Below are 144179 nucleotides of genomic sequence, written 5' to 3' on the forward strand. Positions count from 1 at the left end.
AGGCAGTCAAGCGACCTCTAATTGTTGTCAATTGATTGGTGGACTAGTCGGACTTGATGCAACTGCATGCCTCTGCACTAGCCTCCAGACTACCCTTCTCGGTAGCCTCCTAGCTTCCGTCCTTAATCTCACTAGTGGCCTCCCTCTATTTGGTGGCATAATTGGCGGCCTCCTTCCTATCCTTGGCAATCTCCCCATCATTGGTAGCCCTACCCCAATTATTCTTAACCAAGAGATTATTGCCCTTGTTAATGCTTGTGGTTTTAACGCTACCAACTTCAAATGTTCTACCTAATTAAGTAATTAGTACGTGCATGATGCGCTGCATGGTTAGCAGTACGTACATGTACGTGCAAAAAAAAAATGTATTCTATATATAGAGTAACTTTTTATTTGGGTAGGATGTAATGGGATTTCTACCATGCTTTCTCAAGATAATTATATATATGTAATACAATATGGGTGTTTATATATACTTTGTGTATGAATAAAATTGTACCAAGAATTATATAAACGTTGATGCGTAAGTGTTTTCATATTCTTAGTTCTTACGGAGTAACCGAAATGTACTCCGTAGTCCTGTAGTCCTGTAGTTTGGACAGGTTAAATATACTCCATATAATGTATTTCGTATGACAGCTACTGTACACACCTATTGCTATTTGATGTGTCCCTCAATTCCTAGAGTAACTCTTGTGTAAAATGATTTTACACAAAAATATTCTGAAATATCTTTAAATACGATAACTTTAGTTTCATTCATCAAAATTTTATATTTTATATTTTCTAATATATTTTCAGTCAAGATTTTCAACTTTGATACCTGTTAGGGTGCAAACCCATAACCCACATCGGTAGAATAAAGATGGAACCTCATCTTTATAAGTATCTACAAAATATAATAGTAAGAGGCCTTTTGGGAAGGAGCCCAAGAGTAAATCCGTGAGGGCTTGGCCCAAAGCGGACAATATCGTACTATTATGGGTTGTGGACACAGATGCAGCAGAGGCCCAACACGAGATATTCACGCTTCCGCACAACAAGTGGTATCAGAGCCCAAGGTTTGACTTGGGCTAGACACAGAGATTCATCAGGCCAAGACTTGAAGGTGGACGTACACTATAAGACGTGAAACTCTTATAGCTCGAGGGAGAGCTAATATGTTCGCGAGACGCGACATGGTCTCACGGCGTTGAGACGGCAGGCCGTCCAAGAGAAGATCGTCAGCGACCCGGCGAGGTGGGCTGAGGCTTAATGGAGGCAACAAAAGCGGTCCATGGTAAGTCCAAAAAGGCGGTCCAGTGTGACGCGCTGAGGCAGTGGATTCGGACCAGTCCAGGGTATATTGGATGCAGAGGAGTTTGGTACGCAAGTGTAGCACAAGCCCCGTGAGACACATGGTGTGTCGTTTAAGGGGAGGTTATCAAGACTTGGTGATGCGGGTGTCTAGGAGTTGGGGCTGTAGAGTGGGAGAGTTCTCCGTGGAGGTCAAGGTCCGAGTCAAAGATGATGGTCCTTGGTTTGAGGGGAGGATTGTTAGGGTGCAAACCCATGACCCACATCGGTAGAATAAAGATGGAAGCTCATCTTTATAAGTATCTACTAAATATAATAGTACGGGGCCTTTTGGGAAGGAGCCCAAGAGTAAATCCGTGAGGGCTTGGCCCAAAGCGGACAATATCGTAATATTATAGTTTGTGGACACAGATGCAGCTGAGGCCCAACATGAGATATTCAAGCTTCCGCACAACAAGTGGTATCAGAGCCCAAGGTTTGACTTGGGCTAGACACAGAGATTCATCAGGAATTTGTGCCTTGAATTTGTGTCGAAGACGATAAGACAAGAAGAGACGAGTTGAAGCAAAGACAAAAGAAAGGTGGCTGGCAAAGCTTCAAGCGAGTCGGCATGATTTCTACGCGGGTCACACGCATGACTGGATTTGGCATATTGCTTTACGTGGTGTTAATTGCAACATGGCTTACACTTTAGGCGTTGACCTTAATAAGGACATTAGTTTTAGTGGGTTTCCTAAGCTAACTATTAGTTCGTGCCTTTTCTCTTGTTTGCACTTGTTTTGTTTAGGAAATTATTTATTAATTTCCTAATAGTCTTTGTTTCCTAATTAGTCTAGATCTCTTATTTAGGGTGGAATAAATCTATATAAAGGCCCTAATATTAGTCTAGAATAATTAAGGAGGTGGAGATAGTATTTGTGAGCACAATCTTATGAGAGTCGATTTGCGAGGTTCCCTCCGGGAGGAAGCTTCAGTTTGTTCTGGGCTCAAGTGGATTGACGTTCGTCTGAATTTGGAGATTGAAGGAGTCTGTTCGGATCTTGACGACCACAAGATCGTTTGTCCTTCATCTCGTTTGGGTAGTCTCTTTTGTCTCTTTGAGATTACTATTTTGTTGGTAGAATAGGGTATACTTTTGGCTCATATTGAGCGTGTGTATACCGGTCTGCTGTTGTACTATTATCTCCACAATAGTGAATTTTGCTCTCCTTCAGGGTGGACGTAGCCAGTTATTTTACTGGTGAACCACGTATATCTGTGTGTCACTTTATTTGTTATTCGCTATTATTTTGTTCTTATCACCCTAATCAACTAACTATTGGGTAACGGGACGCCTCCGTTACAACAATACCAATTAAAATGTGAAATGAGAAAAAAAAAAAAAAAAGGAAGAACCAAGTTACTCTTTATCTAAGAAAAATAAATTAAGAGTATGGCTTGGCCAATGATAACTACACACAAGCATACCAAGCGCGGAGCATGACCATACGACCACAAGTGACTAACGATTGAAGAAATTTATATATTTTCATATGTGATGTGAGTGTTTCACATTGATTGAACATTCTCCCTTATTTGTGGATATGTGATCCAAACCGGTTACATGATTTAACAACCATAACCGATTTAGTCGATCAAACGTTAGGTACTTTATTTTAAATCTTGGTTCTGCACCTGGTTTTTAACCACTTTATATAGATAGATACATTCCGTACGCCATTTCTCACCAAATTGTTATTACTTGTATAGTATTAACTGAAGAATAATATTGCTTGCATTCCATTGTATATTAAAGAGACAACAGACAATATATACACAAGGAAGGAGCCTCGTTAGGCTTAATATTTGATGGACTATATCAGACTACTACTAAACTAGTCTATATTAGCAAGGACAGAATGGATATAGGACATGAATGTTAATCTGATGTGATCGTGATAAACTCATCATCACATCCCAATTTGTATGCATGGACCAACATGGGGTTGGCCCCAATGGTAAATAATCCATCTTCTGACCATGAAATCAAGGGTTCGATTCCCATTGGGTTAAAATATAGCCCTGTTGTTAGGCGATGTGTAAACACCATTTTAAACCCTTGAAGAGGCCGGTGGTCTGGCCTTGAAATGAGTAAGGCCTACCCTTAACCTAAACTTTTGCATACCAAAAAAAATAGTGTGTATGCATGGGAAATCATTCCTAAAATAGGTCAATAATAAGTTTCGGAAAATATCTACATTGACAAAAAAAATTAATTTTAAAACATTTCATTGTTTATCTGGTGTGATCAACTCGCAAACCATTAAGTTTTCGGTTACTAAACTTACGTAATGAACCATTTGAATGATTGGCTTTTGGAAAATCCAATTATCCGTCAAAAACCTATTGAACAGCACAATATTCATACATTTAACACAATATTATGGTACGTAATATCGTAACAGTAAGCGTTATAAAATGTCGTTCCACGATTTTTGAACAGCCGCTAGCTTGTGATGTTATTGCTCCAAAATATGTCTTCCTGAAAAGGTTACATTTATGTAGATAATCATGAATATTCATGATTGCATGATCATTGGGTTTCTTATGAAATTGGTTTGAATGTCTGACATTGCTTGATGTATGTCAACTGCCTAGCTAGTAGTTCAGTTGTAATAGTAGTGGGGAACTGGGGATAACAGCCCCAAGCTACGCTAAACATCCTATATATAAGTACGTAGTCGGCTTCTGGCCCCAGTCGTCAATTAGGACAATAGTAGTAGAACGATGTAGAAGACTGATCTAGACTACCGATATTGTGTGGATGATAGCTAGCTTGCATATTCAAGTCCTTTTTTCAAATGTATAACTCTATCATGCTAACTTTTTTTTTCTTTTAAATTAAAGAAAGAAAGGCTTACCTGATCCAGTTTGATGACTTTTATCATCACTCGCCTTATGAAGAATAATCGTCTTTTTGTATCAGGTTGGTTTATTTGTAATTTTAGCTCAGTTAGTTGGATAACTACTGATTTAGTGGCTTCTAATGCCCCGCCATTTACGTTGCAACTTATTACTCCCTCCGTTCCAATGATATATTTACACTCACTTTATTTATTTTCCCCTCACAAAATAGAGGAAGTGTAAACATATCACTGAAACAGAGGGAGTAGCATCTAACCAAGCTTTATGTTATTTTTTTGTATGAAAGTTCATTATTGTGAAAAAAAAAAAAAAAAAAAACTTTTTTTAAATAAACAAAAACCTAGAAGTATAATTCACCCATACGAGTAGTAATTGTACTCTCATGCAAAAATAGCTATTTTGTTTTCTAATTTTTTGTACGTTAATATACTCCCTCCGTTTCGGTCATTTATTTTCCTTTGATTTTGCAAAGGCCAAGAAAAGGGTGATACTAGGTTAAGTATCACCCAAATCATTTAAAATAATTGGTCTTATCTATCAATATGACCCATCACAAGTTTGTGAGTTTGCCAGATATCATATCGCATCACAAATAAGAATTTGATATGTTTTTGGCTTATACGGAGTATGGATCTTCAAAATGCAACTTGTACGGAAAAAAGATTTTGCATGATGTACTAAATTCAATATTGGGCTCCTAGGCTCCTAGTCCCCACGTTATTTTAGACGGGGCCTGGGCTCATAGTCGCGCATGCAATCTCTTGCTATATTCACATTTTAACTTACAAGTTGGAAAGCCGAGCACGCGGCATCCAACGTTTTTCAATTGCAGCAGTTGTGTTTGCATACTATTATACAACCATTTTTAAGTTGTTTAATATTGTAAATGATAAAGACTGCTATTAAAATTCGATATAAAAAGTATAGAAAAACATTATTTTATTTATTAATACAAATAAACATTTAAAAAAAACAATAGGGGATATATTATACAATTATTGTATTAACTGCTTACATTTAATTAAAAAATGGCAAAATTTTACCGGTCTTATTTCAGACGGGAAAAGTTCCCGTCTGAAAAAGGTTTTTCGTTTTTTCTATGCTAGATGAAATACATAGTAGTAGTTTTTCTTAAGTGTGTCAACTATTGAACTTGTGTTTGTGTACTCCGTTTCGATAAGTTCTTTCAGTGCGTCTTTCTTTAGACGTTTGTTTTTCGTCTTAAATACAATGGATAACATGTAAGCATTATAGAATACAAAAAAATTATTCTACGGCAACATGTTTATAGTCTTTCTCACTTCATTTTCAGTGTAAAAATTGACATCTCAAGTTAAAACGTTCTACAAATTTAATGGTTAAATTTTTTATTAAAAAAAGGACAATATTTATATCCGTCTTATTTCAGACGTGAAAACAGTCCGTATTAAATTACAATTTGCGAATTTCTTTACCTTTTCTTTATGGTTTCATCATTTCTGTACGGTAATTACTAATGAACTGATATAATTTTTAGGGTCCATAAATCTTTATACTCAAAGTAAGTACAAATAATAATTTAAACGAAACACAGACATTTTAGTTGATAGATTTAGTGTTATTTATTTCTTCAATAAGTCTCTATTGTAACAGATATATCAGTCACAAGTTTGTGGTGGTTCAAGTTTGTGACGGGTGAAGTACCAAAAATAATCTAAATATTCCACGTAGCTTCAAAACTAAAGGATCCACTTTAGCGTGGCTCTTCACACCTCCTATCTTCAACTTTGTCTGTTTCTATCTGACAACCCAAAGTAATCTCAGAAAAGCATATTAAAAAATGAAGAGTGGAAAAAAAGTAAATAATGACGTAATACAAGGACATATGCCATGCAAATAACTGTCAGGATATCTATACTACTTGAAAAGCATATTAAAAAATGAAGAGTGGCAAAAAAGTAAATAATGACGTCATACAAGGACATATGCCATGCAAATAACCGCGAAAGTGGTAATTAGGCCCCTTAACTCTGTTCAATTGTGAAATTAGGCCCCATAAGTTTTATTTGGAGCAATCAAACCCCTTAAGTTTCACTAAAAGTGAAATTAAACCCAATTTCATAATTTTCACCAAATTCTTATATTAATATCACTTTTAATACAATTTATCAAATATAAAATATTTTTTTTATAATTTTAGAACTTTTATATTTATATTAAATATTGAGAATTATTTTATTTTGAATTTTATAATATATAGACAATTTATTATATATGTATAAATGTTATATAAATTATAAACAATTTAATAAATATGTATGTAAAAATGTTCTTCAATGATTAATAAATTATGTAAAAATTCGTAAAGTTGCAATTAGTAATTTTTAGTTATTTAATAAATTGTTTAATACTAATATAAATTGTTTTTAATTAAAATTCTTGTGTAAATTTAAAAAATGGGGTTGAATTTCAATTTTGAGGAAACTTAAGGGGCTTGATTGCTCCAAATAAAAGTTATGGGGCCTAATTTCACAATTGATCAGAGTTAAGGGGCCTAATTACCACTTTCGCGTGCAAATAACTGTCGGGATACTATCCTCTTTTATAAGTAGTATAGATTAGGGTAAGATTATTGATAAGAGACTTTTAAATCTTTTAGACTCTGTTATATTAGCTTTTCACTAATTTTTATTATTTTTTTATTGTTCAGACTCGCCTCAGATTTATCTCGGACTTTATACACTATTCGTCGGACTCACCTTATACTCTACTTTTCCACTTTACTTATTTTTTTTTTTTACAGAAAATAAATGACACATGGGATCCACTTATTGGATAAATTCCCTTCAAAGTGGGGTCAAGAGTCGGGTTCGGGTCAGGCCAGTTCCGGTCGGGTTAGCTCGAGTTTGTCACACTATCGGGTTAGTTCGAGTCGGGTCGGGTCCTTTCGGGTTTCCGGGTTGTTTCGGGTATGTTTGTCGAGTCATTTTCGGGTCAAGCGGGTCGGGTTATTTCGGACTGGGTCATTAAAAAAAGACGTTTCAAGTCTTTTGGGGTCAACTAAAGTTATGTTTTGTCGGGTCATTTTCGGGTTGGATGGTTTTAGATCGGGTCATTTTCGGGTCGAGATGGGTCAATTCGGGCTTCGGGTGTCATTCGGGTGCGGCAGGTCGGGTCGATTTCGGGTCGCGGGTCGGGTCAATCGGGTCGGATTGATTTTGTCACATCTAGACTCAAGATTCACCCAAGGTTTTAAGCTGAGTTTTGGATTTCCAAGACTCAACTTAAGACTTTGGTAAATTGTTGTTAGTTTTGAGTGAGTCTTGTCTTAAGATTTAATTACCAAAATCTTGTCTCAAAATTACCAATAATCTTGCCCTTAGTAAAATTATGAGAGGTGAGTAGATGACAAAGTTTATGTATATGATATCAAAGTTTGCGTTTTTCTCCAAGTAGATATGTCGAATCTCGATTCAACGGTACGTAAACAACTTAATCATTTGCTTAATTTTTCAATTTTTTTTGCGCATCGTTCATTTTATTCGATAGTTGAATTACTTGACGTATTAACTTAGTAGTAGCGAATCTTTGAATTTGTTGCGTAATCTAAAAAATGTCCCCCGAAAGATGAACCATGGCCAAAGTTGGAAACCAACGTTCAGACCACGGTCCAAATGTTGGAAACCAACGTTTGCCACGGACCAAACAAAGGAATTCCACGTTTGGCCATGGTCCAACGTTTGATTCCCACGTTTGGCCATGGTCCAAAGTTGGAATTGAATGTTTGGCCGTGGTCAAACGTTGGAATTCAATGTTTGGCCGTGGTCAAACGTTGGATTTCATTGTTTGGCCGTGGTCAAATGTTGATTTTCATTGTTTGGCCGTGGATTAAAGTTGGTTTTCGTTGTTCGTCCGCGGTTGATCGATGGAAAGTAATGTTTGGCCGCGGTCGTTTGTTGGGTCTCGTGTTTTAGGCATGAATAACTCGTTTTTACATGTTTTTCTTTCGTTTTACGCAACTTATGTAGTATATGAATCCTTTTTATTGTCTTACTATAGTCCTTATTGCTTGTAACAGGAATCGTGGGAGGATTTTGGCGATAATCCAATTGATTACAACCCGTTGTTCGAGACTACTATAGATTTCGAAACGCGTGACGATGCTTTCAATTGGGCTCAGAAAATCGCATTCGAGAATGGGTTTGCTTTGGTTAAAGCAAATAACGGAGCTAAAAATAGGAAAAAGAACGGGTTGTTGGCAAGTTATTTTCGATGTAAAAAACATGGTAAACCAAAAGAAACGGACGATCTTGAAAAGCCAAGGAGGTCGAAGTGTTCATGCAAGTTTCGTATTCGTGCCGTTCAAAATTTCGTGTCTAAAAATGATAAAGAGACGGTGGTGTGGAACATTGTAACCTCCGTGGGTGCTGGACTACACAACCACAACGTAGCCGTTTATAAGGACGGGGATCGGCACTTTGCGGGATTGGACGCGGAAGAGAAGGCATATGTTAGGCAACAAACATTGGTCGGGGTTCAACCGAGGGATATTAAAAATGGTCTTCATTTGAGATCCCCCGAAAAACCTCAACCGTCAAGCACCCAACTGTAAAATGAAACAAGGAAAATTAAGAAAGAAGAAATGGGTGAAAGAAACACCGCTCAGCAAATGTTGGCTCTAGCGGTGGCAGCGAAATACGTCCACTTCTACGAGATTGATTCCGAGGAGTCAAAAGAGTTGACTCACATTTTCATGGCTCATCCTGAAGCGATTAAGTTGTTCCGGGCTTATCCTTATGTGGTCCTCATGGATTCGACTTATAAAACCAACATTTACAAGAAACCACTCATTGAGATGGTTGGTGTGACACCCACGGGATCGTCCTTCTTAATTGCATGTGCGATGATTCCTACCGAGTCTGACGTGAATTACAAGTGGCTGTTGACAAAGTTAGCTGCGATTTTAGATGCCACCGGAGTAGCGTCCCCTGCTGTATTTGTCACCGACCGGGAATTGGGTTTGATCAGCGCTCTTGAGCAAGTATTTCCCCGGGCTGAGCATTTGTTGTTTAGATGGCATGTGAACAAAGCCGTCAATGCAAAAGCCTTGACAACATACCAAACTGAAAGTATGAGGAAATTTGTCATCTCAAATGAAGAAGACGGTTGGTTTAGGTTGATCAATTCAGTTACCGAGGAATCGTTTCAGCGTGCGTGGCAGTGTTTCCAACGTAAGTGGCCGAAAATGGAGGATTATGTACGGGCAACTTGGGGTCAACACGCAGGGAAGTTCGTTTTATGCTATACAAACGAGGTCTTACATTTTCGTAACACGGCAACTTCCCGTGTTGAGTCAGAACATTCTCTATTGAAGGCTTGGTTGAAGTAAAAGCATCTCACACTTGACTCCATGTGGTCCCGTATCCACGGCATGCTTGAAGGTCAACACTCGAAGATTAAGAAAGAAGTCGAAGATGAAATGAGTAAACCAAGGAGAACATCTCGTACTTTCTCCTTATTGCAAGGAAACGTGTCTACTAAGGCCATAGAGTTAATGGAGAAAGAACTTACTAGAGGCCTTGGTTTGGGTATCGGATTGAATGATCGATGCCGACACGTGATGCGAACGACTCATGGATGACCTTGTGCATGCAATTTGGTATCTTTGCACGGAAGAGCTAGGAGGGTCCATCTCGAGGATATTCATGTCTTTTGGAAGACATTGGTGTATGATATTCCTCAACAAATGCCGAAAAATGACAGTGATTTATGGGAGAAATTAGTGGATGATGTGAGGCACAGTGACCCGGTTAAACTAAGGGCGGCCATAGACTTGTTGCGTGATTTCAACCACCCGGAGGACCAAGAGATTTTGCCACCCCTTATTAATGAGCACCCGAAAGGTCGTCCAAAAGGTTCAACAACTAGAAACAAGTCGGATTTTGAGCATGCAGAAAGGAAGTTCGGGACACCAAGTACTCACTGTTCAACAAATGCAGAGGTTCAACAAAGATTTGGTGATTTCGAATCAGGAACTCCCGGTGCTCCTTTGGGAAGGAACTTTACCATTGGCTTTATATCAACATGGTTCAAACCGTGGGGTATTCCTGAGGTTTTGTGGGGCCACTTTGATGGTTGGGTGGATGTTGGAGATGACGGTCATTGTGGATTTCGGGTAATATCGCACGCCCAGCGAGGCCAAGAGACAGATTATATAGTTATGCGGGAATGGTGTTCGAGGGAGATGAGGACCGACTCTATCTACGCAGAGTTATATGGAGGTTTTCAATCACCACTCAGCGGTATGTCAGGGTTGGATTTAGCACTTCGACGAGTTGAGTTTTTTCAGCAGATTAGTTGTGGGCAGGACCATTGGATGTGTAGCGACGATTTGCTAGTTTTTGCAACGATGTTCAACTGGACGATATGTGTGATTGGTCATACACTGCGAGACGGGAAGAATGTTTGGGAAGGAAGTTGCAAAACTATCATGCCATTGAAGACCCGAGTAGAAGGCCGACTACCGTGTGGTATTTTGTGGTTTGTCCTACATCATAGCCATTGGATGCGGTTGCATTCTAGCAGCCCCCCTGAGAGTCTCCCTATGCCGCCATTCTTGTAGAGTGGTGGTACAACATCGGACTCAAGAACTCCATAAAACCTCGCAATCTTGCCCCTCAGACCACTGTCATCATCCTGGCCCGAACCGGCCACAAGCACCCGATCACCACTAACAGGTATCCCAAGAATATGCTGGACATCATGGAGCATGATACTAATCTCTCCAAAAGGCATATGGAAAGTGTTAGTATCCGGGTGCCACCTCTCGATAAAAGCACTAAGGAGGTTATCATCTAGACCGGTGGTAAAACACTCCTTCAAAACCCCAAGCCCGCTACTTTGTACCCTAGCTGCAACACCCTCAGTGAGAACCATGTGCCTAATCTCCCTCGCAACTTTCGGCCTCTCGTAGAGCTTTATCCACGACCTCATATTCTCCGGGTTAGGGTCCGACCAACTGTTGAACGCAACGTGACCACCAAAACTCCGTAGGGTGGTAATATTCCTAGGACCACCAGGAACGGGCTCTCTCAGGATCCAAGAACTATCCCTACTCGGCCTCCTCGACCTATCGGTGCCAGTGGACTCTCTAACACTCAAATAACGTCCTCTACTATCCCGGCCCAACTTCAGACTCAACACTCTCGGCGGTGGCGGGTTCGGTTGGACCACATATTCTCCAGCATCCTCATCCTCCTCCCTGGAACCGTCATCCGACGGCTCATCCTCTCTATCATGCTGGTAACTACCAGCAACCTCCCGAGACCTCGCCTCCTCCGACTCGCTAACGACGTGACCGGGAGTAGGCATCATAACCATTCCAGACGTCTCTCGAATTGGGGGTGGCTGCTTGTGGGCCTGCTTAACTCGCAAACGACGCTTCGAGCCCGTAACATTACGCCCGGTGCAGTACGGTCGTGTATGTTAGGCGGAGGCGGAGCATTCATGATTGCCTTTCCTCTCTCATTTCGATCTGCCATCTGCATTAGGAAATCGGAAGTTGTTAGAAAACACGTTAATCGACTAAATATCATATAAAGTAACAAAAATCGGCAAATAATAGCATAAAACACGGTTTTTTAAAAAAAAAGAATTAATTTACCGCGGACTAACAAAACAAACCCCTTCTTTGACCGCGGTTGAACAAAAAACCCCTTACTTGACGGTGGCTAAACATTTTTTTTTACCGCGGCCAAACAATAAAAATGGATGTTTGACCACGGCCAAACAATAATTCTCAACGTTTGATCACAGTCAAACGTGAGAATCACACGTTTGACCGCAGCCAAACCTCCATTTCCAACGTTCACCCACAGTTGAACGTGGAGTTCCCACGTTTCAGCCACGGCCAACATCCATTCCCCACGTTTGGCCGTGGTTTCGGCCTTAAAACCCTTCAAATTCACTCCCAATCCGATTAACAACAACAAATTTCGACTCAAAAATCAATCTCAATCAACTATATTTCGCAAACAACATATAACAATACCAAAATTTACATAATAACAACTAATTAACATGAATTTTAATAGAAAAACTAACAAATTCTAAAGTAATTCAATTAATTTTAATAAAAACCTAACACATAACCTAATTTACTAACTAATTCAATTCTAAAACAAAATCCAATCAATTTAATCGATTAACAATAACAATAAAGGAAAGAAAACTATTTAATTTCATAGTTTAATTCAATTAGTTTCAATTTCTAAACTAATTTAACAAAAAAAAAAAGCACTTACCTTGTCACCCGGCGGGCGTGGTGTCGCGCAACGAGCGTGGTGGTAGAAGCGGCGTGGTGGTAGCAGCGGCGGGGGTGTGGTAGTGGTGGTGGCCGAATGGATTGAATGTTGGTGGAAGTTGAATGTTGGTGGAAGTTGAGTTTTGAGTTAGAGAGAATAGAGAGAAATGGTGAAGTGAGATAGCAGGGGCAAGGTCGTCTTTTTTTTTAAAAACGTCGTCGACGTTTACTAAAACGTCGTCGATATTTACGAATCCGGTTAATTTATTTGCTCCACAAACATGCCCTTTTGGCTAATTATTTTTATTATTTTTTGGCTGTCAATTGAGATTTGTTGACTAAATCACGCACCATTATTTTGTTATTGAGAGTGATGAGGAATGAGTGTAAATTATTGTTGGAGGTGTAAAATTGAAAAGTTGAGGAATAATGAGGTGAATGAGTAAGAAGTGATAAGAGAGAGTGAGATAAGGAGATAGGGAGAAGAAATAATCATGTTTGGAGATGGTCTAACATAATATAATTCGTTTGATTGAGGTTAAGGCAAATCACAACTAACAAGCACTAGCCCAACCATTGATTGACAGTACAATCATTTAATTGACATTTGACAATTATGCCCTTATAAATAACTAATTTAGATCTCACGTTATAATACGGTATTTGTAGAGGGTTATGTTAGAAAATGTTGTAATTAAAATGTTGTCATTAACTCATTTTTACATTTAATAAATTTATTATTTATAAATTTTTGTACTGAGACGATTATATTCTTATTTTGGACCACCTATAGTAGTTGAGAATTCAATTTTTGTGTTTTTGATACATAAAATATAGAATTTGGCCTATATGGGGTTATATAAGAGGTATTTTAGAAGCATGATTTTTTTTGGGAGGTTTAAATTGGAAAAGATCTTTAAAATTTGAATGTTCACAAAAATTTAATTTTATACACATGTGGGCCCAATTTTAGTTACACATTAATTTGATAGAATGTCATAATCTAAGGTGGCCCACTTCCAAGCTAATACATTTGAGCAAGAAAAAAAATAAGGAGACTTATTCTTTTAGTTATGGAGCGATTTAATTTTATATACATGTGGGCCAAACTTTAATTACACATTAATTTGATAGAATGTCATAATCTACGGTGGCCTACTTCTTAGATAATGCATTTGAGCCATAAAAAATAAGGAGACTTATTCTTTTACTCCCCCGGCTTTTAATTTTCTTCCCGTTTCTCTAATATATGTGAGGAGTATTATAATGAAATGAGAAGAAAACAGCAAGCCGGAGGGATTAGTTATTAGGGGGATTCGTTTAATTGTCAATTTGTATCAGTTAATGTATTATACAATTGGTTGTATATACAATTTATTCAATGTAGTTGAGCTTTGTTATAAAGTTGTCGAGCTTTATTAACAAAATTATCGAGCTATGGTATAAAGTTATTGAGCCTAACAAAATAATTATTAAACTCATAACTTCGTAAAACAACTCAATTTGTAAAATAACTCCTGTAAGAGCTCAACAACTTTGAGGCGGTTGTACAATGCTATTAAACAACTGGTTGTAGAATAGTATTTGTGAATTTGTATCTTCAAGGCCAAACTACCATATTGGTAAAAAAAGTGAAGGGTAGTAACCAAATTGGTAAAAAAAAAAGTGTCATGTGAAACGTTGGTAAAAAATGTATTGATTGTGACGAATTGGCAAACAAACTTTCATTTTAATAAACTCTCTATTATTCGAATGATATTTAACAAAACTACCCTTGTCGGAATAGTAAACTCGAAAAAAAATAATTTGAGATTCATCGTTAACAACTTAAGTCTTATCTGAAATTTAAAACAAACCAACTTGACCCGAGTTCCATCCAACATTCTTAAACTTTATACTTCTCCAATCGTATAATTCAACCAAAAAATGACGAGATCCGTAACAACTCATATCAAAACTGTAACACCCTCATTAATTAGGAAGCCTTTAGCAAAGCCTTCCTAGCAAATATAGGCGCTACACATCTTGGTTTCCCAAATTAGTAGTGTGAACAACTAAATTAGAAGCAATTTAGCATTAATAAGTTTAGAGTTAAGAGAGTTAATTAATACATATTCAGGAATTAAGCTACAATACCAATTATAAAAACCAACCAGAAATAAGTGGAGTCTAATGAATAATGTCAAAAACTAAGAAATGTTAAATGATGACACGCTAAGTGAAGGACCGCTCCAAGCCTCCGACTCGTCATATGCACAAAGCTACCTGTCAATCCACTGCTCCCTATATGACCGAAAATATCATATGTTTCACCACAAATTTTGAAAACATTTAAGGTCAATCTCAATAATACAAGTGCTTATGATACAACATGAGTATACAATATGAAGTGTATTAATGATAGCACACGTCACCTCCAATCACCACTCCTCCTCCAAACCAAACTCGGTGACGACATCTTAACACTACCACCAACAGCTGGACCGCAGTCCGTTAAAGAGACTCTGAACACGCCCAAAGTACAAAGCCCGGGTGCTAACCAGACGTCGTGACGCCACACGAGTCCCTCCATACTCAAGTCATAAACGTACACGTCACTCTTGGAATGGGAAACTCCAAAAGGCTACCCAAGTATAAGACGGTCTCCCGATCCGCCTTACGTCTCCTCAACAACTCAACACAACCATACACCAACAATCCACCACCAACCTCCTCCAACATCCACAAGTAACCAAGATACACACAATATATATCAAATATACCTTTCCACATTAACATGAATCACAATATGACATGAATGCATATGTTCGTCATTATTCCAATCTATTAGTCAACAATTCTCCAATTTTATGTTATAATGCAATTTGTAGAGATGGAAAATTTATTAATGTGCCGAATAAATAAAATAAATAAATTATTTTGAGTTAATAATATATTTTAACTTGATTTAACTATTTTGCCGCAAATAATTGAAATACGGACCGATTCGTATAATTAAATGGACTATTCGGTCACTAAACACAGAAAGAATCAAATTTGGGCCAAGATTGCTAGTAAACCCACAAATGGGCCTGTGACCACCAATGTTCAACAGGGAGAATCAAAACTCTATAAATAGAACTCTCTTCATTCATTTGAGGGGTTGAAAAATTCATAATTCCAAAGGAGCTAGAGAGAACAAGGTACAAATTCCTACAAAATCTCTCTATCAAAATCATTGCAAGCAGTCAACAAGCAAATCAAATCGTGCCGCCTGCGTTGAAGATTCAAGCACAAGTTCAAAACTTCAAGAGAAATTCAAGTCATCGCAACCTTCTCAAGAAATCAAATCTGCATCGCGCGTAGAGCAATAAAAGTTGTCTACACGCGCACCCCTCCCGTGTACCGCGTACACATACCCCTTATGGTATATTAGAATCAGAAGATACATTAGATATTGTACACGTACTTTTGATATTTATTAATAAAATTAATTTGTTTACTTGTTTTGTATTTCAGTTATCGCAATACAAAATTTGCTGTTATAAATTTTGGTGAACCCGACGTGAAGATTCTACCTCTCATCTCTACTGCCCTATTAATCAAGTTTACAACTACAACAAGATGTCTACCTAGCAGAACATCTCCTCCAGTCCATCCAAGAAGACCTATGCAGATATCTTGTAAGGCACTCCCATTGATGCTACCTGCTCAGCTGCACAGTCATTTGGCATCTGCACAAGAGGAATGATGAAGAAGGTTGTTGTCAATGTTGCTGCTGCCAGTCTACGCTATGCACACGTCCCTACTAGGCCGTGCAAGATCTTTGTCGCCTCCATAGCTGTTGCTGCTACAACACTCATGACTGCCTCTTCTCGTTCACGCGAGGAGACTAAAAGTGTTAAGGTTGACAATAAGGCATCCCCTTGCAAACCCAAGGCGTCACCGAAGAAGAAGGAAGCCTAAACTCCTAACGTTGCTTCAGTCATGGTGATAAGTGGCGATACTCTTGAGGTGCGAGTGCAGAACATGAATAAACTCCTTGAAAAGATGATGACGGAGAATGAAGTAAAGAACAAGAAAATTGATGAGCTCCAAAAAGAAGTGGTGGCACTCCGTGTCAGGAAGGCCGAGAGCGAGCATAGTGACACTGACAAGGATGGTGATAGCGATAAAGATATTAGCGAGGATGACAGTGGAAAGCCAAACAATGAGATTGGCGCCTTCACGGAAGAAAAGCTACATGAGTTAATAGCCAAGATGATCAAGTGTCAGTTAGATGATAGCTCGACAAGCAGTGGACGCTACATAAAGCCTTATACTAAGAGGATTGACAGCATGCGCATGTTTTCTGGTTATAAACCTCCAAAGTTTCAACTTTTCGACGGGAAGGGGAACCCAAAGCAACACATTGCTCACTTCGTCGAGACATGCAACAATGCTGGAAATGAAGGAGATCGTTTAGTGAAGCAGTTCGTACGTTCATTCAAGGGGATCGCATTCGACTAGTACACAAATCTGGACTCTAAGTCAATCGATAGCTGGGGTCAGATGGAAGATAAATTCCTTAACAGATTCTACAACACCAGACACATCGTCATCATGAGCGAGTTGACAAAAACGACTCAATGGCAAGATGAACCTGTCGTCAATTGCATCAACAGATGGCGTGCACTGAGCCTGGAATGCAAGGATCGCTTAAGTGAAACGTCAGCAGTTGAGATATACGTGATTAATGGGATGAGCTAGAAAATTATCTACATCCTGAAAGGGATCGAAGCAAAAATCTTTCAAGAGCTGGCAACCCGTGCTCATAACATGGAGATCACAATCAAAGAACACGACAATGCTCGACCAACACGCAAGGCGCCAAGTGAAAAGAAGGAGTTCAAGAAAATTGACAAGGGCTCCAAGTCGGAGACAGAAGAGACAATGGTCATTGAAACCAGAAACGCGCCCGTGAAGATCTCATCCAAGCCTAAGTATGAAAAGAAGAAGGAGACATTTACTTAAAACAATCAACAAGAAAAGCCTACCTTGAAGGAGTTGCAAGCAAAGAAGTATCCATTCCTAGATTCTGGCTTATCCGGAATGCTTGATGACCTCTTGGAGAAGAAGGTTATAAAGTTACCAGAGTCCAAGCGCCCTGAGCAAGCAAACAAGACAAGCGATCCTAACTACTGTCATTACCACAGGCTAGTGAGTCATCCCATTGAAAAGCGTATCACACTTAAGGAGAAGATCATGGAGCTTTCCAAGGAAGGGAAGATCATTCTTGGCTTGGATAACACAGTAACTACAAATAAAACTACTGTAGTCTTAGAGCAGCCCGAGGAGCCAATTATACATCAAGGATGGCTTGTGCATATGTTATAATTCAGAAGTTTGGAGCCTATGTCGTTATGGATCCAAGGGTCATTGCCATCACTACCTCCAATGTCATTGGAAGAAAAGCTAGCTCCTCAGAATAAGAATGAGGAAAAGAAGGATGAAGATGATGATGGTGAAGGTTGGACCTTGGTGACACGTAGGAAGCCAAGAAAACAAGTGAAGCAAACGGTCAGACCTGTCCATCGTCAACGAAGTAAATCAAAGAAGACAAAACCCCGCAAGTCAAAGGGGAAAAAAAAGTCTAAAACAGTGGTCAAACCATGTGTCTTTCCTATAGACCTGCAGGAACAAGAACCACTAAGTCCCGTCACTCTAGAGGAATTCTTCCCAGAGGATTTCTTAAACAAAGTTGCCGTGTGCACCATCTCAGCTATAAAAGGTAACAATGATAAAGAAAAGATAAAGGGAGAAGATGCAGATGCTGCGATGCCATCATAACTGTCCCATTCTCAAAAGGAGATTGAAGTAGTGGCTGCTCTTGACGCCCTTCCTGCAGACATGGGATAGAGACAAATTTTTCACCTCCATAAAGAGAAGCGTCAACTGATAGTTCAAGGAGTTGAGAAGCCAGAGTTGTACGCGGGCAAGATAAAAGACAAAATCGAGCCTGCTGAACAATCAACTAGATGTGTCTCCTGCAATGCAGCCTTGAGTTTTTTAGATGAGGATTTGCTTCTTGGATCCAAGCCTCACAACAGGCCACTTTATGTGTCTGGGTACATCCGGGGGCAAAAGGTCAAGTGCATCTTAATAGATGGAGGCTCGGGAGTCAATCTCATGCCAAAAGCCACCATGAACGAATTAGAGATCACGATGGATGAACACTCCAATAGTCGAACAGTGATTCATGGTTTCAACTTGAATAAGGAGCGCGCAGTTGGCATGATCCGCATAAACCTTAGCATGGTTGATCTTTCTTCTGACACATTGTTCCATGTCAATGAAAGTAAGACATCATTCAAATTATTGCTTGGACGACCTTGGAAGCACGAGAATGAAGTTGTCTCCTTAACCCTCCATCAATGCTTAAAGTATTATCGCGGTGGCGAAAGGAAAATAGACGGAGATGCCAAACCCTTCTCTAAGGCCGACTCTTTCTTCGCTGATGCAAAATTCTTTGAAGAGAATGGTACTTCTAGTGAATTCATGCCAACCAATATCTCTTCAACGAGAAAAGGAGGAATGCGGGAAAATAACATCATTAAAGAAGATGCAGCCGCAAGTCCTGCTAAAAAAATGATGTTAAGAAAGATATAGACAAGGCCAGCAAAATAGCTACTTCTGTTGTATCGCCCAAAAAGCAAGACATGGCGCAGAAGACTACATCGCCAGTACTGCGCTACATCCCGAAGTCCTGCCGCAAAGATGGGGAGAGTCCTTTTGCAGAGTGTCTAGCACCAAAGACACAGCCTAAGGATAAAAAGTCAAGTCAGGTGATCAAACAAGAATGGGTGGCTAAAATCGTTGCACCTCTGCCAAGTTCATCTCAAACGAAGATTATGAGACCTCTTCCTACTTGTTTTATCTGTTCGTCCAGTCAATCGTTAAGTGAGGGAAACAAGAGGATATTTGATTCCAATGCTTAAAAGCTACTGGCAAAGGCTGGATATGAATTTACAAATCCGACTCCTCTCGGCAAAGTTATAGAAATTGAGTTGTACGGTTTTAACAAAGCGCAACATGAACTGTTCAAGCAAGATGGAAGCTTCATGGTGACCAAGGCTGGTCTTGGATATGAGTCTCCTGCACCTGTGAAGATTAGTGCTCGTAGAAAAGTAGCTACTACATCTTATCAGCATATCACAGTGGAAAAGGTTGAAGAAGAAGAAGAAGAAGAAGAAGAAGAAGAAGTTCATCTTGAGTCTTCGATTGAATAAGTCAACCTGTAGAAAAGTCTCGTCCCTCTGTATTTTCAAGGTTGGGAAGACCAAGTGTTTCAACCAAACACACTTCTGTATTTTCTAGGCTTGGCAGTCAAGGTGAATGTGAAGTGAAAACATCAACACCTTTGTTGCACACAAACAAGAAGGGCACAACACATGATCGCTTACGCGGTCCATCAAAAACGATCTTTAATCGAGTAGGGTCTCCCTAGATGAATGGTGAGGGTCGTCCTCTCTTAAATTCTGCAAAACAAAATGAAGAATAAGTAAGAGTAAGTGATGACTTGAGAAGCGCAATACCGTCTCGCATGAAGCGTATGCAAGTAGTGGATATCATCCAGCATGAGCCACTCAAAGCAAGGAGGCATGTACTGGTTCGTTCTCACGGGCCAGTCAAAAAATGTTAAAGAGCATGTTGCTTCATCTTCGCATCCCTCTGGTGCAAAGAAGCCAAGAGACTTAGAAGTTACAACGTCGTCATATCATATCACAGTAGAAGAGATACATGACGAGGACGAATAAGTTGAGGCTATCGAGAACCCTGAAACACTTGAAGAAGGGGGGCAATCGACCGCGGATGAACTCAAGGAACTCAACTTGCGAATTAATTAATACCCTCGCCCCATTTATGTTAGTGCTCTGCTGACTAAGGAAGAAGAAGAGGAGTACTACAAGTTGTTGGTCAAGTACAAATATGTCTTTACTTGGAGCTATAAAGAGATTCCTGGACTCAGTCCAAAAGTTGTAGTTCATCGTCTAGCAATCAAGAAGGGCATCCGTCCAAAAAAGCAGTCTCAATGTCGTTTCAGGCCGGAGCTTGTACCTGAAACTGAAAAGGAAGTCAACAAACTCATAGAGGCAGGTTTCATTCGCGAAGTCAAATATCCTACCTGGATATCAAACATTGTCCCAGTCAGAAAGAAAAATGGACAACTACGCATATGTGTTAGACTTTAGAGATCTTAATGATGCATGCCCAAAGGATGACTTCCCTTTGCCAGTCACTGAGTTGATGATTGACGCAACCACTGGTCACGAAGCACTCTCATCCATGGATTATATGGCTAGTTACAATCAAATACATATGACACCTGAAGATCAAGAAGCAACGGGTTTTCGAACCCCAAAAGGGATCTTTTGTTATACGGTCATGCCGTTTGGATTGAAGAATGTTGGCGCTATGTACTAACGCGTAATGCAAAAGATCTTTAATTATATGCTTCATAAAATAATAGAGTGTTATGTTGATGACGTGATTGTCAAATCAAAGAAAAAAGAGGACCATATCAAAGACCTTCGAACCATCTTTGAGAGACTTGGAAAATGTCAACTCAAAATGAACCCGTAAAGAAGTGTGCATTCGGCGTCACATCTGGGAAGTTTTTGGGATTTGTGGTCAAGCATAGAGGCATTGAAATTGACCAAGCAAAAATCAAAGACATCAGCGAAATGCAAGAACCAAAGACGCTGAAGGAGCTACGCGGATTGCAAGGAGGTTCGACATACATTCGAAGGTTTATCTAAAACCTCGCAGGACATTGCCAGCCGTTCAACCATCTTATGAAAAAGGATGCTCCATTCCAATGATATGTAAAATGCAAAAATCCAAATAGGCCTGAGGGTACAAGCCCACAATTTTCACGTAGAATCCAAGTTACACGATGTAGTATAGTCTTCTAGATGGACAATGTTCGAGTGCAAGCAGAGATCAAGGGAATTATTAGTTATATTATCTCGATAAAGACATAAGAGATAACCGATTTTGCTACAAATTGCTATGTGCACAAACACCGAAGACAACAAGATAAAATTTGCTCAAAGAAGATCAAGTTGCGATATTATTATTTATTATACTTTATAATACATGAGCAATAAAGATCAGAATAGCCAAGAAAGTTGATCAAAACGGCAACTCAATGACATGTACGACACAAGTCAACGTAAGCTATAAATACTCACATGTCTTGGGTTTACAAGAAAGGGAGACGGACGAAAATTACCAAGTGACGTACAAAAACCAGATTCATAAATTCTACTCTCGTACCCCGTCTCAAATAAACTATCCCAGTTTCAAGTTTACACACATATATTAAATCGTCCCAGTTCCATACAAGCGCATAAGAGCCGTTAATTTACGACAAAGTCGAAATTCATTCATAGTCATGATCCAAATAGGCCTGAGGGTACCAGATTTAAATAAGTTTTCTTTACTCCTTTTATTTTGTCTTTTATTTATTTTCTCGCATTTTATCATGTTGCTTGTATAATTGTACTAACCTATTTAATTTGTCTCTATAAATAATTTATATCGCTTTTGTTTTATAACCTTTTTTATCGTTAACTTTCGTCAAATATATAATATTACAAATAAATAGTAGAGGTCATCAGTTTGATGGGCGGTCTGGGTGCCTAACACCTTTCCTGGCCGTACCTTTACCCCCGAATCCGCTCTTTTGTTCAGACTGGAGTGACGGATCAGTTCCCATACCAGGGATCAAAAGGTGCTTTTCTGTTAAAATTATTTTTTTATGTTTTTGTATAAAACCTACTGAAAACTCTACCTATTATTATTATTTTAAAAAAGGAGATTTTTTTCAGGGATCTCATAGTGACGACTCTGCTAGGGACTTATTAAGAGGGTAAAACTTGAAATTTATTTGTAATCTTATATATTTGAATTTTTTTAAAATAAATATGACAAGGATATATTTGTTATAAACTGTGTTCACCCGTTAATCATATTTTGTGTGTCAAAAATTTAATCAACATGGTTGTGGCATGCATGGATCCTACGTCTCTAATACACATATGGTGTTTGTTTTTTTTACGTATGAATGTTCACGCACTAACCTTTTTCTTTCTTTTTGTCTCTTTCTATGACCTTTCTTTGTTTATTGTATATTATTTTGGACAAAAAGGTGTAGGCTCCCCGTAAGCCAATATTACGCCATCTTAATCTACCCTAATTCATCCTTGGTAAAGTGCGTTGTATACTTAGAAGGTCCATTCTACCGTCTAGGCCTTACACGTATTTTCCACCTCATGACGTCGTGTTTTGGCAACTCGTTTGGTCTATATGACTGGGTGAGCACAAAAGCGAGAGATGCCCTCGTGGTGTTTTAATGTCATGTGTACCCAATTTTCTACCCACAAACCTAACCATAGATCCCGTAGAACCTTTGTTAGGACTTCTTGTGCTTGTTATTTGTAAATATTTCGACGCATTGTATAATTTCCTTTGTATGATAACCCACATAGCTATGATTAAAAAAACGTAGGATAAATATACACTAGTTGTGCCATGGGTTTCATATTTAATGAAGAATCCAACATGTCCATTTCGTCTTCAGAACCAACCTCAGCTTTTTTTTTGTTTGTATCTGTTTGCATCATGAACCATTGCATTTAGGAAAGCATCATAAGACATTATATAGGTTTTGCATTTAGCCAGTTCAGTACGACAGTTCGTCAATCCGTCTGTGCATTAGTTCATCAGTTCGTCAGTCTGTCAGTCCGTTTGTCAGTCCCGCACATGTGATTAGTACCTGCATTAAAACTTATTTGCAGCATTCAGTCCATTTAAATGTCACAGATAAATAAAACATGCATCCTAGGCATATGCATTCAACGTAATAAATAAGTCATGTATCATCATCTGTCCATGAACTATTGCATTCATCAGTAGGGCATGCTTATGTACATAATCTGAGCACTTAGAAAGGAATCGTAAGTCAATACATAGGTTTACCCATTCATCGACTAGCCGACTAGCTTGATAAGCTCTACATTTAGTGTGATCACTGATCAGTATGAAGTCTGATGCTCCTGCACATATTAAAAGGAAATTAGTTTTTGCAGTTAAGCCTTACACCAGCACGAAGTTCATTTCAGCATTAGATAACATTCATCATAGCTAGTTAGACATGTGCATTCCATATATTACTCTATCGTAGTCTTGTTCGCTAAAAAAATTGTTTTCTAAAAGTTAAGATGTCATGGTTTGGGATAGGGAGGAGTAAACGAGACCCTAATTTAATAGCCACTCCAGCTTGGGAACGAAGGAAGCGTATATGAAGACTAGCTAGTTAGCATACCCCGTAAGCCTTACTTACTCCAGCATCTTCATAAATCAAATAACCTTTTATCATGTCACTAGTAGAATCAGCCAAGGACCCTAAGCAAACCCTGCTCCTTTTGACCACCCGTTAGACCATGCAAAAAAAAGGAAAGTACTTAAGCATACACAACTATACAAACAATGACACATTCCTACTCTATCACTTGCACACACAAGACATCATCTCATACTCACATATACCTATATCCACTTCGTACACTACACACACATACATACACACATACATACACACACACAATTTCCGACTCAATATTTCCATTCGGAGTGGCTGGCTTAAGCAATTCAAGGGGCTCCCAACACACATACACCAGGTTCATTTTATTAGACTCACTACGTTCATTAGATTCATTGGTTACAGATTCCAAAGTCGTTGCTCTGATACCACTTTATAACACCCCCATCTACCAAGGAGCCTTAACAAGACCTTCCCCAGCAGATAAAGGCGATACCATCTCGGTTTCCCGAGGAATAGTAAATATCATAACGTCAATAAAAGAATAATTATGTTTATTACAAGTTTAACTCGACAAAAGAAAAGATACAACTAATAACAAACACTATCAGCTACGGCGATACTATCCATGCCATGACCCAGTGATAGACTCGTCCCTCCAAAGCACCCAGCTAAGCTCCATATATCAACACCTGCAAAGACTGACTGCTCACCATAATGGATCACGGCAGACACAACACAGAAGAAACACAGACAACACCACACAAGGTCAGTAGCCGAAGAAATACAAAACACAAAGTACGACATACACAAACCCAACTCCACCTCCAATCACCCATCAATCATCTGACTGCCCTAGGGTAAAGTCCTGCCGGAATATCCGTCGCAACAGATATTTCACACCGCCAGTGGGGGACCGCAGCTGTTCCCGCCTAAGCCCCACTCATCACCATTGAGCGCATAATCCATGTCCATTAATATTCACATCCCCCTAATGGTTGGAACCACAAGGGGCGAATCAAGGGCGTGGAGCCATTTCCGAGATAACTCCCCTCAGCCGAGGATGCACCTCGCGAACCACAGATAATCAACAACAACTAATCACAATATCAATGTAAACATAACCAATACCAACCAGTCAACACAACCAACATACCAAACAATCAATAGCACTGAGTAGGAAAACCTACCTTTAGCAATCAGCAGCAACACCGCATACGACCATATGATGACAAACAACCACCATTACCACCTATTACAAACAGTATGGCAAACCCTATTACTACCAATCACAACCACAACCAAAACTAAGGAAGACGATGATGATGATGATGACTTACCTACGCTCAGTGTTCCGGCGATAAGACCGCTACCCGACTCATGCCTCTCATCCCCATGGTGTCTCAAAGCACAAAAGGGTTTTAAAGGATGCAGGTGGGTGAAGGAGAGATGTACCGACGATTAGGTTTAGGAAGAAATGAAAATGAAAACTGATTTTGGGTTCATGACTTCACGATTTATATTTTACCGCTGGGCTCGACTTACTCGATCAAGTGTGGAACTTACTCGATCGAGTGGCCTCTACTCGATCGAGTCACTGAGCTACTCGATCGAGTAACCTACACTAAATTGACCTTCCTAAACCAAAGGGTTATTATAACGTAAGATCGAACCAACAAAGGTCTCAAGAGGTCTAGACATGTGTCTAAGGTCATTCAACGACGGTCAACGGATCCCTAATGGGGCGGGTATTACAGTCTTCCCCCCTTAAAAATAACTTCTTCCCTAAAGTTCAAGTCACCGTCTCTCACAACCCAATGTGTAATGTAACTTAACGTAACCGACGACAACTCATCCCGGCAAGAACAATTTTAACCATTCCCCATATACCACCCAACTGCCCATGTCAACTACTCATCATCATCATCTACTTCTGCGAATATGACCATCAAACACAACTTCCCTCCGAGTCATCAACCACGTATTACACACAAAAGACACAGTATCACATACTGTTACTTCTATTTTATCAACCAAATTTAACACCGCACAACTCCATACACCATACATATCATACACATTTGGCACGAACACTCTACTTACTCATCCAACGCTTAATCATTAAACATCCAATGTACAGTAAATTAACAATCAAATTATTTAATAAATGATTCAGCACTCATTTAAACTATTTACACAACAACTTATATTGCGCAACAAATTAAATTACTTAATAAATTTACTTAAAAATTACTTACATTACTTTCCCGCATCCAAAGTTTAAATTTTATTTAACGAAATAGAGTAACAACATAGTGAAATTTTACCAATAAATTACTCAAAACACGATATTTGTGACATTTTTCCCATGCGACATTACTCTTCCCCTCTTAAAGGGAACTTCGTCCCCGAAGTTAACCTTCAAGACGAGATATAAATATTACAAGAAAATAAAATCGTCACAGAATCTTGACATTACGAGAGGATCAAACACATGATGAAACCAACAATTACAATCTAACCTCCTTTGACATTACTTGTATAACATGTATGTATATGGGTATACTAAATAAAAACATCACACAAATGATTAAATTAAACGCAGCGTTATCAAACCAATATATGTGGAAATTAAATAATTATTTATGTCACATTACGAAACATGATTACTCGACATAACTATCTTGAGATTATTACCAACAACTTAATAAGCTTAACAACGTCTTGATATCATCTGTATTGAAAGATAACGCATAAGGATCGTGACTAAAAGCCATGAGAACGAAAGGTATTATCAACAAGGTACTCTCATGATGCCAACTAATACATCGAAACGGATTAAAAGCACAACAGGGGGCACTCGATTGAGTTGGGGTTACTCGATCGAGTCCAGGGTAGGCTACTCGATCGAGTGAAGCGTTCTCGATCGACTTGAGGGCACTCGATCGAGTAGCTGCAGGTCAGAATGCCCTCCACATGCAACGTTAAGCCAATAAAATATAACAAATTTCTGGGGTTTCATCCCCGATACCACATATCTGCATAACAATTTCAGAAATCCAATAAAATACGGCCTTATGGCTAACTACAAACAAACATAAATCCAAGTACGACCAAAACATATGTAACAAATAACATTAGTCCTCTAAACAACACCAACAAGAAATCACTCGAGGTCGCCACCTCGGTCCTTTTCCATCTCCTCATCCCCTCCTCCTCCTCCTCCTGATGTGCCGGCTCTTGACATGCCTCCTCTTGTGGCCGCTCCCGTGCCTTAGTCTCCTCATGCTCTCCTTGGCGCTAGACATCCGTAGGGCTAGCTCTCAGGGACTCCCAATGTGGTCGGGTCCACTCCGTAGGAGTGAAAGACTCCACTATCGTTCCCCACACCTCGCCACCAAACTGGTTGGGCCAATTTGTTGCCCACACCCTGCATATATGCCATCTCATGGAGGTTCCGGAGCACTAAGTCGTTGGACACCTTCTCCGTGAGCTTACTCACCTGCATCTGGGGGCTAAAAGAGGTAGGGTAGCTGGGATACTGGTACCGGGGTGGACCGGGCTGCACTGGCTGGGACTCTCCAACCACCTCTCTCACTCTCCTAGGGCCTCTCCGCACTCTAGATACCTATTCCTCCGGTCTAGAGTGGTCTCCCCTGACCGGCTCAAGCATCTCCTCCAAATGGTCATCCATGATCAGGTATGTCTGACGGGTAGGGGCGGCCTCATCCTCATCTGAGTCCGATGCAACCACAGTCGCAGCCAACGGCTCAGTCACTGGAAGATGGTCTGGGCCGAGTACTATTATCCAACTCCTACCTCTCACCCTCCAAGCTAACCCACCATCCTCCAACACCCTCAACCACTTCTGAGCGATGAAGTAAGCCCTACTCATAGTGGGAACAACCAGAACCAAAGATTTGAGAGCCGAAGAGGCCTCAAAACTAGTTAACCTCTCTGCTAGACGGGTGGCAATAACACCACAACTGAGGTAACGGGTCGTGGACTTAGCCATCAAGGCCAAACTGGCCGGGGCACTGTAAGCAACGCTCTCCACTTGGGTGGGGTTCAGGTAAGCAACCAACAATATAACCTCGTGTGAGTTGAGCTTACTCACATCCTTCCTATCATAGAGTAAACAGGTCAGGGCTCGGAGAAAGATCTTCAAAGTAACATGTTGACCGTCATTAATTAACATGTTAGTTGAAGTAGGAGTAGATCTACCGGTGAAACAAGGCATGTAGCTACTCACATGACACTCAGTCGGAACATCTCTAAGATATCCCTTCTTGGCTCGTGAAAGCCTCAGGTGATCAGCGAACTAGTCCAGGGTCAGGTAGAAACTAGTGTTCATCAACCGAAATGCTACTGTCTTCTCCACCACATCATAGGTGAAGGCACTCATAAATTCTAAGGTCAGAAAAGGGTAAGAGTGTTTCCTTAGGTGATACAACCCCTCCAAACCCAGTATCTCAAAGATGTGTCTGACATCTACTTCTATTTTTAGATCCTCCAAAATACCCGTGTCGATGCACCTAGTGGGTCTCATGCGATGACTCATCAACTCTACGAAAGCATCTCTTTGCTTAAAATCAGCAAAGATGACTGTAGAGTAGTCAGGGACTGGTGGAACAGTAGGCCCCTGACTTCCCTCCCCTACCTCCGGCTCAGCGGCTCGTGACCTCTTGCTTTGGCAGGTTGCAGCTGCAGCTCTCGGCATCTGTTTCAACATGGTTTTAGCCACACACATCGGGTTTTACATAATCAAAGTTAACTTTCCAAAGGATTCATGTGGAGAAAAACAACAACTAAAGTGGATTTATTAGCCAAGACAAGTAAAATTTGGAGACAAAACAAGAATTTTCCACTTCCCTTTACTCTTATAATTCTATAAAAAAAAAACGGTTTCAAATCTCCAAAACATCAAGTTTTCACAAGTGGTAGAAGTAATTGGACTTTAATCTCTCACAATAACCTTCACAAATTGAATATTATCACCAAAATTGGGGCAAAATTTCAGTTTTGGGCACTTTTAAGACGAAGTTGTAAGACGAAATTTTGGACGAAATTAATCAAAATCAAGCACTAAACATGATATTAGTACCATTCTCTACTCTATTTCAACCTTTAAAGATGCAAAAGATGAACAAAAATCAAAATTCAAGAGTAAACCCTAGAAAATTCGGTTCACATATGGCCACAAATCAGTTTGATTTTGAAACTTCTAACATCAACAACAATGATTTAAAGTGATTTATATCAAAATCTAACAATGATAATGCAAAAACTTTGGGTATAAATCGAAAGTTTCAGAAAATTTCAACACCATTACATACTACAAATTGATAATGCAAAAACCTTGAATGAGTTTGCAAAAGGATTGAATGGATGAACTAGAAGGATTTAAGATGAAATCTGTGACACCCCCATACTCCAAGTGCCTTACCAGGACCACTTAAGGCATGAAAGTGCTACCATCTCGGTTACCCGAGGCAATGTATATCAAATTGACCATAAAAGAACATACTTTAGATAATTAAGTTTAACGATTACATAACCAAAACTGTAAAGGCAAATACAACTGTTCTCAAACTATAAACCAACTAAGTGAAACTGTCTTAACAAACACAGCGGAAGACTAAAGACTCTGATATATGATATCTCCATCCCCAGTTAGATCCCGCGCGTATCCAATATATACCTGTCAAACAACTGTCCACCTCCCCCGAATGGATCACCACAGTTTTTAAAACATTTAAACGGGTTAGAACTGATTACACAAAACAAACAGCTGCAATAAAACAATACCACAACCAATTCAATCAACCCAAACTCCATCTCATCACCACACACCTGACTACACACTAAAGTGTATAGCCTTGCCAGAATACTCATCGCAACAAGTATTCCACACCGCCAGTGGGGGACCGCAGCCGTTCCCACCTAAGCCCCGCTCATCTCATCCGAGCGATAAACCCATGTTCATTAATGTTCACATCCCTTCTATGGCGAGTTCCATAGAAGGCGAATCAAGGGCGTGAAGCCACTCCCACAAGTGACTCCACTCAGCCAAGGACGCACCCTGAAGATCACAGACAGATATACAACAATCACCTTACACAATCAACAATTACCAAAAACCAATTCCAATACGATGATCAAACAACAACAATGACAATCACCAACAACACGATGTAACCAGTACTGAGTAGGGAAACCCTACCTGGAATAGCAGCCACAAGACCGTCACCGTAGCTAAACAGTAATGTCCCTCTACGAATCCTCCTCCTATAACACATATTCACATAATTATCACCCAATCCATACAATACACCCAAAACCCCCAAATCTACCCAATTAGGGTTTTAACCAAACTCAAAGAAACAACATAAAAACTATACAAGGATCTTACTCTCGACACGACAAACTCAACGGCGTAAAGAACACGAAGATCCGACCACCTTAGCCTTTGGGATTTGTTAATAACGTGACAAATGCGAACTACGTAACTCTTTTCTCTTCTCTTGAAAGGTTTTAAGAAGTAAAAATGATTAAGAACAATGACGGAAGCCTTTTATATTAATCTCGCGTTATTAACAAAACCCGGCTAAAACAACCCGTAAAACACACTTACTCGATCGAATAAGTAACTTACTCGATCGAGTGACCCTTACTCGATCGAATAAGTAACTTACTCGATCGAGTGACCCTTACTCGATCGAGTCCCCAACTTACTCGATCGAGTACCCAACAAGCAGACTACTGTTTTACGTAAAAAGCTACTTACTCGACAAAGTAAGTCCTACTCGATAGAGTACCCATAGACATAGAAAACCGTAGTATTACAGTCTTCCCTCCTTAAAAAGAACTTCGTCCCCCGAAGTTCAAACCCATACTCAAAAACAAACGTACTAACTTGATCAAGACACAACGACGCAACTAAGAACTGAAAACAAAACATCAACCTATAAAACATGAACTCTTACCACCAACTCCATCGGCTATGCCTACCTCCATAACACGGCTCACGATATCGTATCAACTATATTATAGTCTCTCTCTACACTAGCTCCATACACTACCAACTACCATCCACAAACGTTGCTAGTCCCGTAACATATTATCCACTAGAAAATCCATTATCAAGACACTCATAAACATCAAACGGAATGTTACATTCTACCACCCTTAAAAGGAACTCCGTCCTCGAAGTTTACTCCCACTCATTACATCATCATCCAACTGTCAACACTATCGAACTCATAAACATCATCACCCAACTGTCAACACTATCGAAGTATACTTACACTCCTACACATCACACTACTACAAGCACGGCCATGACTTTTAATAAAATCAATCACAACAAAGATCCATCCTTTATGCTACACCAACACTCTACTTCCAATTATACTACAACATGCACAACCATCAAACTCTCTTTTGTCCATCCTACTCCTCTTAAGATAAATGTTACGTCCTCGTAACTCACTAATACTAAATCCTTTGCTATACTTCCCAAAATACTCATTACCACCGCATGTCGACGATAACTGACTATAACCTCAACCCCTACAACCATTCCCATCTCCAGGTCTCTCTTCTTCTAACAGTTCCCATACCTCAATTCATTCGGCACACCACCTAACCTATACCACAAAATCCTTAGCATAACCAATACTCCAACATTTCCACATTACCGCAAAACGACATACCTCACTATAGAAAGCACATATCACCAAAGCATACTCACTGTCCACACTTGTTATCCACACTCACACTAGGTCCTCAAGTTCTTTTCTTTTATTACCGCAAAACTCATTCATAACTTAACATGATACTAATTTCCAACACCCTATACTCAATGTCCCAATAAAATATTATGAACCACTTGCAGCTTCCAGATCAGTACAACACATGTTCCACAAATCACTTACCATTACTATGTCAACCAAAGCCTCCTCTAAAAGAATAACACAAGTAATCCAACAACCTCTCGCTACTGTGTCCCATCAACAGAATATCACTATACCATGACAACAAAGGAAACATACACAACTCTCTTCCATATCATGCTCTACCCTCACTCCCGAGCTGAAACTAGCAAGAAACATCAATAATCAAAACAACAGTCTATATGTCCAAACGAAACTCACAAGAAACAGCAGTAAACAAAACAACAATCTATATAACCGGTATACTCTTTCTAAAACTCGTATCGTAATCATCCCGCCTACTCCACCACAACCGATGATGGCATCGCAACACCGCCACCAACAGCCGCACCGCAGCGCGAAAATACCCTCATCACAACATGAAGTACCATGCCCGGATCACCACCCGAGTCACAACAATCACATCGACAGACATCACAACTTATACAATTCCCATAAACTCTGACTCAGTATAACTTCCCGGACAAGAAAACTTACTCAAAACTGCTTAACTAGATCACAGCGCAACATATTATACGGAAGAAACAGATAAGAACCTCTTGAATATCATCCATACCTTTTCACGGAAAACATGTATCATCAATACACATACAAGTATAACTAGCCATGCCAGATCACCCAAACCATCACTTTTGAATATCATTCCATTAGGTTACCGTACCCAACATGCATTAATTGCAGAACATTCAAATAACAACTTTATAACTATCACACCATACCACTTCTCGTGAGGTCAGAACCTCACGCAAACGTTTATACACATCATAGACCCATAATCACATCCAACTAGTCAATCCTAATCACGTAAGTTACCACTTGATAAAGGTTATCTCTCGCCCGAGCTTAACTCGTATGCACTTCATAACACATTCTCTCATTCGCATAACCCTCACCCCCTGCCAAATATAACCATACAGCTAATACTCAACTACTAGCAACCGCCTCATAAGACCACGTCTTATACTTCCTCACAACCGTACATATCAATCCGGCCTCTATAAAGTCAACCTCTTTAGAATTGCTATCTTTCTTATCTATCATCACCCTTAACCACTAGTGACAACACTACAATACCACCACTGCTCGTATAACAAATCTCTTACACTCACCTCTAAATATAACGGCTCATTTCCTATCTTCGGTTAGCATTCCAAATAACGACATCAAATCCACCAACAAAATTTACCTCAAAATTCTTCCCAATATTATCCTTAATTGCATCGTCATCTAACTCTCCACCAAAATCTCATATCGTGCAGATACTCTACCAACTTCTTACTCCCTTAATTCCTCGAAACGCATGACTAATCATGTTGTCCTGAAACTCTTATATAACCATTAACTCACATCCTCATGATAGTATCATACATCTCGACGATTCCTTACTTCTATATCACATAACTCCGGTCAACATTTTTCTCAGCTTACTTTTATCCCTCTTTTCTCTTTACATTCAACAATACCAATTAATAATTCATCTCCTTACTCCTTGTACCTAACTCTCTAGTAATTCAGTTGCCTTTTCGTTACTCCAAAACTCAAATTTTATTATTTCATATCGGTACCATCTCAATCTTTCTTACCATGGATCTTCTCTCATCATGCTATCACTCACAAACCAGAACTCGTTTCATACCGTTAATTGCCCAAGAAAAGCAAACACTAGTTTTACCTCTTAATAAACCAAATCTTCCAAACTCACTCACTATCTACAAATCCACGTCGCGTCATGTCTTCATCTAAGTTCACTATATACCACTCTTCTCCATCTTCCTACAACGACCTTTCATTACATATATTCTTAACCAACACAATCTAACCATGTCCCTCCATAATTCCTTACACATCTCAAGTTGCTACTACCCACATCCTTCCTTTCAACCTTTTCATTCTCACGTTCCTTACACTTACATCACTCCTTACTCATATACACTTACCTTTACATCACTCAAAATCGCAATTATATCACTCACCACGTCTCACAAAACTTGCACCATGCCTCAATCAGCTCATCATAGTTCCTTTTCTTTTTCCACTATCCATCACAGCCACATATAACTCATGTCCTCCCCACCGAACTCATACCCACCATAAGGTGCCACTCACTACACCATAATATTGGGTAACTTACGCATCAAGACCAACACACATGTAAAACAATTCATAAAGAAGTAAAATAACACCTTTGAATTAAACATAATATTCAACGAAGTCAAAAGATAAGCATATGACCCAAAACAGGGGTCACTAGATCGAGTACAACCTACTCGATCGAGTAGGTGAAGGTCATAAGCACGTATAATAAATTACCAGAGCTACTCGATCGAGTAAGGGGTACTCGATCGAGTAACAAGAGGTGCACGCGATCGAGTAAGGGCTATTCGATCGAGTACCCTACGAATTTCTCAGCACTGTCCAATTTTCGTAAAATGGTCATATCTCACTCGTTTCTTGGTCATTTTGGGCGTGTGACCTATCGTTGGAATCGTAACAGAACAAGCTATCACCTTCAATTAGAATCACATAATATCATATATACATCTCAAGTTATAACAGTTTAAAGACAACCTCTCTATAGTCGAACAACACAACTATTTGATTTTCTCTTTCAAACAACTTAAACATCAACAAAGTGAACAAAAGCGACTCGATAATTGTAAAAACACTATCAATAATCACATGTTACTATCTACCAAAAGCCAAACGATAACTTCTATTATGCTCCTATAACATTCAACTTATCAATCATGTACTACCCGCATGCTTTAACTTTATAACATTTCGTAAAACAACACATACTCTTACATTACAAATCTTATTTCCATGTTACTAATACAACAATACTACAAATCCACTTCGTCACCTAAACATGTTCTTAATCACAAAATTCATATTCTCATGCAATTGCCACTCCATCTTTTCCAATCAATTCATCCATTCCAACTACGTTCTTCATCTAACAAGTGCATATGATACAACAGTAGCCAAGTATATGAACTTATTATATAACTTTACGCAAACAAGATTATGTATAATTGTAGATACCCAGTATCTGCACCTTCCAAAAACCACCCGATGATGATCGGACTATAACGTGTTTTTGATATGCGTACGTGGATTGGCTACATGAGACGATTTAATGCACTATTCGGATATGGAAAATGATTTCAAAAATGGTTTTCTAACTTCATTTCCATTAAAATGACCCTAATTAGAGTCAAAACCGACACCAGGCCAAAAATCGACTCGAAATTCAAATCCCGACTCACGCGGGTCAAACCCGAGTCAAGGACCCAAAATACCTACCCAAATAACATCCAAGAGTAAGCTTACATGGCTAAGCAACCATCAAAGATCACAAATCACAACCAACAAAACATTGGTTAGAACAAATGCAAAATCCAAATTTCTGAAAGGGACAGTACACCCCTTTCAGTCACTAGGTGGCTCGCGCCTCTTTAGGCATGCCCTTTGCCAGCAAGCAAACTTAACCGACTTGCTACCACCCCCATTTCTCTATAAATACCAACCTTCACACACCACAAAACTGATGCGAGCGTCCGCCCCTTCACCTCTCTCTTAAACTTCTAGACTCGACTTCCTAAGTCACAAAATCGACACGTGTTTTCGACCTACCGATCGAAAACACAAGCCTTACACATTTTGTTTGGTACCGTCGCCGTGCATTCGACCGACCCATTCGACCAACTCAATTCATCAATCAACATATTTTAATTAACATATTTTCAATATATTTTCAAAACAAAATCCTTTTTTAAGGCACTCTTTTAAAACTTCTTTGATCTCGATTAGTCACAACGAGAAAACCGTCTCTAAAGTCGTCTACTTCACAAACATCAATACACGTAAGTTTGAGGGTGTAAATATCTCACTTATTTCATGTCTCTACTGTTTTTATGAGATTATGAGCATGAACAATGCATAACACGATTCAAATATAGGTTAGACGAGCCAAAACCGAGTTTTGGCCTGAGACAGAAGCTCCTTGCTATGCAGGGAGGATCGCGCCTCTTGTGGGTGTCCAGGTCAGACTCAAATGTATTTGAGTTTGTCTTTCCTTCAACACTTTCTTTTATTTTTACTTCTTTCCTTTTACGGTTTTTATCATTTTAATTCATTTTTATGACCAATATTTTGACCATTACAAAAATCATCCTTGGTTCCTTATAACATGACGGTTTATTCCGTGACTCGATGATATTATTGGTTAATTACATTTTAATGGGTATTTTAACACCCTTTTATTTGATTTACCATTTTTCTCATTTATTTACACTTGTAAATATATTAGTCATAATTCATAATCATCCTTGGTTCTTTATACCATGTCGGTTTAATCCGAGTACGATGACAAACTTGACTAATTACAAAGAAATAAACTTAACATATTTAGTTCAAATCAAACATTTTACATTTTTATTTGTAAACTATGCTTTTCAAACTTGCAAATCCGACAACGAATATTATTAACACAATAATAATTATTCCGAGTCATGCAAATCATTTTTGCAATCATTCATCACAAATACGGTTTTAAATAACCTTTTCAACAATGTTTTAAACAACCTTTTTACAACCAGGAGATGCCCCTTGGGTCGTCGTCTGACTCGCGCCCCAAGAGGCCGTCTGCTTTCTTATTTAAAAACCTGGGCAGAGCCCTTCCCTCGCCAATAGGCTCGCGCCCCAATGGGGCTGCCTGGCGGCTGGCACTGTTCTGTCTCATTTTGATATTTGTCTAGGACGATCCCGATTACGGTTAATCCGAATACATGACGGATCAGATTGACAAGCTTACGTTTTTATACTTTGTCTTTTAAACACACTTTTTCAAATAAATGGATCGTGTTAAGCATCATAATCCGAATTTGGTAAATGGATGTTTAGTTTCCGTTTTCACATGCAAATCAATCTAAATCCAACTTTGACATCAATTTCATGCTATGTGGATAAACAAACCGACTTAGCAAACTTTTACATGTTAGGTTAAACTTTTGGATGCGCATTCATGTATTTAAACCGTTTTATCAACTCTTGCACTTAAACAACCACGATCGATCAGTAGAGGCCGCTAACGCGGATGGGATTGGGTGTCCGATTAAAGGGCTTTCCAATACGTACCCTCACCCCTTACTCAGAACCTTTGGATAGTGGATGGCCTTATCCAAGGCGTAGGAGAGTCATTTTAGGCATAGAATGCTAAAAGGGGAACGAGTCCTTATCTTTAGTACCTATGTCAAACACCGCTTTTTGGCTTGATTGACCTAGGTATAAAGTGGATTCGAACGGGTTCATAGCATCCCACAAATGCTTGGTGGCGACTCCGAAAATCTCAATATCGTTTCGAGACCTTTGCTGAGACGAAACCGACCGATCTAAAGCGATCCAGTCGAAAGCATTTTTACGTCACCGAGCATGGCTTTCAGACCGCTGCATGTCCACAATTTGGCTTGGCGTGCAGGTGGCCCGTGACTACGGACCGGTAGGCGGCATCGTGCCCGCAGGCCGGCTTGTGGCCCATGTCCACAATAATCATATCACATCCCCTAATCACATGTTACTAGTATAGACACATTATAAATCATCCATCCTGCAACATCATTATTCATCACATATTATCATATATGAACTACTTCTCTTTTCTACCACATCATTCATCTTCTCATGTACTTTTCCAACTATTCCAAACATCATTGTAAACCAACTATCATGCAACATATTTATTCACAACACTTTTCCATTCCACCACAATCATTTTCTAATATTTCTATACAACACATCATCCAACATACGCAATAGAACATTAATAAACACATAGCAATCCCATGACACCCCATAGTGACCGGTTTAAAGTTGTAGGGCAAGTTCGCGACTTTAGGACGTCTCCTAAATCTTTGCATTAGCTCCTAACAACTCCTACCCGGGTTCATTTTATTTTGACTCTCTAGATTCATTGGGTTCATTAGTTACAGGTTCCAAAATCGTTGCTCTGATACCACTTTGTGACACCCCCATACTCCAAGTGCCTTACCAGGATCACTTAAGGCATGGAAGTGCTACCATCTCGGTTACCCGAGGCAATGTATATCAAATTGACCATAAAAGAACATACTTTAGATAATTAAGTTTAGCGATTATATAACCAAAACTGTAAAGTGAAATACAATAGTTCTCAAACTATAAACCAACTAAGTGAAACTGTCTTAACAAACACAGCGGAAGACTAAAGACTCTGATATATGATGACTCCATCCCCAGCTAGATTCCGCACGTATCCAAGATATACCTGTCAAACAACTGCTCACCACCCCCGAATGGATCACCACAGTTTTTAAAACATTTAAACGGGGCCAGAACTGATTACACAAAACAAACAGCTGCAATAAAACAATACCACAACCAATTCAATCAACCCAAATTCCATCTCATCACCACACACCTGACTACACACTAAAGTGTGTAGCCCTGCTAGAATACTTATCGCAACAAGTATTCCACACCGCCAGTGGGGGGACCGCAGCCGTTCCCACCTAAGCCCCGCTCATCTCATCCGAGGGATAAACCCATGTTCATTAATGTGCACATCCCTTCTATGGCGAGTTTCACAGAAGGCGAATCAAGGGCGTGAAGCCACTTCCGCAAGTGACTCCACTCAACCAGGGACGCACCCCGAAGATCAGAGATAGATATACAACAATCACCTTACACAATCAACAATTATCAAAAACCAATTCCAATAAGATAATCAAACAATAACAATGACAATCACCAACAACACGATGTAACCAATACTGAGTAGGGAAACCCTACCTGGAATAGTAGCCACAAGACCGTCACAGCAGCTAAACAGTAATTTCCCTCTACGAATCCTCCTCCTATAACACATATTCACATAATTATCACCCAATCCATACAATACACCCAAAACCCCCAAATTTACCCAATTAGGGTTTTAACCAAACTCAAAGAAAATACATAAAAACTATACAAGGATCTTACCCTCGACACGACAAACTCAACGGCGTAAAGAACAAGACGATCCGACCACCTTAGCCTTTGGGATTTGTTAATAACGTGACGAATGTGAACTACGTAACTCTTTTCTCTTCTCTTGAAAGGTTTTAAGAAGTAAAAATGATTAAGAACAATGACGGAAGCCTTTTATATTAATCTCGCGTTATTAACAAAACTCGGCTAAAACAACCCGTAAAACACACTTACTCGATCAAGTAAGTAACTTACTCGATCGAGTGACCCTTACTCGATCGAGTCCCCAACTTACTCGATCGAGTACCCAACAGGCAGACTACTGTTTTGCGTAAAAAGCTACTTAATCGACAGAGTAAGTCCTGCTCGATAAAGTACCCATAGACATAGAAAACCGTAGTATTACGAAATCAATCACAAATTACCCCAAAAATTTGAGAGGAAGAAGTTTTAATAGGGTTTGAGATTTTGGAAAGATAGTAAATAAAGAAAAGAATGAAGAGAAAGGCGGTATAAGTCCCGAAAAATCCCGTGTACTGTAGCGTACTTACTCGATCGAGTAACTGCGGTACTCGATCGAGTAGCCTCTACTCAATCGAGTTAGGGTTACTCGATCGAGTTTTCGTTGGGCAGAATAGACAACGATTCTGCTTTTCGGCAAATTCGATCAAGTGATCCACCTACTAGATTAATTAAGGCCTACTCGGTCGTGTAGGCACTCGTACTCGGTCGAGTAAGATTAAAACAAGCGACAAAAGATTACAAACTCGATTAATCGTTCCTGCAAAATAACAACTCCTATATGCACTTCGTACACTACACAAACATACACACACACAAATCCTGACTCAATATTCCCATTCGGAGTGGCTGGCTTAAGCATATTAGGGCCAAGATTTTGGAATGAGGGCGCCTTCTAACCCAAAATCAAGCAATTCAAAGGGCTCTCAACACACATACACCAGGTTCATTTTATTAGACTCACCACGTTCATTAGATTCATTGGTTACGGGTTCCAAAGTCGCTGCTCTGATACCACTTTGTAATACCCCCATCCACTAAGGAGCCTTAACAAGACCTTCCCCAGCAGATAAGGGCGTTACCATCTCGGTTGCCCGAGGAATAGTAAATATCATAACGTCAATAAAAGAACAATTATGTTTATTACAAGTTTAACTCGACAAAAGAAAAGATACAACTAATAACAAACACTATCAGCTACGGTGATACTATCCATGCCATGACTCAGTGATAGACTCGTCCCTTCAAAGAAACCAGTTAAGCTCCACATATCAACACCTGCTAAGACTGACTGCTCACCATAATGGATCACGGCAGACACAACACAGAAGAAATACAGACAACACCACACAAGGTCAGTAGCCGAAGAAATACAAAACACAAAGTACGGCATACACAAACCCAATTCCATCTCCAATCACCCATCAATCATCTGACTACCCTAGGGTAAAGTCCTGCCGGAATATCCGTCGCAACAGATATTCCACACCGCCAGTTGGGGACCGCAGCTATTCCCACCTAAGCCCCGCTCATCTCCATTGAGTATATATCCCATGTCCATTAATGTGCACATCCCTCATGTGACGGGAACCACAAGGCGCGAATCAAGGGCGTGGAGCCATTCCCGAGATGACTCCACTCAGCCGAGGATGCACCTCGCAAACCACAGACAATCAACAACAACCAATCACAATATCAATGTAAACATAACCAATACCAACCAGCCAAAACAACCAACATACCAAACAATCAACAACACTGAGTAGGAAAATCTACCTTTAGCAATCAGCAGCAATACTGCATACGACCATATGACGACAAACAAACACCATTACCACCTATTACAAACGATATGGCAAACCCTATTACTACCAATCACAACCACAACCAAAACTAAGGAAGACGATGATGATGATGATGATGATGATGATGATGATGATGATGATGATGATGATGACGACTTACCTACGCTCAGTGTCTCGGCAATAAGACCGCTACCCGACTCATGCCTCCCATCGGCATGGTGTCTCAAAGCACAAAGGGTTCCAAGGGATGAAGGTTGGTGAAGGAGAGATATACCGACGATTAGGTTTAGGAAGAAATGAAAATGAACACTGATTTTGGGTTCACGACTTCACAATTTATATTTTACCGCAGGGCTCGACTTACTCGATCGAGTGTGGAACTTTGTAACATCCCACGTTAATTGAAGAGGTCTAGTGATAGGCTTAAATGACAACTGCTTAAAAGGTTTGGAAGTAATACTCATAACAACAAAGTGCACTTTATTTTATGGTCATCCATGCAAAAGAACTCCACAGTTAAGCGTGCTTGGCTGGGAGTAGTCTTAGGATGGGTGACCTCCTGCGAAGGTTCCCGGGATGCGCATGGGTGAAGACAAAATGCGCTATAAAGCACCCGTGTTGATCTGTGGGCCATGTACATAGCCTGGTGAGTTATCATAAGTAACCGCTCCCGACCCGGTTTGGGCCGGGGTGTTACAACTCAATTGAGTGGCCTCTACTCGATCGAGTCACTGAGCTACTCGATCGAGTAGCCTATGCTAGATTGAGATTCCTAAACCCAAGGGTTATTATAACGTAAGATCGAACCAACAAAGGTCTCAAGAGGTCTAGACATGTGTCTAAGGTCAGTCAACGACGGTCAAGTGGTCCTTAACGGGGCGGGTATTACATCTACGGTGACTCAAAGGTGGTAATCAACCAAGTCCTTGGTGAATACGAAGTAAAAAAGGAAGACTTAATCCATTACCATCAACGGGCCTTGGAACCGCTTAATCAACTTGACTCTATCAAAATCGGTCATGTACCGAGGAGTGCCAATAAGTTGGCTTATGCGCTTACTAACCTTGCAGCCACTTTGGCACTGGGGGCAAAAGAATCTACGCAAGTCCCAATATCCAATCGTTGGGCGGTGTCATTGCTTGAAGGAGAATAAAATGTAGATATGACCAACATGATATGCGTATACACGGCTGATGAAGATGATTGGCGTTGACTTATCATTAACTTCTTGGACCACCAAAAATTACCCGACGATCCCGGACACAAGGTATAAATACGTCGGCGTGCTCCTAAGTTTATTCACTATAAAGGGACGCTCTACAGACGTTCTTTCTCAAGGCAATGGTTGTGGTGTCTAAGCAAGGACGAAGCTGCTGAAGCAATGCATGAAGCTCACTCTAGTATTTGTGGCGCTCATCAATCTGGGCCTAAACTTTATGATCGCGTAAAGAGAATGAGGTATTGTAGGTCAACCGTTGTGCCAGATTGTATGGACTTCGCGAAAAGTGTGAACCTTGTCAGTTCTACGTAAACTTCATACACCAACCGCCAGAGCCCTTACACCCTACTGTCTCTTTATGGCCCTTTGAAGCTTGGGGACTTAACGTTGTGGGACCTCTTACTCTGAAGGCCTCAAATGGGCATGAGTATATTCTCGCTGGCACAGACTACTTCTCAAAATGGGCAGAAGCTGTCATACTACTGAAAGTGAAAAAAGAAAATGTTGTGGACTTTATTCGAACCCAGATCATCTACAGATATGGCGTACTTCAGCGTATCACAACTGACAACGGGAAACAGTTCTTCAACCATCTAATGACAAGTCTGGAAGAGAAATTTAAATTAAAACAATACAAGTCATCAATGTACTACGCTTTTGCAAATGGTTTGGCTGAAGCCTTCAATAAAACCCTTTGCAAATTGCTGAAGAAAGTACTAGCAAATTCAAAGCGAGACTGGCATGAAATAATTGGTGAGACATTGTGGGCGTATCGTACCACATACAAAACACCTACTCAAGCAACCCTGTATGCGTTGGTGTATGGAGTGGAGGTCGTGTTGCCTTTAGAGCTGCAGATCCCTTCTTTACGCATCGCTATCCAAGAGGGACTTACAGAAGATGAAAATGACAAATTGCGTTTATTAGAGTTAGAGGTTGTCGATGAAAAAAGATTAGAGGCTCAACAAAAGCTCCAGTGCTACCAAGCAAGGTTGTCACGCGCATTCAACGAAAAGTTGCACCCTCGCTCTTTCCAAGCAGGAGACCTGGTACTTGCGGTATGAACGCCAATCATCACTTCTCACAAACCAGTTGGCAAATTCACCTCTAAGTGGGATGGCCCATATGTGGTGCAGGAGGTCTACACAAATGGTGCTTACAAATTGTGGATAAAGATGGCGTTTGTGTAGGCCCAATCAATGGAAAATTTCCGAAGCGCTACTATTCTTAAATCCGGCGGTGAAAGCTCCTAAGCAAGAGGTTAAATTGCACACACACACACACACACACACACACACACAAAATCTCACAAAAAATATCCTTCCATCTTTTATGAACTACGTTGGCTTGATCTTGTAAAGTACTTCGTGTTTTATAGGTACGTAGGCAGCTTGGGTGAACATGTAGCTCAAGTGCAGCCACACCACCAAACAAACACCAAATTCCCTTTTTATGAACTACGTAAACTTGATCTTGTAGAGTACTTCATGCTTTACAGGTATGTAGGCGGCAGCTTGGGTGAACATGTACCTCAAGTGCAGCCACACCACCAAACAAACCCCATCCATCCTTGAACTACTTTGGCTTGATCTTGCAAGATTGTTGATAAATTTGTGAGTACCTAGGCAGTTTGACCAAACACTTTGTTCAAATGCAGCCACACCAAAAAAAAAAAAAAACTTACAAATTGGCACGCTGGGTGGGACAATTTTCGCGCTTCATCTCCGTTCTTTTTTTTTTGGTAAAATGTAAGATATTATAGAAAAGGGTAAAAACCGTCACCAATTACAAGAAAAAGGCCCAAGCACAGACCTTCACCCTACAAACAAGCCAAGCCCATATCGGGTCAGCACAACAATCATAAAACGGAACAACAAAAGAAGATAGAGCAACCATATCTTCAGACAACAAAAACCCCCAATTCACACGTCCCCGGAATCACAAAATCAAACTAACTCTTGATGATTCTCTCAATCCATCTCCTATCTTCATCTCTCACCTTACTCAAAGAAAACCCCATAAGATGGATTCAGAGCTCAGCTATGATGAAGGAAGCAATTTTAGAAGGTCGGAGAATCTGAAGCTCAAATCTGCTCGTATTCCTCTGTCTCCAGATATTGTACATACATGCATTGATGATGGCACTCAAGATCCCAGTCTTGTTCTTTGAGCCACTGCAACTCAGGCGCCATTGAAGCAATTGCTGTGTAGGTAACCGGATGTTGAGTCTAGTTCCCACGGCCTCTATAACCTTCATACTGTACTCGCATCTAAAGAAGAGATGTTCATTGGTCTCTAATGCAAGCCCGCAAATACAACAGGTATCCTCCTCAATAATCCCCAATCTATGCAATTTTTCTTTTAGATTTAAGTAGTTGTGATGATAAATCCATGCTAGGATGCTAAGCTTAGGAGTAGACCATTTGTGCCAGACCAACTCATACCACTGAACGTTATCGCCTCTGTCTCTAAGGTAGTCATAACCCTTCGCTACTGTATAATCAAGGCCTTTCTGATTTTTCCAAACCTGTTGACGATAAGCAATCTCAAAAATGCCCTTGGATTGACATATTTTCCTCCAATACCAACTGGAGTCAGACGGAGGAGAATATTCAATCCAAGGGTCAAGTTTAGTAGCAAGTTTCATGACAAAGTTGAAGCCAACATCATAGTCTCTACAACCAGTCTCGAGGGGGCATTTGTAGACACTAAAATTTTATATTTAGCATCTACTTAATATATGGTATTTTTACTATTAGGAGATCATTATCAAAAATGATTGTTATAATATCTTAAGATACAATAGAATATTTATTTCATGTCTTGCCCTCTAAGCTACTAGACTATAAATACAGACTTCATCTTTAGGCTTAGAGGAGATCATGGATTAAGTCTCAAGTAAACGACCTCCTCTTCCTACTGTCGAATTGTAGGTAAGATGGAATAAGTCACACAAAAGACCCCATCATCTCCCTACGAGATTAAGTCGATAAGACCCTGGTAGTACTATCAAAACCCTAAATCCCTTAGAGGTGGAATCAAGAGGTCTACGGAAATTGTAACTTTCGATCTTTCGATAATAAAATAAAACTCTTGTTTCCGTAAGATTTTGTTCCTTTTTATTGTTTATCGCAGGTATGAATTTTTATGGTTTACGTGTGAATTTGTAATACTAGTATGCAACCAACATCAATTTCCCAATAAATCATGTTATAATGCAATTATAACATTTACAAATGTAAATAACTATGTTTCTAAGACTGAGTAGGTAAACCATACCTCTTGCAAATCTTCAACAACCAAGCACACACACTAGAAGGGCTCCTCTAAGAAGTCTCCTCCTACATTTAATTAAGGAAATACTATCAGAAATGTATTTTACAACAATAATAATACTAATAAACCCTTAAATAAACTTTTTAATTACCAAATACCCTAATTAAATTCCCATAAAAGAAAACCCCCAAATATCCAGGGTTACTAATAAGAAGAAGAAGAAGAAGAAAAAGAGAAAAAGAGTGAACAATAACTTACAAAGGTAAAGAAATGAGAAAGTGTGAAGCTTGAGTGCAAATCTCACAAAATAAGGGGGAAATCTCTAATGGATAATGGTTTGGGAGTGTTTGAGAGGTTTTAGGGTGGTTTAGATAGATTAGTTGGTGTTTATGGTTTCAAAAGTGAAGAAGAAAGCTGAAAAGAGAGTATATATAACAAGGTCTAACACACGGAACCCCAACACGCGAAAATAGGGTATGTGCCCGTACACTCGATCAAGTGCGCCACACTCGGTTGAGTGCACCAGCCACTCGGTCGAGTGACACACAACCAGAATCTGGGCTTAGGCGTAGAAGACACTCGGTCAAAGGACTCGGTCAAGTACTCTGCCGTACTCGGCCGAGTGCACAGCTATACAATCTGGGGTATTATAGAAACAGACTTTAAAAAAAAATTACTCCTAAAGAATGACTTATAAGTTAATATTTCACTTAAAATAAGCAGGTATGAATTGATGACCGGCCTTCTTTAAAAAGCATAGTATATCTTAATTGAGCTACCCTAAGTGATTTATTTGTAGACGTAGTCATTCTTGGGTCGGGTGGATACTTCAAAATAATCCAAAAGTATAGGGCGAGTAGGACCATGCCAACTGTCCGGTTCTACTTACAAAGTTTAATGACCGTAAGATGGAAGATTGAAATATAAAAAATGTTATTAAGATGGAAGATCTAGATAATTTCATGAAAAACAATTTGTGCCATCTCCATCTCAAACGCCATCCACAACTTAAGTAAGGGTAGTTTAGTCAAACTTAGTTAGGAATAATAACAAATTAAATAAGGTAGGAGTAGTTTTTTGGTCAATTTGTCACATTCCACTATTTTTCTTACCAATTTGTCATAATTCGTAGATTGTTTTACCAATGTGGCAAACATCTTCCACTTTTTTTACAAAATTGGTTGTTTTGCCGTATCCTACATGTTGGAGATGTCGTATGACAGTAGAAACGAGTTTACACATTCTAATTCGTTGCCCACATGCGCAGATGAATTGGAAATTGTAAGGGTTGACGTGGAGGAGTATGACATCGAGTTAAGTGTATTGTGGACTAGGTAGAGCTATGGTTGAAGGTGCAAAAAACAATGAGGGGGTAGAGTAACTTTAATGGCATAGACACTGTGAAATGATCAAAACTCGGTTTTACATGGGGCTTAAATTAGCAATCCAAGATTGATGATGAAGATTGTGAATTGGTACATAAAAGCTTTCATAGAGACTTCACAAAAGACAAACGATGATAAATTAAATAATCAGATTTTGACTTCATTTAGTCTTTATGTAGAGGAACAATGAAAGTTTTATACTGATGAAACAATATTTAACGAAAAAGGGTGCGGACTGGGTGTCGTTATTTGAGACCATAAGAGTAATGTATGTAGGTCGAGCTTCGAAACGTCTAAGTGTGTTGGCAGTGGAATGTGGACATAGCAGAGGCAAATGCGGTAATTGGAATAGAAATGACATGGCAAATGGGGCTCAAATGTATCACTCTTGAGTCTCACTCCTTGTCTTTAATAAAGTCTATGCAAATAAAGAATGGTTCGTGCACTTATTACATGGAAAATGTTATAGAGGAAAAATGGGATTTAGACCGTAAGTTTGATTGTGTTGATTTTAGTTTTGTAAAAGGAAATGGAAATGACGCTTCACATTCTATGGCGCACAATGCGCCTCCGGACTTTTCTACCCCCAATATGGGTGGACTCTTTCCCATAAGCTATAGTGGACGTCGTGCCTACCGATCTTGTCGCGGCTGTTAATTGATTATTGAAAGATTTTCCCTCAAAAAAGATTTTTTGCTTTTAATTCGGTGAACTATTAAGAAAATGAATAGGTGATCGAGTAATTGGAATGGTAAATATACAATTTTATAGATCAACTAAGAAACAAAGTTAGCACAGACCCTCAATAAAGTCATGGTATAGACTAATGTATAGAGTTCAAGAGTACATCAAAGAATTTAAAAATGTAGGGTCATAATATAGAAAACCAAAAACTTCGGAGATACAATGTAAAATTTCCAAAAAAAAAAAAATTATAATATAATGCATAATATTGATGTAATCGTTTCCAAGTTCAAAGAGTTGCGATTTAGGTCTATATAATGCAAGCATTTATGTTTCAACATTTCTCAGTTAATTTAGTTATTTGGATTTTTTTTAACTGAAGTTAATTGAATTGGATTTTAACTTGTGGTTATGATTCTCTATTAATCATTATCACTAGATTTGAGAAACTTCCCCAAAAATTAACACCCATATGTATACCTCCACGGCTTACTTTATCATCATTTTTCCCTGAATTTTTTTTATTCTATTGCTATTATGATCTACAGAAATTAAAATTTAGCACAGAAAAATTGAAGAATATCTCAAAAATAATTTTCTAAAAAATCAAATTCAAAGACATAAAAAGATAAAATTTTACAAGAGAAAGTACATTACAAAATCACATATTTTCATTTCCGTACGAATCGGTTTAGATGTATACAAGTTTTGCGCTTGAATAAAAGAGTGCAGCGGGAGATAAAAAGAGAAGAAAACTAAAATCAGGGAAATTCCTTGAGATTTAATTTAACATAAGTAAAATTAGAAGAAAAATATAATATAGCATGTATGGTGAATGTATAAAAAAAAAAGTGGAGGAAGAACATAAATAAGCAAAAATGTCAGAGCATTCAAAAAAGGACGTAGTGGAAGATGTAATAATAATAGGAGGGTTGATTGGTGTGCAATTTGTATTTGCAGGGAATTCTGTGTTATCAAGTTATTTGTTATCATTGGGTATTAATCCCCTTTCTCTTGTCACATTTTCAGCCTTTGCCACCTTCATTGTTCTTTCTCCCGTTTCCTTTGTCTTTGAAAGGTAACAATTCTAACTTATAATTAATGTGTTATTATTTCCTTTTGATTGGGGCATGCTTCGACAAGAATTTAGGCGAATGTTGTGTGTGACTTTTTTTTCTTTTTTTTTTTACCTTTGTTTCTTTTGATTGTTTGAAATGATGATTTGCAGAAAGCAATGGCCAAAAGAATTCAGCTTGAAGCTTTTAATTCAGCTTGTTCTTATTTCTTTTAGCGGGTAAACATTTCATTCACGCACTCGAGTTACTTACAAGGAAAAAAATAAATTTTTTTTATCAAAACTGGTTTATTTTCAATCCTAAATTTTGAAACAGTCTTACATAACAATATTTGTTTTTTTCGTAATTTGTTATATAAATGTTACTAAAGTAGGATATAAAATTTACTTATTTTTACCATAAAATAAACTATTTCCTTTCAAATAGTGAAAAGCTAAAAATTACGCAACAGGAAATATGAGGGAGCATCTATTATTTAACTATTCAACAAGTATTATTCTACGAATATACCGTGTTTATGTTTTAATACATGAACTTATGGTCGGCAGTAAAATTATCATGCAACTGATTTTATTAAGAATTGGTGTATTTTTCTCCAATGGTTAAGCGAGACCTATGCTTGGTTGTAAATGTTTCTGAAAGTTTTTCCTTTTTTTTCAAAGCGATTGAAAAAGTGTTAATTGGACTCAAATGTTTATAGATAATTAATGGATAGCCGTCAAATTATCTCTCGTGATATAATATGATAACACTATTAAATTCATGAAAAGAGTTTACACCACACTTCCAAGGAAGAGAAGACAATTAACTGTATAAGTTAAGAATATAGAGCAATGAACTATCTTCTCATCATGTCAATGTGAAGAACATTTACTTATGGATAGCTCGAATAATAAGGATTCATTTTTGTGGTCTATAGGGAGCCACAAGGGCAATTTGATGTTAACGGGGTTTGAACGCATGTTATGAGCACCACCTCTCATAACTTTACCAAGTAAAATAGTTGACATCTGCACATTATAGGAATTTGACAGTACTCTCTTCTCACATGTGAGTCTCTTAGAAAGCAAAAATTGGACCCAATAAAGAGAAGCCAACAAATTTAGCTTCATTTAGTTACCAAATATAGGGCCAGATTCAATCACCATACATAGGTCATAGCCATAAGCTCTCATACCATGTTAAATACTACTCCCTCCACACATCTATCTTCACCCCATTTCATTAAAATACTCCTCACATATATAGAAGTGAGGTGAACACTTAAATGCGGAGGGAGTATAATTCATGAAAAAAGTCTTGGTAACAACTATAATTTAACAAAGAGTTCACTTCATAAGTTTAATAAGGTTTCATCCTAAAACCAATTGGTTATAAAAGATTTCATACGCCTAAGAAGGTTCCTTCTTAACTACCATATAAAACACTCATGAGTGAGCAAACTATATAATAGAAGCTCTTAATAGAGACTAATCAAGTTAAGTAAAATCACTTCGCACCTTAACATAGTAGAATTTTGAGTTTTTCTATGTGAAACCCTCCCGTTTCTTTGAATTTGACGTGGTATCCTTTATTTTTTTTTAAAACATTAATTGTACTTCTAAACTTCATGAAAACTTCTTAAAATACACTAAATGCTCTAATCTACCTTTTTAAATGTTTAGTTATGCACTTTCTATTGATTTTTGACGGTAATTTGTCAAACCATTATCACAAATACCATTACTCAATCTTAAACATATTTTCCTTATTAAAATTAGCTATTAAAAAATTGACATTTTACTATTTTTGGGTATTTTAGGAACAATTAACAAAATTTAGGAGCACCATACTACCAGTAATATTTGTAAAAAAACAAGGGGTATCACGTAAAAATCGAAAAAAATGAGGATACACTAATAAAAATTAGTCACCTATTTTATGGGTAATCTCATGATAACTTAAGAACGCCCATCTCATAAGACAACTAATGTAACAATTTTTTTTTTTATATTACATAATAAAGAGAGTGTTTTGATATTAATGTACAAAAGATGTTAATAATGCTAAAATTTCAATAAAGACATGAAGGAGTATTTATACGAACCCCACTAAATATTTTGGGGAAGTACAACTAAAAAAGATACATTTGAATAATAATTAGTAAAGGTAAATTCATGACATTTCTTTAAAAGGTAAAAGAATATCTTGCAATTTACTCATTTTCTTTTATTAATTAACCATACTCATTCTTCCTTTCCAAGCCTAAAATTCATTCACTAGTCGCAGTCACCCACTTTACTATCACCTCACCACCATTACTAGCTAACCATCACCACCACCACCATGAGCCGACTGCCACAACCATGTATTAATCACAATCACTACCACCACCACCACCTAACTACCCCACCACCAACTCGATGTCGATACAAAACCTTCATATTTGACCACAAAACCCCTTCAAAATCACCTACCACCATATGGTTGGCGACCACCCACTCCTTCCGTGTGAAATTATCTCATCTCTACTATAAGGATCTCCTCATTCGGACACCAGGACACCACGCCATCCTTCAATTCGATAACCCTACTCCACCAATGGGTTTGTTGGAGAGCAAAGTTTTTTGATAGAGAAGGACTTAACAAGCTAAGATGGTTGAAGTGGGTAAGACTCACTGGTGGTGGTGGTGGTGGTGGTAGGCGGCTCAAATTTACTTACCAATGTCTTAGTATATTTTCTTCCTCAATTAATGTACTTAAGATACATGAACCACACTACTATACCACTTATAAATAGATAAAGCTATGGAAGATTTTTCATTTACAGCAATCACAAAAACTCCGGAGAGACGGTCTCTCAATAGCGTTATTGAGATACCTCTCACATGATGGGTTGAGGGACCCACTGAATTTCTTTTTTCTCTATTATATCTCCCACTAAATTAGTGGGAGACGGTCTCTCATGAGACCTACTGGACAACAATTCATTTATTTCACAACTACAAATTAACGAAAGGTCTTATGAGAGAGAAATGGAGGAATACCAAATTAGTGAGGGATAACCATGTTACTAGGGTGGTATAACTTTGTAATACTACTATCATATTAGAGTATAAGAATTGAACACCTACTTCCACGATTTTTACCTCGCTTATTTAGGTTTTATCCAATTTATGTTAATCCGTGAAGCAAGAGAAGCGATAATAAAAGTTCTCCTGTGTTCTTTTCATCTTTCGTTGTAATACTTTTTATCTCCCTTCTGACTACAGAAAGAGAGAAATTCTAAACTTCTCTGACAGTGGTGTCAGAGTCATGGTTAGTAGTCTCGTTATATTCTTATGCATATTATAACAGACTATATTTACTCATAAAAGTGACATGCTCAAACTCTGCGCATACACTTTTTCATATTAGAAACTTATGATAGAGGATAATTTGTACTATAAGGATTTTTATGAGCACATTAGTTTAGATAAATTTGAAAGCAAGTTAGACAAAGTTTTAGAATTAATAAATTAAAAATTTGTCTCTATCATTCGAAAGTATATCGATCAAAAGTTCATTATAGCAGGCCACTACTTTCAATTTTTCTTTGACAAAAATTGAACATATGAATCAAAGAAAACTCTTCGATATGAAGCATTCTTAGTAAGACGATTGATGGAATTTGAGTGAAAAGATTGTTAATATATGATTGCACTTGAACAATTTCAAGGCCTTTTATATCACTAAACCAAGGTGGATATGGAGATTGAAGATGAGCTGCATGAACATTAGTGCTGGTAAGATATCTCCCTCAGAGTGGGACATTTTACTTGTTTCTCCATTAACTCATATCTTGGAATAAATAGCACCATGCATATCATCTCTGATAACCTACTAAACAAAGAAAACAGGGGACAAAAGTATGGTGCCTCATCACAATTCGACGTTAGGAAATGTGGCTGAGAATTAAGGGAGAAGTGAAAGCCGTGATTGACACTTAAATAGAGGACATTATAAATCAAAAGGATGATCCAAGTCTTGTTTTAGAGGTAAAGACACTAGTCACTAGCGTGGAAATAAGATCTTAAGAAACTTGAATGTCAAAACCTTAAGAGAAATTAAAAAAAAAAAGAATCGTCAAGCAAGATAAAATTGACCTAAAGAAAAAGAAGAGTTGAGCACTCGAGCACCAATGTCGATACTGAGGCAAAAGTCGATATATTTACAATGGGAGAAGGTAATTACCTCCGGTTAGCTTCTAATGAAATTTTATGGACTGTCATAAGAAAGTTGATTATATCATAATGAGGAATCAAGTCACTCATCACAAGCAAGATTGTTAGTTTTAGAGATATTTGATTGATAACTAGTGTTGGTTGTAAGATCATGTTAAAAGACATGAGGATGTTAAAAGACATGAGGCATGTACCCATGCTATAACTAATCATCGCTCGAGACAAGAAATAAAGAAGATACCATGTATAAGGATGTCTTTCACCCACATCCAATCAAATTCAATCCACCCAATCCTAAAAGATGGATGAAAACCCGATTTAAATATATGATAGATGGATGACAGATGAAATGGATGACGGATGGATGGTGGGTTGGATGAATAAATCTCACCCGTCATCCATCCACCACCCGAGATTAATATTTTTTTTAAAGAAAAACATATATTTAGTACTCCCTCCAAGTCACTATATTGTTCCCATTTGATATGGGCACAATATTTGATATGGGCACAATACTTAAGGAAAAGTATTAAAATAGGAGTAAAAGAGTTGTGTGGGGTTGGTAATAAGAGAGATGATGAATTATTAGTAGTTAAATAAAGAATTGTGGGGCCAAAATATAAAGGAAAGTAATAAAATAAGAGTAAAAGAGTTGTGTGAGGTTTGGTGATAGGAGAGAGGAATGAATAAAATAAGAGTAAGAGTTACCAAAAAAGAAAATGAGAACATTAGTTGAATAATCCGTTTCGGGAAAATGGAAACATTATAGTGACTGGGAGGGAGTATATTATTAAAATATAAAATATTTACTTTTGTCTAGTTTTTCTGTCTCAAACTATTATTTAGTGAGCATACACACTAAAACCTGAAAACAAACTACTTATCGAACTTTTTTTTGTAAATTAAAACTCGTCGATTTTTTTAGCTATAACGTATTTATATTTAATCGTCGATATTCACCCAATCCACCCGTTTCAGCCATGGATGACGGATGGATTGATGATGGATGATAAGTTTCAAGGATGGCGGATAGGTTGGATGAGATTTTAAAGTGACGGGTGGATGATGGATGAGATTTTAAAGTGACAGATGATAACTCAATTCATTGTCATCCATTTCATTTTAAGAAATGGAGAGGATCCTTACTAGTGTTTCTCATGATAGTTCAACTCCTGTGTTACTACACAAAAGATTAGTGGCATATAAATGAGAAAAGCTTATAAATTCTATTTTTCAAAACACGTCCTATTCAAGGTGAAAGGTAAATATATTTAATTCTACACACATTATTTAGTAGGGAAGTAACAAAAGGTCTCACTTCATATATCTAGTTCATCAATTAGAGGAAGATAAATCCTAAATCTGGTTCATACAATGCTTTATCTTCGAAAATAAATTCTATGGAGATGAACTATAGTCGTACAGTTTTATTATTGACCATTTCATAAATGTTTGGCAATATTAGTTGACAATCAGAGACTAGGTATATTAGCTCTGCATTATTGTTCGTAATGACTCTTCATCGTCTCATATGACCAAATGAAACAGAGAGAAAAGAAATAAAATTTAATCATGATGACAAAATTAATCAAATAATGAATATATGGACGATAACTAAGATTCCTTAATTTGCCAATGAATAATGTCGCAGTATAACTTGAGCCACACCTTGTTGATAGAAAACGTCCATCCAATAGTTGTTTTTATAAAAAGTATGAACTCATTAATGATAAGAGAAGATACATTATATAGAACTCAAAAGCAGTTAATCATAAAGAAGAATAAGAGAAACCAAGGGAAAAAAATGTAATCTTTACATGAGAACTAGACTGATGATCTAGTGGAGTTGCTCAAGGGAAAGCGGTGCGGGAAACGCACATAAGTGTTCAAGCTCAAAACCGAATAGAATAATCCTAGTCGGTTAGTATAAACCTTACGAGACAAATAAAGTCGAGGAAGATGTAAAGTCCGAAAAGTGAGAAAGAAAGGGTAGATGTGTTGATGAATATTGCATATTCTTATGTTGTTATTAATCTCGTGTATCTCATGTATGTCATGATATGTACAAGACGCAACATTGCTTATGTACTTAAAATAGTCAGACGTCATTTGTCGAATCACGGAAATGAACATTAATCCCTCATGAAGTGGGTATTAGATATCTCTGAGGTACAAACACGATTTACTTATATTTTGGGAAATATGAACATTTGCTAAAGGGTTACAATGATATCGATGCACATACAGTTGGTCATGTCGACTCAAGAATCGACATTTGGATATTTAACTACTTTTGTAAAGGGAGTTATGTCTTTCATTGGCAGTCTAAAAATTTCATAAATGTGTTATTGTGAACCATCGAGGCTGATATTTTTAAGCCATTGAAGTATACAAAGAGATATCCTGACTGAAGATTTTCTTGCTAGAATATGGCCAAAAGTAAGCTAAGAGAAGTATGACCTGCTTGGTCTTTGTTAGAATGGTACTCACTTAGATTACCAGTCTATTATTCCGAATCAAAATACATTGATGTTTGTTATTATTGGGTTCGAGACGTGTTAGAATATAAGAAACTTTAGCTTGGTAAAGTTCACGATAATGATAATTGGACCGACATGATGACCAGTATTATTTCAACGAGTTACAGTGGCGCTAATGTGTTGTAACACCACATGCATGCTTTTCAAGAAGAGGGGGATTATTTGATGAATTTTCTCAAAAAAGGGATTTATCACATTAAACAAGGTCAAGTATTCACACTTGAAAAGTCTCCCATTCGTGAATCATTGTCTATGTACATTTTCACCATGAAAATAATGTACTTGATATTTCATAGAAGAATATGATTCTCACTACTTTGTAACCTACAAATAAAGAAGGCTTTGAGAGGTTTGTCATTCACAGAAAAATCATTCCCTCTCACAACTACAAATCTACAAGTCTGATAAAAGAGAAATCGTATTAGAGAGGGTCACGATGAAATAAGTGAGAGTCTTACAGATATCCATGCAACTTGGATGAATATTTGTGTAATCTTACTATCATATTGTAATGGAAGGATTGGATATCTAATCTTACATATTTTTCCTTATATAGTTTTCCATGTAAAAGAAAACTCTCTTATGTTACTTGTCTACTTTTATTACAATATTTTTATTATCTTCATCGTGGTTATACAAAGAGAGATGTTCAAATATTTTCCAACAAAAAGTCATTAAAAAATTAGAGTACTATTTATGTAATCTTATCAATCAATTAAGTGTTTCTATTTAAGTGATGCATTCATATTTCAGGGTAACTTTATTCCAATCACTTCTACTAAAGGGAATTAGTTTAACATCACCAACAATGGCAACAGCCATGCCCAATCTCGCTCCTGGCCTCATATTTCTAATCGCATGGGCTTGCAGGCTTGTTCTTTAATCTCATTTCCATAATATAGTAGAATTTAATGTTGAATTGTAAAAATAGATGGTGTACTTTAAATACATGGACTGCTATGGTTGACATAAAACAAATAAAGTGAAAATTCACAATTACAAATTCCCCCAAAAGTACACTAGGACCTTCTATGTAATTAGAAACTGACGAGTAACCTATTTTCATAGTTGTACCAAATTTTTTTGTGAATTTTCGTAAAATAGAAAATTATGGGAAAATTTACTTACTACACGTAAAAATTACCATTGTAAACCAAACGACATTTTATATTATTGTACTTCTCACAGAGTCTACTTGTGTCATTTAATTATATGCAGGTTAGAGCAAGTCACATTGAGTTGCACTTATAGTAGAGTAAAAATAGTGGGCACATCGTTATGTGTAATTGGTGCAATTACTATGAGCATTTTCCAAGGGTCCCACCCTACTAAAGGCACTGATGGAGGGGCTCCTACTGCCACTAATCTACCACCTTATGACATAGCGGACACATGACAGATCATTGGTTGCTTATACCTTACGGCTTAGTTTTTGTATTGTCTAGCAATGTCGTCCTTGGTATTTAAAATAATAATATTCATTGAGTTAAATAATAATATTCATTGAGCTACATTATACTGTAGGTATTTTTTTAGTGATGTTTTGATTTTGATAGTCTAAGATAGGTATTTGTGATATTGAAGGCTTTTGAGGTTTAGTTAACATCGAACTTGTAAAAATCCTCCTAGAATTTTAAATCTAGGTTGCATAGGGATAATCAATTATAGCCTCATTCATATGATTAGACAAACTATGCATACGGATTATTAGGTTTTATGTTGGTTGATTTGGATCATTACCAATGTAATAAATACCTTGGGGCGGGTTAGACGGGATCATTTGTGCACTAGTGTTCTATTATTGCATTTATCGAGTAAAAGTCCAATAGAGATAGGTAAATGGTTGAAGAGTCGGTCAATCGATTTTGATTTGGATCATCTTAGGTCATGTCCATTCTTTCTTTACTTTGGTGTAATTTAATTTTTTCCAACATCATTTTTGAATTGGATTTTATTTTGGTGGCATCTTGTGTTCAGCCATCTAAAACCTTATTAATATTGAGTTTAATAACTCCACTAATGGTCAATTCAAGCTTAGTCGTTTATATTATATCCAGATTCTAACTAGGATTCAAACACATCGTTCTTGGGAATATCTTCGAATATAATACGGAAAAAAATGAATTAGTAAAGTGAGTTGTCTATAGTCACTAAATGAAAGGGTTTGACTATTATACAGGCTCAAACGTTGGGTGACTTTCCGGCTCCAATGACTTTATGTGCAGTGACCTCATTGATTGGTGTACTTATAACTATACTTGTACAGCTTCTCCAAGAGCACCAGGTTACAGTGAGTTGTCCTCTCGTCAGTCTCGGCGAGTTGCTAGTTTACTCTCTTTTGGTAAATCATGATCCTTTTTCCCATTTATGTTGTCATATTTTCTTTTTTTATTTATCACAAATCAGGTATTTCCTTTATAAAGTTTCTAAGGTGAAAAGGTTGAAATCAAACATTGTACCTCGTACCTACTCATAACTACTACTCGCTTAATCACAACTAATTAAATTGCCCTCATTTTCTTTAAAATCAATGGTTACAACTGTTATTTTCTCATTTTTTTCTTAATCTTAATCATTTAAAAACGAAAAGTTGTATTGCATTCTCCCATACTTCAATTATGAAGAGTATGCATCCAAGTACATAAGACGAAAAGAGGGTAAATTAGGTATCCTTTTAAAAATTTACTTCGACTTTATCAATTAAAGTAAGTTAATTAAATAATATAAGGACAAAGTAATACAACTTTTAAATTAAGGATTAAAAGAGTACTGATTTATCAATTTAGAATAATAGTAGATTCAATGAAATAGTAGTGCGGACTTTAACCTGTTCGTGTTCGCGAGATGATATAAAGACACCAAAACGAAACTTAAAGGTATTTGAGACAAATATATTTGTTGAGCAGAATTAAAGTGAGAAAGAAATTGCAGCTAAAAATAAAACAAAGTAAAAGCTATAAACAATACAACGATTTGAATTGGTTTTTTCTACACTCTATAGGCCTATATTATCTTATATTCATTTTATTGATATATTGTTATCCACTCCGAGTACATAAAAATCTCTTACAATAAAATGACCCGCAACCTACTCCGGTTTTGCGACTTTAGATTTGAAACAACTCGGTCTCAAACTCGACTCTTTAAATCTTAGAAGTTACATGATTAATTCTGTTGAGTTCTCCAGAGCGGGCTTATAGAAATAGGTGTATGAGACCGGCCCAAAAGTAAGTGAGGTTTCATCCTAAAGCCAATTGGTTATAGCAGGAGTAGCCCACTTACTTATAAGTCAGTCCCTCCACTATATTTCTGCCAATGTGGGGACTATGCCTCCCACACATGGGCGGATTTAGGGGGGCCTGGTGGGCACGTGCCCACCCTGGGTTTTAAAATATTAATATGTATAGGTCTCACAATTAAGCCAGAAAAGATGGGAGCTTCGTTGGTAGGAACGTTGTCATGCAACTAGATAGTCACATGTTCTATTCCTAGTGCCAACTTTTTCGTTAAAAACATCTTTTTTGTTGACTAGGCCCATATCTGAATATCTGATTGCGTAGTCTCTTTTTTCATAGTCTAAAATTGTTTGGCACAAGAATTGAACCCTTGATCTCCAAATAACATAGTGATGTCTTATTAATCAACCTAGTGTCAACCATTGAAACACTTGTGATAGTTTTTCTAACAGACACTATCTTATGTTTTATCTTATGACAAGAGAAATTATTTACGATGACATTTATTTATAAAGTGTTTTATAGAATATTCAACGAAAAAAAGTTTAGTAAGCAAAAAATTTCATAAAATACCCAATTATTTTTCCACTTTATTACTTTATACAACATTAATTTATGGATGTAAAAATTGTGAAATAAATATTGTTTTTAAAAATGAAGATAATGCATTAAAAATATATTGAGCCCCCCTTTACGTGAAATCCTAGATCCGCCCCTGCTCCACACACATATGGAAAAAAAACCTCAAAAAATTCTCCTTCCTTGTTCACGAGTGAAATGATGAGAAGTTTAAGATCTAACTAATGAGATAAGAGGACATGTAACTGAGCAATAGTAAGTCTCTGATCACTTGAAAACTTTGAAATAATTTCCAAGAACTAATAGGAAGGCTCTTTTAAAAGCACTTTGCAAATGATTTTTATGCTCTGAAAGTCTTGGTGTTCGAATGAGGTGATGGTCTCCTTTTATAAAGGTAAGGATTGGTTAAGAAGGAATTAAATAAAATATTTTAGCCAAAACCACTTTAGCACATGAGCATGGAGTTTAGCTTTCAATTTTTGCACAAAATGGGACAATCCACCAAAATGGCAAAGTCGAAAGAAAGTTTTGGAGTTTCCTAAAACATGATATACTAGATGGTTTTTTTTTTTTAAAAAAAAAAAAAAAAAGGAGACTTAAAGGAGTATTTTGGACTAAAACAATAGATTCTTTCAAAGCTTTGTAAAACACATTTTGTTAATCTAGGTGAAAGCATTTTTGAAATCTTTTTTCAAACATTCTAAAGTGTGAGTCAAAGATAGTTTAACATCACAACTTATATTCCAAAAGAGATTTCGGATTTTATAAAGTCAATTGAAATTTTGAATTATCACACTTAAGCAACAATGATACTCATTGTTTGTCATACAGACATGAGAATGTATTACTTTCGTAAAACTAGTTGCTAGGTGCAAGATCAATTAACCCTACATCATTACTACAACAATTGACTCAGTTTTTCATGAGAGGCTTCTATTATCAATGGATCATTCTTGCTTGATGGATTAGTAGAAGACTCATGTGAGACATAGAAACTAGGATAGAAACACATTAGATAAGTATAAACTTGTCATCATCAACGCAAAAGCTAACCAATTATAAGACGGGTTTTTAGTTTTATAAAAATCTTTGGATATTTTTGTTTGGTTGCTACGTGGAAATAATTTATTTGTGTTCCAAAATACATTACTAATCGGGACTTCTACATTGCCAATCGCCGTGGGTGAATACACATTTGAGACTTTAAAATAGACCCACCAACGTGGTCATTTATCTAGAGATCAAGTATGAGAAAGGCTTAAACATATTCATTGAGAAAAAATAGCATCTAAGACAATGAGTACAATTGAGGCCTACCTCTACAATATTACACACAATTGGTAATCCTAAGCATAAAGAAGAATTTATAAGAATATATCAATTAGAAGATATACTACAAATAATATGTTAAACATTTATATAATTAGGAGATATTTTCCTAAGTGTGCTCAATGTGCCCTATAAGACATATGATCGGGACAAGAGGCCAATTTCGATTACCAATGTAAGCGATTGTGGTTTAGAAACTAGCTTTGTTAGAGCGTCCGTGAGTGGTCATCATTGACAACAATCACTACGTGGAGAGACCTTGGTTGAAACTTCTCACATATGAAATGACAGGCGGTTTAAGGGTTTTATTTTGGATTGAAAGGTTGCATTGACACCAAGGAATGTATCAACAACAATGTCGTAGTAAATAAAATGGATTTTGGGTAAGGGTATCAGAGATTAATCAAAAAATTGACAAGCTAAGTGGATTAAGTTGTGACATTAAAAATGGAGCAGTATTTAGCTTCGAACAGGAAGAAACGAGTGTTAATAACACCACAAAAGATTGTCAGGTTATCGTGAAGGGCAATGGTGAGAAAAAACTTATTAAAGAACATAAGGAGTTTTAGGGCGATATGGCCTCATCATCATCATCTCCATCACCAACTACCTTGCTTTGGAGAATCGGAAAAATGGCTACAGTTTCAATTAAGGTCTCAGTCCACGAAACTCCTCTTCTATGTAACACTCTTAAGAGCATCCTTATTAAGGGTCTTCACCATGTCATAGATATCTGTTGTAGCCTAAGAGTCCACCTCAAGTGCTTGAGCTCAGTATACCAAATGTGATATAACGATCAGCCACAACTTTCATTAACATTTTAGACGGATTTCCCTTTTCATCTTGTCACGCATTCTCAGGGCACCAACACTTGTTTTGAAGCAACAACCCTCTCTTCCTTACCACTAAGGATATCCACATACCATAAGCAAGGATTGGGGTGCGTTATAGTGATGGTATACAACCTTTTGGTATATCATTCAAAGTATTGAAAGATAATGGATGAGATATTTTTGGGCTTATGTGTATTGAGATGGTAGAGGAGATACATGCCAGCAATAGCCAATATAGCATTTTCTATGGTCACTAGAGGGGATAATGATGCGACAAAGAATGTTAAACAGAATATGATGCTGAAAGAGGATTTTAGTGGAAGATGCAGGCACGCACTTTATGGAGGTGGGTAAGATGTGTTTTGTGAGGTCGAGGGCAGTAACATAAGGAAAAGGTGGCCATTTATTCACTAGATGTAAGCAATACCATGTACTTGGCACACCCAAAAGTTTTTCAAACTCTGATTGAGAGAGTTTAAAGGGTTGGCCATTAATGGTGGCGGCGAGTTTTTTTAGGAAGGACTTTTTTGAAAGGTGGCATAAAATTGGATCACTTGACTATATAAATAGGGTTCGGAAAATCTAAGAGGTTAGTCTATTTTTGTGCCTCAATGGCTTCTTTCGTTGAAAAACGAAAAAGTAGGAGAAGAATTGTACCAAGTGGGATCATAGTGACAGCTTGTTTGAGCTGAGCAATGCTCAAGAAGATCCTTACATCTGTCCGGCACATTAGGAGAAAGAGAAAATCTTGAATTAATTGAAGTACAATCGCATCATCATATTTCACCATGGCCGTAACAGAAAGGTCTCTCTCTGTCTCTCTGTCTCTCTCTCTGTCTCTCTCTCTCTCTCTCTCTCTTGTGTATGCCCTTAATTTTTTCCGTTTTCCTTTCCCCGGTGGTCTTTATCTCTATCTCCCAGAGAATCCTTTACTGGTGCGGCAGTTTTCGAAATAGTTAAATTATCAGTTTGAGTTTGAGTGTTAGATAATGTGCCATCGAGTTTAGGAGGGAATGTTCTAAGTCTCTGATGCAGGCTTCTAAAATTCCATACCTTTGATATTTGGCAGAGGATCAATCACAGTAGCTTTTTTCTTTGAGGTTCTTACATACGGTTTCCTCATAACCGAGTCAACTTCCTTTTAGGTTCCTCGGGATTTACGAGCCGCAACCTTGACCCAAGAGGGTCCCTTTTTGGAGGTGGTATCATCCTTGGTGGAGATGTCAAAATCAGCCTCAGTTCCATTAGGGTTTGATCGATTTTTCATGGTAATTTTCGAGGAAGGAGATTCCTTATATAAGATGAAGAAAATGACTAGAATGTTCGGTTCAGAATCTTCATTAGTTCTATTCAGTAGGTTTAATAACGCCATAGGTTCTCGAAGCGATATTATATGTAATACTTCAATGAACCAAAGACGTTATTCGGGTCGAGTACCCCCTTAAAGAGGTCCATTGATACGCTTAAGTAACTAGTGTTTGAAGGGATTGAAAATATTACTCATATCAACAAAGTAAACTTTATTTTCCGGTTATCCATGCGAAAGAACTCCATAGTTAAGCGTGCTTGGCTGACAGTAGTCTTAGGATGGATGACCTCTTGGGAAAGTTCCCGGGATGCGCATGAGTGAGGACAAAAGGAGCTGGAAAGGACCCGTGTTGATCTTTGGGACATGTACACAGCCTGGCGAGCTACCGTGAGTGACCGCTCTCGACCTAGGGTTTTGGCCGACGTGTTACAAGTGGTATCAAAGCAACCCTGGGACCGTGTGGTAAACGTATGGTCAGGAGTACCCTGGTCACCCACCTAATGAGTACCCTGGTCACCTACCTAGTGGGGGAGAATTCTTGGCTTGGCTGTGGTCAGATACTGTCAGCCGCAATGAGGATGTTGCATTCTTCAAGACAGGTGTGTAGGATTCCACTAAACCGAAGATGCTAATCACGTGGAGTACCCCCTTGGAGAGGTCCATTGATAGGTTTAAATGACTAGTGCTTAAAGAGATTAAAAGTACTACTCATATAAACAAAGTGCACTTTCTTTTCCGGTTATCTATGCAAAAGAACTCCACAGTTAAGCGTGCTTGGCTGGGAGTAGTCTTATGACGGGTGACCTCTTGGGAAGGTTTCTGGGATGCGCATGAATGATGACAAAATGCGCTGAAAAGGACTCATGTTGGTATGTGAGACATGTACACAGCCCGACAAGTTACCGGGAGTGACCGCTCCCGACCCAGAGTTTGGGACCGGGTGTTACGTTGTACCTTTTCTGCTTGGATTTGTTGAGAGTGGGTTTGAGAGATGGTGGATTAGACACTGACAAGGAAGATTCAGAAGGCAACGGTTCAGATGGAGTACTGGTGCTCATTATTTTGAATAAATATTTTATTATTGTTGTATTTAGATTAGTTTTTACCATTTGAGGTAAATATTTAAGGAGAGTGAGGGGAAGGAAGATAGGAGGTTAGAAGGAAAAAAATGGTTTTGTACGTGGATCTCTTGACAAAATATTGTTCATAAAGTTACAGTGTGCTGGACTGTTTGTTGTCCAAGTATATGTTGATGACATTATATGATGTGAACACGGTACGAGAACTTTAACGAAAATTCTACGAGAAAATTACCGTATCAAGGGACGCGAAAAATAAAACAAAAACAGTCCGAATAAGGCTTGGGGGCCGTGCAAACCGTGAAGAAAGGGATGAAGAACCTCGGGAAAGACCAAGACCAAGTGCATGGAACTACCTAGTTTTTTTATACCATCTAGTTTTCTTAATCGCCTAGTTTTTTTCCTAGTCTTTTCTAGTTTTTCTACACTAGTCAAAACTAATAACTAGGCACCTAGAACTCATGCAAACATTGAAAGCTTGCCTTGGAGCCCAAGCATCATTCGGCCTATATAAGGCTTGGCTCTCTTCATTTGTAAGCATGATGTTTTGAGTAAAAAGGTTCACCATGTGTGAGAAACTTGTCTCCTTATTTGTGTTGTTACTCGAGTAAAAGGCTCAAGAGGTCGAAACGAGTTTTTCGTACCTTGCTTAGACCGAGGACGCGATCCAAAGTTTAAGTCGGATTGTTTGACGCGTATCAAACAATTCACCCATTGACGTAACTATAGGTCTAGTTACGGCAAATATCCCATTGTTTTCGAGGTCTTCATTGATCTTGAAACAAATATCCCTTTTGATGTGAATTTTGCGGAAGCGGAAGACATTTTTGTAAGGTTGTTTTTGTGTTTTTGAATAAAGGGGATATTTGTTTCAAGATCAATGAAGACCTCGAAAACAATGGGATATTTGCCGTAACTAGACCTATAGTTACGTCAATGGGTGAATTGTTTGATACGCGTCAAACAATCCGACTTAAACTTTGGATCGCGTCCTCGGTCTAAGCAAGGTACGAAAAACTCGTTTCGACCTCTTGAGCCTTTTACTCGTGTAACAACACAAATAAGGAGACAAGTTTCTCACACATGGTGAACCTTTTTACTCAAAACATCATGCTTACAAATGAAGAGAGCCAAGCCTTATATAGGCCGAATGATGCTTGGGCTCCAAGGCAAGCTTTCAATGTTTGCATGAGTTCTAGGTGCCTAGTTATTAGTTTTGACTAGTGTAGAAAAACTAGAAAAGACTAGGAAAAAAACTAGGCGATTAAGAAAACTAGATGGTATAAAAAAACTAGGTAGTTCCATGCACTTGGTCTTGGTCTTTCCCGAGGTTCTTCATCCCTTTCTTCACGGTTTGCACGGCCCCCAAGCCTTATTCGGACTGTTTTTGTTTTATTTTTCGCGTCCCTTGATACGGTAATTTTCTCGTAGAATTTTCGTTAAAGTTCTCGTACCGTGTTCACATCAATTCCTCCTTCTTTAAAAAGAATCGTCCCGATTCTTGGACCAAAGATATGGATTATCAAAAGCCGATCAACCCTTGAACTACCTCGCTCGAGTTTAACCTTTGAATTCCAATAGCAATTGGAAATTCAACCAACGTCTTGACTTTGACAAGCCTTACCCTTTTCTCCAATGCGTCGTCCCGATTCTTGTGCCTTCCAATGAATTTTTTTTTTTTGTTTCGTTTTGTTTTTTTTCTTTCTTTTTTTTGTTTTTTGTTTTTTTTGCGGATGAACAGTACCGCGTGCTGTGAACAGTAAATTTTTTTTTTTTTTTTTTTTTTTTTTTTTTTTTTTTTGTGTGCAACCGTCACGCCTTGAATAACAAGCTACTAGAACTGTGCTCCTGAGACGCAAAACCGATTAACCCTCAAACGACCTGCTTGAGTTTAACCCTTGAACTCCAATCGCAATCGGAAGCTCAACTAACAACTTGGCTTTGACATGCCTAGGACCGTCTAGATTTAAGTAAATCAAGAGCCGAAGCTCTGATACCACTTTTGATGTGAATTTTGCGGAAGCGGGAATCTCGTGGTTTTGACTCGACATTGTAATTTTTGTATTTTTTTTTGAGAATTGGAAATAATGGGAAAAGAAAGGATATTTGTCGTAGCTAGACCTATAGCCACGCCAATATTTGAATTGTTCGATGCTCGTCAAACAACTCGACTTAAACTCGGGATCACGTCCCTTATTTAAGCAAGGTGCGAAATCGCGTTTCGACCTCTTGAGCCAAAGTACTTGTGTGACAACACAAATAACCAAGACAGGAATTTTGAGAATTAACTCGATTTTTATAAAACAACATATGAAAAATAAAACTCACCAACTAGGCCTTATATAGCCTCCTACACGGTTCACCAAGAGGGTCTTAAAGCCTTCTTTGAACCATAATTCCAAGGCTAATTTATTCTACCCTAGTTTTTCTACAAATTATTTTTAATGCTTATGGAAAATTAAACTACAACAAAAAACTAGAGGAGAATACAATTAACTAGGCAAGAATTAAATTGAGGTGCATTGATCTTTTTCTTCTCCTTTTCCCACCCTTGACCGTGTGCCTCAAGCTCCCCTCCGTTTTTTTTTCTTTTTTTTTTTTATTTTTTATTTTTTTTTGCATTTCGTGATACGGTATTTCTCGTAGAATTTTTATTCGGAGCATCGTACCGTATTCACATCAATTCCTCCTTCTTTTAGAAGAATCGTCCCGATTCTTCATGACTCCCAATTCTTCGTCGCTTCCTTTTTCGAATTGTATTTTTAAAACGTTTTGGAAGTCGCGGTTGTAAGGCCTTAACCGCAATCCTTGAGGCGGCCGTGCTGCCCTCCTCGCTTGACTCAATATTGTTGCTTCCAATTGATTCCTTTATCCATGGCGCTATTGCCTTGCCTCTGCCCCTCCTAGCATAAGGATTTAAACCAATCCAATCGGTCTCCTCGACTTGCCTCTCCAAGGTCCCTTGAGTGGCCATTGTCTTTCCCTCGCTCCTCCTAGCATAAGGGTTCAATCCTACCCAATCGGGCTCCTCGATTTTTCTCTCCACGCCCCTTGGAGTCCCGCCCATTGTTGGTGGATCACTAACCCGAACTCGCCTAAGAATGAACTTAAGGCTTCCTTGTCCCTTTGCTTCAAATCGATACATGTTTGCAATCTCGGTTGGCTCCTCTACTTGCGTCGTGAGCCATCCACCACGGCAAGTCTCAACTCGGGATGGCAAAGGGAACCCGTCATTTTGAACGGTCACGTCGATGGTGGGCTGGTTGGGTGGTGCGTGACCCGCCGGTGGCTCGGGATCACGGCCTGGTTGTGCCGCGGGTGGCTCCGGCAAAGATTGCTTGTCACCAAAGTCGACATTAGGGATTAGACCATTCCCGTGGCAGCCTTGGTTGTCGCGTGTGACGGGCACGAATTCATCAATGGTTGGGCCGATTAAACCCATGTCGTTGCGGTTGTTGGGGCCATGTTCGCACCAAGCATCATATTGCTCTCCTATCTCACGTTGGAGCTCCGACCAACGAAGTCCGTCCTCATCATTGTATATGTCGAAAATAGGTGGTAGTGAAAGGTCGAGAGATGGTTGGTTGAAAAGAGAATCGCATTCCACAGGATCTTCTATGCTCAAGATATCCGAGAGCCGAAGCTCTGATACCACATTTGATGTGAATTTTGCGGAAGCGGAAGACATTTTTGTAAGGTTGTTTTTGTGTTTTTGAATAAAGGGGATATTTGTTTCAAGATCAATGAAGACCTCGAAAACAATGGGATATTTGCCGTAACTAGACCTATAGTTACGTCAATGGGTGAATTGTTTGATACGCGTCAAACAATCCGACTTAAACTTTGGATCGCGTCCTCGGTCTAAGCAAGGTACGAAAAACTCGTTTCGACCTCTTGAGCCTTTTACTCGTGTAACAACACAAATAAGGAGACAAGTTTCTCACACATGGTGAACCTTTTTACTCAAAACATCATGCTTACAAATGAAGAGAGCCAAGCCTTATATAGGCCGAATGATGCTTGGGCTCCAAGGCAAGCTTTCAATGTTTGCATGAGTTCTAGGTGCCTAGTTATTAGTTTTGACTAGTGTAGAAAAACTAGAAAAGACTAGGAAAAAAACTAGGCGATTAAGAAAACTAGATGGTATAAAAAAACTAGGTAGTTCCATGCACTTGGTCTTGGTCTTTCCCGAGGTTCTTCATCCCTTTCTTCACGGTTTGCACGGCCCCCAAGCCTTATTCGGACTGTTTTTGTTTTATTTTTCGCGTCCCTTGATACGGTAATTTTCTCGTAGAATTTTCGTTAAAGTTCTCGTACCGTGTTCACATCAATTCCTCCTTCTTTAAAAAGAATCGTCCCGATTCTTGGACCAAAGATATGGATTATCAAAAGCCGATCAACCTTTGAACTACCTCGCTCGAGTTTAACCTTTGAATTCCAATAGCAATTGGAAATTCAACCAACGTCTTGACTTTGACAAGCCTTACCCTTTTCTCCAATGCGTCGTCCCGATTCTTGTGCCTTCCAATGAATTTTTTTTTTTGTTTCGTTTTGTTTTTTTTCTTTCTTTTTTTTGTTTTTTGTTTTTTTTTGCGGATGAACAGTACCGCGTGCTGTGAACAGTAACTTTTTTTTTTTTTTTTTTTTTTTTTTGCAACCGTCACGCCTTGAATAACAAGCTACTAGAACTGTGCTCCTGAGACGCAAAACCGATTAACCCTCAAACGACCTGCTTGAGTTTAACCCTTGAACTCCAATCGCAATCGGAAGCTCAACTAACAACTTGGCTTTGACATGCCTAGGACCGTCTAGATTTAAGTAAATCAAGAGCCGAAGCTCTGATACCACTTTTGATGTGAATTTTGCGGAAGCGGGAATCTCGTGGTTTTGACTCGACATTGTAATTTTTGTATTTTTTTTTTAGAATTGGAAATAATGGGAAAAGAAAGGATATTTGTCGTAGCTAGACCTATAGCCACGCCAATATTTGAATTGTTCGATGCTCGTCAAACAACTCGACTTAAACTCGGGATCACGTCCCTTATTTAAGCAAGGTGCGAAATCGCGTTTCGACCTCTTGAGCCAAAGTACTTGTGTGACAACACAAATAACCAAGACAGGAATTTTGAGAATTAACTCGATTTTTATAAAACAACATATGAAAAATAAAACTCACCAACTAGGCCTTATATAGCCTCCTACACGGTTCACCAAGAGGGTCTTAAAGCCTTCTTTGAACCATAATTCCAAGGCTAATTTATTCTACCCTAGTTTTTCTACAAATTATTTTTAATGCTTATGGAAAATTAAACTACAACAAAAAACTAGAGGAGAATACAATTAACTAGGCAAGAATTAAATTGAGGTGCATTGATCTTTTTCTTCTCCTTTTCCCACCCTTGACCGTGTGCCTCAAGCTCCCCTCCGTTTTTTTTTCTTTTTTTTTTTTTATTTTATTTTTTTTTTCATTTCGTGATACGGTATTTCTCGTAGAATTTTTATTCGGAGCATCGTACCGTATTCACATCATTATATTTAGGAGCAACAGATGAACTCTTTTATGTATATTTTCTTTTGTGAAAAAAGTAAGCATATATTAATAAAAAAATATCATTCATGAATACATTCAAGCGCACTGGCTAACAAACCCCGCACATATCAACCACAGATTACATTCCAATAAGAAATAAACTTTAACACCCCCATACACCAAGGTGTCTTACCAAGGACCACCTTAGCATATCAAGGTCCTACCATCTCGGTTGCCCGAGGTAGAGTATATCAAATTCACCATCAAAGAATAGTTATTATAAAAATACCAAAATTGTTTAAAGTATAAATACAACTGAAGTTTAACTCAAAACTTTTACAACCCAAAAACTGTCAAAGGAACTAAAGCATAAACTGTCAACGGAAGCTAGATAAAGACTGGTGACGACTCGACCCCCGTCCAAACCCGCGAGCTATTCACAGCTATACCTGCTCAATCAACTGCTCACCATCCTCGAATGGATCACCACAGTTTTGAAAATAATAACGGGGTCAATCAACTGTGTAATCAAGATAAGAATTCATAATACAACAATACAACCAATTCAATCGAACTATTAATCCCCAAACTCCATTAGCAATCAATAACCGACTACACACTTAAGTGTGTAGTCCTGCCAGATTACCCATCACAACAGGTAATCCTCACTGCCATTGGGGGACCGCAGCCGTTCCCACCTAAGCCCCACTCATCGCAACGAGCGCACCTAGATCATTAATGTGCACATCCCCCTTGTGACGGGAGCCACAAGACGCGAACATGGGGTTGGAAACCATCTCCCGAACATGGTCCTATCACAACAATACCAATAACAACATTACTCAACCAATATCAATCCAATACAGCATATTAATCAATCAATCAATCACAACAATCTCAAATTAATTACACAACCGACTGAGTAGGAAAACCCTACCTTATCGCAATTCGTTATACCACAGCCAATAATACAAATGCACAATGAGTAACACATCGTCACCTACAACAACGATAATCAACAGCACATACAATACCAAACACCCTAAACCCCCAAATTAACCCAATCTAGGGTTTGCATAAACCCCTAATGACAACCATAAACCAATTAAAAAACGCTAGAGACTTACTAATAGAATCGACACGGAAAACGAGATACAAGAATTAACGTTCGATCAACCCTTGCTTGGAGATGATGAAGATGATTAGAGAATGTATATGTCGTTTAGGTTTAAAGTAAAAATGTGATTTAGAAAACTGAAGAAAGCCTTTTATACTCTCCAATCATTTTAATCAAAACCGCGGAAAACTAACCCGTCAGACCGGGTACTCGGTCGAGTATCTGAGGTACTCGGCCGAGTACGACCTACTCGACCGAGTTCCTCATAACTCGGCCGAGTGCACTAAAACAGTAGTCTGTTTAAAAGCACTCGACAACTTACTCGATCTAGTATGGACTACTCGACCTTGTAAGCTTGGAGCAGAAAACCGTAGTATCACATAAACATTAAAAGAACTGTAATCTAAATATAAATTAGAAGCCTAAAGGTCTGTTTGGATTGAGGGATTTGTAGGTAAAAAAAAGGGAGGAAGAGTAGGGATTTAAAATCCCTTATTTGGATAGTAAATAAGGATGGAGGGGGAGGGATTTGGATGGATCTATTTTCCTTCCTCCAAGGCAAATCAAAATCACTCTATAATAGGCAAGATTTGGAAGAAATTGTATCCAAACACTCACACTCCATTTGCCCTTCCCTTCCTTTACCTCTCTTTCTCTTCCCTCATTCCCCCTCCCATCCTTTTCCCTCCATTTTTGCTACTCAAACACACCCTAAAAGCTTCCTCTCCTTCTCAATAACTCTGACTAGAGATCCTGGCCGTTGAAGGACCTATTGTAGTCAGCATAAATTCCGTGCCCACCATAAAGCATACATCAAGGCTAAGGTATAAACAGAAACCTGAGTTTTGAGCCTGGCAGTAGAGAATGGGAATTGAGATCACTAGCTGCTGATGTGAAGACTGAGAACCTGACAACCAAGACTGGCAGAAAGAAGATCCAAGCATTTTCTAATGTAAATGCAATTGAAGAACAAATGCTCATATGTCTCATATGCATGCTCGCATAGTAGACAAACATCATTAGTGATAATCCCTATATTTTTTAATCTATCTCTAGTTAAAAGCCTTTCCTTTTCCACCAACCAACCAATGAAACTATGTCTAGGGACAACCTTCTTCACCCAGATAAAAGAGTACCAGTTTACTTTATCAAGGGATGGATTGAACCACTAATAGCCACTCCTGATAGTATAAGGATTCTGATCTTGTAGCCACAAATTGTAACACCCCCATTCATTAGGAAGCCTTTGGCAAGACATTTCATAACAAATGGGAGGGCCATCATCTCGGTTTCCGAGGAAGTGAACATCCAAACAACCATAATGAAACATGTTCATTATAATTAATTTTACCTTTAGCGACGGAAGTAAGTTTAGCAAAACTATATGAACGGTGAACCAAAACTATACAACTCCAAAATTGTGTGAATAAAACTATAATCCAAAACTACGACAAGTATCAAAACTGAATAATAACGTTAAGAACTCTAGCCAAGACGACTTATCCCCAAGCCTCCCTACGGCTACATATTATCACTGCTACCTGCCAGGCTCAACTGCCACCATTGGTCGAAAATATTCAATGGATCACAACAGAGTTGAAAACAGTAAGAGGGTCAGTCTCAATAATACAAATGCTCACAATACAATATAAATGCAATGCAATATAAATGCAATGCAAATGAATGAGACACATACATCATACCTCATCCTCCAATCCCGACTCCAACTTTACCTCAACCCGGTGACGGTATCGCAATATTGCCACCAATAGTCGAATCGCAGCTCGAAAGGTATCTGCATCGCAACACGGTATACCGAGCCCGGTTGGCGAACCGAACCTCTGCAAGATGCGCATTGCAACACGAATTTTAATAACCTCATACCAGTATCGTGTATGTCCCTCTTGAAGTGGGAAACTTCAAGGAGCAATCCAGGCGTGAGGACGGTCAGCTGCACCACCTCACTCACAACACCACTCCGCACCACCACAACTTCACAACCATACACATATAACACAATCCACAATCAATATGCCACAACTCCATGTATTAACAATTAGCACAACTATTATGCCACAATTATCAAATCTCCACAATATAATGCAAACTTCCACAATTATCATGAAACTAATAACAAGAATCACGTATTCAAGCATTCATACTATCAAGAACCAAGTAGAGAAACCCTACCTCAAAGAAATACTCCAAGCACAAGCAAAACACTAAAATTCCTCCTCTATGAAGTCTCCTCCTACAATTAGTCAAGTAATTCTATCACAATATGGTTTTACAACATTATAATTGATAGATTTCACTAGTTTAATCATCCAATTACTCAAATCTCTAACCATAACATTCTAATCAACAATTTCCTTAACTTCCCCCAAATTCTTGGGTTTGAACAACAATAAATTGAATTAAGAGCATAATTAGTGACTTACAATGGGAAATTAGTAAAGGTAGATTAGACTTGAAGTAAAATCTCCAAATCCTAGATTCGTCTCATTAATTAGGGTTTAGGAAAGTTCTAGAGAGAGTTTTGAGAGTGTTTAGGCTCCAGTGAACTAGAGTACTCGGTCGAGTACGCTAAACTCAGTCGAGTACACCAGCTACTCGGCCAAGTCCACCTGAGGCAGAATCAGGCAGAACCTAAACTAATCCCAAAAACCCGTACTCGATCGAGTATGCCACACTCGATCGAATATGGTCCTATACTCGGCCGAGTGGCCGATCAAAACTCTTGAGTATTACAATCTTCCCCCCTTAAAACAAACTTCGTCCTCGAAGTTCACACTAAACCTGCACCAAACGCCTCCAACCCTACCCTCCATACCACAACAACACCACAACAGAAGGGGTCTCTACCGAAACAAGGCACTTACACACAAGGTAAACAAGAATTGAGTTCACTAATGACAAGGTAGGCTCCAACTAGCCACTAAAATGGCAAAATAAGCCTTAACTAAACCAATTGGACTCAACTAATGACAAAATAACTTGCAGTTCGCACGCTTTACCCCCTAAAAACAAAGTTAAGACCCCGTAAACGAACTCACACCTGTTCGAAAAGATCTGGATAGCGCTTCTTCATGGCCTCATCGGCTTCCTATGTTGCTTCCTCCACCTTATGGTTAGACTAAAGTACCCTCACCAACACCGTTTCCGCATGTCTTGTTTTCCTCACTTTACGGTTTAAGATCTCCTTAGGAGTCTCCACGTAGGTCAAAGCATCATCCAGCTCAAAATTCTTCGCCTCAAGCAAATAAGTCGGATCACTCACATATTTTCTTAATTGTGACAAATAAAACACATTATTGACACGGTCAAGTGCCGGTGGAAGGGGTAAACGGTAAGTTACTTCCCTGAATCTATCTAAGATTTCATAAGGACCAATAAACTTTTGACTCAAATTGTGCTGCTTGCCAAACCTCATCACTCCAAGAATAGGTGACACCATCAACAAAACCTTATCACCCACCTCAAACTCAACATCCCGACGATGTAAATCCGCATAACTCTTTTGCTAATCTTGTGCCGCTTTCATTCTTTGTCGATTAACATGCACTTAGTTTGGATTGTCCTCTATGTTTGTCCATCCGTCGATGGGTGGAACGCGGTATCATCTGTAATTTAGTCTCCAATGAGTTTTGCAACTTTTACCAAAACCTTGATATGAATCTTGCATCTCTATCGGACACAATATCCTTACATACTCCATGCAACTTCACCACATGCTTCCTATAACCATTGGCCAACTCAACATTACTTCAAGTATCCTTCATTGGTATAAAATGAGCCGATTTAGTAAGCCGGTCTATAATCACTCATATCATATTTTTACCCTTTTGAGTTTTTGGCAATCCCACAATGAAGTCCACGGATATCGATTCCACCTTCTATTCCGGTACTTCCAAAGATTCCACCTTGCCTTGTGGCCTCATATGTTTCCCTTTAACTCTTTGACACGTCAAACACCTTGCCACAAATTCCGCCACCTCTTTCTTCATACTCGGCCACCAAAATGTCTTCTTTAGGTCCTTATACAACTTGTCATGTGACACCCTTAAAAATTAGCCTTAAATAAACGCGTAAATTCTACAGAAAAACTGACAGGATGTGTTTGTAATTGGCTCAACTAGACAAAACCTGTAATTTCAAAATTTTTTTCTAAACCAATCACAAACATTTCCAACATTCCCAAGAGGCGGGTGCCAAAACCTGCAATGCTAACGATAAGAAAATGTAATGATACAAACCCAAAATAGGAAAGGGAGACATATGTCCCTTCAAATTATATACAAAACCAAAAGTTAAAAAGGTTTACTATAAGAATAGCTAAATTAGGTCCAAGGTTCCTTATGCTCACTAGCTCGTCTGTGACCCCAACAAAGCATCATCAACCTGTCAATCGCATTTTATACAAACACGAAAGCCACAATTCAGTGGGGAGTAACTTCGAGTCCTCTCAGCCACGAATCGTCATAATTAATGTAACATGTAGTAAAACATGTAAACAATATGACAATTAATCTAATTTCCAAGTATTATAACATATGAATACTAATTTGACCAATTTAAACTATCATGTGAAACATATAACAAATTGTAATCCAAACTTTATCAATTGTAACCGGCTTACATCTCACCTATTACAATTCATAAAATCACCATACAAGAAAGGGCAATATATCAAAGACAAGCATAAGTTCTTAGTACCGTCAATAGTCACTCTGTAACTCGAGTCTATACCACGAGGTAGGGAAGGTAATCGAACCGGTATCTTGGCTCAGCGGTTAATATTAATAAAACATGGCCAAGACACAACACAACCCTAGCCTAAAATCTGCGCAGACCTAGACATGCGGATACACACCACCGCACCCAAGACCCACAATTTTTCTAAAACAAAGTGAGTACCCTAAGGAGTCCACCAAAGGGTTGGCTAGTACTTAAGCTGACCACTTACTATCAAAATAAGTAACGAGGTCATGCCCCAACTTGGATATAAATCCACTAGTCAGGAACACAAAGGCTATTAAGCAGTGAACATATACTCGTCAGAGACTATAAAGACCTATCTATGACAAACACAACAACCTGCAAGAGATATTCAATACCCATTTCAATTCTAGCAAATTTTAACAATATTAAAGGCTTTAGAGGAAACTAGGGCCATTTTTACAATATAAGTAGCTACTCAAATCAACTAACTACACATGTGAAACATAAATATAATAAATGGCCTAAAACAAGAAAAAGGCCGATTATCCAATTCATATAAAACTTCATCCAACCGAATTTTTACCCGCAACCCCAGACCGCGCGCAGTGCGGGTTAAATTACTGGTGACCAATCACTCAATTAATCGACATCGAATCACCAAAGGGACTAAGGCTCGATTTTCAAGACAATCATCAAAACATTACAATTATAGCTATATAATTCATTTTGAGCCTATTAATTACAATTTAATTTTGTAAACTATCCTAACATGTGATAACTATCAATATAACATAATTTTTTTTACCATTAACATAATTTTTAACTACTATTATGATTCATTTCCTAAGTTTAACCATATGTTACTTAGTCTAATTATATCATTAATGAACCTAAAATGACGAACAAAGCATGGAAAACCGCGAAACAAGTAACGGGCCAGCCGTGGGCCTGCCGGGCTGCTGCCGCCACCCCTACACCTCTTTTTTTTTCCATTTTTGTTCATTATAACATCGTCTGAACACTAATTAATCGTTCCCAATACAACAATGTTAACTTAAACTAACAAAAGACATAAATTAAGCATGCATGTATCAAATTTTATCATGTGAAAATTACTACTCAAACAAAAATCACCAAACATACAAAAACAACAAAGATTGTGACGATTATTCGTCGAGTAACTCGAAATATGTTACCTTAAGCTAGAAAATGAGCAATTAGCACCTTAAAAACCAAACCCTAACAAGCACTAGCCGCTATCCTCGACAATATACGAGTCCCCAAACTCGTCCTCCAATTCTTCACCTAATTAAACAACAAAAACACAATATATAAGTATAAATACCGAAATTTACCAAAATTCGTCTTAAAACAACTTCAAGAAAACTGAAATTAAAACATACTAGGTTGTAGATCTCGACGAGAGGATTCCGGAAATGTAAATTTTGCGAAAATCCGAGTAGAAACGAGTGAGTTACGATGGTTTTTGGCTTAGATTTTATGATAAAATGGTGTTTGATGATGGAATGTTAGAGAAGGTTGAGGAAGATGAACTAAAAGAACAAAAAAAACAGAAAAAGAAAGGGAAAGGGGGAGGGTGCCGCGGGTAGGGAGAAAGGAAAGGAGGGAGTCGGGTTTTAGTCGGGATTTTACGAGTCGGTTTTGGCTCGTTTCGATAATAATTAGAACCGTTGGTCAAATGCAAATTCCGACAAGATCAAAGTTCTTAAACACGAGATTACAAGAAAATTGAGTATTCATACGACCCATTTCCAAAATCGTTTACCCAATGTTCAAAAGAATTGTCATTTTCCCCCCGATACGCCCTTATTTCGAAAATAAAAAGTTTTACACGGCTTAAACTATTTTTAAACATTTCGAAACTATCAAAATAAATACTTTTCTTCAAAATATAATAAAATTATATTTCTTTGAATTATTTTTACTTTAAATACATTAATGTCAAATTTTACTTGATTAATTAATTATTTTCGAAATATATTAACGGTCCGAAATTACGGGGTGTTACAATCACCCCTCCTTTTAAAAAGTTTCGTCCTCGAAACTTAGAAGGAGAAATTATAGTAATAAGAAAATATATGTATCTTTTCAATGAAACGGTGATAATCTCGTTGATCAGACAAGAACATCCACATTCATATCAAGATATAAAAATATTTCTACACCAATAAATGAGAAAACCCATTATTGGGACGTCACCAACAACGAGATTAAACACTCATTAATGTTAAAACCATTGAAAATCATTAAAGCATTTTCAAAATTTCAGTTTAAAGTTCTATAGTAAGAATAATATCTTACTAAATTATAATTAAATAAGGCTTAGTAACTCGGAAAAAGAGTAAGAAAAGGATTACCTTACGAGAACAATTCAGGATATTTAGCTAACATAGAAGCTTCAGTTTCCCAAGTCTCTTCTTCGACATTTCCACAACGCCAAAGAACACGGACTAGAGGTACAACTTTGCTCCTAAGTTGCTTATTGGCTTTTTCAAGAATCCGAATTGGCCTTTCTTCAACCACCAAGTTAGGCTCCAATTCAAGAATCTCTTCTTGAATGATATGGCTAGGGTCACTAATGTACTTCCTCAATTGAGAAACATGGAAGACATTGTGAATCTTGCTCAGATTTGGGGGCAATTCTAAACGGTAAGCAGGACCAATCTTTTCAATCACCCGAAAAGGTCCAATATATTTAGGGCTCAGCTTCCCTTTTACGCCAAACCGTTTCACCCCTTTCATAGGTGACACTTTAAGGAATACTTGATCATCAACCTCAAAAGAAAGTGGTCGACGACGGACATCAGCATATGATTTTTGACGGTCCTGAGCGGCCTTCATCCGCTCCCGAATGAGCTTAACTTGTTCAATGGACTCGATCACCAAATCAGGTCCTAATATTGGAACATTTTGGGTTTGATCCCAACAGACTGGAGTACGGCATTTTCTACCATACAGAGCTTCATATGGTGCCATTTTAATGGAGGCTTGATAGCTGTTGTTATAAGAGAATTCAACCAAAGGTAAACATCTCTCCCAAGATGTTTGGAAACCTAAAGCACAGGCACGAAGAAGATCCTCTAAAGTTTGAATTGTTCTCTCAGTTTGACCATCAATGGCGGCATGAAAAGCAGTGCTCATTAATAGTTTACTACCCAAGGCCTCCTGTAATGCAGTCCAGAAACGAGAACAAAATCGAGGGTCTCGATCTGAAACTATATCTTTAGGAACTCCATGATAGCGCACTACTTCATTCACATAGGCACCAGCTAGAACTTCTAAACTCCAGGTCTCTTTGATGGGAATAAACCGAGCACACTTAGTCAATCGGTCCACAACCACCCAAATAGCATTCTTCCCAGTGGAAGTCCTGGGTAAAGCCATCACAAAATCCATGGATATAGACTCCCATTTCCAAAGAGGAACATCCAAGGGTTGAAGCAAACCCCCGGGCTTTTGATGCTCTATCTTTACTTTCTGGCAAGTGAGGCATTTACTGACATACTCCATAACTTCAACTTTCATTCTAGGCCACCAGAATTGCAATCTCAAATCTTTGTACATTTTGGTACCTCCCGGATGAATGGAGTAAGGAGAAAGGTGTGCTTCATCAAGAATTCTTTTTCTCAAATCGGCTGCACTCGGAACATAGATTCTACCATGATAACGAAGATACCCATCATCATCAATCTTACAATCCTTAGCTTGCCCAAGTTGAATTTTAGCTCGAATAGATATGAAAGTAGGATCATTAGGAAGGCAAGTACGGATCTCACGGTTGAAGTCAGGTTCAGCTGACATGGCATCAAGATGATGAGAGCCCCTTTTTACAAGGCTTACTCCCAATTTTTGAAGTTCTAAAGCAAGTTCAGGAGGTAACTCTCGAAAAGAATTCAAAGAATGACAGGATTTTCTGCTAAGAGCATCAGCCACCACATTAGCTTTTCCTTCGTGATAAATTAGATCGGCATCATAGTCATTCACCAATTCTAACCATCTTCTTTGTCTCATGTTCAGATCTTTTTGGGTAAAGAGATATTTCAGACTCTTGTGGTCGGTGTAGATGTTGCAATGGACTCCAATGAGGTAGTGTCTCCAAATCTTCAAAGCATGCACCACCGCAGCTAATTCAAGATCATGAGTCGGGTAGTTAACTTCATGAACTCTAAGCTGTCGAGAGGCATAAGTAATGACTTTCCTCTTTTGCATCAAGACACAACCTATACCATACTTAGAAGCATCACAGTAAACATCAAAGTCCACTCCTTCTTCAGGTAAGGTCAACACCGGAGCGGTAGTCAACCTCTTTTTCAATTCCTGGAAGGCATTTTCACATTCTTCAGACCACACAAACTTAGACTCTTTCTTCAACAACTGAGTCATCGGCCTAGCAATCTTTGAGAAATCCTTCACAAATCGCCGATAGTAACCCGCCAAGCCAAGGAAACTACGGATTTCAGAAACATTGGTTGGACTTTTCCAATCAACAACGGCTTCAATTTTGGCAGGATCTACCATAACACCCTCTTTTGAAATGACGTGCCCAAGGAAGATCACTTTAGGTAACCAGAACTCACATTTAGAGAATTTAGCATACCATTTTTCACGGCGCAAAATCTCCAAAATAGCACGAAGGTGTTTGGCATGTTCTTCTTCAGATTTAGAATAGATCAAGATGTCATCAATGAACACTACAACGCATTTGTCGAGGTGTTCTCTGAAAGTACGATTCATCTGATCCATGAATACTGCTGGAGCATTGGTCAAACCGAATGGCATCACCGTAAACTCGAAATGACCATATCTCGTACTGAAAGCAGTTCTAGGAATGTCAGCTTCTCGGACTGGAATTTGATGATAGCCCGAACGAAGATCAATTTTAGAAAAAGTAGAAGTACCTCGGAGTTGGTCAAAAAGATCATCAATTCTAGGAAGAGGATATTTATTCTTGATAGTAACCCGGTTAAGTTCACGATAATCTATGCATAATCACATAGATCCATCCTTCTTTCTTACAAAGAGAACAGGAGCACCCCAAGGTGAACAGCTAGGTTGGATAAAACCTTTGGCAATCAAATCATCCAACTGAGTCTTCAGCTCTTTCATTTCAGATGGTGCCAGCCTATAAGGAGCTTTAGCAATAGGGCCGGTACCAGGAATAAGATCAATAGCAAATTCAACTTCCCTTTCAGGAGGAATTCCCGGTAGCTCATTAGGAAAAACATCGGGAAATTCACATACAACAGGAATGTTCTCCTTAGGAGGCAGAGAGGAAGAATCAGAAGAAGTCACCATGCACAAAAAGGCTTGATAACCCTTCTTCATCGCATTGATAAACTTCATAGCAGAAATTAATTTAGTACCGGTTTGTCTTTTAACCATTTGATAAGACACACGGTGACCTGAAGGGCTTGTAAGAATTATTTTCTGGTCTCGACATTCAAATCGAGCATGATAAGTATGTAACCAATCCATGCCCAAAATGACATCAAATTCTTCAAGCGGAAATTGGAAAAGATTTGCTGGAAATATAGATCCCGTAATAGAAATAGGAACTTCCGGATAGATTTTAGAACAAGAAAAGACATCCCCAGAGGGTAAGGATATAGATGTGCTTTCTTCTTGTGATGATTCAAGTGATAATTTATTGGAGAGTTTTATTGAAATAAAAGATAAAGAGGCACCCGTATCAAATAGTACCAAACAAGGAACATCAAAAATAGAAAATGTACCAGTAATGATATCGGGATGTGCCTCGCCCGCTCGGCTCATAACAAAGATACGGCCCTTCGGCCTCACTGGCCTCACTGGGGCGGCAGGAGTAGTAGGAGCCGTCACCTTCCTCTCCGGGCAAACATTGGCCTTGTGGCCCGGTTTGTTACAAGAAAAACATATGATAGGATCAACAAAGCATTTACCAGGGTGTGCTGGTTTCTTGCAGTTATAGCACACTCGGTCTTTAGTACCTTTACTGTCATTAAAAGCTGAAGATTGACCACCCCGGTTAACTTGAACATTAGAAACAAATCTCCTCTTGTTTGGGTCTGAGGGAGAAGAGATGAACCTAGGTGAAGGAGTAAAGGGCCTAGAGGATGGATATAAAGGCCTCTTGCCAAGATTAGAACTAGTTGCACGAGCTTCAATTTCAATCTCTTTCAATGAATTCTCAGCCCACAAGGCATCATTATAAATTGAAACAAAGCTAGTGGAATCCCGACGGACCATGCTTTTGATCTTAGGGGAGAGCTTTTCAAGATAAAAGAAGGCTTTTTCGTTGTCATCCTTCACCAATCTAGTTGCATAATGAGCCAACTCGTTGAATTTATCGGTGAAGGCCCGAATCGGAAGGCTTCCTTGCTTCAACTCCATGAATCCCTTCAACTTGCTTTGTTTCAGCTCTTGCGGATAGAAACGGGCCTCCACTAACTCCTTGAAACGTACCAGTCAAATCCGGTTCATTGAAACGGTAGGCCCAGTCATGGACCACCATCGATCTGCTTCTCGTACTAGGAAATGAGAGGCTAGCTTCACTTTATGTTCCTCCTTGACATCATACAACATAAAGCTTTTCTCCAACTCCCGAAACCACCCTGTAAGAGCAGCTGGATCAATCTCTCCACCATATGTGGGAGTGTTGATTCGGGTTAATTGATTAGCCACCCAAGTATAGGTGCCTGGAGTACCCTCAGCAGGCGGAGGAGGAGGAGGAGCTTGTTGATTCTGTTGATTTTGTTGATTTTGGAGAATTTGAGTAAGAACTAGTAAGATAGCATCATCAATGTCTCTTCTTGGCGGAGCCATCTTACAAAAGAGAAAATTAATTAGTACCTAACAATTAGCAATCACAAACAGACTACCACATAAAATCCTAAATCTACCCATCCTACCCAACTCTCAAGTTTATTATTTAAAGGTCAAGTGATTTTAAGTGGGGTGCACAAACGTGCGTCGGGAGCAATAGGCTCTGATACCAACTGTGACACCCTTAAAAATTAGCCTTAAATAAACGCGTAAATTCTACAGAAAAACTGACAGGATGTGTTTGTAATTGGTTCAACTAGACAAAACCTGTAATTTCAAAAAAAATTTCTAAACCAATCACAAACATTTCCAACATTCCCAAGAGGCGGGTGCCAAAACCTGCAATGCTAACGATAAGAAAATGTAATGATACAAACCCAAAATAGGAAAGGGAGACATATGTCCCTTCAAATTATATACAAAACCAAAAGTTAAAAAGGTTTACTATAAGAATAGCTAAACTAGGTCCAAGGTTCCTTATGCTCACAGCTAGCAAATGCCGTGACCCCAACAAAGCATCATCAACCTGTCAATCGCATTTTATACAAACACGAAAGCCACAATTCAGTGGGGAGTAACTTCGAGTCCTCCCAGCCACGAATCGTCATAATTAATATAACATGTAGTAAAACATGTAAACAATATGACAATTAATCTAATTTCCAAGTATTATAACATATGAATACTAATTTGACCAATTTAAACTATCATGTGAAACATATAACAAATTGTAATCCAGACTTTATCAATTGTAACCGGCTTACATCTCACCTATTACAATTCATAAAATCACCATACAAGAAAGGGCAATATATCAAAGACAGGCATAAGTTCTTAGTACCGTCAATAGTCACTCAGAATCGAGTCTATACCACGAGGTAGGGAAGGTAATCGAACCGGTATCTTGGCTCAGCGGTTAATATTAATAAAACATGGCCAAGACACAACACAACCCTAGCCTAAAATCTGCGCAGACCTAGACATGCGGATACACACCACCGCACCCAAGACCCACAATTTTTCTAAAACAAAGTGAGTACCCTAAGGAGTCCACCAAAGGGTTGGCTAGTACTTAAGCTGACCACTTACTATCAAAATAAGTAACGAGGTCATGCCCCAACTTGGATATAAATCCACTAGTCAGGAACACAAAGCCTATTAAGCAGTGAACATATACTCGTCAGAGACTATAAAGACCTATCTATGACAAACACAACAACCTGCAAGAGATATTCAATACCCATTTCAATTCTAGCAAATTTTAACAATATTAAAGGCTTTAGGGGAAACTAGGGCCATTTTTACAATATAAGTAGCTACTCAAATCAACTAACTACACATGTGAAATATAAATATAATAAATGGCCTAAAACAAGAAAAAGGCCGATTATCCAATTCATATAAAACTTCATCCAACCAATTTTTACCCGCAACCCCTGACCTGCGGACAGTGCACGGGTTAAATTGCGGCCGACCAATCACTCAATTAATCGACATCGAATCAGTCAAAGGGACTAAGGCTCGGTTTTGGACAATCATCAAAACATTACAATTATAGCTATATAATTCATTTTGAGCCTATTAATTACAATTTCATTTTGTAAACTATCCTAACATGTGATAACTATCAATATAACATAATTTTTTTTACCATTAACATAATTTTTAACTACTATTATGATTCATTTCCTAAGTTTAACCATATGTTACTTAGTCTAATTATATCATTAATGAACCTAAAATGACGAACAAAGCATGGAAAACCGCGAAACAAGTAACGGGCCAGCCGTGGGCCTGCCGTGGCTCTGCCGCCGCCACCCCTACACCTCTTTTTTTTTCCATTTTTGTTCATTATAACATCGTCTGAACACTAATTAATCGTTCCCAATACAACAATGTTAACTTAAACTAACAAAAGACATAAATTAAGCATGCATGTATCAAATTTTATCATGTGAAAATTACTACTCAAACAAAAATCACCAAACATACAAAAACAACAAAGATTGTGACGATTATTCGTCGAGTAACTCGAAATATGTTACCTTAAGCTAGAAAATGAGCAATTAGCACCTTAAAAACCAAACCCTAACAAGCACTAGCCGCTATCCTCGACAATATACGAGTCCCCAAACTCGTCCTCCAATTCTTCACCTAATTAAACAACAAAAACACAATATATAAGTATAAATACCGAAATTTACCAAAATTCGTCTTAAAACAACTTCAAGAAAACTGAAATTAAAACATACTAGGTTGTAGATCTCGACGAGAGGATTCCGGAAATGTAAATTTTGCGAAAATCCGAGTAGAAACGAGTGAGTTACGATGGTTTTTGGCTTAGATTTTATGATAAAATGGTGTTTGATGATGGAATGTTAGAGAAGGTTGAGGAAGATGAACTAAAAGAACAAAAAAAACAGAAAAAGAAAGGGAAAGGGGGAGGGTGCCGCGGGTAGGGAGAAAGGAAAGGAGGGAGTCGGGTTTTAGTCGGGATTTTACGAGTCGGTTTTGGCTCGTTTCGATAATAATTAGAACCGTTGGTCAAATGCAAATTCCGACAAGAACAAAGTTCTTAAACACGAGATTACAAGAAAATTGAGTATTCATACGACCCATTTCCAAAATTGTTTACCCAATGTTCAAAAGAATTGTCATTTTCCCCCCGATACGCCCTTATTTCGAAAATAAAAAGTTTTACACGGTTTAAACTATTTTTAAACATTTCGAAACTATCAAAATAAATACTTTTCTTCAAAATATAATAAAATTATATTTCTTTGAATTATTTTTACTTTAAATACATTAATGTCAAATTTTACTTGATTAATTAATTATTTTCGAAATATATTAACGGTCCGAAATTACGGGGTGTTACATGTCACCACCCAGATGCACCGAGTAAGGTGTGCAATGAGCCTCATTCATAATATTCTTCTTAAGCTCGTCATCATTAGGAACACACCACATACCCTCAAATCTAAGGATACCATCTGAATGCAACCCAAATCTTGATGTCTTATTCCTTCCCAAAGCCATCTTCCACTCTCGGATCTTAGTATTGGCCATTTGCTTCTCCCAAATTTTATCGTACAACCCGGGCTCTAAGGTCAAGTCACTAATAGCATCTCCCTTTCAGATCACATGAATGCTCATCCTCCCCACTTTCTCTTTCAACTTCATTATTGACAAAGCGGTACTCAAGAAATGCACCGATTTTCTACTCAAAGCATCTATAACTACATTTGCCTTTCCTTCATGATACACAATCTCCATTTCATAGTCACCAATTAACTCGATCCACCTTCTTTGCCCCATATTCAACTCCTTTTGTGAATAGATGTACTTTAAACTTTTATGATCGAAAAACATCTTAAATTTGCTCCATAAAGATAATGCCTCCAAATCTTCAAGGCAAATACCACGGCGCCCAACTCCAAGTCGTGAGTCGGGTAGTTCTCTTCATAAGGTTTCAATTGTCGCGAAGCATACACAATAACCTTGCCATTTTGCATTAGTACACACCCTAATCCGTTCTTAGATGCATCGGTGTATACTTCAAAGGTTTCACTTCCTTCGACAGAGGTCGTGGTCAGGCGCTCCTTCAAGGTTAGAAATGTTATCTCACAACTCCCGTCCCACTTAAATCGATTCTCTTTCATCATTAACGAAGTCAAAGGCCTAGATATCTTAGAGAAATCTTTGACAAATCTCCTATAGTAGCCGACAAAACCAAGGAAACTTCTCACTTCCGCAACATTCTTTGGTGGCTCCTACTTAGACATCGCTTCAATTTTACTTGGATCGACGGACACACTCTCCTTAGACACCACATGCTCCAAGAATGTAACCCTCTCTAGCTAAAACTCACACCTGCTTAGTTTAGTATAAAGTTGGTTATCTCTCAATGTTTGCAAAATAATCCTCAAGTGCTCCTCTTGCTCTTCTTTTGTCTTAGAGTAGACCAAAATGTCATCTATGAACACCACCACATACCTATCCAAGTATGGACTAATAAAGACACGGTTAATCAAGTACATAAACACGGCCATGTCATTAGTTAACCCAAACTACATCACAATGAACTCATAATTCCCGTACCTTGATCAGAATGCGGTCTTAGGATTATCCGCATCCCTAACCCTCAATTGATGGTAACCCAACCTCAAGTCGATCTTAGAAAATACTCCAGCTTCACTCAATTGATCGAATAAATCATCAATCCTTGGCAACTTGTACTTATTCTTGATAGTAACATTATTCAATTCCCGATAATTAATGAATAATCTCATGCTACCGTCCTTGTTTTTCACAAATGGAATCGGGGCTCCCCGCGGTAAACACTTGGTCTAATGTAGCCCTTGTCCAACAACTCACTCAATTGCTTATTCAACTCTTCTAATTCTTTTGGACCCATCCGATACGGGGCCTTAGAAATCGGTCCCGTTCTCGGCTTCAATTCAACACTAAAGTCAACCGCTCTTTTAGAAGGTAATCCGGGTATTTCCTCCAGAAACACATCCACAAACTCATTAACCACGGGTATATCTAGAGCTTTAGTCTCCTCTACCCTAGTATCCCTCACATGACACAAGATCATAGGACAACCATTCCTCAAACATGACTTTAGAGTTATTACGGTAATAAGTTTGACCACAAAACCTCTATAAGACACTCTAATTCCCTTTAGACCCCTCAAAGACACTTTCTTTTGATAGCAATCTATATTGGCCTTATATTTCCCCAGCCAATCCATGTAACACCCCGACCCAAACCCTGGGTCGAGAGCAATCACTCACGGTAGCTCGCCAGGCTGTGTACATGGCCCACATATCAACACGGGTCCTTTCCAGCGCATTTTGTCCTCATTCATGCGCATCCCGGAAACCTTCCCAAGAGGTCACCCATCCTAAGACTACTGTCAGCCAAGCACGCTTAATTGTGGAGTTCTTTCGCATGGATAACCAGAAAAGAAAGTGTACTTTGTTGATATGAGTAGTACTTTCAATCCCTTTAAGCACGAGTCAGATTTGAAGCCTATCAATGGACCTCTTTAAGGGGGTACCCCACCCGAATAACGTCTTCCGTTCAGTGGAGTATTATACACCCCCACTTGAAGAACGCAACGTCCTCATTGCGCCTGGCAGCATCTTACCGCAGCCGAGCCAAACCTAGAATCCTCCCCTGCTAGGTTGGTGACCTGGGTACTCCAGACCACAGGCTCACCAGACGGTCACAGGGTTGCTCTGATACCACTTTTAACACGCGGGCCAAAACCCTAGGTCGAGAACGGTCACTCACGGTAGCTCGCGAGGTTGTGTACATGGCCCACAAATCAACACGGGTCCTTTTCAGCGCATTTTATCCTCACTCATGCACATCCCGGGAACTTTCCCTGGAGGTCACCCATCCTAAGAATACTATCAGCCAAGCACGCTTAACTGAGGAGTTCTTTCCCATGGATAACCGGAAAAGAAAGTGTACTTTGTTGATATGAGTAGTACTTTTAATCCCTTTAAGCACTAGTAAGATTTGAAGCCTATCAATAGACCTCTTCAAGGGGTACCCCACCCGAATAACGTGTTCGGTTCAGTGGAGTATTACAATCCATCCCTAAGATTACCTCAAATCCCTCCAAAGGAAACTTAAATAAATCAGCCAGGAAGTTTACCTCTCCCACAATTACCGACACATATTTGAACAATTTAGAACATAAGATAGACTCTCACGACAGTAACAATACTGCATCCCTTACCACCTCACATTACCCCAACTCTAAAGTCGACACATAACTCTTAGACACAAAGGAACGAGTGGCTCCCGAGTCAAACAGAATAAAAGTAGGTTTAGAGTTAACTAGAAATGTATTCGAAACGACATGAGCGTCCTCCTCCTTGGCTTGTTTATCCATAACGCACAACTTCCCACTATTCTTCGGTCCTCCTTACACAGTACTAGTCAAAGTAGTCAGCCTAATGTCCATAGCTTGTTGCCCTCCGGTGTTTTGCCTTTGAGATGAAGCACCACCACGATTGAAACCACTACGAGTGAAACCATCATTGTTGAAGTTTGGATTCCTAGGAGTACTCATGAACATGTGGTACGATTATTAGCCATGTTGTGTGATGGGGCTTGGTAAGAACTCCCTTAGACAGACCTCCGGTACGAACCTCCTCTGGTACTCATGCACTCATACCTCTTGTGACCCACTCCACCGCAATTATAACATCATGGTCCTCCACCCTCACTAGCGGCTCTACTAAGACTCCCACCATGCCTTGCACTCCCACCAAAATGAGAACCTCCCAAATATGACCTAATTTGAGTAAATTTAGGCCTCCTATGATGTGGTGGTCCACTACTCCCTCCCTCCGCTTTTATATTCTCTCCTACTTTCTCTCTTGCCTTCATGGCCATGTTCACTAGTATCTTTGCATGACGGGCCCTAACATAAACTTCCTTCAAGTCGGTTAGAACTCCCGCCGACAACTTCTCTAGAATCTTCAAAGTTAACCCCTCCTGAAAGCGATTGGCCAAGATTTGTTGACTCAATTGTAAGTCCTTCACATAAGTAAACAATTCATTAAATTTCACATAATACTCTTGGACGGTCATGTCCTAATTTATGACAAAGATATTAAATTCCACTCTCAACTTGCTCCTAATGTGTTCGGGAAAGAACTCATCTTCCATCTCACCCTTAAAGCTTGCCCAAGGTATAACGGCCTCCCCAACTTTCTTGTAATACTCCTTCATAGCTTTTCTCTCCCTATACCACCATAATCTCGCTTGGCCACTCAATTAGAATGAGGCTTGGTTAACCTTCAACTCTTCCGGGCAATTCACAACCTCAAACACATTCTCCATATCTCTTATCCAATTGTCTAGCAAGCTAGGTGCTCTGATACCCTCATACTTGGTAGGTCGGTGTCTAGCTATGGTCGTACTCACGATAGATGCATCAACCACCACCTTTCTCCCTCTTCCTACACTCTTTAAAACCTCCGTCAGTGCTTTATTTTGCTCTACCAACCTCTCTATCTCCGCATCCGGCATATTAGCAACCCTTGATGACGTAGTAGCTCTCTTTGGCGGCATCTCAACTTCAAATAACAAAATAAACATTAATACATGGCCCACTATTCGAATTAAATAAACTTGGATTCCTTCAGGGTATACTCGGTCGAGTACCAGGGAGTACTTGGTCGAGCACCAGCCACTCGGTCGAGCATGTAATCATACTCGGCCGAGCATGCCACTTCTAGAAACCACTCTAATCTGCACAGTGCCCCCACTCGATCGAGTGCATTAGGACACTCGGTCGAGTACCTAACACTCGATCGAGTATGCTACCGTACTCGATTGAGTGTGCCACTTCCAAAGAGCACCCAAATTTGCATAGTGTCCCACTCGGTCGAGTGTCAGAGGAGACTCGGTCGAGTACCCGTTACTCGGCCGAGTTTCCTATCCTCACTTGACCGAGTACAACTTATAAGCCTCCACACATACCCCAACTCCACAAAAACTCATATACAACCCTATATGTTTCTACTCACAAATTTACGATAAAATGGCTTACCTACGGCATATAATAACATTTAAAACGGTAACTATCAAATTCACGGCACTCTTTACTTTATTGTAAGCTCATTTACTGCTTCAATATTCACATATATACATCAAGCATGATTCACATAAGCTTATCTATCATCCACCATATAGCCTTATCAATTATCATCCACATAAATTCATTTTCCATGTACAACTATCATGCATATGGAACAACCACATGGCACATCAAATGGCATCCAACCTACCCCACTCTCTCTCTATTCTCACCTCGTCGTGTCCAACTTGATATTGAGAAGGCTAAGGTGCAACTTTAGGACGTCTCCAAAGCCTTGCAATGAGTTCCTAACAAACTCTCACTGAGTTCATTTTATTAGACACGCCTAAGTTCATTGGGTTCATTGGTTTAAGTTCCTAAATCGTTGCTCTGATACCACTTTGTAACACCCTCTTTCATTAGGAAGTCTTTGGCAAGACCTTTCCTAGGAAATGGGAGGGTCACCATCTCGATTTCCCAAGGAAGTGAACATCCAAACAACCATAATGAAACATCTTTATTATAATTAAGTTTAACTTAAGAGACGGAAGCTAGTTTAATTTAGCAAAACTGTATGAACAGTAAACCAAAACTCTACAACTCCAAAACTGTGTGAATAAAATTATAATCCAAAACTAGGACAAGTATCAAAACTGAATAGTAACGTCAAGAACTCTAGCGAAGACGACTCGTCCCCAAGCCTCCCAGCTGCTATATGCTATCACGATTACCTTCCAGACTCAACTGTTTACCATTGGCCGGAAATATAAATGCAATGCAAATGAATGAGACACACACATCACACCTCCTCCTCTAATCCCGACTCCAACTCCACCTCAACCCGGTGACGGTATCGCAACACCGCCACCAACAACCGGACCGCAACCCGAAAGGTATCCGCATCGCAACACGGTATACCGAGCCCGGTTCGCGACCTGGACCCCTGCCAGATTCGCATCCCCAACACGAATCCAAATAACCTCAGACCATTAACGTGCACGTCCTCCTTGAAGTGGGAAACTTCAAGGAGCAATCTGGACGCGAGGACAGTCTCCCGCAACGCCTCACTCACAACACCACTTCGCACCGCCACAACTCCACAACCATAGACATCTAACACAATCCACAGTACAATATGCCACAACTCCATGTATTAACAATTACCACAACTAGTATGCCACAATGATCAAATACCCATAATATAATGCAAACTTCCACAATTATCATGAAACTAATAACAATAATCACATATGAAAGCATTCATACTATCAAGAACCAAATAGGGAAACCCTACCTCAAAGCAATACTCCAAGCACAAGCAAAATACTAGAATTCCTCCTATATGAAGTCTCCTCCTACAATTAATCAAGTAATTCTATCACAATAATGTTCTACAACATTCTAATTGATAGATTTCACTAATTTAATCATCTAATTAATCACATCCCCAACACTAACATTTTAATAAACAATTCCCCCATATTCTAGGGTTAGAACAACAATAAATTAAATTAAGAGCATAATTAGTGACTTACAATGGAAAATTGGCAAAGGAAGATTAGACTTGATGCAAAATCCCAAATCCTAGATTAGTCTCCTTAATTAGGGTTTAGGAAAGTTCTAAAGAGAGTTTTTTAAGAGTGTTTAGAGTGATAAGTGTCGAATAAAGACTAATTATGGGGTATATATATCCCTAGGTCAAGTCCCGGAATCCTAAACCGAAAATAAATGCTCAGACCGGAGTAATCGGTCCCAAAAACCCGTACTCGGTCGAGTATGCCACACTCGGTTGAATATGGTCCTATACTCGGCTGAGTGGCCTATCAAAACTCTCAAATATTACACCAATCCTCTGCATACCCATTAGCCATATGATCCTTGAGTCTACATAATTTTCACCATGCCTAACTAACGTTAAAGTTAGGTTTATAGTCTTTTATGTATATTTAAACTAGTCTAATTATAAAAATTTCTAAATCCTCTTCCCCTCTATTCTTAAATATTTATTACCCTCAAATAGAAAAAACTAGTCTAAATAGTTTAACTCCTTTGCGAGTGAAGTCGAGCAACGTCAAGCTCAATTTGAAAATATTGCGAGCAGCATGACATATTTTCAATATTATAATTTATTTTTAAGAAAAAATAAATGAATTTACTTTATATTTAATTCATGGAAGTAAAACAATCTAAGAAAAAACTTGAGTATATGATCCAATGGCATAACTAAGTTTAATATGATGGGGTCTTGGCCTAATTCAATAAGATAATTAATATTTAATAACAAAATTATCAACATGTTAAAATAGTAGAGTTGGTTCTAACTTCATATTTCAAGCAAATAACCGGAGTTAAAACCCTATTATAAGCATTTTTAATTGTAGGCTTGAGTTGTATAAGGGTAAGGTGGAGGTGTTTTGGTGTCTTAGGTAAAAGTGGAAAGAGATGGACGAAAAGGAGGGGTGTTGCAAAAGATTGACCTAGGGTCTAGGCAGTAGAGGTGGTTCTAAGGTTACAAGCGTCAATTCCAGAACATGAAAATTCGTGTTTGGTCGATCAATTGAGTTATATGTTACATTTCTGTTCTATTGATTAGGTAAGGTTAGTTTTTTCAAGACTACATTGAAGTTAACATTGCTGCATTGACCTGTTGATTTGTAGGCAGGCACAGTAAGCGGCATTTGTGTGAGTTTCAATGGATGGGCAATGAAGAAAAGAGGTCCAGTGGTCGTATCGGTGTTCAATCCAATTTCGACAGTCATCTCAGCCATTCTCTCAGCAGTCATCTTACAAACAACGATCTCTCTCGGAAGGTAACTTTTTTTTTATCCATGTTAACCATTATTTGTTTATGGTTGGATTCTAGCTAAGTAATACTCTTAACAAGGTTTGTTATAATTTTCTGGCAGTTTGGCCGGAATGTGTCTTATGTTCATTGGACTTTACTTTGTGTTATGGGCGAAAGGTAAAGAAGGATTTCCCACTCTCGTCGAAGAAATTTTGGATCATGATTACGATCCAAAGAAGCCTCTATTAACCGCATAATTTGCATATTTTCACACTATGTTGTGTGTTTCCATCCAGCCTCTTTATTGGACCTTGATCAACCAACCCCAAAGATTGAGCAAAGTGAACAGTTAACACGCCCGAAAAAACATCATGCATGTTTTCTCTAACCATAGTGTTTTTCCTGTTTTTCTTTGTATACGTTGTCCATGTAACTCACACCCTTCTATCTTCTACATATGTCTTTGAGCATTTGTGCACAATGATTTAGCATAATTGTGTTTGTGCTTACAAGCCAAAAGTTATAACAAATATGTTCAGTACATTGTGTGCATAATTGTAGTTTCAAAATTATGTAGAATTCGATTATAAAACTCAGATGACTACCAGGAAACTATTCTACCAATATATCTGTAAGATGCCTTTATACTAGAAAACTCAGATGACTACCAGAAAACTATTCTCACCACGTAACCATACTGATAATTTGTTATGATAATTTGATCAATATCCAAATAACTTGTATAACTAAAGAAGATGTGTTCAACTATTTTCTCTATGCGAATCGTCGACCTTTCATAGATATAACGTATTTACTTTATACTGATTACTGCAAATGTTAGTTAGCTCAGTTGATAAAGTCGCCTATATTCAAATCTCATTAGCATCAAATTTCCCTTTGTGGTTCTATTTAAACAAAAAAAAATATTGTTACAATTATTACTTCCAATACACATAAAAACACTACTTACTAGACACAAATATTGGGAAAAGTCTATAGAATACGACTTAGATAATACGGTTTTTTTTTACATGTGCTCTTAGAATATATCATAAACACCAATTTGTTAAATTGAAACAAATGATTGTCCATTCAAATATCCAATTGGTTGTTAATTTGGCAATAGTCAATAACTTTTGTTTCGTTGTATCCTTAAGATAAATAGTCTGTATCGCAGACATCTAGTGTAGTGATTACAACGAGAGTATAACCAAGAATAAAATATGGGTCTTGTTTTAATCTTAGGGACATAAGCCCAAACCACATTTAGAAATTACAACTATGTAGAGGTCGTACTCGGGTAAGTTGGGTCGATTAAAGCCAGGTCATATTGGGTCCATCAATCTCAGCATACCTTTCTGGGTCGAGTCGAGTCAGGCGGTTTCGGGTTGTTATATGTTGGGTTTATCGGGTCGAGTCCAGTTTAACTCTATGGGACCAACATGACCAATATTCTCTACTTGCATATAACCAACAACAAATTTAAATTGGTAAGAAACTCCTTTATACGATCAACATTTTACAATTCTAGGGTTTTCATGATCATCGAGAAATGGGGGAAGAACATGAGATTAAAGCAAATAAATACAGTGTAATCGTGCCCACTTACAACGAGCGTCTTAATATCGCCCTCATTGTTTACCTCATCTTCAAACATCTCAGGTTAATTTCTCTTTTTCTTTGTTTTGGTTGATTTCTGCGATTTTTGTAACCTAATTATGTAATTGGTACCCGAATATTAGTCGATCTTGATCCCTATTATGTAATTATGTATGTAATTGCAATAGTTACATTGATGCGGAAGCCTAGGTTTAAATTTTGATATTTCATATAATTCGGGAATATTATTCGATTGATTCGATGGATTTCATATAATTCGGGAATATTATGTGTTGTGACAACCATATGAAAGCGTTAATACGAGAATGATTGGGGTCGGCTGTCATGAATTATTGTATGGAACTGTCAATGTGAAGTGGAAAACAATGATTAAGTGTGTATGAATGAAAATATGGTCGAAAAATAAAACCTAGATAGTGAAAAATTGTGAAGAGATGAAAAGGAATGACAAAATAAGTTGAGGAACTTTTTTGGAGTGACAGTCCATATGAAATTTGAACTGTAGAATGAAGTGTCAATTCTGTTCTTTCATGAATCACGACGCTTAAATCCTCCTCAGTCCTCCCAGGTGCATCATTCGTCTAAATTTCGCGTGGTCAAATGTCTCGAACCACTTCTGCCTATTCACAATCGTCTAATCTTTAATATCTCAACCACTTTTTTGGTTTGGTGACACATACCCAGTAGTATAGGCATTTCCGTCACAGCCCATTTGCGTATTTTTAACACTACATTTATGTAAACAATGTTTTAGTGTTAGTTTGTTTATGTAGGGATGTGGATTTTGAAATTATAGTAGTTGATGATGGAAGTCCAGATGGTACTCAAGAGATTGTTAAACAATTGCAGAAATTGTATGGAGAAGATCGCATAGTAAGTTTCACTCAACCTTTCACCAGTCTCTATTTGTACAATTTATAAGTGGCGTGCCTTAATGCTTGTGTTGACTTAATTTTCTTTTCAGCTATTGAGGGCTAGACCTAAGAAGCTTGGGCTTGGTATGCTTTATACATTATTGAGTTTGAAGTAAACGAGAGTTAGTGATTCATGTATACGTTATTGTTGTTTTTGGTTTTTTTTTTCAGGAACGGCTTATGCCCATGGCCTGAAGCATGCATCTGGTAATTTCGTAGTAATTATGGATGCCGACCTGTCACATCATGTAAGTGTGCTATTTCAAATGTTGACCCTTGACGGAGATAGATGTTGTTTGCACTAGATATTCCTGTCTACAAAAATGGATGTTTTACATTCCGGAGTATGGTGTTATCATTCCAAACTGTTAGAAGCTCAGCTAGTGTCAAGGCAAAGACTGAGTAATTTGGTGTGGGAGTACAAAAAAGTCTACCTCACCATGCATCAAAATGATGGCACAATTAATGCAGTTTTGGTGTTTTTTCTAAAGGATTAGTCTCACATAAAAGCTTTCCTGCTTGTCAATGCTTTTTTCCATTACTAATCAAGCTTGTTATCCGAGTCCAGCTTCATTTGTTGATTCACCTGCCATATTTTGGTGGCTGGGTGTGAGGTCTTATTTTAAAGCCTGCTTTATGACATTAACTACATTGTTGTTGATCTTTAATTAGTGGCTAGGATAGATATGTATACTAGCGTAGTTGTACAAGGATGGCTAAATTGAGCTCGCTTAACTGGATCGATATGCCAAATTGAGATCTCCTTGTCACGCCGTTTGAAATGTACTTGTCTATAATAGATCACCTTCGTGAGCTGCCAGCTTTCTTAGTCTATGATGAACTATGGAGTAGATTGAAAAATAAAAGGTCGAACACGCCTAGTTTTATAGGAGCGGCTGTATACAAATTTAACAGACATGTCCACCATTTAAATGCAGTGTGTTCTGTGCATCTCCATTAATCCTTTGGTATTAGTGACCTCTTATGCACGAGATCTTAGTTTTAAAGCAACTGCTGTTGCAGCAACAACTTGATGTTTTTGTGTTCTTGTGCATTGGACGGGTAAAGTTAAAAGTGCAACATTAGTGAGTTGTAGAGCTAGAGTTTGATATCAGTTTTGTAAAGACAGTGTGGTACTCTTCTATTCACGTAATTGCTGTAAATATAGTAAAGACGATTGATTTGAGTGCTTCTTTGGATGTTGAAACTTAAGGTTTGGTGCAGAAGGATGTAGATAATGGACTCATTTGTGAGGGTGACTTTGCTCCACTCATTGATTGTGGCAAGACAGTCACAAAAGAGAATATGTTTAAATTAAGATAGCGAGAAGAGTTGTTTATGAGTCTGCAACTGGCTTTATTGCCTGTTTAATTTATTTTAATTAAAAAATGAATTTTGAATGTGAAGAAGCATATTTACCTAACTTGTTCCATGTGCTTTATTGTAACGCTTGAATCTATCTTAAAGTTTTTCCTCTTGTCCTGCAGCCGAAGTATTTACCAAGCTTCATCGAGTAAGTAACTTCGTGTGTGTTTATTACTTGTGATTGGGATGTATCTACTTGTTTCTTCTTGAATATCAAATCCTATTTTGTGTTTTTCTTTGAAGGAAACAGATGGACACAGGGGCTAGTATAGTTACTGGTACTCGCTATGTTAAAGGTGGGGGCGTGCATGGATGGAACCTTATGCGCAAACTGACAAGCAGAGGAGCTAACGTACTTGCACATACACTTCTTTGGCCTGGTGTTTCAGACTTGACTGGATCTTTTCGGTATTTCCTTGCTCAGTTGCTCTTATCTATCCTTTTTTTGTTACTATAAAGGAAGTGGATCTGGCATAACCAAGTAGGAACACTGTTTCATTTTCATTTTTTGGGTATGGGGGGTTTAACAGATCCAGATTTTACTGCTGGATTTATTCTTAGTTTTCATTTTCAATGGAGTCAAGGACTCACTATTCTTAGGTTCTGGATTATGATAGAATGGAACAAATTGACTCAATAACTGATTGCACTTATTTTTACTGTGAAGTAACTATAAGTTATTGGTTGAATTCCATAACAATTTTCAGTATGAGTCATCCAAAAAACAGCCTCCATGTATTGTTAGCATAGGCTAAGGCTGTGTGCATTCAACCCTTCTTACCCAATCATTGGTACGAACCTTTGAGGTACTAGGGGTAATGTTGTTGTTGTTGGTGGTGGTGGTGTGTTATTGAATTTATGTTGACTTTGGATTTCTTTTTATAGGCTTTATAAGAAATCTGTTCTTGAAGATCTCATAAACTCGTGTGTCAGTAAAGGATATGTTTTTCAAATGGAAATGATTGTTAGAGCTTCCAGAAAAGGCCACCATATTGAAGAGGTAAAAGGATCCTTTTATTAGTACGAATGATGTAGGTCAAGTTTATTTTAATGGCTATGGAATAGTGAACTACCTTTTCATGAGCCGTTTCAGTAAATGGCTTGAAATATCTAAAGCTTTAGAGTTCTGAGATGCTTCTTTATGAACTATTTCACTCCTGTTATTAAAAATTTATGTTAATAACATGGACATAAGAGCCTACCAAGGTGCTGGGGGTGCCCTCCAGCTTCAAGAAGTGGTTTGTTTTTTATTCATTCAAGGTGTTTGGATGTTGTGAGCTGGCTTTGACACATTTTAAATGCCCCCAGGTTCCTTTATCATTGAAAATTCTTGTGCCATTATTCCTATCTCTCATGATCTCCTAGTACTTAAAATCATTTCTTTGATTTTGTTTCTGTTGTATATCCATCTGTAACTATATTTAAGATGCTCGTTGTTTAGAAATTGTTTAGTTGAGGGTTTTGGGATGGATTGGAATGGGGTTGAGTCATTCAGTGTTTGGTTGGGATATTTCGGAATGGATTTTAAATCCGTTCGAACCCCTTAGAATTTCATACCTTACTCTCACTCCCAAGTTTCTTACAGTTACTCTGTTCCCATTAAAGTGAAACAATCTAATCAAACAATTTCGTACTGGTATGGGATTCTGAATTCATTCCTTCGGGGTATCACATTCCAATCCATTCTATTTCAGCATCTTGAACCAAACAACCCCTGAGTGGATGATACACCCTCCCTTGCGTTACATTGCTACTGTTAACGCATATGAGGTCATTATAATACCAGAGTGAATTGTCTTGACGATTATAATTATTAAAGCTTGCTCTACTGAATTGTCCTTCTATCCTCTTAATTTGTTGACTTTCATGTGTGTAGGTACCTATTACATTTGTTGACAGAGTGTATGGAAGCTCGAAACTTGGAGGATCTGAAATTGTTGAATACTTGAAAGGCCTTGTATATCTACTTTTTGCAACATAAATGTAGATCCGGAGGGTAAATTAAAACAAGAAGGGTTTGTTAAATTGACAAAGAGGGGTATAGACCGTCTCACTAACATCGGCTCTGTGATTTTGAATCTCACTTACATTGGCTCTGTGATTTTGAATTTTCATTTATTTTGAAGATTTAGGTGTAATTGAAACTTTGTTAGGCATATACTAGAATTGATACTCTTGTCGAGTTACTCCATGTTAGAAATCAGAGAAGGACATGGGTGTATACATACACACCCGGTTCCAAGTGTTTTGATGTTTGTTAAAAATTCTCCATTACAAACGAATCTGATTGAGTCACTATGACGCGGAAATAAAAGGAGGTTCCAATTTACTGGATTTGAACGGGTATCGAGGCCACTTCAACAAATAAAATCGCTAGTAACTGTATGGTTATATGCGATTTCAAATTTAGACTAATGGAGCTGGCAGACGAGTAGTGTATTGCTAAAAATAGAAAAACATAGGGCTATCACTTGTTTGTCGGAAAATTTAAATGCAGCAAGAAGAGGAACACACACTCAGGCTGCGAGCCAAGCCAGACATTAGTAAGGCATGAGGGATTATTCTTACAGTAAGCAAATGTGGAGCAAAGTCAAGAAGGAAAAACAATGTCCCAAATTAATTAACAAACATCACAATCTATAAATATTATTAAAAGGGTAAACAAAACCCTCAATTAAAAGCCACATAAGCATGACTAAATGCCACCTAGAGCTACTAAATGCCACGTTGCCAAAAAAAACCACGTCAATATTATACAAGAATATTGGATACTGAATTGGCGCATAGTAAAAAGCCATTGTGAATAAAAAATAAAATAAAAGGAGACGCTTGAGTTGCCACAAAATAATTACCCATTAGGGGTCGTTTGGTTGCATATAGGAATTTGTATTGCCTAGAAAGTCATAAAACACGTGAATTTGGAATTCATGTGAATTGCAAAAAAATGTTTGGTTGTGATGGAGGAAGTGCAATTCATGTAGGCATTCTAACTTACCTAGAGGGGCCTAGGTAAGCAACTTCCTTCATTGTGGAGGAATTGAGATTCATGGGAACTTCCAATTCATGTGAATTGGGGTAACCAAACAACATATCTATTTTACAATTCACATGAATTTAAGTTCCTGCATTGTTTAGTGGGTAACCAAACGACCCCTTATTGTTCACTTCATTATCCTCTTTAATGTCTATAATTAAACTCTTCTTTTATTTTCTACCTTTTCCTCTTCACTTCATTTCTCATATTATTTAAACCCCATATATATTTCCCGTAGTAAACATTTGCTCTCCAAATCCCGTTTTTGAGTTTGTCAAGAAAATATTTCACGATAATAGCTTACGTCGGTGTTTCCTTACCATCAATAAGAGTGTAACTTGGCTTATGTGTTGTTATATGCGTATAATTTTTTAAAATTTTATGTAATGTTATTTGTAAATTCGTTCGATATTGATATCATATATGAAGCATATTGTATATATTTTTTGATTACTTATCGAAATTTGTTTTTATATGTATTTGGTTTTAGAGTTCATTAATTTGACCATGCTTTTATACGATAGATTACTAATTATTATCAATTTGATTAGTTTGTAGGCCAAGAGGATGATGCAGGCTCACTATTTGAAAAGGAACACTAAAAATGATCTTTTTGTTGGAGAAGGTTGTATACTAAAATTAATTTCTTTTATATCTTAATTTTCATGTTTTTGCCTTTTTTATTGTGTTAATCTTCATTTTTACATTGATTTGTTGATCTAAGCAGGGTTTGTTCCTCGTGCCTTTCTTACTAAGATTTGTTGAGGCTTTTAACTTGAAGCCCTGTGATTTCAATCATTTTACCATTGTTCTTTTCATGAAAATTTTGATTAAACTTGTAGTTAATCTCGACTCAATAATGGACTCTTGATGTTCCCATTTTCGTAATTAGAAAGTATGAGTAAGTCATTATGAAGTACAAATTAAAAACCAATCAAGTAAAATGTTGGGATTGATTTAAATAGTTTTGAGTTTTGAAGTTTCATACTTCATCCATTGTCCAAAAATTATTAATCCCTCCTAACTTTAATTGATTACTAATCTCTCTATAATGATATACTATCAAATCTTGCAAATGTATGTTTTATTTGGGTATGTGTTATTTTTTGTATTCATCATTTTTCCTTTGAAAAATAACTCTCATATAATGAAATTGGAGTTGCGAGGATCTCAATCTTATTAACAAGTTGGACAAAAAAATCATATTGACATGGATAATGGTTAAATGTAAATTATTATCTAATATTTATGCGTACATGTCATATTATCTAATGCATATGTCTTATAATACATAATGAGATTGTAATGAGATTTGTAGTAGGCTACTATTTAACTCATTTTATCATTTATGCAAAAATTAAAAATTTAGGATATTTGACAAATTGATATGGATGCTAAAATTAGCATTTATTAAACTTCATAACTATGCTACTATAAAAAAAATATGATTTATGATCATTAAAATATTGAGAAGATAAAAAGCCCTATAATTCTATATATTTTAAGCTCCTTACATTGTGAGATTTTTCATTCTAAAAAAGAAGAAGAAATTATTCAAAATTATGCATGCCTTTTCTTTTTGCACTTACTAACTTTATTGGCCTAGATCACAAAGAGACGTTCAAGCTTTCACATAGAAAATTTAGTACAAAATCTATACAATCCAATTAAAAGATAACCTTAAGCATTTAAATTTTTTTTAACATGGATGTCATGAATGACTGGACTCATTGAAGGTAATTTTTTTAAAACCACATGTTATTAGTATATTAATCAAAATAACAACTAAAGTATAATATATAGTTTTGAAAATAAACCAAAGTTGTCAAAAAAAAATAAGGCATTAACCAACTAACTTTTATGTATTTCAAGAATATATTTTTGAGATGGATCAACTAATTGCTCGGACAAATAGAAACAATATGATAAAAATAACAAAACTATAACAGATAAACCCGTGAATTTCACGGGTCACAAACCTAGTTGTAATTTATAAACTAACACTCTAATTCTTTCATAAACTAACACTCTAATTCTTTCACCAGACAAGATGCAAGAGCAGCAAGACTTTGCAACATGCTCAACTTAAAATGTATTAGCCACAACAACTGTATTATGCAACCGTTATCAGTAAAACCCAACCTTAAAACTATACATAGCAAGTACAGTAGCAGCAAGAGATGAACAAGCTTAAAACAAGATCGTAGACATAGTCGGACATTGGCTCTAAAGAAAGTTATATGCAGTTTACGAGTATCACCTCCCAGGCTCCCACTAAGTATTTGAATGATGAAAAAAATCCTACTTTGTACGTGATTTGCAGGTTATCACGTCTACCGGGGCTTACCCAGAGCGCACCAAAGGCAGCGGCTGAGGGTCCCCTCGTTACCCAAAAATTAAAAAAAAAATTAAAAAATCCTACTTGTAAAAATCTTCGTTGGTAATGAACAAATATCCAGAAAGCGGTTGAATGACCATGTACACTATTTGTGCAAAAATGAAATGTATAAGAATGAATGGAAAGGGGAGAGTGTTTGTTTAGAGGGAGTCGATAAGAAATTTTGATATTGATATGTTTCGAGCCCAGATATTACCTCACTTCATCTGCTAACAACTAGTATCATTTACCAACATGGCAACATAGAGGATTAAAAGACCACAGCAGTTACTACAGTTACTCAATAAGATGCAACCAAAAAGGTCTGTTGTAAAAGATTTGATGCCTGCATGCATGCCCTCTATCTTTTATGTCCATGTATGCAACAATTTAACAAATGCGACTGAAGCCGCTGAATAGCGGATAATTAACAATGAAAAAACAAAAGAGCAATAAATCACCAACAACATACACGAATTGGATAACTTGTCAAGTTCAGCATTGTCGATCTAAACCTTATTCGATAATCTCAAACATAAGAACTGAAGAAAAGTTATTAAGACAACAACAAACATAGCCTCAGCAGCCTCAAAGACATTGTTTCCGAATGACCCATGATGAAATTACGACAAGAAAAGTAGTCAAACAGCATACTTAAAACAGGGAAAAGAGGTTTCGGAGGATCTTCAGACTGCTAAGGAATTGGTTGGTGTCTTTAGCCGATCCGGACACCAAACAGCATTACTGGCCTGGCTGCCTCTGCCTCAGCCTCAGGTGCAGGAGCATTTCCAGTATCCTCCAAAATCTGCTGTTCACTCGTAAAACAAACATTATCAACATCAAAAGTTGACAGATTAATAAAATATGGTATGGCTTTATTAGTATACGCGCTTAGCAGTCGAAACTCAAGGATATCTCTTCTAGTGAAGCCTGGGGTCTGAAGCCTAAGATAGATTCTGACATAAACAGCTTTAGCCTCCTCCTCCGTATCATGTACTCCGACCCATAGAGGTCTTCCAAATTGCCTTACTTGAGCAACCCATTTTCCATCTTGCAATTGATAGACGCCACTTAAACTAAAAGGGTCGACTATTACCATGGTTACGGATTCCTCAGCTGTCGACCAAATGTCAATTGTGTGAAGGAGTAACACCAAATAGAAAAAAGAAAGAGGAAGAGATCTGTGATATATTGTGATTATACGGGGTTAGGTAAGAAAAATTAGCCGAGAGCCAGCCTAGACTTGTTCGATATTTCCTAATGCAGCGACATATCAGAAAGGATTTAAAACGACTTACGTCTCTTCTCAATCTACTTACCTCACTGGCTCACAAGGATCAGTTCTACGCGTTTTCGACAATAAAAGGAACCAAATAATGACGCTATCCAAAAAGATCTGCCATATTAGATGGATTACTCAAATTTTGAATGAATTTTCAAACACAATTGTGCCAAATGTTATACTGCTATCATAAAACCGGTTTTAGTCCTAAACCCGATATCAATCACCTAATCTTGGCTATTTCATTAAATGTGTCCGACTCCACATCAAAGATACAGCGCCAGACCGGATATTTAATATCAAGCGTGCAATTATGCAAATATCTTACAAATCCAATCATCCAAAGGTCAAAATATCACACGACGACTATTTCACAATAAAAAAGAACCACAATCAGTTTAGTGAACCATATTTGCTTTATTCAATCATAAAATCAAAAATCAAACAATTGTGTACTACTGACTCCACTGGAAATAGAAAACAATACCACAAAATCACATATATCTGAGTAATTGCTGAAATTACATAATACACGAGATGAACTGAGGAATATGTTCAGAAAGCAAGAGACTAACCTCAACACCTGACAATGCAAGATGGATTTCATCGAACTGGTAGAAGCATTCATTTTCCTCTTTCGGCGTAAAATAAATCTTCAAGAATAGCACATGATAATAGTACAAAATAGATAACAAACGAGGATTAGAGCAAACAAGAATCTGCAATCTACTAACTGTAGAGGAATATCAACAGAACAATTACGACAGCAACATCCTTCATCAGAAAACTCTCTTCTTCCTATAAGATTCATTCATGATTAAAACACGACGTGCTCATTGCAATACTAAAATAATAAGAGAAATCTGAAGATTAAATAATCTGAATCACCAACAATTATCATCCTGTTTCATCGAGTATGATTGCATTATTAGCTTCAATCTGAAGCAGCACAGCAAAAGTAATGCCAGTAGCTACTTGTTTTTTTCAGATTCCAAATGTTTACATGGTTTCTTCTGCCAAGATATCCTTCCCTTAGACCCTTATTAGTCTTTCAGCCAGCTGCATGTCCCTCTCTCACAGAATCAGGATCAGTCATGATAATAACCTATTACCAATTTCCATGAACCCTCTAATCCATTATTCTGGTCAGATTCGCAGATATCTATCGCAGAAAACCCAATTCCACAATTCCGCCACAGGCAACTATCTATCCCGGGCAAAGCCATAGACAATGAGGACATTGTCGTTAACGTTTTTATAGGCCTAGACTATGAGTTGTACAATATCATCGCCTACTACATCCAAGTGAACAACAATGCCCCAAGGCCTTGAGGGGTTCCAAGAATGATGGGGTACGGATGACAGGAATCACACAATTTTACTCTTGTATTCGCAACACAAACCCAAGATGAAAATTCCATCGAGAAAAGTCAAAAGCAATGTATAGTTTCTACATAATGATAATTCACTGAAAATGAAGAAAGTACTAAAAGGACTAATAACTTGAACACGGAAAAACAAAGAAGACACATATAAAATCAAACACTAGAGAAGAAAGTCATTGTATTCATTCAGGGAAACACATCGAAACACCATCAGATTTTTTCAGCCATTCCATAACCTAGGGTACCCACAATATTAACCTACCACCCTAAAATTAGACTAACACATTCTCCAAGTCCAACATAGTACTACAGACAAGGCTAAGTCAAGCAATAATTAGCTAAACAAACAACTCATTAATTGGACTAAATGAACAAACTTTTTATAAAATGGACCGTCTCACACCGTCTTATTCTAGAGTTTGTGTTACCCAACACCTTAAGCTAATTGGCGCTTATACTCGGTCCAACGAACAACCGGCTGTCCAGCAATTCGACTCATCCTAAACTCGTAAACCAAATTCCCTTGAGGCCCTCTCTTCTGAACAGTTTCACTAACCTCATACAACCCATCATAAACATACACAATCTTCGCATTCCCACTCCCATACCTAAGCCCCCTAACAACCCTAACCGGCTTTTTCCTCAGTCTACTATTATTCAACGCCAAATTCCCGGCTGTCAACACCTGATCAGGAGGAACCCCAACCTGATCACGCTTAAGGTTTCCGCCTTCCCCAATATAAGTTAGTACATTGGGATCACTCATCTTATCCAAATGCCCTTCATTGGCAACAATACAAGTAGCAAACCTCGTACCGCCTTCTTCTATAGTATCAATCCCACCTTGGAACAACCTATGCAAACCCGCAATCACTAATTCGACTCGATAATAGAATTTATCACCAACCTCCACACCAGGAACAGAGCCAAATTTATGTGGAGCTTTTATAATCTTTCCTTCTCTAGTAAGTTCCTTATTCGCCTCGATATCAACCCTTTTCACTCCTTTCTTCGACAGTTGATCGCACCTCTCCCTAAACAGCCTCAACATCTCACGAACCGGACTTGAACCCGAACCCGAACTCGGCTGTCTGCCTGTGGGGGGCAAGGGGGGTTTGTCGCCCGACCCGGAAGGCTGCATCCAACCCGGTTCACTTGACTCATTCCACTTTCGTGAACCTGAACCCGGATATTTCCCTGTGGTTACCAAAGGGGGTTTGTGACCCGACCCGGAATTCTGCATCCGACCCGGTTTATGTTCGGAGCTAAGAGGGGCGATTATGGGCGCATTTGGGCCGCACTGAGGTGGGTAATCTCTGGTATAACAGTAAAAATGTTTGCATGGTAAATTTAGGGACAGTAAATTACCACAGCCAGGTGGGAATTCTCTGGTAAAAGTAACAACATCTTTCATGTTTGTGAAACAGAGTATGAGTTAAAAAGCTGGGGAAAAGAAGAAGAAATTAGGGTTTTAAAGTTGGAAAATTGGTAGGAGAAAGAAATGGAGAAATTTGGGTGGAGTTGTAAGAATGACAGTTGGTAAACAGTAGTTGGGTTTGAGAAGGAGGAGGAAATATAGAGAAGGTGTCAAGGTGGTGACACTCTATTTTCTGAAATAAACCCCAATTAATAGCAACACTAGAGTAGCGGGTGTGGAGTCATTTTGCAAATTTGGGAAACTATTGCTTTCGAATAAATGTAGTGACTCATTCACACATATTCTCTCTTTCGTCTCATTTACTTTTACGCGGTTTTAAAACAAATTAATAACACAGTTTAATACATTTATAATGTACTTTATTCATTTCAATTATTTATTTACATTTTGTCAAATACTCCCTCCGTTCCAATGTTATATTTGGACTTGCTTTATTTCTCCATCAAAAAATAAAGCAAGTGTAAACATATTACTGGAATAGAGGGAGTATATAATTAGGTTGAAAGAAGTTAAGATGATACTTGACAAAAGATAGGGTTTGGAATAATTGTGTTAATTGTATTGACTGCACAACATTACATTATATACTCATACAACCCTAATCGGTTTAGGAAACCATATCGACCCATATAACATATTTACCATAATACAAAATATCCAACTCATACACTACGACCACCGTATAATACAATATATTCCGTAACACCCCCCTCAAGTTGGAGCGTGGGGATCAAACACGCCGGACTTGGACAATAAAAACTCAAACTGACGACCACCAAGAGCTTTTGTGAGAATATCAGCAACCTGCTCAGACGTATGAACATACGAGGGGCAAATAACACCATCATTAATAGCGTCGCGTACAAGATGACAATCCACTTCAATATGCTTCGTACGCTCGTGAAACACAGGATTACGAGCAATAGACAACGCTGACTGACTATCACAAAACAGTACAGCTGGCCGAGTAACTGGAATACGGAGAAAACGAAATAAACCACGCAGCCACTTAACCTCACAAGTAGCAGCTGCCATTGCACGATACTCAGCCTCAAAAGATGAACACGCCACTGTAGGTTGTTTCTTCGTCTTCCAAGAAATCGGACAGCCACCCAGAAACGCAAAAGAAGCTGTTAAAGAACGACGAGAAAGAGGACAACTCGCATAATCCGCATCACAATAAATAGACAACTCCAAATTATTGTTGATGCGAAACAAAAGACCCTGACCAGGACACTTCTTCAAATAACGAACGACTTGCAAAACAGCATGCCAGTGAGACAAGCGCGACTGCTGCATAAAAGTGGACAAAATATGAACAGGGTAAGACAACTCTGGCCGGGTGATAGTAAGATAAATAAGACGACCAACCAAACGACGATACTTCTCCGGCTCAGTTAGCAACTCATCATTAGCCAATGCCAACCGATGATTTTGTTCCATTGGAACGTTTTCGGGCTTTCCACAAATAATACCTGTCTCGGATAAAATATCAAGAGCGTATTTTAGTTGACACACAAAAATACCAGTCGAATTCCGGGCAACCTCAATACCCAAGAAATATTTCAGGGCTCCAAGATCCTTCATATGAAAACACGTATTCAAATATTCTCACCCGAACAATAAGAGAATTATCATTACCACCAAGGACCAAATCATCAACATACACCAGAATGTAAACAACAGCATCACCTTTAGCATAGCAAAATAACGAGTAATCGGATAAACATTGCACAAAACCAAACGCGACAAGAGCAGCGGATAACTTAGCAAACCAACAACATGAGTGGAGCCTGACGCAGCCCATACAAAGATTTCTTTAACTTACACACTTTACCTGGTGTGTCGGTCGAGTAACCAAGAGGAAGACGCATGTACACTTCCTCCTCCAAATCCCCGTGTAAAAAGGCGTTGTGCACATCCATCTGATGCAACTCCCAACGACCAGCAGCTGCAAGAGCTAAAAAAACACGAACTGTCACCATCTTAGCAGTAGGAGCAAAAGTTTCATAATAATCAATCCCAGCTTCCTGTTTGTTACCAAGGATAACCAAACGCGCCTTATATCTCTCAACGGAACCATCAGCACATAGTTTCACCTTATACACCCATTTATTAACGATTACTTTCTTACCAGAAGGAGAGTCAACAATCTCCCACGTGCCGTTCCGAACCAGAGCATCCACCTCGGCCTGCATAGCCTGACGCCACTTTTCACTCCTCACTGCTTCACGAAAAGACTTAGGCTCGACATTATCATCAAGGTTAGTCTGAAAACAACGATGCAAAACTGAAAACTGATCATACTTTACATAATGTGCTAAAGGATAAGGCATACCTGACGAAGATGAGACATTCGAGCAAGACGAGCGATCATGACCTTCAACGGGTTCAACAACACGTGCTGCACCTGTAACGTACTCACTCTCATCATATCTCGACCATGGAACATGAGGCCGCTTGCCCCGACCCAATTCACCCTCAACTTCGTCCGCACCACCATGACCCGGACCCGCATCACCACTACCACTCTCGGGTTCCTGCGTGGTCTCATTCACGTCACCTCCAGGCACCCCCCCCCCCTTGAGTCATTGACTCGTCACCCGAAGGCCTACCAACATCCGGTCCATCATCCAACAATATTTCCTCATCATACACCACATCATCATACACCACGTCATTCTCTCCAATATTTCGAGACAACAAGGAATCAGAGGCACGAAACGGAAATTCTGTCTCATCAAAAACTACATCTCATGACACAAAAAATTCTTTAGATTCAATATCATAGACTTCCCATCCCTTTTTACCAAAAGGATACCCCACAAATACACAACGATGACTACGGGAAGCAAATTTATCACCGTCACGACGAGAATGCTTCACAAAACAGAGACATCCAAACACACGGATATTATCATAAATTGGCGGTTTGCCAAACAATATTTCAAATGGCATCTTTCCATTTAACAAAACGGACGGGGTGCGATTTATTAAATATCTTGCAGTTAGCGCGCATTCACCCCAAAAACTGACTGGTAAACCCGACTCAAAACGAAGAGCACGAGCAACATTCAAAATATGACGATGTTTTCTCTCTACCCTCCCGTTTTGTTGTGAAGTTCCGACACAAGTGGTTTGATGCAATATCCCTTATTCAGCAAAAAATGATTTTAAGCAAGTAAATTCTGTTCCATTATCCGTACGAATAACCTTAACATCAGTGCTAAATTGACGTCTCACCATGGTAACAAAATTTTTCAATAACTGTGACACATCACTCTTTGCTTTAATAAGATATACCCATACGGCACGAGAAAAATCATCCACTATTGTCAGAAAATAACGACTACCACAAGAATAGGGCGTACGATAATCACCCCACAAATCACAATGAATCAACTCAAAAATACCAGTAGCTTTATTATTACTAACAACAAATTTCTCACGCGTTTGTTTGGCATGATAACAAATTTCACACAGCTTACTATCATGACTATTATTCTTATGACTAATAAAAGGTAAATACTGCACTATTTTCTTGGAAGGATGACCCAATCTACGATGCCACATACCAACCTCATCACCCCGCTTTTGTGACCCATACGCACGTGCTGTTGAACCACGAAGCAGATACAACCGGCCGCGTTTCTCAAGCGTACCAATCTTCGTCTTCGATGCGCGGTCCTGTATAACACAAGATGAATTAGTAAACTGAACAGTACAGTCAAGATCGGTGCTTAACTGATAAACCGAAATAAGATTACACTCAAACTCGGGAACAAAGAGCACATTATTCAAAACAATTTTGCCTCATAATTCGACTTTTCCTTCTTCGACGGCCTGTGACGATTTCCCATTCGGCAAAGTCACTGGACATGGCTTAATTTTACATACATCCTTCAATAAATGCCTACTACCTGTCATATGATGGGTAGCACCCAAATCTAATAGCCAAAGTACATCATTATCATTCGTACCAGACATCCGAGAACTCGAGGCACTCACATTATTAGCTTTGGCATTATTTACGTATGCATCCCACTGCTCCTTAGGCACGCTAACGAACTGCTCTTTATTCTCCGTCGACTCATCACTTCCTTGTGCATGATTTGCTCCACCGCGGCCAGCACCATTACCACGACCTCGATCTCGACCGCGTCCACCACCATAGCCTTGCCTGCTTCGCTCCTTCCATCCCTTAAGATACCCAATTATATCAAAACACTTCTCTTTAAGATGTCCCCACCTGTTGCACTTCTCACAGCGAGGACGAGCATCATTGTCCGAGTCCATCGACCGTGAATTAAAGCCGACATTGTTGGCTGTTTTCTCGACAAAGCCAATAGGCTCGGACCTGTTATCACCACGGGAACCAGAGCTGCTGCCGGTGTTGACTCCATGCACCCCTTTCTTCTTGAACAATGGCAGCATAGGCGCGGTTAAGAGACGGAAGAGGTTCCTGCATCAACAAATTGGAACGAACAGTATTGTACTGAGGATCGAGTCCCATAAGAAAATCGTGCACATTGCCTTCATCACGCTTCTTATCCAATTTGCCTTTAATGTTGCACTTGCAACCACGACATTCACACGTGGGATTGCGATCGTATTTATCGAGTTCATCCCACAATTTCTTCAAACGACCATAGTACTCGGACACGGGCTCCTTCTCATTCTGCCTACACGACTTGATGGAGCCTTTGACACGGTGAAGCTTCGGTCCATTACCCACTGTGGACATGGGCCACGTCTCGATCTGTGGATTTGGGCCACCTACCGGTCCGTAGTCACGGGCCACCTGCACGCCAAGCCAAACTGTGGGCATGCAGCGGTCTTTTAAAAGCCACGCTCGGCGGCGTAAAGGTGCTTTCAACTGGATCGTTTTAGATCGGTCGGTTTTGTCTCAGTAAGGGTCTCCAAAACGATTAGAGATGTTCGGAGTCGCCACCAAGCATTTGTGGGATGCCTGGAACCCGTTCGAATTCCACTTTATACCTCAGTCAAATCAAAGCACAAAGCAGCGTTTGACATAGGTACTAAAGATAAGGAAATCGTCCCTCTTTAGCATCCTATCTCTAGAATGACTCTCGTACGCCCTGGATAAGGTCGTACACTATCCAAAATTTCTGAGTAAGAGGTGAAGGTACGTATTGGGAAGCCCTTTAATCAGACACCCAATCCCGCCCGCGTTTAGCGGCCTCTACTGATCGATCTTGGTTGGTTGAATGCAAAAGTTGATAAAACGGTTTAAATGCATGAATGTGCATCCAATGATTTAAACCTAACATGCGAGAGCTTTCTAAGTTGGTTGATTTAATCCAAGTATCAAGTATAAGATGTCGAGTTGGATTAATGATTGATTTGCATGCAAGACGGAAATTAAACATCCATTTACCGTATTAGGTTTAGGGTGCATAACATGATCCATTTGTCTTAGTAAGGCATTTTGCAAATATGGTTTGAATAATCGAATAGTCATCTGATCCGTCCTATATCCGGGTTAGCCGGAGTCGGGATCGTCCTAGACTAATGCTGGAAGGGAACATGCCCTGTACCAGACGGCTATAAGAGGCGCGAGCCAGCCGGCGGTGTAAGGGGCCTCCCTCTGGTTTTGAAAATGAGAAATGGGGAGCCTGCTTGAGGCGCGGGTTAGCCAACGGCTGTATGCCGTGTTCTGACTATTTAGAAAACGTCATAAAATGTGTTGAAAATGGGTATTTGAACCCGGTTTGATTTTGAAAGGGTCGTTTAGACCGCATTTGTTGATTTGAAGAACTAGACTCGAATAATCATCATTATTTGATAATATTCGGTGTCGGGTTCGATTTGACAAACTTGACATGAATAGTTTTGAAAAATGATTATGGACTAATTGTATTAAGTCCATTTTGAATGTAATTAGTCAATACTCGTCATCGTACCCGGGTTGAAATCCGGCATGGTATGTAGAACCAAGGATGATTTTGTGTTGTTGACTAATATGTTTGTTTGAAAATATAAAGAAATGAATAAAAGGCTTTAAAATACCTTCTAAATGTCATTAACCAAATATTATCACCGAAACACGGATTTAACCGTCATGGTATGAAGAACCAAGGGTGAAAAATGCTTTATGGTTAAAACATGTGAAATGAAACAAAGAGGTTTCGAAAATACTTGAAATGGTAAAAACCGATTACAAATATGAAAAATGGATTAAAGGAAATGACGAGAACAAACATGGTTGATCTCTGGTCTGAGTACCCCATTTAGGCGCGAGCCTGTTGGCGACCTAAGGGGCTTCTGCCTCAGACCAAAAATCGGTTTTGGCTCGTTTATTCCATGTTTTGGTTCATGTTATGCATGTTTTAGCATGTTAGAGTCATGAAACAAATGAAAACATAATAAAAGAGGATTTTTACACCCTCATACTTATATGTTTGGTTATGGCGAGTGACCGACGTAAGTGTAACAACTCGTTTGATCGGAAAAAACTCGGTTTACAACCGTTTTGGTAAGTAAAAGAGTGTTTTAAAAGTTTAGTGATGGTGTAGTGGTCGAAGTGGTCGGGCAAGTGATTTAATGCACGATGACGGTACCAAACAATGTGTAAGAATCGTGTTTACGATCGGTAGGTCGTAAATACGCGTCGGATTGTGACTTTAGAAGTCGAGTCGAGAAGTTTAAGGGAGAAAAGAGGGGGCGGACACTCGCGTAAGTCCCAAATGGGTGGCATTTGAGGGGTATTTATAGGAGAATGAGTGGTTGTGTGAGTTTTGAGCGACGTACACTGGATGCTCAAAGAGGCGCGAGCCACGTCGCGGGTCTTCGAGCTGTGTTGTCGCTTTCACAACAAACGCAATCATGATTTGTTCTATCCTAGGTTTTGTAGTCACATGTTTGGTACTTGACCAACATGAATCCGGGAAAACTTAAGGTATAAGGCTTTGAGATATTTTGGTTTTTGTGTTTGACTCGGTTTGACTCGTTATTGGAGTCGGGATTTGAATTTTTGAGTCGATTTTTGGTCCGGTGTCGGTTTTGACTCTAGTTAGTGTCATCGCGACCCCGTCGCCGTGCATTAAACACTCCAGGTATTTTTGAAATGTTTTAAGATGTTTTATTTTCGAAATCGTTTTAAGTTTTCCGACGTAAAGTTGTACACAAACTGTCGATCAAACGCTGCGATTCCAAGACATGTTGTAGTCCGATAATCATCGGGTGTTTGTTAGAGTCTCAGCAGATACTGGGTATCTATAGAGCCCCCACTTTGACTGAGGCTTGGACAGGGCAAAAGTCAAAGTAGAGCCCCCAGGTCAATCGAAGATTACAACTTGGAGACCCAAGCGACATCGAGGCGGCTCGAAAAGATTCGGGCCAAGGACCTGCCGTCGGAAAGGGCGACGCCAAGGCGACTCGAGGGTACGAGTCAAGGACCTGTCGTCGGGAACAGTTTAGAGTCTGTCGACTGTCCGTGCAGGTCGTTTAAAGTCCGTTAGACAACGTACAAAGGCTCGCCAGCCATAAAAAGGAGTCATACCTGAGGCATCTTCGGATATGTCCTTGCATGGTTGCGGATGAAGGCTCACCAGCTGTGGTGCGTATGTGAGGAGGGCTCGCCAGCTACGATGCATTGTAAGGCTCGCCAGCCGAGATAAGGAAATGTACCCGAGGCATCTTCGGGATGTGTCCTTGAAAGGTTGCGGACAAAGGCTCGCCAGCCATGGTGCGTATGTGAGGAGGGCTCGCCAGCCGCGATGCGTTTTAAGGCTCGCCAGCCGAGACAAGGAAATGTACCCGAGGCATCTTCGGGATGTGTCCTTGAAAGGTTGCGGACAAAGGCTCGCCAGCCATGGTGCGTATGTGAGGAGGGCTCGCCAGCCGCGATGCGTTGTAAGGCTCGCCAGCCGAGACAAGGAAATGTACCCGAGGCATCTTCGGGATGTGTCCTTGAAAGGTTGCGGACAAAAGCTCGCCAGCCATGGTGCGTATGTGAGGAGGGCTCGCCAGCCGCGATGCGTTGTAAGGCTCGCCAACCGAGACAAGGAAATGTACCCGAGGCATCTTCGGGATGTGTCCTTGAAAGGTTGCGGACAAAGGCTCGCCAGCCATGGTGCGTATGTGAGGAGGGCTCGCCAGCCGCGATGCGTTGTAAGGCTCGCCATCCGAGACAAGGAAATGTACCCGAGGCATCTTCGGGATGTGTCCTTGAAAGGTTGCGGACAAAGGCTCGCCAGCCATGGTGAGGTCGGTTAATGGACCATGGGAGTAGCCGCGTCGAACGGGCTTGTTTTGAAAGTAGCGAACTCGTGATGTCGCTGGGGAAATAGTGAGTATGGATTCTCACTATCACCGTTTTGGAATGAGCGGGTTCCGCGAGGAAGCCCCCTGCTGGTATTTGAAGGAGTAGTGAATTTGAAATTTTCACCATTCGTCGGCTTGAATTTGCAGTGGCGATTTTGATCGCCGTTTGTTCTAATTTTGAAGGAAAATAGCAAATTTGAGTTTCCTATAGCGATTGAAGTGACGGTTTATGTGCCGCCGTTGACATTTGAAAGAAATAGTGAATTTGGAATCTTCACTATTGTTTGAAGTGACGGTTTATGTGCCGCCGTTGACATGTGATAGAAATAGCGAATTTGGGAATCTTCACTATTGGTTGAAGTGACGGTTTATGTGCCGCCGTTGCTTGTGATGGAAATAGTGAATTTGGAATCTTCACTATTGATTGAAGTGACGGTTTATGTGCCGCCGTTGCTTGAAATTTGGAGAAATAGCGGTTTTTGAATTTTTGCCATTATTTTTTGAAGTTGGCGGTTTTGATCGCCGTTTGCTTGAAATTTTTGAAAATAGCGAATTTGAATTTTCACTATTTGTTTTTGTTTGTTTTCGAGAAAATGACGACATTCAATATCGTCAACGAAAACTTTGGAGTTTGTTATGGGAAATTGGGCCAAAGCCCAAATTTCGCTGAAAAAGCAAAGGGGAGGCCTGGTTCAGGCGCGAGCCATCTGGCGATGGAAGCCGGCTTCCCTTTTTTCTGTTAAAAAGACGCGAGGTTGAGCTGCGGATGATTATTCATCTTCAACCTCAAAAATCTCGCAAAATCGCCATTAAAGGACCTTCTAGCTTGCTTTCACTTGTGCCGTTGTCAACAAATGTCATCTCAAGGTAAGTATTTCCTCTTGAATCCTTTCAAATTTGTTGGTTGTTTAGCTTGATCAAATTAGGGAGAAATTTTGCCCTAAAAATCGAATTGGGAGTTTTTGATTGAGCCAATTTCGAGTTAAATTGATGTTTGCATTAGGTTAGAAACCTGTTTAGGAGTATAGGGGTGCTTTTAGTTTGCATTTTGGTCCCCGTTCCCGCTCCCTATGCTCGAAAAACGTGAATGAGGTGAGAAACCGTCTCATTTCACAATGCCAAGTTTATTTGCTTGGGTAGTGGGTCCCACTAGGTTGTATTGTAGTTGGAAAAACCCGTATTTGCCATTTAAGGACCTTCGTTGGATGTTTGTGGGCAAAATTGGATTTTTGCCTTTTGCGACGGTCTTACGTCTGACAAACTAAGCGCCTGTTTGGGCTTGAATTGAGTTAGTTTGCCTTGAAATGGACCTTATTGGTATTTTAGGTCACCTTGAGGCGTGATAAAATCACGTTTGCCTTTTTGCGGTCGTTTTTGAATTTTTGACCGGTTTAGGCTCAAATTAGCGTATGAATTGCCTTTTTGAACCGTAGAAAAATCCCCATTGTGTCGGGAATGTATTTTGGGTTGTTGGCGGACCTTGTATGGGTCTTGAAATGCCGTTTTTGGGGTTTTGACTCGTCTTTTGCTTGAAAAGAGGGGCGAGTCATTTTTGTGTGTTTTTTTTTAAATGGTTTGGGGCGGGATTGCCCCTTGTTTTTGTATTGCAGGTTGTGTTTTTTTTGTTTTTGGATTTATCCATTTTATGTCGTCGTAATGCCGAAATTTCGGCTGACGTTTTTTGTTTGTAGGAGAGTGTTCGGGACAGGCCGAGTTCATGGCTGCGACTCTTGAGGAGTTGTTCGGGTCGGGCCCGGTTAGTACTCCGGTTAGCACGCCCGCCGTGGTTGTGGAGGACGTTACTGAGGAGGAGAGACCTCCTGAGCAGACTGCTGGGGCCTCAGGGGCCGTCGAGGAGCGTGAGGAGCCCGTTGTTGGGGCTGTTAGCACCGATAGAGCTCAGACTGGGGCTGAGGCGAGTACCTCCGGGAGGAGGGTTTCTTCGAGGGAGCGACATCCTGAGGCGACTAGGCGGACGTTGCGGGATGTCAACAGGGTCATTGAGTTGGGCCCTATCCACCACGTTGAGTCTCGCGGTCATAAGAGGCGGAGAGCAGAGACAGCCGAGGATGATGCTGATGCCGCGAGCTGGAGAGCCAGACGAGTTACGGCCCTGCGGGGGTTGCTTTTACGGGCGGCGCCTGAGTGGGCCAAGGGTTTTGACGGTAGCCAGTTGTTGTTTTGACTGGACCGACACCTTTCCTACCGTGCTCACGAGGGCATGGTGAGTCGCATTCCCTGGCTGAATTTTGTCATTTGTGAAGTGTCGAGCCTAAATAGGCGTTCTGACGTTGTCTGTTTTTGATTTCAGGAGATCGGCACCATGAAGACTTTCTCAGGCTTTTCTACCTGCTTGGGTCTTTACGACGTTCTCCGAGCCGGGTCGAGGGCGTTGATAGAGAGGTCGGCTTTTGGGCCGTTGGTGGCCGCTTGGCGGGACATTCACAGGTCTTCGATTAGGTCGAACCTGTGTTTGATCCGCGCCATGTTGAACCGGTACTGGGACACGACGTCGTCGTTCCACATGGAGTTTGGGGAGGTCGGCGTGACTTTAGAGGACTTCGCCATGGTATCCGGCCTTCCCTGTGGCGAGTTGCCCATTGAGTTTACCGCGACACCGGAGAGAGTGTCCTCTCCTGCGGTCCACGCTTTGATCGCAGATCGCTTGCTTTGGAGCCTTCCGATGTCACTCCGTACCTGATTGCGAGTTCGTACGTGAAGGACCACTTAACTGAGAGGGTGGCAGGTGTTGCTCCGGCGTCGTTGGCGAGCCCGGAGGCAGAGGCAGTGGCCGATGCGAAGGAGGCGCGGCTGTGGTTGTGGTACTTCTTGGGTGCCACGTACTTTGGCGACAAGGGCGAGCGCTTGTCGACCAAGGTGCTTCCTCTCCTCACTGACCTTGACGCTTTGGGTCGGTTTGACTGGGTTACGCCGGCTTTCGCGAGTTTTACCCGGTACTTGCACGTGGCGGTGCGTCCGGAGACAGTGGGAGCGGGTAGTGCTCCTGCTCTGGTTGGTCTCGGCCTCATCTTTGAGGTACGCGTTTTTTGTGGTAGTTTTTTTTTTAGTTTGATGTTGATTTTGACTTTGGAAATTTTTGAGAAATTGGCTAATTTGTGTTTGTTGTGTTTGATTACAGGCTTGGTTGTATGCTTACTTCACTCCTCTGCGTCCGGGGAATACAGGCGGTGTTCCCTCGGCTTACCCTGCTGTGAAGGGTTGGACGGTGTCTCGGAAGAAGTCGACTAAGTCGACTTACGAGGACTGCAGGCGTCGCGTGAACAAGCTTCGGATTGCTGATGTAAGTTCTTGCTCTCTTCCCCTTCTCCTTTATAGAGATAGATAGAGATAGGATGACTAGGTAGCTTATGAAGCCCCCAGTTAGCTGAGTAGCTTGGTTTCGAATGCAGTTTGTTGGGCGGCCTTGGGAGCACTACACGGGTGTGCCGGCTGCCATCAGGGAGCGTTTGCGGCCTCGCAGCTCTCTGCGTCTGTACTTGGAGACGGCGATTGAGCCGGTTTGGTACTTAGGCGAGCGTCTAGTTCGCCGTGCTTTTTACCGAGACTTTCGTCGTGCCGGTTGACCCGCCTGGGTGTTGTTCGAGTCGACTCGATGAGGTTAAGGAGCACCTTCACGGTCGAGGAGGTGAGGAGCTGTTTGCGGGACGCTGACTACGACACCTTCCAGTTGTCGAGGCTTGCTTGGTACCCGATCGAGGTATGTTTTCCTCTTTTCTTTGTTTTCATTACCTCCCTTGATAGGAGGGTTTGTCATTTTTGATGTGGATCCAAATGGCAGGGAGTCGACCCGCTGATGAGGACTCATTGACTTTCCGACGGAGACCACTTTTCAGGGGCCGGGTGGCGAGGAGCTTCAGTTGCGCTTACCGGAACCCGCGGTGGCCGAGGTGGCCGATGCCGGCATGGAGTGGAGGTTGACTGTTCTGAGGATGAGTTCCTGACTTGAACATTTTCTCCATTTATACTTTGCCTTACATTGTTTTGAAGGACATTTTTGTTTTGTAGGTGACGACTGTTAGTCATCAGAACTTGGAGCGGATGGCTAACCGCTGGAGGGCGCTTGCTGGTGACCTGGCTACGAGGGAGGCTCGGCTTTCTCAGGTACGTTTTACGTGTTGTATTTCGTGTATTTGGTGTTGTGTTTCACGTTTTTAGATCTTGAGGATCTGTTATTGTGTTTTGTAGGGCACAGCGGATCCGGCGGAGCTTGCTCGGGTCCGTGCTGAGTTGGAGACAGCCAGGTCGACGATCGCGGGCCAGGAGCTGGGGATCATCCATCGAGACCAGGACTTGAGGCGTCATGAGGACGAGTTGCGGAGTCGAGACGCGGAGATTGCCTCTCTGAAGGCTCAGTTGGCTGCAGCGGAGGAGCTTCACGTCGAGATGGAGCGTGAGACGCTGGAGAGTTCCCCGGAGAGGGAGTCTGAGCTGGTGGTGGTGTCTGCGTTGGCGGCGACTCCTAGTGAGACCAGGGCTGGTCCGACGGAAGACGTCGAGTAGTTTTTGTAGTTTGTCCGTGTCTTGGACTTTTGTTTGTACATATTTACATTTTGCGTGAGGCGGTTTGTATATATGTGTTTTTGGGTTGTGGTTTATTTTGTGATTTTTGGCTTTTTGTGTTGTGTTTCGGAGGAGCGCTGTCGGCTGTTGATTCTCCTTTTGCTTTGCACCAGTTCCTGCATCGTTAGTTGTAGAAAATAGGCAACAGATAGCACATGCGCAAAACGTAAACACGTAGAAGCATTTGGTTGAAAACGCGCAAAGCATTTGATCCAAAACCAAAATTAACCAAGATGATTTGAAGTTAAAATTTGAAATTTTGAAATGACTTTTGAAAATTCCGTGACAAATCGTCGCGTTTGGAATTCAAAAGGAATTGATTTGAGAATTTGAGCAATTAACTCGTGTCGTGAATTAAATTGCGTCGAAAGTTTTTGAAAATTGACTCGAAAAAATATAAAACTCAAACCGTCAGGAAAGAATTTTAGAAAAGGATTTTTGCGAGTATATTTGGCTTTTGATGTCAAGACTCGAATTTGTGAGTGCTTGAATCTTGAGGAAAATTGATGTCGTATTATCAATCCTCGGTTTTGATTTTTGCCGGAAAATTGCGAAAAAGCGAAAAATTTTCGGAATTCGACTGATATGGAAACGATCCATCGCGGATCGGGGCGACTAGCCCTCCCCCCCCCCCCCCCATCCTCCCCTTAAAAAAAGAAGAAAGAAAAATCCGTATGTTTAAAGCTGCGTCATGGAAACCGTGTCGGATTTCGTAAAACGCGAAAATAAGGAAATGTGAGTGTGAGGAAACACAAAAATTCCCGGATCATCCCGAAGAGGCGCGAGGTTCCTGGCGGGAGGTTTGAGGTGTCAGGAGAAAACACATGTTGAAAGAGACAAGTCAACAGCGGGAATCCTGGAGAAGCCTCAAAGAGGCGCGAGCGTCTTGGCGATGGAGGCCGGCTCTCCTCTTTTTCTGAAAAATGCGCTGATCATTTTGTATAAATAGGGACGTTTGCGCTTCATTGTTTCATCATCCGAAACACAAAAACATCTCTACAAAACCTCTTCTTCTTCCACAAAAATATTTCATGGATGCTTTTGAGAACGCATTGCGACAATGGTGCCGGGATTTGTCGCCTCCCGAGAAGTATCAACTCGATTGCATGGGAGTTGGTCAATTGTTGGTGCTTTGTCAAGTCAAGGTGCAACCTTTGTTTCTTGAAGCATGTTCTCGGTTTTGGGATTCGAAACATCATGTTTTCGTTTTCCCGAAAGGTGAAATTTGTCCTCTTGCCGAAGAAGTTGGAGTCATTGGTGGGTGGCCGGGTTGTGCTCCGGTGCTTCCTCCGACTCGGTTGTGCTACAAGGAGAAATTCCGTTCCATGTTGGGCTTGTCAACAAGCCAAGTCAACTTTCTTCTTGCTCCACATGATGTGGATATGTTGGCTCTTATCAACATCTTTTCAAATCAGTTAGATGCTAATGTCTCGGAGGTTGCTAGGAGAAGGGCTCTTGCATTTTGCCTTGTCCATGTGTACCTCTTTGTTGATGTCTTGAAGAAGGAGGGGCCAAGATGTCATGGTAGCATGACCCTTATCCATGTGATTGAGCAAATGGAGCATGGTAGAGATCCATCATGGTTGGTGCTTGGAGAGATTATCCAAGCTTTGGATAAGGAAGGTTCTTGTGGAGAAGCTCCCTCTTTTGGATTGCCAAGGATCCTCCAAGTGTGGCTATTGGAGAGGCTAAGGTATGTAGAGCCTCCGGTTAATCCTTCTTCTTACTCCTTCCGTCACCTTACCATGAGGAAGAAATTGTACCCGGATAGTTTTGCTTCCACCGAGGCCTATTGGGCCGCAAGATTGGTGGAGGAGGGTGGTCCTCATATCCGTTGGGTGATGCCGTGGTGGCACTTGAGGTCCTTCACGGGGTTGCCCGCTTCGGGTGCTAGTCCTCTTTCTTTGATGGTGGTGGGCTTGAAGGTTGTTTCCTTCATTTATCCCGAAAGGCTCATGAGGCAAACGAGGCGTCAACAAAAGGTGCCCGCTCAAGATACTTTTGTCCAAGAGAATGTTTTCCGGAACTCCGAGCTTGTGGAATTCTTTGAAAGGTGGTGGGCCACTCGGCCACTTTGGGAGGTACCAAACCCCGTTGCCACGACATGGGTGACTCCCTCTTATGTCAAGTGGTCACGTGCTCCGTCCTTGGAAGAGAGGTCCAAGTTTCGTAAGGACGAGGTTGTCGACCTGAAGTATCGAGAGGTTGGCAAGGCCAACCGTGCCTTCTTTGAAGAGTATGTTGATGGAGCTACCCCCGATGTGATGAGACCACCGAAGAGGAGGAGTTCCGGTCCCAAGAATATGGTGGGCGGTGCATTGGCTCGTCTCGGGTCGAATATTGGGTCTTGTGCTAGACCGGAGGCCGTCGCCGTCTTAGATCCGTTTAGGATCCGTTCCGAGGAAGAAGTCCATGCTAGGCGGGCCAACAAGAAGAACAAGGGGAAGATGTACCCCGAGGGAAAAGGCAAGGGTAGATTGGAAAAGTGAAGACCCCCATTACCCGTTTTATTATTATGTTGTATTATTGTTGTGAGTTTTTATTATGTTGTATAGTTATTGTGTGTTTTGTGCTAGTTTTACTATGTGAGGTGTGTTAGTAGACACCTTAGCTTTGACAAGTTGTAGACTCGTCGAGTTTTATTTGTTGTTGAAATTGTAATCCTTCTCATTATTAATTAAATAAGAGGATTGCTCGTGTCGAAAATTGGGAACGCTTGTTTCTTCCATCCATTTGGTAAAGGCAATTCGATTTGAATCGTCCTAAACGTTTGCACTTGAGAAAGTGGTATTTTGTGGAAAGGGAGAAAGGCTCATTTTTGTATTTTTGTGAGGAAAGGGAATGGTTTTCCCTTTCTCTCTTTTTTTTTGGGATGTTTTTTTTGTATGTGGGGAATGGTTGTACTTGATTGTGGGAATGGTTGTATCCTTCTTGTGTAAGAAAGGACTGCCTACGTATCCACCTGAAGAGGTGAAATCAAACCATGCTCGTAGTTCGAAATGTTTTGTGAATTTGAATTGGGTTTTGTGGTTGTATCCCTCAGGCATAAGAGGGACTGCCTACGTATTCACCTGAAGAGGTGAAATCAAACCATGCTCGTAGTTCAGGGGGTTTGTTTTTGTAGTGCAAATGGACGTTGCCTTTGATGGATCAAAGGACATTCAAAACGGGCAAGGTGTCGGAGCTTAGACTCGATAAAACATGCAATTTCAAATCAGAACATATTGAGGAACTTGACTTGAAAAGGGTTGAGGTCGATGCTAGTTGTAAAACTAGGCTAGGTTGTTGGTTGATAGGGTTCAAGGGTAGTATTTATTGAGTTGGTCTAGATTGGTTGGGTTTGTAAAGTCCTCCCCGTCTAGGTCACTCAGTCTCACTGCGCCTCCCGAAAGTATTTTCTTGACCAGGTATGGCCCGGCCCAGTTGGGTTTGAATTTTCCCCTCGGATCGACGGGTAATGGTGCTCGAACTGACTTGAGGACCAAGTCGCCCTCCTGGATGTTTTTGGGTTTAACCTTCTTGTTGAATGCCCGTTGTATACGTCGTTGGTATAGCTGTACATTGTGCAAGGCGTTGAGTCGCCGTTCGTCTAGGAGAGTGAGTTGTTCGTACCTTCGACGGGTCCATTCCGCCTCAGGGACTTGACTCTCTAGCAGGATGCGTAGAGAAGGGACCTCTAACTCTACCGGTTGAACCGCCTCCATACCGTATGCTAGGTAGAAGGGTGTGGTGCCTTTCGGTGTTCGAATGGAGGTTCGGTATCCCCAGAGTGCGAATGGGAGTTTGCTCGGCCAATCGCGGTAGTTGTCTTGCATTTTCTTGATAATGGTAACAAGAGTTTTGTTCGCTGCCTCCACCGCTCCGTTAGTTTGGGGACGGTAGGGGGATGATCGATGTGGTTTGATCTTGTATTTGTCCAGCAAAGCTTGAGTTTCCGCCCGGAAGTGAGAGCCTTGATCGCTGATGATTTCATGGGGTACCCCATATCGGCAGATGATGTTGTTTTGAATGAACTTGCCCACTTGTTTGGCGGTCAATACTGCATATGACTGTGCTTCCACCCATTTGGTGAAGTAGTCGATGGTGACGAGGACGAAGCAATGCCCCTTGGTGCCTATCGGGTTGAATTTCCCGATGATGTCGATGCCCCAGGTTGAGAATGGCCAGGGTGATGTCATGGTGTACAAAAGAGATGGTGGTACGTGTTGTATGTTGGCGAAGATTTGGCAATTGTGGCAATGTTTGACGTAGTTACAGCAATCGGCTTCCATGGTTGTCCAGTAGTAACCTAGCCGCATGATTTTCCGTGTAAGCATCATTGCACTTATGTGAGGGCCACATTCTCCGTCGTGAACCTCTCCCATGACCTTCTTGGCTTTGTAATGGTCAATGCAAAGGAGGAGAATTCCTTGGGGTGTTCTTTTGTAGAGTTGATTTTGGTTTATCACGAATTGTGATGCAAGTAAACGGATGGCTCTTTGTCCTCTTTGATCAGAGTTGGGAGGAAATTCGTTTTTGGTTTTGTATTTGAGGATGGCTTGGTACCAAGGTTCATCATGGCTTTCCTCGTCGTCGATAATGGCACAAATGTGAGCTGGCTCGCTCCTTCTCTCGACACATAGGGACATCGATTTCATGTCGTCAGGTATGTTGACGAGCGCGGCAAGTTTTGCCAGGGCATCAGCAAATTGATTTTCCTCTCGCGGCAAGTGGAAGTAGTCGACTTGGTCGAAGAACTCGGCCTCTTGATTGATCTTTGCTCGGTATGGATCTAAGCTGTCAGATCGGATTTTCCATGATCCGGATACCTGATTGATGATGAGTGAGGAATCGCCATGGACCCTCAGTCTCTTGATGCCAAGTGTGATCGCTGCTTGTAGGCCGATGAGACATGCTTCATATTCAGCGGCATTGTTGGTGACGGCGAAGTCTAGCTTGACCGAGATCGGAACGTGTTCTCCCTCTGGTGATATTAGAAGGATTCCTACCCCGAAGCCTCTCAGATTAGATGCACCATCAAATTACAGGTCCCATGCGTCAGAGTCGGCACAAAGGATGTCTTCGTCAGGAAGTGACCATGTGTCGGTCGTTGGATCCTCGTTGACGGGATTTTCTACTAGGAAATCGGCAACTGCTCTTACCTTGATAACCTTGAGGGGCACAAACTTGAGATCAAATTCGGACAGCATGAGTGTCCATCTAGACAGCCTTCCATTTAGTACGGGTTTTTCGAAGATGTATTTAACCGGCTCCATCTTGGAGTAGATGTGGACCGTGTAGCTGAGCATGGAATGCCGCAGCTTCTTAGTTGACCATACTAGGGCAAGGCATGTCTTTTCTAGTTGGGTATACCTCGTCTCGTACTCAATGAACTTTTTGCTGATGTAGTAGATGGCTCGCTCTTCGTTGCCAACTGTTTGCGCTAGCATTTCTCCCATGGCTGTGTTGGTACCAGTCAGGTATAGGGATAGAGGAATCCCCGGTTGAGGTGGCATGAGGACAGGAGGTTTGGATAGGATTTCCTTTATCCTGTCGAAGGCTTTCTGACAGTCGTCGTCCCAATCGGTGTGATCGGAGGCGCGAAGCTTTTTGAATATTGGTTCACAAATCATAGTGAGCTTGGCAATGAAGCGTCTGATGTATTGGACCTGACCGAAAATCCCTGAATCTCCTTCTCGTTCCTAGGCCGAGGCATTTGTTGAAGGGCTTTGATTTCGGTTGGATCAATCTCAATGCCTCTTTTGCTAACGACATGTCCCAAGAGTTTTCCGGAGGTGACTCCAAATGCACACTTCTGAGGATTTAGTCTCATGTTATATTTCCGCAGACGAGCGAAGAATTTCCGGAGGGAATTGATGTGGTCGTCCCGTTCTTTTGATTTGACGATCATGTCATCGACATATACCTCTACCTCCTTGTGCATCATATCATGTAGGAGAGTGGTAGCGGTTCTTTGATAGGTTGCTCCGGCGTTGATGAGGCCGAAATGCATGACCGTGTAGCAATATGTACCCCATTGTGTAGTGAACGCAGTTTTGTGCATGTCTTCCTCAGCCATTTTAATCTGGTTGTACCCGGCATACCCGTCCATGAATGATAGGAGAGCATGTTCGGCGGTGTTGTCCACCAGAATGTCAACATGTGGCAAAGGGAAGTCGTCTTTTGGACTCGCCTTGTTCAGATCCCTGAAGTCGACGCAAACCCGAATTCTTCCGTCTTTCTTTGGTACGGGAACAATGTTGGCCACCCAGTCAGAGTATTCAGACACTTTGATGAACCCAGCCTTGAACTGTTTGTCCACCTCTTCCTTGATTTTTAGGGCCCATTCAGGACGCATCCGGCGCAGCTTCTGTTTCACAGGTTTAGCTCCGGTTTTAATGGGTATCCGGTGCTCTGCAATTTCTCTGTCAATCCCAGGCATGTCTCTGTAAGACCAGGCGAATACGTCCTTGTATTTGTGGAGGAGGTCGATGAACTGTTGTCTTTCCGAGGGGTCTAGGGTTGTCCATATCCTAAGTTCTTGAGGTGTATTGTCGGTTCCTACGTTAATAGGCTCGGTTTCCTCAATGATGGGGGTTCTGGTTTCCCGCTTGTCAAGTTCTTTGGCTAGGTGAGGTGGGTAGTCACTCAAGTCAAATTCCTCATAATCATTAAGAATTGCATTGCAGTTAAATTGAGACGAGTCATAAGCAAACTTAGCGTTCATTAAGTTGAGACGGGCGAATAGCTCGGAAAGGACAGACATCTCGTGGTCAGTCAGAGGCGACACAACAGAGGAAGTGGCCTCTGGAACAGGCTCCAGGTTGTCACCTTTCATGGGAGTGGGGGTGACCCTAGTAGACTCAACCTCTGAATCGGCCACGACTTTATGATAAAATAGTGGGAAGGGGACCTTGACTGGGACATCAGGAGTGTTAGAAGTTAAGACAGACTCAGACTTCGACTCAGACTCAGACTCAGATCCTTCTTCACTTCCCTCCTTGAACATAGGGCCTTCTCCAGTTTTTATCTTGAGAATGCGGCCTTGGCGATCGGTCCATTTGACGGTCTTCCTCCAGCCCTGGGTAGCTTTCTCCGGGTCAGTATCGGAGATCAAGGCGGTTGGATCAAATTGGTTGTCTTTCAGGGCGATGTTGATAATGTCCTCATACTCGAGGTGTTTGACGTTATCTTCCCCAAAGAGTAGTGTGACAGCTTGTCCGTCAAGGCATGGTGACGGCTTGGACTCAGTTGATGCAGCTTCGATGTTGTCGGGGATAAAGTAGCAGTCCTGGAAGACTTCCACTCCTGGGTACCTAGCCTTCGCCACCGAGTCATAGATCGGTTCCGGAAAACCGTGGTAGAGTTCAGACTCTCCCTCGGGGACAAATTATCCGTTGAGAGTCAGGTGGTAGGGACGGAGGATGACTCCGTGCTTCTTGCGTTTTCGGATTAGGAGGTTCATCTCCTGGATGTCTTCATTGGTAGGTTTGTATCCCAGCCCAAAGGGAATGTTAGGGACCTTAGCCTGTTTCAAGGGAGGCAATGGGTCCTTTAGTGGATTGAGCGGCAAACCCGGGAAATAACCTTGACGCATCATGATACGGTTGATCGTGAGGTTGGTGAACGGGTCACACTCAGAGGTTGCAGGTTCATCAGTTATGGCGTTCACGGCTTGGAAATTATCGTCCTCCTCAATGGCTTGGGAGGCTACCCCTCTTCTCATAACTGCTTTGATTGTGGAAGCGAGGATCGTAATCGTTTTCCCGTTGAAGGGGACCCTGATCTTTTGGTGGAGCGTTGAGGTGACCGCCTTGACGGCGTGAATCCAGGGACGTCCCAAGAACAAGTTGAAGGACGCGTCGATGTCGACCACTTGAAAACTGGTTTGTCTTTCTAATGGCCCGGTTGCGACGGTCAAAGTGACTAGCCCAGTGACCTTGCGACGAGTGCCGTCGTAGGCGCGTACTCCTTGATTCGTTGGGATTAAATCAGATTCCTTAATACCCAGCCTGTGGGCAGTTTTGAGAGAAATGACATTCACGGCGGAACCGTCATCCACGAGGACCATCGGTATATTCTTTTGGAGGCATTGTACAGTGATGTACAGGGTCAGGTTATGATTGGCTCCAAACAGGGGAATATCCTCGTCTGAGAAGACGACCGGGTTGCTTAGATCAGAGGCGTCTCTCGTCATGTGTGCCACTATTTCTTCTGGGGAAGAGGTGGAGGCACGGTTAATTTTCCCAAGGCCTGCAGCAAGGCCTGTCGATGCTCAAAAGACGTTGCGATTAGTTGCCAAATTAAGATTTCGGCTTTTGCTTTCTGGAGTTGTTTCAGGATTGAGTTCTCGAGGGCCTTTGGCTGAGTGTCCACCTCTGGGACGATTTGGTCATTCGTTGTTGGAACGACCGCTGGATTGTTCGGATTTTGATGGGGACGTCCGGACCGGGTGAGATGTCCGATTTCCTTCGTCCGCTTTTCCTTTCCTGGGATGACGTAGACATCCTCAACATCATCCCGCCATATGCCGTTAATTTCAGAGTCTCGAGGATACCTTGGAGGGGTATTCCTCGGTGGGTAGTTCTTGTGGGGAATATTTTTGTGAGGGCGATTTTTATGGGGGTAGTTATTTTGAGGGTAGTTATTTTCGTGAGGTTTATGCCAGAATGGTCGCGGGAGCAATCCATCCTGGGGTGGGTAGTTTTGAATGCTTGGGGAATTCTCACTCGGCCGCGGTGTTGGGGGATTGAAGATGAGTCGGCGGTAGGCGTCGTTGAGTCGGGTGATTCTCTCAGAGAGGCTGGCTATGGCCTCTTCAACTTGCTGAAACATAGTGAGCATGGTGGCAGCACTGAACACGAACACTCCGTCTGAAGGATCCTTTTCCAGAACATTCACCTCGTCGTCAATCGGCAAGATGAGATGAGAGCAGTCTAGGGTTGGCTCATCGTCAGAGACGGCGTGAATTCCTATGGGGTTCGTTTTGTTGTTCGGTTTAATTGGTGGGGGTATAGGCAAATCTCCTTTCTCAATCATGTCTTGAATGAGGTGCTTGAGTTTGAAGCAATTTTCGGTAACATGCCCCTTCCCTCGATGATACTGGCAGTAGGCGTTGGGGTTCCAAAATCAGGATTTCTTGGCGTCGGCCGGGTCCGGGGTGGGCCCGATCGGTTGTAACTTCCCTTGGTCCATGAGCCTTTTCAAGGCACTTGCATAAGTCGACCCTATGTTGGTGAACACTCTCTGGGGGCGTTCAGTTTTCTTGGCAGATGGTTCGACGAGGTTGACCTCATCAATCTTGTTCGTCTGACCGTAAGGGCGAGATCCGGTTGAGGTGGATCCTTGATAACCCCTGCCAGTGGTCTTTGCCAAGACACCCTTTCGGAGGTCGTCCTCAATACGTGTCCCCAAAATCTACAGATCTTGGACATGGAAAGTTTTGATATTCTGATACCTCAGTAGAAATGGAAAGTTTTGATATTCTGATACCTCAGTAGGTTGGCATAAACCGGGCGGAGGTTGTTGACAAATTTTTCCACCAGAGTTGATTCACTCGGCTTACTGACCAACTGAGTACTTACCCTCCTCCAACGGGTTAGGAACTCAGTGAATCCTTCCTTGTCGTTTTGGGTTAACACCTCGAGAGTACGGGTGTTGGCCTGGATCTCGACATTGTTGGCATACTGCTTGGCAAACTCAACTGCGATCTCGTCCCAAGTAGTGAGGTTTTTCGGATCCAAGGAGTAGTACCATTGGCGAGGAATCGGCTCCAAAGAGGATGGGAAGATTCTGGTAAAAAGCTCCTATTTGACCCCCTTAATGGCCATGTAGTCCTTGAAAGCACGAATGTGGTTGAGTGGGTCCTCCACTCCCTTGAACTTAGGCACATCAGTCAGGGTGAAGTTGTCAGGTAACTGGTCCCCAACAGGTTCGAACCTTCGGTTGTTTTCAAGGTGCCAAGAGTTTCAGCCTCTTTTCAGTTTCAGTCAGAGGTGGGGTATTATGTTCCCCAATTTCCTTGTTCTCCAGGGCGTCGATACGGGTCTCGACGCGATCTAGAGTGACTTTAAGAGCGGTAAGCAGGCTGGCTAGCTGATCAGTTGTGACATCTCTGTTGTTATCATTGTTGTTTTGGTTGACAGACGAAGTTGAAGACGAGGCCATGGCTCTGAGGCAGAAAAACGGCTCACATTACAACTCAATCCGACACGGTTCCAAGACTGAACGCAGACAACACAGAGGACGAGACAAAGATCGACTCAACAAGACGGGGTGACCGTGTGGTCCCTCGGTGCTGACTCGATTTATGACGTGACGGTGTTTGACCGAACCTTTGACACGAGTCCAACATGACGGCGTGACGCCATTGGACGGGTCTCGTGGTGAGACGACTCATAAGTAAAGACCCATAAGTACGTTTGCTTCGACTCGACAGACACGAGGCAGAATTGGAATGGTGGACTGAAGTTTTCGAAAATAGGAATTTTCAAAAAGATTCATTTGTCGCTTTAATGGGCGGCTCCCGAAGATAGAAATCTCCGCAAGTCGATCAGTTGAAAAGGGTTGTCTTAAATTTATTTGCAAAAGACGGTTTGAGTTTGAGTCGGCTCGGAAAACAGTGCGTTGCTTCCCAAGACGGTTTTGAAATTCAAAATTGTATGTTTTGAAAATCGAGTTTGAAATGTTTTGAAAAGGTCTCGGGGACGGTGTATGGTCCTCGGGATCTGAGAGAGTCTCGAGAAAAGGGTGTGTGCTTTTCTCGGGTTTTGAAAGAAAAGCCATTGTCGGCGCGAAACGGGTTAAAATCCGTGTCTAGACGCGGCGATTATAACAGCGTAAAAAGGTGATTTGAAATGGTTATACAAAACCGAGTTTGAAAATCGTCATTATGACGGCCTAGAAAGGCGTGTTGAAATGGTTATACAAAACCGAGTTTGAAAATCGTCATTATGACGGCCTAGAAAGGCGTGTTGAAATTGTTATACAAAACCGAGTTTGAAAATCGTCATTATGACGGCCTAGAAAGGCGTGTTGAAATGTTTATACAAAACCGAGCTTGAAAATCGTCATTACGACGGCCTAGAAAGGCGTGTTGAAATGGTTATACAAAACCGAGTTTGAAAATCGTCATTACGACGGCCTAGAAAGGCGTGTTGAAATGGTTATACAAAACCGAGTTTGAAAATCGTCATTATGACGGCCTAGAAAGGCGTGTTGAAATGGTTATACAAAACCGAGTTTGAAAATCGTCATTACGACGACCTAGAAAGGCGTGCATCGGTCGGCGAAAGACCGAGGTTTGAAATGGCCATTATAACGGCGCGAAAAGGGTGTTTTTGAAAGTTTGAAAATGACACGGAAGGACTTATGATCAGATAGCACATAAGCACTAACAGTTCATTATATTATGCATCATGCTGACACGGGTTTTGGCTTAGAAGGGTGGGTTACACACCAAGCAATCAAACCCCGATTTGCGAGAGGGATACCAATCCAAACAAAATGTGTAAGGAGGGTGCCCTAACCTCGTGCTCGAAAGTGATGAAAGCTCTTTGACGAAACAGAAATGTGTAACGTCAATGGTATGCTTGACTCAATCGGGATTCGAAACGCGGGGATGAGAAAACTCACGCCGACGGGACGAGCCAATTGGTCGAAAAGGGTTAGGTTGTGGGCCCGGACAAGGAACCCGACCGTGACCGTAATATCAATTAATGCATTCCAACCAAGACCTCATTCGAGTCTCACCATCTAAGGATCACAAAGACGTAAGTGTCCTAGTTTTCCCCAGCGGAGTCGCCAATCTGTGGACATGGGCCACGTCTCGGTCTGTGGATTTGGGCCACCTATCGGTCCGTAGTCACAGGCCACCTGCACGCCAAGGCAATCTGTGGGCATGCAGCGGTCGTTTGAAAGCCACACTCGGCGGCGTAAAGGTGCTTTCAACCGGATCGTTTTAGATCGGTCGGTTTCGTCTCGGTAAGGGTCTCGAAACGATTAGAGATGTTCGGAGTCGCCACCAAGCATTTGTGGGATGCCTGGAACCCGTTCGAATTCCACTTTATACCTCGGTCAAATCGAAGCACAAAGCAGCGTTTGACATATGTACTAAAGATAAGGAAATCGTCCCTCTTTAGCATCCTATCTCTAGAATGACTCTCGTACGCCCTGGATAAGGTCGTCCACTATCCAAAGTTTCTGAGTAAGAGGTGAAGGTACGTATTGGGAAGCCCTTTAATCAGACACCCAATCCCGCCCGCGTTTAGCGGCCTCTACTGATCGATCTTGGTTGGTTGAATGCAAAAGTTGATAAAACGGTTTAAATGCATGAATGCGCATCCAATGATTTAAACCTAACATGTGAGAGCTTTCTAAGTCGGTTGATTTAATCCAAATATCAAGTATATGATGTCGAGTTGGATTAATGATTGATTTACATGCAAGACGGAAATTAAACATCCATTTACCGTATTAGGTTTAGGGTGCATAACATGATCCATTTGTCTTAGTAAGGCATTTTGCAAATATGGTTTGAATAATTGAATAGTCATCTGATCCGTCCTATATCCGGGTTAGCCGGAGTCGGGATCGTCCTAGACTAATGCTGGAAGGGAACAGGCCCTGTACCAGACGGCTAAAAGAGGCGCGAGCCAGCCGGCGGTGTAAGGGGCCTCCCTCTGGTTTTGAAAATGAGAAATGGGGAGCCTGCTTGAGGCGCGGGTTAGCCAACGGCTGTATGCCGTGTTCTGACTATTTAGAAAACGTCATAAAACTTGTTGAAAATGGGTATTTGAACCCGATTTGATTTTGAAAGGGTCGTTTAGACCGCATTTGTTGATTTGAAGAACTAGACTCGAATAATCATCATTATTTGATAATATTCGGTGTCGGGTTCGATTTGACAAACTTGACATGAATAGTTTTGAAAAATGATTATGGACTAATTGTAATAAGTCCATTTTGAATGTAATTAGTCAATACTCGTCATCGTACCCGGGTTGAAATCCGGCATGGTATGTAGAACCAAGGATGATTTTGTGTTGGTGACTAATATGTTTGTTTGAAAATATAAAGAAATGAAATAAAAGGCTTTAAAATACCTTCTAAATGTCATTAACCAAATATTATCACCGAAACACGGATTTAACCTTCATGGTATGAAGAACCAAGGGTGAAAAATGCGTTATGGTTAAAACATGTGAAATAAAACAAAGAGGTTTCGAAAATACTTGAAATGGTATAAACCGATTACAAATATGAAAAATGGATTAAAGGAAATGACGAGAACAAACACGGTTAATCTCTGGTCTGAGTACCCCATTTAGGCGCGAGCCTGTTGGCGACCTAAGGGGCTTCTGCCTCAGACCAAAAATCGGTTTTGGCTTGTTTATTTCATGTTTTGGTTCATGTTATGCATGTTTTAGCATGTTAGAGTCATGAAACAAATGAAAACATAATAAAATTGGATTTTTACACCCTCATACTTACATGTTTGGTTATGGCGAGTGACCGACGTAAGTGTAACAACTCGTTTGATCGGAAAAAACTCGGTTTAAAACCGTTTTGGTAAGTAAAAGAGTGTTTTAAAAGTTTAGTGATGGTGTAGTGGTCGAAGTGGTCGGGCAAGTGATTTAATGCACGATGACGGTACCAAACAATGTGTAAGGCTCGTGTTTACGATCGGTAGGTCGTAAATACGCGTTGGATTGTGACTTTAGAAGTCGAGTCGAGAATTTTAAGGGAGAAAGGAGGGGGCGGACACTCGCGTAAGTCCCAAATGGGTGGCATTTGAGGGGTATTTATAGGAGAATGAGTGGTTGTGTGAGTTTTGAGCGACGTGGCCACTGGCCGCTTTCAAAGAGGCGCGAGCCACGTCGCGGGTCTTCGAGCTGTGTTGTCGCTTTCACAACAAACGCAATCATGATTTGTTCTATCCTAGGTTTTGTAGTCACATGTTTGGTATTTGACCAACATGAATCCGGGAAAACTTAAGGTAGAAGGCTTTGAGATATTTTGGTTTTTGTGTTTGACTCGTTGTTGGAGTCGGGATTTGAATTTTTGAGTCGGTTTTTGGTCCGGTGTCGGTTTTGACTCTAGTTAGTGTAATCGCGACCCCGTCGCCATGCATTAAACACTCCATGTATTTTTGAAATGTTTTGAGATGTTTTTTTTTTCGAAATCGTTTTAAGTTTTCCGACGTAAAGTTGTACACAAACTGTCGATCAAACGCTGCGATTCCAAGACATGTTGTAGTCCGATAATCATCGGGTGTTTGTTGGAGTCTCAGCAGATACTGGGTATCTACACCCACACTGAACCGTTGTTCAATATCTTCCCACAAAACTCTTGCATCATCGACATACGTTATCGTTGAACCCAACGCGAGTTCGATAACATTGAAAATCCAATTAACTATCATCGCGTTTACCTTGTACCAATCTTCACAATCCTCCGACGTATCACTGGGCTTCTTGATAGTACCATCAATGAATCCCGTCTTCTTCCTGGCACGTAGGGCACCACGCAATTTCACAGACAACTCGTCGTAATTATCACCATTCAACATGACTTGTACGACTTTAATTATCACCAAGTTTATCGCCTGGCCCTAGGAAGTAAGGACTAATGGAGGTTTTCTTGTCTGATTTGGACACGTCTCCATCTTTCGTCATACTTGCGAACGGAAAAAAAACTACCTCCGACACACTTAATTGGCTCTGATGCCAAGTTAAGATGATACTTGACAAAAGATAGGGTTTGGAATAATTGTGTTAATTGTATTGACTGCACAACGTTACATTATATACTCATACAACCCTAATCGGTTTAGGAAACCATATCGACCCATATAACATATTTACCATAATACAAGATATCCAACTCATATACTACGACCACCGTATAATACAATATATTCCGTAACAAAAAAATAATATTGATAAGTGTAATGTTCTATTTGTTTTGGTAATACAAAGACAACGCGATGGTAGGATTTGATGGGGCATATTCTGCACCCGCTGACCGAGTCAACATATTGAGCAAGGTCAAAGCCAAAAGACAGCAAGTCAACGTATTAGACAGCCTAACCGACGCAGCCTGTCGGCCTGTCACTTGGGTCTCGGTCTCGGCAACTAGCCGGCCGAGAGGCATATCCGCGTACTCACATCCAGTCCCCTCGGCATGGAGTTAACCAGGCCAGCCGGCCTGCCATGGGTCCCTCGGCCGAGGGTAGAACAGTCTTTCCACCTGCTAGCCACTTGGCCACTACGTGACAAAAGGTGAAAGTCTATAAATACTCCACTTCTCTCATTGAGAAAAGGATCCGAAAAACTATCCTAAAACTCACTAATAATCTGGTATAAACTCCCTTATCTCTCTACAATATACTTTGCCAAGTAACATACAACTTATCTCTTTAAGTTTACTGACTTGAGCGTCGGAGTGAGTACGCTCGGTACCAAGCCGAGCCCTCAGTTTGTTCATCTTAAACAGGAAAGAGTGAAAGGAAGAGTCAAGCAAAGACATCGTTCAACAAGCTTACGTGGTCACAACTCTGCTTCGGAATCACACCCGGAACAATTGGCGCCGTCTGTGGGGAACCATACTAAAAGCTGGTCAGCTACCTTACAAATAAAAAAACAACAACCAAAAACCATTCAAAGAGCTAAGAGGATGTCGAAACAACAAGAAATAATTGTGAGTGACGAAACCACATTCTACCAGGATGACGCTTTCCCTAATTCTGAGATCGGGCAGTCCCCCACCGGCCGAGTTATTGAGTCGGTGAAGTACGGGATTCCAAGAGAGCCAGAAACACCGCTGCCGACCGGCCAAGTCACTGTCATGGGACATGTGGTCGATGCAGCCAAATTGAAGCTATTCCTGGACCTGATGGGTGGTACGCCGGTTACTCCTGTCACGACGACAGGGGCGGCAGTGCCTCCACAGGTGACCAGGGCCCACAAAGTGACTCCGAACAACTTGACCGGAGTAATACAAGGAGCTGGGCATGCAAGGACGCCGGCGGAGCCCGTGGTGCCAGTGGCAGACCAAAGTCCCTCCCCCACTCGCGGGAGGACAGTGTCGCCGCGGCAACAACGAGGCCACTCCCGGAGGAATGAAAGAAGTCCGACTCACCAAAGTCGGATAACAAGAAGCCCTTCCCGCCACATGGAGAGAAGCCGGACTAGGGTTACGAGGAGCCGATCGCCGCGTGTCATTCGACACGTGGTCAGACAGCCCCTCAGTGCCTATGTAACACCCCGTAATTTCGGACCGTTATTATATTGCGGAAGTAATTTATTAATCAAGTAAAATTGATATTAATGTAATTGAAGTAATATTAATTCAAAGAAATATAATTTTATTATATTTTGAAGTAAAGTATTTATTTTGATAGTTTCGAAATGTTTAAAAATAGTTTAAACCGTGTAAAAACTTTTTATTTCGAAATAAGAGCATATCGGGAGAAAAATGACAACTCTATTGAAAATTGGGCAAACGATTTTGGAAATGGGTCATATGAGTACTCAATTTTCTTTTAATCTCGTGTTTAAGAACTTTGGTCTTGTCGGAATTTGCATTTCACAAACGGTTTTAATTATTGTCGAAACGAGCCAAAACCGACTCATAAAATTCCGTCTCAATCCCGCTCCTCCTCTCCCTTTTCCGCGGCACACCTCCCTTCCCCCTTTCCTTTTCATTTTTCTTTGTACATCTTCATTCTCTTGAACATTCTAAGGCCATTAAACCAAAAACACCATAAAACCTAAGATTTTAAGCTAATTTTCACCATAAGTCACTCATTTCTACTCCAAATTTCATAAAATTTATATTTTCGGAATCCTCTCTTCAAGATCTACATCCTAGTATGTTTTAATTTCAGTTTTCTTGATGTTGATTTAAGACGATTTTGGGCATATTTCGATTTTTGTGCTTATTATTGTGTTTTTATTGTTTATCTAGGTGAAGATTTAGAGGACGAGTTTGGAGACTCGTATATAGTTGAAGATAGTGGTTAGTTGGCAGATTAGGGTTTGGGTTCAAGGTGCTAATTGCTCATTTTGTTGCTAAAGGTAACATATTTCGAGTTACTCGACGAATAATCGTCACATTCTTTGCTTTTTGTATGATTTTGTGATTTTTATTTGAGTAGTTTATTTCACATGATAATATGGGTTAAATGCATGTCTAATTCATGTCTTTTGTTAGTTTAAGTTAACATATTAGTATAGGAATGATTAATTGATGCTTCAGACGATGTTAAACTGAACAAAAATGGAGAAATGGAGGGTTGGGGGTGGCGGCCAGCAGGCCCAGTAGGCCCGGCAGGCCCAAGCAGGCCCACGTCAGGCCCTGGGTTGGCCCGGGTCAGCCCGTTGCTTGTTTCGCGGTTTTTCATGCATTATTTGTCATTTCGGGTTTATTAATGTTATAATTAGTATAAGTAACAAATGGGTAATCTTTTGATATGAATCATATTAGTAGTAAAAATTATGTTGATGGTAAAAATTATGTTTATTTTGGTAGTTGACACATGTTAGGATAGGTTATAAAATGAAATTGTAATGAATAGGCTCAAAATGAATTTTATAGCGATAATTGTAATGTTTGGATGATTATGCCAAAAACTGAGCCTTAGTCCCTTTGACTGAATCGATGTATGTCAATTGTGTGATTGGTCAGCCGCAATTTAACCCGTACCTGTCGCAGGGCTGGGGTTGCGGGTAAAAATTCGGTTGGATGAAAATTAATGTGAAAAATGGATAATTGGCCTTATTCTTGTTTTAGGCCATTTATTAAGTTTTTAGTTCACATGTGTTGTTGGTTGAATTTAATAGTTTCTTATATTGTAGAAACGGCCCTAGATTCCCTGAAACCTTTAATATTGTTAATATTGCTAGAAATGGTATTGGTATTGAATACTTCTTGCAGGTTGTTGTGTTTGTCATAGATAGGTCTTTATAGTCTCTGACGAGTATATGTTCACTGCTTAATAGCCTTTGTGTTCCTAACTTGGTGGGTTTATATCCAAGTTAGGGCATGACCTCGTTACTTATTTTGAGGGTAAGTGGTCAGCTTAAGTACTAGCCAACCCTTTGGTGGACTCCTTAGGGTACTCACTTTGTTTTAGAAAAATTGTGGGTCTTGGGTGGGGTGGTGTGTATCCGCATGTCTAGGTCTGCGCAGATTTTAGGCTAGGGTTGTGTTGTGTCTTGGCCATGTTTTGATAGAACCTCTGAGCCAAGATACCGGTTCGATTACCTTCCCTACCTCGTGGTATAGACTCGAGTTACAGAGTGACTATTGACCGTACTAAGAACTTATGCCTGTCTTTGATATATTGCCCTTTCTTGTATGGTGATTTTATGAATTGTAATAGGTGAGATGTAAGCCGGTTACAATTGATAAAGTTTGGATTACTATTTGTTATATGTTTCACTTGATAGTTTAATTTGGTCAGTTTAGTGTTCATATGTTAGAATACTTGATAATTGAATTATTTATCATGTTGATTGCATGTTACATTACATGTTACATTAAATATGACATTTCGTGGATGGGAGGACTCGAAGTTACTCCCCACTGAATTGTGGCTTTCGTGTTTGTATAAAATGCGATTGACAGGTTGGTGATGCTTAGATGGGGTACACGGACGAGCTAGTGAGCAAAAGAACCTTGGACTTAGTTTGACTATTTTTGTAGTAAACCTTTAAACTTTGGTTGTGTTTATATTTTGAAGGGACATATGTCTCCCTCTTTTTCTTTGGTTTGTATCACTTTATTCTCACAGCTTTAGCATAGTTATGTAAATTAGTTGGTTAGCATTTGCAGGTTTTGGCACCCTCCTCTTGGAAATGATTGTGAATGGTTTAGAAAAGTTTTAAAAATTACAGGTTTTGTCTAGTTGAACCAATTACAAACATATCCTGTCAGTTTTTCTGTAGAATTTACGTGTTTATTTAACGCTAAGAATGAGGGTGTCAAAGTTGGTATCAGAGCTTGTTGCTCCCGATGCACGTTTGTGCACCCCACTTAAAAGCACTTGACCTTTAAATAATAAACTTGAGAGATGGGTAGGATGGGTAGATTTAGGATTTTATGTGGTAGTCTGTTTGTGATTGCTAATTGTTAGGTACTAATTAATTTTCTCTTTTGCTAAAGATGGCTCCGCCAAGAAGAATTGATGATGCTATTTTACTAGTTCTTACTCAAATTCTCCAAAACCAACAAAATCAGCAGAATCAACAAGCTCCTCCTCCTCCCCCGCCTCCTGAGGGTACTCCAGGCACCTATACTTGGGTGGCTAATCAATTAACCCGAATCAACACTCCCACTTATGGTGGAGAGATTGATCCAGTTGCTCTTACGGGGTGGTTTCGGGAGTTGGAGAAAAGCTTTACGTTGTATGATGTTAAGAAAGAACATAAAGTGAAGCTGGCATCTCACTTCCTAGTACGAGAAGCAGATCGGTGGTGGTCCATGACTGGGCCTACCGTTTCATCTGAACCGGGATTTGACTGGGAACGTTTCAAGGAATTAGTGGAGGCCCGATTCTATCCGCAAGAACTTAAACAGCAGAAGTTGAAAGGATTCATGGAATTAAAGCAAGGAAGCCTTCCTGTTCAGGCCTTCACCGATAAATACAACGATCTGGCTCATTATGCAACTAGATTGGTGAAGGATGACAACGAAAAAGCTTTCTTTTATCTTGAAAAGCTCTCTCCTAAAATCAAAAGCATGGTCCGTCGGGATTCCACCAGCTTTGTTTCAATTTACAATGATGCTTTATGGGCTGAGAATTCCCTGAAAGACATTGAAAATGAAGCTCGTGCAACCAGTGCTAATCTTGGCAAGAGGCCTTTATATCCATCTTCTAGGCCTTATACTCCTTCACCCAGGTTCACCTCTTCTCCCTCTGACCCAAACAAGAGGAGATTTGTTTCTACTGTGCAAGCTAACCGGGATGGTCAATCTTCAGCTCTTAACAACAATAAAGGTGCTAAAGACCGAGTGTGCTATAACTGCAAGAAACCAGGACATCCTGGTAAATGCTTCATTGATCTGTCATATGCTTTTCTTGCAACAAACCGGCCACAAGGCCAATGTTTGCCCAGGAGAAGAAGGTGACGGCTCCTACTACTCCCGCCGCCCGGGAGGCCGAAAGGCCGGATTTTTGTCATGAGCCGAGCGTAAGCCGAGGCACACCCCGATATCATTACTTGGTACATTTTCTATTTTTGATGTTCCCTGTTTGGTACTATTTGATACGGGTGCCTCTTTATCTTTTATTTCAATGAAACTCTCCGATAAATTATCACTTGAATCATCACATGGAGAAAGCACATCTATATCCTTACCCTCTGGTGATGTCTTTTCCTGTTCTAAAATCTATCCGGAAGTCCCTATTTCTATTGCGGGATCTATATTTCCAGCAAATCTTTTCCAATTTCCGCTTGAAGAATTTGATGTCATTTTGGGCATGGATTGGTTACATACTTATCATGCTCGATTTGAATGTCGGGACCAGAAAATAATTCTTACAAGCCCTTCAGGTCACCGTGTGTCTTATCAAATGGTTAAAAGACAAACCGGTACTAAATTAATTTCTGCTATGAAGTTTGTCAATGCGATGAAAAAGGGTCATCAAGCCTTTTTGTGTATGGTGACTCCTTCAAGTTCTTCCTCTTTGCCTCCTAAAGAGAACATTCCTGTAGTGTGTGAATTTCCCGATGTTTTTCCTGATGAGCTACCGGGAATTCCTCCTGAAAGGGAAGTTGAATTTACTATTGATCTTATTCCTGGTACCGGCTCTATTGCTAAAGCTCCTTATAGGTTTGGGCTGTCTGAAATGAAAGAGTGAAGGCTCATTTGGATGATTTGATTGCCAAAGGTTTTATCCGACCTAGCTCTTCACCTTGGGGTGCTCCTGTTCTCTTTGTAAGAAAGAAGGATGGATCTATGCGATTATGCATAGATTATCGTGAACTTAACCGGGTTACTATCAAGAATAAATATCCTCTTCCTAGAATTGATGATCTTTTCGACCAACTCCGAGGTGCTTCCACTTTTTCTAAAATTGACCTTCGTTCGGGCTATCATCAAATTCCAGTCCGAGAAGCTGACGTTCCTAAAACCGCCTTCAGTACGAGATATGGTCATTTCGAGTTTACAGTGATGCCATTCGGATTGACCAATGCTCCAGCAGTGTTCATGGATCAGATGAACCGTACTTTCAGAGAACAACTTGACAAATGCGTTGTAGTGTTCATTGATGACATCCTGATCTATTCTAAATCTGAAAAAGAACATGCCAAACACCTTCGTGTTATTTTAGAGATTCTGCGCCGTGAAAAATGGTATGCTAAATTCTCTAAATGTGAATTATGGTTACCTAAAGTGACCTTCCTTGGGCACGTCATTTCGAAAGAGGGCGTTATGGTAGATCCTGCCAAAATCGAAGTCGTTGTTAGTTGGAAAAGTCCGACCAATGTTTCTGAAATCCGTAGTTTCCTTGGCTTGGCAGGTTACTATCGGCGGTTTGTGAAGGATTTTTCAAAGATTTCTAGGCCGATGACTCAGTTGCTGAAGAAAGAGTCTAAATTTGTGTGGTCTGAGGAATGTGAAAATGCCTTCCAGGAATTGAAAAAAAGGTTGACTACCGCTCCGGTGTTGACCTTACGAAGAAGGAGTGGACTTTGATGTTTCTTGTGATGCTTCTAAGCATGGTATAGGTTGTGTCTTGATGCAAAAAGGAAAAGTCATTGCGTATGCCTCTCGACAGCTTAGAGTTCATGAAGTTAACTACCCGACTCATGATCTTGAATTAGCTGCGGTGGTGCATGCTTTAAAGATTTGGAGACACTACCTCATTGGAGTCCATTGCAACATCTACACCGACCACAAAAGCCTGAAATATCTCTTTACCCAAAAAGAGCTGAACATGAGACAAAGAAGATGGTTAGAATTGGTGAATGACTATGATGCCGACCTAATTTATCACGAAGGAAAAGCTAATGTGGTGGCTTAATGCCTTAGCAGAAAATCCTGTCATTCTTTGAATTCTTTTCGGGAATTACCTCCTGAACTTGCTTTAGAACTTCAAAAATTAGGAATAAGCCTTGTAAAAAGGGGCTCTAATCATCTTGATGCCATGTCAGCCGAACCTGACTTCTACCGTGAGATCCGTGCTTGCCTTTCCGATGATCCTACTTTCAAATCCATTCGAGCTAAAATTCAACTTGGGCAAGCTAAGGATTGTAAAATTGATGATAATGGGTACCTTCGTTATCATGGTAGAATCTATGTTCCGAGTGCAGCTGATTTGAGAAAAAGAATTTTTGATGAAGCACACCTCTCTCCTTACTCCATTCATCCGGGAGGTACTAAAATGTACAAAGATTTGGGATTGCAATTCTGGTGGCCTAGGATGAAGATTGAAGTTATGGAGTATGTCAGTAAATGCCTCACCTGCCAGAAAGTAAAGATAGAGCATCAAAAGCCCGGGGGTTTGCTTCAACCCTTGGATGTTCCTCTTTGGAAATGGGAGTCTATTTCCATGGATTTTGTGATGGCTTTACCCAGGACTTCCACTGGGAAGAATGCTGTTTGGGTGATTGTTGACCGATTGACTAAGTGTGCTCGGTTTATTCCTATCAAAGAGACCTGGAGATTAGAAGTTCTAGCTGGTGCCTATGTGAATGAAGTAGTGCGCTATCATGGGATTCCTAAAGATATAGTCTCAGATCGGGACCCTCGATTTTGTTCTCGTTTCTGGACTGCATTACAGGAGGCCTTGGGTAGTAAACTATTAATGAGCACTGCTTTTCACGCCGCCACTGATGGTCAAACCGAGAGAACAATTCAAACTTTAGAGGATGTTCTTCGTGCCTGTGCCTTAGATTTCCAAACTTCCTGGGAGAAATGTTTACCTCTGGTTGAGTTCTCTTACAACAACAGCTATCAAGCCTCCATTAAAATGGCACCATATGAAGCTCTGTACGGTAGAAAATGTCGTACTCCTGTCTGTTGGGATCAGACCCAAAATGTTCCAATGTTAGGACCTGATTTGGTGACCGAGTCCGTTGAACAAGTTAAAATCGTTCGGGAGCGGATGAAAGCCGCTCAGGACCGTCAAAAATCATATGCTGATGTCCATCGTCGACCACTTTCCTTTGAGGTTGATGATCAAGTATTCCTTAAAGTGTCACCTATGAAAGGGGTGAAACGGTTTGGCGTAAAAGGGAAGCTGAGCCCTAAATATATTGGACCTTTTCGGGTGATTGAAAAGATTGGTCCCTTTGCTTACCGTTTAGAATTGCCCCCAAATCGAGCAAGGTTCACAATGTCTTCCATGTTTCTCAGTTGAGGAAGTACATTAGTGACCCTAGCCATATCATCCAAGAAGAGATTCTTGAATTGGAGCCTAACTTGGCGGTTGAAGAAAGGCCAATTCGGATTCTTGAAAAAGCCAACAAGCAACTTAGGAGCAAAGTTGTACCTTTAGTCCGTGTTCTTTGGCGTTGTGGAAATGTCGAAGAAGAGACTTGGGAGACTGAAGCTTCTATGTTAGCTAAATATCCTGAATTATTCTCGTAAGGTATTCCTTTTTCTTACTCTTTTTCCGCGGTACTAAGCCGTATTTAATCATAATTAGTAAAGATATTATTCTTATTATAGAACTTTAAACTAAAATTTTGAAAATGCTTTTATGATTTTTAATGGTTTTAACATTAATGAGTGTTAAATCTCGTTATTGGAGACGTCCCAATAATGGGTTTTCTCATTTATTGGTGTAGAAATATTTTTATGTCGTGATATGAATGTGGATGTTCTTGTCTGATCAACAAGAGTATCACCGTTTCATTGAAAAGATACCTAAATTTTTCTTATGATTATATTATTAAGATGTTGTATACTATAATTTCTCCTTCTAAGTTTCGAGGACGAAACTTTTTAAAAGGAGGGGTGATTGTAACACCCCGTAATTTCGGACCGTTATTATATTGCGGAAGTAATTTATTAATCAAGTAAAATTGATTTTAATGTAATTGAAGTAATATTAATTCAAAGAAATATAATTTTATTATATTTTGAAGTAAAGTATTTATTTTGATAGTTTCGAAATGTTTAAAAATAGTTTAAACCGTGTAAAAACTTTTTATTTCGAAATAAGGGCATATCGGGAGAAAAATGACAACTCTATTGAAAATTGGGCAAACGATTTTGGAAATGGGTCATATGAGTACTCAATTTTCTTGTAATCTCGTGTTTAAGAACTTTGGTCTTGTCGGAATTTGCATTTCACAAACGGTTTTAATTATTGTCGAAACGAGCCAAAACCGACTCATAAAATTCCGTCTCAATCCCGCTCCTCCTCTCCCTTTTCCGCGGCACACCTCCCTTCCCCCTTTCCTTTTCATTTTTCTTTGTCCATCTTCATTCTCTTGAACATTCTAAGGCCATTAAACCAAAAACACCATAAAACCTAAGATTTTAAGCTAATTTTCACCATAAGTCACTCATTTCTACTCCAAATTTCATAAAATTTATATTTTCTTTAATCCTCTCTTCAAGATCTACATCCTAGTATGTTTTAATTTCAGTTTTCTTGATGTTGATTTAAGACGATTTTGGGCATATTTCGATTTTTGTGCTTATTATTGTGTTTTTATTGTTTATTTAGGTGAAGATTTAGAGGACGAGTTTGGAGACTCGTATATAGTTGAAGATAGTGGTTAGTTGGCAGATTAGGGTTTGGGTTCAAGGTGCTAATTGCTCATTTTGTTGCTAAAGGTAACATATTTCGAGTTACTCGACGAATAATCGTCACATTCTTTGCTTTTTGTATGATTTTGTGATTTTTATTTGAGTAGTTTATTTCACATGATAATATGGGTTAAATGCATGTCTAATTCATGTCTTTTGTTAGTTTAAGTTAACATATTAGTATAGGAATGATTAATTGATGCTTCAGACGATGTTAAACTGAACAAAAATGGAGAAATGGAGGGTTGGGGTGGCGGCGGCAGTCAGCCAAAGAAAGAGTTCGGCAGCCCACGTCGGGCCCCCGGGGTTGGCCCGGGTCAGCCTATTGCTTGTTTCGCGGTTTTTCATGCATTATTTGTCATTTCGGGTTTATTAATGTTATAATTAGTATAAGTAACAAATGGGTAATCTTTTGAAATGAATCATATTAGTAGTAAAAATTATGTTGAGGTAAAAATTATGTTTATTTTGGTAGTTGACACATGTTAGGATAGGTTATAAAATGAAATTGTAATGAATAGTCTCAAAATGAATTTTATAGCGATAATTGTAATGTTTGGATGATTATGCCAAAAACTGAGCCTTAGTCCCTTTGACTGAATCGATGTATGTCAATTGTGTGATTGGTCAGCCGCAATTTAACCCGTACCTGTCGCAGGGCTGGGGTTGCGGGTAAAAATTCGGTTGGATGAAAATTAATGTGAAAAATGGATAATTGGCCTTATTCTTGTTTTAGGCCTTTTATTAAGTTTTTAGTTCACATGTGTTGTTGGTTGAATTTAATAGTTTCTTATATTGTAGAAACGGCCCTAGATTCTCTGAAACCTTTAATATTGTTAATATTGCTAGAAATGGTATTGTTATTGAATACTTCTTGCAGGTTGTTGTGTTTGTCATAGATAGGTCTTTATAGTCTCTGACGAGTATATGTTCACTGCTTAATAGCCTTTGTGTTCCTAACTTGGTGGGTTTATATCCAAGTTAGGGCATGACCTCGTTACTTATTTTGAGGGTAAGTGGTCAGCTTAAGTACTAGCCAACCCTTTGGTGGACTCCTTAGGGTACTCACTTTGTTTTAGAAAAATTGTGGGTCTTGGGTGGGGTGGTGTGTATCCGCATGTCTAGGTCTGCGCAGATTTTAGGCTAGGGTTGTGTTGTGTCTTGGCCATGTTTTGATAGAACCTCTGAGCCAAGATACCGGTTCGAT

At 39.9% G+C, this 144179-nt stretch overlaps 3 protein-coding genes and 1 pseudogene across 4 annotated transcripts; 3 read left to right on the forward strand and 1 right to left on the reverse strand.

Annotated features, from left to right (window-relative positions):
* The first annotated feature begins 8821 nt into the window (after positions 1-8821).
* On the forward strand, positions 8822-9568 carry LOC141638285 (protein FAR1-RELATED SEQUENCE 5-like). The gene has a single exon (XM_074447691.1). It carries the CDS (start codon positions 8822-8824, stop codon positions 9566-9568), a length of 747 nt encoding a protein of 248 aa, XP_074303792.1.
* A 34291-nt stretch (positions 9569-43859) lies between these two features.
* On the reverse strand, positions 43860-44477 carry LOC141638286 (uncharacterized). The gene has a single exon (XM_074447693.1). The coding sequence runs from the start codon at positions 44475-44477 to the stop codon at positions 43860-43862; it is 618 nt and encodes a 205-aa protein (XP_074303794.1).
* Positions 44478-48053: 3576 nt separating this feature from the next.
* On the forward strand, positions 48054-92197 carry LOC141638287 (WAT1-related protein At5g47470-like; annotated as a pseudogene).
* Positions 92198-93371: 1174 nt separating this feature from the next.
* On the forward strand, positions 93372-98117 carry LOC141638426 (dolichol-phosphate mannosyltransferase subunit 1). Of its 2 annotated transcripts, XM_074447835.1 has the most exons (8): positions 93372-93602; positions 94334-94433; positions 94525-94558; positions 94646-94722; positions 95962-95987; positions 96083-96247; positions 96725-96839; positions 97716-98117. In XM_074447835.1, the coding sequence occupies exons 1-8, from the start codon at positions 93493-93495 to the stop codon at positions 97818-97820; spliced, it is 732 nt and encodes a 243-aa protein (XP_074303936.1). In that variant the 5' UTR covers positions 93372-93492; the 3' UTR covers positions 97821-98117. The 2 variants fall into 2 exon arrangements, with proteins under 2 accessions (XP_074303936.1, XP_074303937.1); XM_074447836.1 differs by lacking the exon at positions 95962-95987 and having other exon boundaries at positions 93405-93602; positions 94646-94742.
* The last annotated feature ends 46062 nt before the right edge of the window (positions 98118-144179 follow it).

Source organism: Silene latifolia, unplaced genomic scaffold (genome assembly GCF_048544455.1).
Source record: "Silene latifolia isolate original U9 population unplaced genomic scaffold, ASM4854445v1 scaffold_20.1, whole genome shotgun sequence".
Lineage (NCBI taxonomy): Eukaryota > Viridiplantae > Streptophyta > Magnoliopsida > Caryophyllales > Caryophyllaceae > Silene > Silene latifolia.

What these genes read in the sequence shown, in the direction of transcription:
- LOC141638285 (XM_074447691.1), top strand. Translation starts at nt 8,822, where the DNA reads ATGGGTGAAAGAAACACCGCTCAGCAAATGTTGGCTCTAGCGGTGGCA.
- LOC141638286 (XM_074447693.1), bottom strand. Translation starts at nt 44,477, where the DNA reads ATGAAACTTGCTACTAAACTTGACCCTTGGATTGAATATTCTCCTCCG.
- LOC141638426 (XM_074447835.1), top strand. Translation starts at nt 93,493, where the DNA reads ATGGGGGAAGAACATGAGATTAAAGCAAATAAATACAGTGTAATCGTG. An exon ending in ATGCCGACCTGTCACATCAT is followed by an intron (nt 94,723 to 95,961) that starts GTAAGTGTGCTA and finishes CTTGTCCTGCAG; the next exon opens with CCGAAGTATTTACCAAGCTT. An exon ending in TATTTACCAAGCTTCATCGA is followed by an intron (nt 95,988 to 96,082) that starts GTAAGTAACTTC and finishes TTTTCTTTGAAG; the next exon opens with GAAACAGATGGACACAGGGG.